This window comes from Schistocerca piceifrons, chromosome 7, assembly GCF_021461385.2.
Source record: "Schistocerca piceifrons isolate TAMUIC-IGC-003096 chromosome 7, iqSchPice1.1, whole genome shotgun sequence".
NCBI classification, from domain to species: Eukaryota; Metazoa; Arthropoda; class Insecta; order Orthoptera; family Acrididae; genus Schistocerca; species Schistocerca piceifrons.
Window position 1 is genome coordinate 258,044,389 of NC_060144.1, and position 144,179 is coordinate 258,188,567.

Sequence of the window (144,179 nt, forward strand, 5' to 3'; positions counted from 1 at the left end):
TGTATCCACCTGACAGTAGCATCCACACACATCGTCGTCACTATGAGTTGGATGTATTCCAGTGTATGTGTTCCGAAACATTTTTACCCTCTATGTCTCCCTCAATTGTCATGTACGTTACTAACGTCTTAGCAGCATGTGCCTTCTTCTCGTTTTTTTTCCATTCCTTTCCTCGCCAGATCAGCAGGGAACTTCCTCATTTCTTACCACATCTCAAACGCTTTGATTCTATTCTTTGACAATTTTAGCACTGTTCGTGCTTGACTTCCCGATCACATTCTCAGAGAAGGCATGTTTTTGACGCAGCAGACTTCTTTTTGAGAGGAATAATCTCTTTATTGTGCTAGTCTGCTTATTATGTGTATTCTCCGTCCACCACACGTTATTTTTCTTCAAACGCAAAGGACTAATTCCACATTGTGTATTAGATGAGCCTTAATTTCGATGTTAAGTTTGATGCTTTCGCATTTCTGTCACCACCCAGCACTTAACCTTTTACTGTAGTTTATCTTCAATCCATTTTATGCCCTCATTTCACTCTTCATACCGTTCAGCATGTCCTGTAATTATTCATCACTATTACAGAAGACCCCTGTGAATTTGAATCCTACTTCTGAATCTATTATTTTTGTCGATTCTTCTTCCATATAAGTGTTGAATAGTAGTGGAGAAAGACTGCATCGCTTCCTTACGTCCTTTTATTCAGAGATCTTCTCTCTTGTTCATCCATTCTCAGTCTTACCTTTAGATTATTGTACTTCTTGTGTGTTACCTGTCTTTCCCTACAAGTTCTCTTGTTCATCCATTCTTAGTCTTACCTTTAGATTATTGTACTTCTTGTGTGTTACCTGTCTTTCCCTACAAGTTATACCTATTATCCTGAGATTTTCAAACAACTTTACTTTGTCAGACACTTTCCTCAGAGGACAAATCCAATGAAAGTATAATGATTCTTCTTAAATTTTTCTTTCATTATGAAGTATTAGTTAGAACTTCTCCCTGTTGCCTTTACGCTTCCTACAGCCAAACTGATAGTCATAATACACTTCTTCTATCTTGTTTTGCAGTCTTCTGGGTGGTATACCTGTCAGCCACTTGGATGTGTTAGACTTAAGTATATCTTTGAATACAGTGTGAGTAGCGGACGCTAATACAATTCGTACCCGCGTGCATTGTGCTATAAGTTCTAAAATCCGTGCCTATTATTTATACCATGACTTTTAGAATGGGAAAGATAAAATATGGTCTCTCGATGCTTATGTAAGATGGTTCTGTAACCGCTTTGCCGTTAATGCGACAATAGGAGATGCAATTATTTAAAGGAATTGTGGATCAAATTAGTTTTATTATTCCTGATAAGGCGAGAGAATCATAGTGTATTTTGCCAGGAATAAACGTGAATAAAATTTCGTTGTGTTTTGCTTACGATTTCCTTTCAATGTTAGTAAGCAAACACAAGTTGCGGGTCGGAAGAATTATTGGAAAGGGTCTAGCAGCCAGAGCCTGCAGCTTTCGATCGTGCCCCGTTTAGGGAAAATTTTATTACATTTCTCAAAATACAATACGTCGATTGTTGTTCATTTGCAAAAAATAGCACCGCACCTTGTACAACGTGCAGTCTTTCTCCCATCCACAATTCTGTGAGATCTGTGCTCATGAATAAACTTAATATTGATGACAAACTTTAAGCGATTTGCAGCTGGAGAGAAGCAAACAGATTTGCCTAGCGTAGCAAATAATACAGAGACTTATAAGTGACTAGCATTACTCCAGTGGAGCAGATTTTAGAGTTAGACGATGTAGACCTCAGCTTGCGTCTGGGGACTCTGGTAAACATTCTCCCTACGTTTGTCTAGCCTCTCAATAGATACCCGTCCGTTGTGGTCGCACCTGCATTACTGCTTTCTGTATTGCTGAGGCACGCAAAACAACGTCCGCACTCCCCCCCCCCCCTCCCGCCCCCACTCACACATACAAGTATTCCACTAAACGCACATATTTTAAGATCTATCCCAGGATCTGTAATTGATTCGCAAAGCTTTATGGTCACTTGACAGAGCTCCGGCTTGCATAATGTGCTCCACCGGTCACTTGTCATGGCTATGGATTGGATATAAGGTTTTTCACTGGTTAGATCACTTACAATATGGCAGATGAGCGCAAATCAAAAATAAAAAGAAAATGTAGTGATCGAAGCGACGAATGATGCGCGGTTGCAGTGAAAAGGGTAGTCTTCTCTCCTTCCCTTCCCCACTCCCGCATTTACAGAAGTATAAAGTAAATTAGGTAGCCAAGGAATTGGTGTCACAACTAGACACCTCTGAATCATAAAAATTTTATGTGTTTGATTTAAACACGCTCTATGTAGTAAATGGACGTAGTTATAAGAAATCAGCTGTTTGGTATGGGGCTATGAAAATATAAACACGAGTGCTGGGATGGCTGAGACGAAGTTTCTCAGAAGAAAAGACCTCACCCCTCCCATCTTGTAGAAACATAGAATGAGTTCCTTAGCTAAGAAACCTACGATCTTTCAAATGTACACGTATTATTTAAAACGTAGCACCTAAATGACCGTTGTAGCTGCAGAAAGGTTGGTGGTGTGTATGGGGCAGTAAAATATAAAGCAGTGCATGGTTTTCCAACACTTAATGATAGGGCTCAGCCCAGTGATGCTAATTAACCCAAAAGAAACGTAAACTGTAACGCAAAATCGAGCAGTACAGAGGGTAGTGTGGAAATTCCTGGCGTTGTCTAATATTGTAGTGAAAGCAGAACGGTATAGTTTAGTATCATTCAATAGGCAGTGAGCTTTGTGGTAATCAACAAACAAACAAATAAAGAAATAAATAAGATGCAATTTGGATGTGATGCTCTGCGGATGTATCAGTCACATTCAAATGAGTCATTTGACTCAGGCGCCAGATACCTTTAACTAGAACTACAACATGGGGCTTCTGAGCAGGCAGGATTTGCCATTCCCCAGGAGAGCAACGTTACGCTGTAAGATAACAAGCAACAACACACGTCTCGAACACAACACATCATACTTTTTTTTTTTGTCATCAGTCTGCTGACTGGTTTGATGCAGCCCGCCACGAATTCCTTTCCTGTGCTAACCTCTTCATCTCAGAGTAGCACTTGCAACCTACGTCCTCAATTATTTGCTTGACGTATTCCAGTCTCTCTCTTCCTCTACAGTTTTTGCCCTCTACAGCTCCCTCTAGTACCAATGAAGTCATTCCTTCATGCCTTAGCAGATGTCCTATCAACCTGTCCCTTCTCCTTATCAGTGTTTTCCACATATTCCTTTCCTCTCCGATTCTGCGTGGAACCTCCTCATTCCTTACCTTATCAGTCCACCTAATTTTCAACATTCGTCTATAGCACCACACCTCAAATGCTTCGATTCTCTTCTGTTACGGTTTTCCCACAGTCCATGTTTCACTACACACATACAATGCTGTACTCCAGACGTACATCCTCAGAAATTTCTTCCTCAAATTAAGGCCGGTATTTGATATTAGTAGACTTCTCTTGGCCAGAAACGTCTTTTTTGCCATAGCGAGTCTGCTTTTGATGTCCTCCTTGCTCCGTCCGTCATTGGTTATTTTACTGCCTAGGTAGCAGAATTCCTTAACTTCATTGACTTCGTGACCATCAATCCTGATGTTAAGTTTCTCGCTGTTCTCATTTCTACTACTTCTCATTACCTTCGTCTTTCTCCGATTTACTCTCAAACCATACTGTGTACTCATTAGACTGTTCATTCCGTCCAGCAGATCATTTAATTCTTCTTCACTTTCACTCAGGATAGCAATGTCATTAGCGAATCGTATCATTGATGTCCTTTCACCTTGTATTTTAATTCCACTCCTGAACCGTTCTTTTATTTCCATCACTGCTTCCTCGATGTACAGATTGAAGAGTAGGGGCGAAAGGCTACAGCCTTGTCTTACACCCTTCTTAATACGAGCACTTCGTTCTTGATCATCCACTCTTATTATTCCCTCTTGGTTGTTGTACATATTGTATATGACCCGTCTCTCCCTATAGCTTACCCCTACTTTTTTCAGAATCTCGAACAGCTTGCACCATTTTATATTGTCGAACGCTTTTTCCAGGTCGACAAATCTTATGAAAGTGTCTTGATTTTTGTTTAGCCTTGCTTCCATTACTAGCCGTAACGTCAGAATTGCCTCTCTCGTCCCTTTACTTTTCATAAAGCCAAACTGATTGTCACCTAGCGCATTCTCAATTTTCTTTTCCATTCTTCTGTATATTATTCTTGTAAGCAGCTTCGATGCATGAGGTGTTAAGCTGATTGTGTGATAATTCTATCACTTGTCAGCTCTTGCCGTCTTCGGAATTGTGTGGATGATGCTTTTCCGAAAGTCAGATGGTATATCGCGAGACTCATATATTCTACACACCAACGTGAATAGTCGTTTTGTTGCCACTTCCCCCAATGATTTTAGGAATTCTGATGGAATGTTAACTATCCCTTCTGCCTTATTTGACCGTAAGTCCTCCAAAGCTCTTTTAAATTCCGATTCTAATACTGGATCCCCTATCTCTTCTAAATTGACTCCTGTTTCTTCTTCTCTCACATCAGACAAATCTTCACCCTCACAGAGGCTTTCAATGTATTCTTTCTACCTATCTGCTCTCTCCTCTGCATTTAACAGTGGAATTCCCGTTGCACTCTTAATGTTACCACCGTTGCTTTTAATGTCATCAAAGGATGTTTTGACTTTCCTGTATGCTGAGTCTGTCCTTCCGACAATAATATCTTTTTCGATGTCTTCACATTTTTCCTGCAGCCATTTCGTCTTAGCTTCCCTGCACTTCCTATTCATTTCATTCCTCAGCGACTTGTATTTCTGTATTCCTGATTTTCCCGGAACGTGTTTGTACTTCCTTCTTTCATCGATCAACTGAAGTATTTCTTCTGTTACCCATGGTTTCTTCGCAGCTACCTTCTTTGTACCTATGTTTTCCTTCCCAACTTCTGTGATGGCCCTTTTTAGAGTCGTCCATTCCTCTTCAACTGTACTGCCTACTGCGCTATTCCTTATTGCTGTATCTACAGCGTTAGAGAACTTCAAACGTATCTCGTCATTCCTTAGTACTTCCGTATCCCACTTCTTTGCGTATTCATTCTTCCTGACTAATGTCTTGAACTTCAGCCTACTCTTCATCACTACTATATTGTGATCTGAGTCTATATCTGCTCCTGGGTACGCCTTACAATCCAGTATCTGATTTCGGAATCTCTGTCTGCCCATGATGTAATCTAATTGAAATCTTCCCGTATCTCCCGGCCTTTTCTAAGTATCCCTACTCCTCTTGTGATTCTTGAACAGGGTATTCGCTATTATTAGCTGAAACTTGTTACACAACTCAATTAGTCTTTCCCCTCTTTCATTCCTTGTCCAAAACCCATATTCTCCTGTAACCTTTTCTTCTACTCCTTCCCCCACAACTGCATTCCAGTCGCCCATGATTATTAGATTTTCGTCCCCCTTTACATACTGCATTACCCTTTCAATATCCTCATACACTTTCTCTATCTGTTCATCTTCAGCTTGCGACGTCGGCATGTATATCTGAACTATCGTTGTCGGTGTTGGTCTGCTGTCGATTCTGATTAGAACAACCCGGTCACTGAACTGTTCACAGTAAGACACCCTCTGCCCTACCTTCCTATTCATAACGAATCCTACACCTGTTATACCATTTTCTGCTGCTGTTGATATTACCCGATACTCATCTGACCAGAAATCCTTGTCTTCCTTTTACTTCACTTCACTGACCCCTACTATATCTAGATTGAGCCTTTGCATTTCCCTTTTCAGATTTTCTAGTTTCCCTAGCACGTTCAAGCTTCTGACATTCCACGCCCCGACTCGTAGAACGTTATCCTTTCGTAGATTATTCAATCTTTTTCTCATGGTAACCTCCCTCTTGGCAGGGACTATTCCGGAATCTTTTGCCAATGGAGAGATCATCATGACACTTCTTCAATTACAGGCCATATGTCCTGTGGATACACGTTACGTGTCTTTAATGCAGTGGTTTCCATTGCCTTCTGCATCCTCATGTCGTTGATCATTGCTGATTCTTCCGCCTTTAGGGGCAGTTTCCCACCCCTAGGACAAGAGAGTGCCCTGAACCTCTATCCGCTCCTGCGCCCTCTTTGACAAGGCCGTTGGCGGAATGAGGCTGACTTCTTATGCCGGAATTCTTCGGCCGCCAATGCTGATTATTTATCAAAATTTAGGCAGTGGCGTGGATCGAACCTGGGGCCAAAAACATTTTGATTATGAATCAAAGACGCTACCCCTAGACCACGGGTATGCACATCATACGTAACGGATTGTATGCAACCACTGAGCGACGCCTTGCAGCTGTTAGAAACGGGACTCATGTTCGGAAGAACGATTATTCAAACCCCTGTTCGGTCATCCACAATTTCTTTTTTCGTGATTTTCCTAACTCGCTTGGGGTGACTGATGTGATTGCTCCTGTAAAAGACCACGGTCGACTTCTTTCCCCTATCCGGTGTTCTGCTCTGTCCCAAATGACCATGTCGTCAATGCGACGTTTACGTGTATTCCTTCGCTGTATGAGTTATTCTATCAGGGACGGTTGAAAAATGTTTAGTACTTCTAAAACCCTGGGAAATTTAAAATTTTGTCAACCGATCTGACTATAAATCCTAAGAGATTTTTGTCTTGCGTAAAATTTTTTGTTCAAAATGGTTCAAATGGCTCTGAGCACTATGGAACTTAACTTTTGAGGTCATCTGTCCCCTAGAACTTAGAACTACTTAAACCTAACTAACCTAAGGACATCACACACATCCATGTCCGAGGCAGGATTCTAACCTGCGACCGTAGCGGTCGCGCGGTTCCAGACTATAGCGCCTAGAACCGCTCAGCCACCCCGGCCGGCTAAAATTTTTGTCTTATGTCAAATCATTAACCTGTTTCAAATTATCTATTGATTCATTTTGTGACCATAATGGCATCGAAACGGAAAACGACAGGGAAAAGACCGGAATACCGAATATAGAGATAAGAGATCGCCGAAAGAAAAACAGCTACAATCGTTCGTAGTGGAAAGGTGTCACCACCAGATGAGATACCTGTAAAACTGTACAGACTAGGTGAAAGAATTTGCTACCCCTCCAGCAGCGTTTTATCGTAGGTCCCTGGAGGAACGAAGGGCGCCTAGCGACTGAAAAGAAGTGCAGGACATTCGCAGTTTCGAGAACTGTCATAGGACACATGAAGAGTATTATAAGCCTACATCATGTACTTCAATCTGTTCTAGAATTATGGAACATAACTTACGCGCATGTATCATGACGGCTTTGGAGAAAGAAAAACCTCTAAAAGAATCAACTCAAAATAGAAAAGATAGTCAGAACATGTATAAATAAAAAACACCAAAAAGACGGAGTTTGGAGAATAGCTTTCAAATGAGACAGTTTATAAAGAAATACAACCACTGACAAGTACAATGAAAAAGAAACGGACCTCTTTGCTTGGACGTTTGAAGAGGACAACAGAAAATAGAATTAGCAAGAGAATAATTGGGAAGTTATGGAACAATAATAGCGGCATTAGATGGATCGCAGAGATCAAGGAGGACATGATGAAATTACAGATTACGGTGGAGGATTTGAAAGGCAAGGCGGACGCGCTCAAGATACTCCAGGACAAACATATGACACCACCAATAAAAATTAACAGACAGTGGGAAGGGTGACTTCGGACGAGGAGATCTGAAAGAATGAAAAAAGTATTCGACTAACAAAAACCGGAAGAATCTAATTCATAATATTGACTAAAGTAATCCAATCTTGGCCTTAAAATTAAAAAAAAAAATTAAACACTGATTCCGCAAACAGCAGAGATGTAGCGAAACTCAGTTCGATCTGTTCACATATATGAAATCCACAGCGCTGAAGATACCGGGACTAGGGTTGCTGCCGTGTTCGTCGACTTGAGTAAGGCATTTGTCATTGTCCCGCACTGACGTTTAGCGAAAAAAAATAAGAGCTTACGATCAGACCAAAGTTACGACTTGCAGATGGAACACAACAGGTCTTTCTTACGGGAACAAAATAGAGGGATGTAAAGGTAATTTCGAGAGTACTCAAAGGAAGTGTCATAGAACATTTACCGTTTACAGTGTAGGTAAATGATTTAGCAGAATGCGCCAGAAACTCTTTAAGGCTGTTCGCAGATGATGAGTTTGTCTATAACAAGGTAGCAACGCCGGAAGACGGTAACGACTTGTAGATGGGTCTACAGAGAATTGATGACTAATGCAGGGACTGGCAGCTGACCCTGAACGTAAACAAATAACACACGGTGCATACATCCACTACTCCAAAACCACACTGTTGATGACAAATTGCTGGGAACAGTATACACAGTAAAATATCTAGGAGTAACTATCCAGAGCGATGTTAAATGGAACAACCAAACAAAAAAGTACTAAAAAAAGCAGATACGAGCCTGAGATTCGTGGAAACAATCTTAAGTGTAATTTATGCATTAACGAAGTGACTTACAAGGCGCCTGTTCGAGCCATTCTGGAATACTGTTTATCAATCTGGGACCCTTTCCAGGTAGCACTGATGGAAGAGGAAGCGAAGATCCAAAGAGTGGCGGCACCTTTCGTCACGTAATGGTTTACTCGTCGCGAGCGTGTTACAGAGACGCTCAACGAACTCCGGTGGCAGACGTTACCAAGAGAGGCGTGGTGCACGACTGAGAGGCTTACTATTGGAATTTGGAGACAGTACTTTCCGGGAAGAGTCGGACAACGTATTGTTTCTTCTCACAGACATCTAGTGAAATGACCACAACGAGAAAAATTTTGAAACTACGGCTACCATACAGGCTTATCGGCAATCATTCTTCCCCCGCTATGTTCGCGAATCTAGCGGGGAAGGGGGGGGACCAGTTAATTGTACCAGAAGTACCCTCCGCCACATACCGCCAAGTGGCTTGCGGAGTATTGATATGGGTATTGAAATTAACGCCACACAAGATCATTTTTGCTATCGAGAGTCGTGGTAATGTTTCCCGTCATTAGGATTGAAGCGCCTAATGAATCTTTTGCTAACTAGCTGAACATAATAACGGTTTCGTTTCGTGAAAATCTCTGGAAATATCGGAGAGACAAAACTTTGTTCCGTACGGCGGCATCTGACGTCTGAAGCAAGAGATTGCGCGGCGGCAGGAAGAGAGTTGTTGGCAGCTGTGATGTAAAACCGGCCGGCGTGGCCCTTAGCACGGCTTGGAACGCGCTATCACCGGCCTTGGAGCCACGTAATTCATTGAGGAGGCTGGTTGGTGACGTAGGAGCATGCGCCGCTGCAACCGGTTCCTCGGGGATTTCCGCTCTCGTCGCTGCCAGGTCACTTGCGGCCGGGGTGAGCTGACAAACAAGTGCGTGCTGACCTTCCTTATTGTTCACACTACACACCGCTGGGTGACAGAGCAAAAACGCGTTGGCGTTACGTTCAGCAGAAGCGGCAGCTGTGATGGCGCAATATTAGCGTTTTTGCAAAATCTGGCACTATGGTTCTGACACCAATATCTGTCAACATACATACATAAACTTTCGGACTGGATATAGCATTTACTGTCAAACTTCATTGTAGATGACCACCAGCTGTTTATTTTTATGCTCAATGCTACCGGTTTCAATCAGTAGACCATTATCAAACCGAAGCAAAGCTGACCGAAACCGGTTGTACTGAGCATAAAAATACAGGGTGGCGCACGAAATGTGTTACCAATTGTACAGCAGTAGAAGCAGAGCTTGGAAAAACAAATGAGTTACGAAATGACGTGTAATTCACGATACTGCCGCTAGGAGACTAGAAAGCAGCAATGGCTGACAATGGAAGACTGACGACACAGCAACGATCGGCAATTGTGTTACTTTTTCATGAAACGAAAAGCCTTGTTGTGACTCAGAGGCGTTTTCGACAACAGTTTAATATACGTTGGGTCCCTTGCAAGAAGACCTTCCACAGGTTGTACGATAAATTTGTACAGGAAGGAACAGTATTGGAAGCGAAGCGACCTCGGCCTATGCCTGTTTGTTCGCCGGAGAATACTGAAGCGGTACGAGTTGCTGTACAGAGAAGTCCCGGGAAATCGTGTAGAAAGGCAGCAGTGCAACTGGGAATATCCAGACTCTCCGTTCAACGCATTCTTAAATGTGACCTCCATATGTACCCATACAAGACGACCTGTGCACAGAAGCTCACTGAGGAACACAAGTAGCAGAGACTACTTGTTTGCTCAGTGGGCGGAGGATAGGGAAGAAACTCTCAACAACGTTTGGTTTTCAGACGAGGCGCATTTTCATTTAGACGGCGTGGTTAACAAACAAAATGTACGCTTTTGGGCCACTGAAAACCCACAAGTGCTGCATGAACGACAACATTATGCTCCGAGGATTACAGCATGGGCAGCAATTTCCAGTCACGGACTTATTGGACCCTTTTTCTTTGAAGAAACTGTGAACAGAGAGAGTTATTTGAGCATGCTTCGCAATAGCTTCATTCCACAGCTTCTTGCTACTGCCTTGCCCTTCAACACGCAGTGGTCCATGCAAGATGGAGCAAGGCCACATACTGCGAACACTGTGTTGGAGCTTTTACACGACCATTTCGACATGTGGATCATTTTACTCAGGTTTCCAGGTCGCTTCAATGACGGACAAAATTGGCCCCCCAATAGTCCAGACCTCAATCCATCTGACTTTTTTCCTTGGGGGTACCTATAGGAAAAAATTTTCCCGAAACGTCCACGTGATTTAATGGAGCTCAGAAGACTTATTCTTTAAGCTTGCAGTGAAATTAGGGAAGATACGTGCCGTAGGATAATCACTAATTTCAGTGTTCGTTTGAAGGAAGTTAGGAAACGAAATGGTGGACACATTGAGCATGTGCTGCGGTAGAACAAATCTGCATGGACGGCTCTTCATTGTAGTATATGTTCCTTTCAGATTCTATTGACAATAAAGTTTATATTCAAAAACAAAATCGTAACATTTCGTGCGCCACCCTGTAAACAGCTGACCGTCATCTACAATGAAGTTTCACAATTATTTGACAGCTGTAAAGCAGCAAATCTAAATAAATAGTATTTAACTCGCAAAAGAAAACACCGACAGCTGCTAACAGTATTCAGTATTTTACTACCACTTTCTATTCCACATGATCACTGTCAGACACAGAAAAATATCATCGTCCTTCTACGCTACAATCATGACGCCGAAAATGACTTTGCTGCCTCAAATTATTAACTACAAAGCCAAATGGGCTTCAAAAAATAGTATTGTCTATAGTAATGTTAGTAATAAGAGGCAAAACGAGTTTTTATAATATAATTAATGATATCCCTCATAGCGTATAGATTTTATGAAGCAGTTATAACAGCAGAGTAACTAACTGAAAATACAATAGTCATTTCCAACATCCAGATTCATTACAGATAGGGATTCTATGGTGGATGTTTTTGTGGCTAAGGATGACAATTTATGGTTCAAACCGGTAGCAAATTACAGTAACTCTTCTTGGCAGCTGTCGGTTAGAGCAGAGGATCAATATCAATACGATGACAGATACCATACCGGGGCAATGTGGTGTGGTACATTCAAGGTCAGGAAGTAACCTGATAGCTGTCACGTTTCAAGATAAATGCTTCCATCCGCCATCCGTACCTCACAGGCAATTGTTTTGCATAACAATGGGGAGAAAATGAAAGTCACACTCCTCCTCCCCTCTTTTAAGGCTAACACGATGACTGAAATGAAGTTGCCCCTCTACCTTTACTCTTTAGTTCAGTTGTGTGAGCATCATTCAAAGTCTGCGAACATTAGCTAAAGTATCATCAGAGAGATCAGGTGCCAATGTGATTTCGTATGCTGAGATCAGCGTATGGAGTTTTTTAAGTAATTACAGAGGTTTTTTGAGTAATCAGTCTCCTGACTGGTTCGATACAGCCTGCCACGACTTACTCTCCTGTGCCAACCTCTTCATCTCAATTATTTGCTGGATGTATTCCAGTCTCTGTCATCCTCTACAGTTTTTACCCTCTATAGCTCCCTCTAGTACCATGGAAATTATTCTGTTATTTCTTAACAGATGTCCTGTCATCCTGTCCCTTCTTATCGGTGTTTTCCACATACTCCTTTCCTCTTCAGTTCTAGCAGAAACTCCTCATTCCTTACCTTATCAGTCCGCCTAATTTTGAGCATTTGTCAGTAGCATCACATTTCAAATGCTTTGATTCTCCTCTGTTCCGGTTTCCCCACAGTCCACGTATCACTATTATACATTTTTGTGACACATACACATTCTCAGAAATTTGTTACTCAACTTAAGACCTATGTTTGATACTATAACCCTGAGTTCGGTGTGGGGCAGCGGTGGGATGAGTAGACTGCTGTAGCCTGTTGTGGGGTTGTGTATCACTGACGGCTACGGTGGGGACGAAGCCTCTCCGTCGTTTCTACGCCCCAGTTCAGTACAATACTACACAATGTTTGATACTAGTAGACACCTCTTGGCCAGGAATTCCGTTCTTGTCAGTGATAGTCTGCTTTTCATGTCTTCCTTGCTCCGGCCGGCATGGTCATTTTGCTGCGTAGGTAATAGAATTCTTTCACTTCATCTACTTCACGACCATTGGTCCTGACGTTAAGTTTCCCGCTGTTCTAAAAAAAATGGCTCTGAGCACTATGGGACTTAACTTCTGAGGTCATCAGTCCCCTATAACTTAGAACTACTTCAACCTAACTGACCTAAGGACATCACACACATCCATGCCCGAGGCAGGATTCGAACCTGCGACCGTAGCGGTCACACGGTTCCAGACTGTAGCGCCTAGAACCGCTCGGCCACTCCGGCCGGCCAGCTGTTCTCATTTTTGCTACTTCTCATTACCTTCGTCTTTCTTCGATTTACTACAATCCATATTCTGTCCTCATAGGAGTGTTCATTCCATTCAGCAGATCCCGTAATTCTTCTTCACTTTCAATGAGGATAGCAGTGCCATCACTGTATCATTGACATCCTTTCACATTGAATTTTAATTCCACTCCTGAAACTTTCATTTACTTCCCTTATTACTTCTTCGATGTATAGATAGAATAGTAGGGGTGACAGACTACATCCATGTCTTACACCCTTGTTATTCCGAGCACTTCGCTTGTGGTCTTCCACTCTTCTTATTTCCTCTTAGTTCTTGCACGTGTTTTATGTTACCCGTCTCTTCCTATAACTTATCCCTATTTTCTTCAGACTTTCGAACATCTTGCACCATTTGACATTGTCGAACGCTTTGTTCAGGTCGACATACACTACGAACGTGTCTTGATTTTTGTTTAGTCATGCTTCCATTATGAATCGCAACGTCAGATTTGCCCCTCTCGTGTCTTTAGCTTTTCCGAAGCAAAACTGATCGTCATCTGACACATCCTCAATTTTATTTTCCATTCCTGTGTATACTATTCTTGTCTGTATCTTGGATTCATGAGCTGTTAAGCTGATTGTGCGATAATTCTCGCACTTTTCAGCTCCTGTAGTTTACGGAATTGTGTGGATATTTTTCCGGAATTCAGATGGTATATCGCCAGGCTCATACATTTTACACACCAACGTGAATAGTCGCCTTGTTGTCACTTCCCCCAATTGTTTTAGAAATTCTGACAGAATGTTATCAATCCCTGCTGCCTTATTTGATCTCAAGTATTCCAAAGCTCTTTTAAATTCTGATTTAATACTGGATCCCCTATCTCTTCTAAATCGACTCCTATTTCTTCTTCTATATATTAAACAAATCTTCCCCCTCATAGAGGCCTTCAGTGTACTCTTTCCATCTATCAATTCTCTCCTCTGCATTAAACAGTGGTATTCCCGTTGTACCTTTAACGTTACAACCATTGCTTTCAGTTTCATCGAAGGTTGTTTTGAGTTTCCCATATGCTGATTCAGTCCATCAGACAATATTTATTTTACGATTACGTCCTAGTTCTCCTTCTCTTACTATTTATTTCATTCCTCGGCGAATTATATAATTGTTCTTCCTCCTTTCACCGATCAACTGAAGTATTTCTTCTGTTACTCGTGGTTACTTCGTAGTTATCTTCGTTTTACCTTTCCAACGCGTGTGACTGCCCTTTTAGAGATGTCAATTTCTCTTCAACTGTACTGTCTATTGAGCTATTTCTTATTGAAGTATCTATACCCTTAGAGAACGTCCATCGTATCTCTTCATTCCTAGTACGTCTGCAACACCCTTCTTCGTGTATTGATTCTTTCTGACTAGTTTTTTGAACTCCAGCCTACTCTTCATCACTAGTACATTGTGATCTTAGTATATTTGCTCCTGGGTAAGCATTACAATCCGGTATGTGATTTCGGAATCTCTGTCTGACCATGATGTTATCTAACTGAAATTTTCCCGGAACTCCCAAACTTTTCCAACACGAACCTTCTCCTCTTGTGATTCTTGAAGAGAGTATTCGCTATTACTAGCTGAAATTTTTTATCCTCCTTCATTACTAATACGAAGCCCATATTTTCCCTTAACCCTTTCTTTCCTCCTTCCCCTACAACCGCATTCCAGTCCCTCATGACTATTAAATTTTCATCTCCCTTTACGTACTGCATTTCCCATTCCGTATCATCATATACTTTATCTCTTCATATTCAGCTTGCGACGTCGGCTTTTATACCTAAAGTATCGTTGTCAGAGTTTGTTCCCTGTCGATTCTGCTGAGAACAACCCTGTCACTTAACTGTTCACAGCAACACACTCACTGCCATACCATGCTACTCATAACGAGTCTCACTGCTGTTATATTGTTCTCCGCTGCTGTTGATATTACCCTGTACTCATATGACGAGATGTCATTGCCTTCTCTCCATTTCACTTCACTGATACCGCAGTATATCTAGACTAAGCCTTAGCATTTCCCTTTTCAGCTTTTCTATCTTCCCTACCACGTTCAAGCTTCTGATCTTCCATGCCCCGAGCCAGTCGCTACGGCCGAGCGTGTGTGATGTCCTTGGGTTAGTTATGTTTAAGTAGTTCTAAGTATAGGGGACTGATGACCTCAGATGTTAAGTCCCATAGTGCTTAGAGCCATTTGAACTATTTTTTATTTTGCTTCCCAAATAGCAAACCTCGTCTACTTCTTTAAGTGTCTCATTTCCTAATCTACACTCCTGGAAATTGAAATAAGAACACCGTGAATTCATTGTCCCAGGAAGGGGAAACTTTATTGACACATTCCTGGGGTCAGATACATCACATGATCACATTGACAGAACCACAGGCACATAGACACAGGCAACAGAGCATGCACAATGTCGGCACTAGTACAGTGTATATCCACCTTTCGCAGCAATGCAGGCTGCTATTCTCCCATGGAGACGATCGTAGAGATGCTGGATGTAGTCCTGTGGAACGGCTTGCCATGCCATTTCCACCTGGCGCCTCAGTTGGACCAGCGTTCGTGCTGGACGTGCAGACCGCGTGAGACGACGCTTCATCCAGTCCCAAACATGCTCAATGGGGGACAGATCCGGAGATCTTGCTGGCCAGGGTAGTTGACTTACACCTTCTAGAGCACGTTGGGTGGCACGGGATACATGCGAACGTGCATTCTCCTGTTGGAACAGCAAGTTCCCTTGCCGGTCTAGGAATGGTAGAACGATGGGTTCGATGACGGTTTGGATGTACCGTGCACTATTCAGTGTCCCCTCGACGATCACCAGTGGTGTACGGCCAGTGTAGGAGATCGCTCCCCACACCATGATGCCGGGTGTTGGCCCTGTGTGCCTCGGTCGTATGCAGTCCTGATTGTGGCGCTCACCTGCACGGCGCCAAACACGCATACGACCATCATTGGCACCAAGGCAGAAGCGACTCTCATCGCTGAAGACGACACGTCTCCATTCGTCCCTCCATTCACGCCTGTCGCGACACCACTGGAGGCGGGCTGCACGATGTTGGGGCGTGAGCGGAAGATGGCCTAACGGTGTGCGGGACCGTAGCCCAGCTTCATGGAGACGGTTGCGAATGGTCCTCGCCGATACCCCAAGAGCAACAGTGTCCCTAATTTGCTGGGAAGTGGCGGTGTGGTCCCCTACGGCACTGCGTAGGATCCTACGGTCTTGGTGTGCATCCGTGCGTCGCTGCGGTCCGGTCCCAGGTCGACGGGCACGTGCACCTTCCGCCGACCACTGGCGACAACATCGATGTATTGTGGAGACCTCACGCCCCACGTGTTGAGCAATTCGGCGGTACGTCCACCCGGCCTCCCGCATGCCCACTATACGCCCTCGCTCAAAGTCCGTCAACTGCACATACGGTTCACGTCCACGCTGTCGCGGCATGCTACCAGTGTTAAAGACTGCGATGGAGCTCCGTATGCCACGGCAAACTGGCTGACACTGACGGCGGCGGTGCACAAATGCTGCGCAGCTAGCGCCATTCGACGGCCAACACCGCGGTTCCTGGTGTGTCCGCTGTGCCGTGCGTGTGATCATTGCTTGTACAGCCCTCTCGCAGTGTCCGGAGCAAGTATGGTGGGTCTGACACGCCGGTGTCAATGTGTTCTTTTTTCCATTTCCAGGAGTGTAATTTCCTCAGCATCACGTAATTAATACGACTACATTCCATTATTCTCGTTTTGCCTTTCTTGATTTTCATCTTACATCCTCCTTTCAAGGCACTGTCAAGTCCGTTCAACTGCTCTTCCAGGTCATTTGCTGTCTCTGACAGAATTACAGTGTCGTCGGCAAACCTCAAAGTTTTTATTTCTTCTCCATGGATTTTAATTCCTACTTCAAATATTTCTTTTGTTTCCTTTACTGCTTGCTCAGTGTACAGATTAAATAACATCGGGGATAGGCTGTAGCCCTACCTCGCTCCCTTCTCAATCACTGCTTCCCATTCATGTTCCTCGACTCCTATCAGTGCCATTTGGTTTCTGTACGGATTGTAAATAGCCTTTCGTTCCCTTTATTTTACCTCTGCAACCTTCATAATTTGAAAGAGACTATTCCACTCAACATTGACAAAAGCTTTCTCTAAGTCTACAAATGTTAGAAACGTAGGTTTGCCTTTCCTTAACCTATCTTCTAAGATAAACCGTAGGGTCAGTCTTTCCTCGGGTGTTCCACCATTTCTACGGAATCTAAACTGACCTTCCCTGACATCAGCTTCTACCAGTCTTCTACATTCGTCTGTAATGAATTCATGGTAGTATTTTGGAGCTTTGACTTATTAAATTGATAGTTCGGTAATATTCACACCTGTCAACATTGCTTTCTTTGGGAGTGGAATTATATTCTTCTTGAACTCTTAAGTATTTAACATGTCTCATTGCTGGCTATCCCAAGGCTATTGGTAATTCTAATGGAATGTTGTCTACTCCTGGGCCCTTTTTTTTTCGACCTAGGTCTTTCAGCGCTCTGTAAAATTCTTCACGCAGTATCATATCTTCCTTCTCATCTTCATCTACGTTCTCTTCCATTTCCATTCTATCGCCCTCAAGTACATCGCCCTTGTATAGGTCCTCTGTATACTCTTTCCACCTTTCTGCTTTCCCTTCTTTGCTTAGGACTGGTTTTTCATCTGATCTCTTTATATTCAAACACGTGGTTCTCTTTTCACCAAAGGTCTCTTTAATTTTCCTGTAGGCAGTATCTGTCTTACCCCTAGTGATATATGCTCCTACATCCTTACATGTGTCCTCTCCCATCCTTGCTAAGCCGTTCGGCACTCCCTATCGATGGCATTATTGAGACGTTTGTATTCCTTTTTGCCTGCTTCACTTACTGCATTTTTATATTTTCTACTTTGATCAGTTGAATTCAATATCTCTTCTGTTACCCAAGGATTTCTATTAGCCCCCATCTTTTTACGTACTTCATCCTCTGCTGCCTTCACTATTTTATCTCTCAAAGCTACCCACTCTTCTCTCACTTTATTTCTTTCCTCTGTTCTTGGCAATCGGTCCGTAATGCTCCCTCTGAAACTGTCTACAACCTCTCGTTCTTTCAATTTATCCAGGTCCAGTCTCCTTAAATTCCTACGTTTTTGCAGTTCCTTCAGTTTTAATCTGCAGTTCATAACCAACAAATTGTGGTCAGAGTCTACATCTGCCCCTGGATATGTCATAGAATTTAAAACCTGGTTCCTAAATCTCTGTCTTACCATTACATAATCTATCTGAAACCTTACAGTGTATCCAGGCCTCTTCCATGTGTACAACCTTATTTCGTGATTCTTAAACCAGGCGTTAGCTAAGATTATGCTATGTGCAAAATTCCACGTGGCGGCTTCCTCTTTCATTCCTTACCCCCAGTCCATTTTCACCTTCTAGTTTTCCTTCTCGTCGTTTCCCTACAATAGAATTCCAGTCCCCCATGACTATTAAGTTTCCGTCTCCCTTAACTATCTGAATAATTTCTTTTATCGCATCATACATTTCTTCAAAATCTTCATCTGCGGAGGTAGTTGGCACATAAACTTGTACTACTGTGGTAAGGGTTGGCTTCGTGTCTATCTTGGCTATAATTATGTGTTCACTACACTGTTAGTAGAAGCTTATCCACGTTCATGTTTTTTTTCCCATTATTAAACCTACTCCTTTATTAACGATATATGATTTTGTATTTATAACCCTGTATTCACCTGACCAGGATTCTTGTTCCTCCTGCCACCGAACTTCACTAATTCCCGCTATACCTAACTCTAACCTATCCATTTTTCTTTCTAAATTTTCTAACCTTCCTGCCCGATTAAGGGACCTGACACTCCACCCTCCGATCCGCAGAACGCCAGCTTTGTTTCTCCTGATAACGACAACTTCCTGGGTAGTCCTCGCCAGGAGATCCGAATGGGGGACTATTTTACCTCTGGAATATTTTATCCAAGAGGACGCCATCATCATTTAACCATACAGTAAAGCTGTATGCCTTCGGGAAAAATTATGGCTGCAGTTTCCCCCTTGCTTTCAGCCGTTCGCAATATCAGCACAGCAAGGCCGTTTTGATTAGTGTTACAAGGCCAGATCAGTCAATCATCCAGACTACCCTGCAACTACTGAAAAGGCTGCTGCCCGTCTTCAGGAACCACACGTTTGTCTGGCCTCTCAACAAAACCCCTTCGTTGTGGTTGCACCTACGGTACGGCCATCTCTATCGCTGAGGGACGCCATCCTCCACACCAATGGCAATGGCAAGCTCCATGGTTCATGGTGTGGGTTGGGGAGGGGGGGGGGGCACTACCAATTTATAATTTATGAAACCAAATTTCGTTGATCAGAAGTTTCATTATATCGATACAGACATTTTCATCTATTGGGTAAAATGCTATAGTCCATATGACATACATTAAGGTGGCACTCTGGCAAATTCGAAGTTGAACTGATCGCAAGTTGTGGAGTTTGTGGGTCTCAGATAAAAATGTACACATATCGTACAGACACAGATCCCACCCAAAGGTGGGCAAAAGATGTGCATCGCATCCCCCTAATGGCTATCCTGATCGATGCTTACAAGGAATGCCTGGTTGATGTGTAGTTAGTGCACCGCCTCAGCCTCCACATACCATACATCAAGTAAGCTTTTGATTGAGAGACCATATGGAATACACTGTACTGAAACTGAAAACCGTTCTGTTGCGCCGTGGTGACAAACAGTTTATTTATGAGGATACGATGGGGGCCTTCCCGTTCTCACATTACCCGCTTCGGAGATTGAGAAAAACACAGTAGATTGTTGTTTATATGGACAGACAGAGAGATGTGGACAGACAGAGGGAGGAAGAGGTGCAAACAGAGAAGGGGGTGGATTGTCATCAGTGTAAGTGTCGAATGCATTTGCAGGTGAAGCCATGGGGAAAAGGCTAGTTGTAAATAAAACAGATTATGTTAACAAAGAAAAAAAGCATTACATAAAGATACTGTTCATAAGCCAGAAACTAGTGTATAACACATATCACTGGTCTAGGTGTGGCGTCTTTGTTTAGTAATCAAAATGTCCTCGGTCTGGGATGCGAAACCCACCACTGCTTGAAGTTTTAATAATAATAATCAGCAGTCAAAGCTGAAGACTTCAGTCATAAAAAATCATTCTCATTCTGCCAACGGCCTTATCGAAGATGACGGGGCAGTTGACAGACATTCAGAGCACTCTTGCCATTGGGGTTGGAAACTGCCCCTAAAACCAGAAGAATCAACAATGATCAATGGCATGAGGATGCAGAAGGCGATGAAAACCACTGCATAAAATACACATGATCTGTATCCACAGGACATGTGGCTTTAAATTGATAGTGTCACGATGATCTCTCCATTGGAAAAAGATTCCGTAATAATTCCACTTTCAGATCTTTGGGAGGGGACTGCAAATGGGGGCGAGGGGGGGAGGGTGGAGGGGTGGCGGTGAGAAAAAGATTCTATAACCAGCAACGGAAGGGTAACGTTCAGAATCGGGGCATGCTTCAAATGGTTCAAATGACTCTGAGCACTATGGGACTTAACATCTGAGTTCATCAGTCCCCTAGACTTAGAACTACTTAAACCTAACTAAATTAAGGACATCACACACATCCATGCCCGAGGCAGGGTTCGAACCTACGACCGTAGTAGCAGCGCGGTTCCCGACTGAAGCGCCTAGAACCGCTCACCCACAGCGGCCGGCAAGCAAAATAACTGATGATGATCGAAGTAGAGAGGATGTAAAATGTAGACTGGCTGTGGCAAGTAAAGCGTTTCTGAAGAAGAGAAATTTTTAACGTCGAGTATAGATTTAAGTGTCAGGAAGACCTTTCTGAAAGTAAATGTACGGAATGTAGCCATATATGGAAGTGAAACGTGGATGATGAATAGTTTAGACAAGAAGAGTGTAGAAGCTTCGGAAATGTGGTGCTGCATAAGATTGCTGAAATTAGATGGGTAGATCACCCAACTGATGAGGAGGTACTGAACAGAGTTGGTGAAATGATGAATTTGTGGCATAACTTGACCAGATGAACGGATCGGTTTGGAGGACACGTTCTGAGGCATCAAGAGATGACCAATTTAGTACTGGAGGGAAGCGTGGAGGGTAAAAATCGTTGAGGGATACCAAGAGATGAACACACTAAGCAGGATGTAGGTTGCAGTAGTTACCCGGAGATGAAGAGGCTTGCACAGGATAGAGTAGCATGGAGAGCTGCATCAAACCAGTCTCTGGACTGAAGATCACAACAACAACAAATTCATAGTGAAATCTGTACACATGGAATTTTGGAAGGTCCAGTATACACATACATAGATAAACTGGTTTCGTGAACTTTACCAAGACCGTAACCACCTCCAGAGTGAGTGATCCTTGACTGGACATTGAGGCCGATTTGAAATTTGGCCTGGCGATATAACCTCTTTGTCCGTAAAGCCCTCCTAGCCGTCTTTACTATGTGTATTTTGCGATAGTTCCTCGAATTCTCCAAGGTTCTGCCATGTACTGAATTTGTCATTAATTTAAATAAATCATTTTCAGAATCACGCGTCACTAGAGCCCTTCTTTCGCTGTTAAAATTTATGATCTCCTTGAACCAGCTTGTCTAACTGAAAGACATAGCACAGGTGGCTCTAATAAGTTTCAACCCCAAACTTTGGTGCTACTGGAGGTTGGGGATAGAATCAGTATACGGAAATAGTCGCTCTAGACATAGTGGCAGTCACTTTAGGTGTCATGCAAACTATTACGATATGCCAGTTATGCCCCTCCAACTTATCCTACATTAGAATTCACAGTCAGATCTTGCAACGTTTCCAGCTTGAAGATTTCTTCATCAGACAACCCTCAAAACCTTCGGATCAGCAGAGACTGTTGCAGGGTGCAACGCTATCAGGCACGACACTACCATTATAATTTCTCAAGCCGAAATCGCAAAAGTGTTCAACGATAAAACGAGCAGCACACCCCTCAGATTGTGTTGTAGCAGTTGATATTTCAAGTTGTGGGCTTTACCGCAGAACTTCCCCGTCAGATGACAGGGGTCTCTGCGTTGAATTTCTATTTTTCGATCCAATAACAGACCGCAAATATAACAATAAACTGATTTCTCGTATAATTTGTCAGTCTCCTGTGATTATGTCGTGGGAATGTTGCCGCGATAAATCTCTGACTAGTCATACGACCATATATGTTCATATGATCATGTTCTTCTGCTTTCCCCGTATGCGATATCAATCTTCAATATGGTGCCACTTGGTTCAAAAATGGCTCTGAGCACTATGGGACTTAACATCTGAGGTCATCAGTCCCCTAGAACTTAGAACTACTTAAATCTAACTAACCTAAGGACATCACACACATCCATGCCACTTGAAACAGTAAACATTTGAGCTATGTTGGTTGCGCAACCACCCACCTCACAAACAGTAACAGTTCGTCCACGTTCACAATTACCAGCGTTAAAATTAAACCATTTGTTTCACAAAATGATAGTTACGCATGACGGGTTCATTCCCTTCCCGTGATCTAGGGGTTTCACGTCTTTGATTAGCAATCCAAAAGTGCTCAGATGAGTATATGGGTAGTATCAGCTGGAGCAGAGCATGGTATAAAGGGAATAGGATTCGTTATGAATAGGTAGATAGATCTGAGAGTAAGTTACTGTGTACGATTCAGCAGTAGGGTTGTTCTCATCAGAATCGACACCAAACCAACGCTGAAAACAGTGTTTAGGAATACATGCCGAAATCGTAAGCAGAGGATGAAGGGATAGAAAAGTGTATTGAACGAGTAATTCAGTGCTAAAGGGAGTTCATCTCCCTTTAGTACTGAATCTAGTATTCATTTAAGTGGCTGACAGAGGGTTCTCGTATTTTATTATGATGATCGTTTCTTCTCCTTATGTAGGTCGGCGTCAACAACATATTTTCGCATTCGGAGGAGGAAGTTGTTGATTGAAATTTCGTGAGAAGATTCCGCGGCAACGAAAAACGCCTTTGTTTTAACGATGTCCACCCCAAATCCTGCATAATTTCAGTGACACTCCCTCCTTCTTTAAACTTTCTCGATTACTCCGTCAGTCCTGTCTGGTAAGGATTTCACACCGCACAGCAGTATTCCAAAACAGGACGGACAAGCGTAGTGTAGGCAGTCTCTTTAGTAGATATGTTACATTTCCTAGAGTCCTGCCAATAAAACGCTCTTTGGTAAGCCTTCCCCCACATTATATTCCATGTGATCCTTCCAATTTAAGTTGTTTGTAACTGTAATTACTATATATTTAGTTGAATATAGGGCCTTTAGATTTGATTTATTGTGTAACCGAAGTTTAACGGATTCCTTTTAGCACTAGTGTAGATGACCTCACATTTCTCGTTATTTAGGATCAATTGTCAATTTTCGCACCATACAGATATCTTCTCTAAACTGTTTCCCAATTTTTTTTATCCTCTAATGACATTACTAGTCGATAAACGACAGCGTCATCTGCAAAAAACCTAAGACGGCTGCTCAAATTGTCTCCTAAATCGTGTATAGAGATGAGGAGAGGCAAAGGGCCTATAACACTACCTTGGGGAACGGCAGAAATCACTTCTGTTTCACTCGATGACTTTCCGTCAATTACTACGAACGGTGACTTCTCTGAGAGGAAATCACGAATCCAGTCACATAACTGAGTCGATATTCCATAATCACTACAAGCCGCTTGTGTGGTACAGTGTCAAAAGCCTTCTGGAAATCTAGAAATACGGAATCAATTTGGAATGCTTTGTCCCAGAACTATATTTTTTAAATCCGTATTGACTGTTAATCAATAGACTGTTCCCTTCGAGGTAATTCATAATATTCGAATGCAATATTGTTCCAAAATACTGCTGCATATCGAGATAATGATATGGACCTGTAATTTAGTAGATTACTCCTACTACCTTTCTTGAATATTGGAGTGACCTGGACAACTTTCCAGTCTTTGGGTACGGATCTTTCGTCGAGCGAACGGTTGTATACGAGTGTTAAGTGTGGAGCTCCGAAAGGAACCTAACTGGTGATTTAAGTTGCTTCACTACTCCGAGTATATCTATTTCTATGTTACTCATGTTTGCAGCTGTTCTAGATTCGTTCGAATTCTGGAATATTTACTTCGTCTTCTTTGGCGAACGCATTTCAGAAGGCTGTGTTCAGTAACTCTGTTTGGGCAGCACTGTCGTCAACAGTATTTCCATTCTTTCGCGTAGAGAAGGCATTGATTGGGTCTTGTCGCTAGCATACTTCACAAACGGCCAGAATCTCTATGGATTTCCTGCCAGTTTTCAAGACAAAGTAGGAACGAGAGAAGAGAAAGACTGAGTTCTACAACAAATATCGTTTAGTAATAACGAATACTATACTCAAGAATCATAAGAGGAGAAGATACGGGAAAATTTCTGTGAGATTACATCATCGTCAGGCAGAGATTCCGAAATCAGATACTAGATTTGAAGTTAACCCGGAAGCAGATAAAACCTCATATCACAATTTAGTAATGATGAAGAATAAGCTAAAGTTTAAAGAGACTAGTCGGAAAGAATTGAAACGTCCCCTTAGAAAAATTTATACAGGACTGTCCTTAAACTGACATATAATATTTTTAGCGCAACGCAATCTGACTTTCAAAAATCCCCACAAAAGAATGGCCCTGACTAACATTAACATATACGTTTCACAAATCACTTACCTCACAAAAATCTTGGTTACTCGAACTACTGCAATACAGCGAGCACCACTACTGCCAGCTAAATAAAAGATTCAAACTACGGAAGGCACTAACTACTGATAGGGATAGTTAGCAAATGAAAGATATTAATAGAGAACAAACAATGTATTTACCTTAATAGTCATAATATATATAGCAGTTCATGACAAATTACAAAACTCCGCCATCTCTCTCCCCACATCCACCACTGCTGTCGGCTCACCTCCAACTGCACAACGCTACGCGCTGTTCACAACCAGCTGCCGCTGCCCAACACTACAATGGCAGACAACAATGCAAACTAGCCACAGACTGCACACAGCACAGCCAGTGATTCTCACACAGAGTGCTACGTGGCGTTACCAATAAGAAAACCTAAACAGCCTACTTACATAGCCCCCATGCTCCCCACAAAAAATTTTACAAATTGTTTTGGGCAGTGGCCAATAATGATTTTAAAAAAATTTTCATAATTACAGTAAGAAAGATATCAAATGCACATACTTATTAATACAATGTTGGTCAAAAGCTAAAATTTTCTCACAGTCCATAAAGACAGTCCTGATCATTCATCACAGTGAAACTGCTGTTTCTTTTCTCAAAGTCTGAGCAGTAAAAGAAAATGCACACGGAAGTAGTGGATTTCCATGCAGTCTTGAAGAAGTAGTGTTGTCCTTCCAACGGAAAGAGAGTGCTGACTCTCGACATGCAGACAGATAATGGGCCACAACAGAGCAAACCCACCACAGAGTCAGTCGAAGTTTTGAAGAATGTTGGTAGGTAAGTCGTCACAGAGCATACCCATTGTAGTCCTGGTAGAGATTACGGTAATGGTGGGCCACCAGAGGTGCAGACCCACTGCAGTCCTTGTAGAAATAATGGTATTGGTGGGCCATCAAAGATGCAGATCCACTGTAGTCCTTGTAGAGACGGCCAGCAGCCATCTGTTGCGACTGTGCAGGTGCACAATCACCATTGAAGAGTTTGCGGATAATATAGCAAGTCCATAACCACCACTTGTGCACTCACAAAGTTTCTGGAATTGTCCTTAGAGCCAGCAATGCTGTTATCCAGTCCCCTGCAGAATTATTAACACACGTGCAAACGCTAACAGTCCCTACTTCTCACATATTGTCCATATACTATAACCAACGGAAACGTGTGCAGTGAAATGTAACTTAATTTGAAGATCTGGTGTCTATACAATTATAAATTTACAACATGAAAATAAAATTACAAAGGTACAAAATATATCATTAAAGAACATAACAATACAGATAACATTTGTAGTACAGGCTTTACAAAAGAATCAAAATAACATATCCGTCAGAGTTACAGGAATTATGACATAAGTAAATATATAAAATAATGAGAATAGTTTTCGAAACATTAATTTCACACATGAACATTGAAATAGAACAGAATTGTAAACAACTTTACAAAGAAAATAACATATTATTAATGCAACTTATATTTGAGGATAACAGTATTCCTCCTCATAGTGAATATAGCTTAGTACTAGAAAAATTCTACAACATAAATCAAATTAGCTAAACACATAAAGACAGGAAAAACACAAATACACAAGAGTACACACACATATAGCGGAATAATACAAAAGGAAAGGACAGGATTTGTTTTAGTGCAGTATTTTGCAAACAAAACTTCCTTTACTTCTTGGAGATCTCCCTTCATTCATCATTATTCCCAAAAAGTCCTATCTATACCTGCTTTCTGTATTCTATTCATATTTCTTTCAATATAATTATTTCTCAGTGTACAATACTCATTTTGGCCCAAATCTTTTTCATATAACTTCGCAACGCATTCTTTACCTCTTCTCCATAGTCAGTTCCTTATATAGTCTACCCCTCTTGAGCTAACTTAAATCTACTGAGCTCAGATGCTAAACTAAGGGACGAGGCAATGCAGAAGCACAAAACAATTAATGCAAACAGCAATGAAGAAAAAATGGAAATTTGCAAAGCCAGCTACAGTAAATCTAAATTACCAAGCAATTCAACATTACAGCTAATATGAGGCAATGCGCAGCAAACAAGAAAAATAAATCTGGCTTAGCAGAGTAACACAAATTGAAATTCAATAGCACTATGCCCAGCAACCAACAACAGAAAATTAAATAACTTTTACCTAAACATGACAAAGCTCAAGCAGAAAAAATAGTACACTAGAAATGGCCATGTCTAATACCTATGTCACATCTTAATACTAGAGTGATGCATCACAATTTATTCTACAAAAGAAATTACCAAGTACTTGAAAAGCAAATTATGAATGCAGTTCCTGTGAAGGTAAATGTCGTTTTGTGCTCCCTCATTTTTTTGAAAAAATTATTATTTACTCGATCTGTAGACAGAAAATATTTATATTAGTACATCTATAAAATTTTATTTTAACCAATGCTGCAGTGCAGCTAGAAACTAGATATCAAATGAAATAAGCAACTATGTACAAAGTAAAGCATAAGAACATCATTCAGTAATCATTAGGCATTTCATAAGTTAGTAGAAAAATCTCTCAACTAGAGAGACAATAGTCATAATCAGGTGTATAGACATAAAATATTTCCCGTCATTTCATTAGGCATTTCAGTAAATCATAAATTAAGAGCTCCACAGTGTAATCATTTGTTATCAAGTTCGACCGTGTCGTTTTTCCGATGCTTTCTACAAAGGAACGTCAATAGCGAGGATAATGGCCTCCCTTTTTTTTCCACCTGTGCCTCTGGAAGGCACATGCTGATGGCTTTTTTTTTTTTTTTAAGGCGACTGTCGCCCAGCTGGGTGCCCACAACGCATTAGGTGCAGGTGGTCACTTAACTTTCTTACCGAAATATTTACGACACCACTTTCCGCTACAGTGACAGTCTCATATAAAAATATTTCACAGGTCAAGAATTTGGGTTACAAATCTGTAGAAACAAAATCCTATAAATATAACAGCGTCCAAAACATTTTCGCAAGCATTGTGATACATTCACGCATATACACACATTTCATAACTCTTAAAGTACGATTCTTGGTTTCCAATAACCTTTTTCACAAACCAGAGTCCCTAACCACTACTCATTATTCCTTACCTTATTCGTCGACACTTCTTCAATATTTCATCATTACAGATATGTAGCATAATCAAATAACTCATATAGCATCAGCTTACTGATCATAAACATACCGCAACAGCATAATACACATCGTCATCATAATAATAACATCATAAAACCTCAGCCAAATCTCAAAATCGTCGTAGCTTTCTGAATATTTTAAACCTACAAAAAATTCTCTGCTCGTTTCAAAAGTGTCATCTACCTCAAAAGTACTTTAAAAATCATGATCCCATACCAAATACATCATTCAAAGCTCTTATAGTATCACAATGGTTCCGAAAAAATATGAATAGTTCACCAAGTACAAACAACATACAATTTTGTAAGTGTGAAGTTATACAACGGTGTAATTATGTAAACATGTCACTGATGTAGTAAAAAGAAATGTTTGCCTCTCTCAGTTAAATGATCAGATAGCTGTGTAATTCTGTGTTAGAGAAATATGGTACCGATGTGTAAAGTTGTATAAGCAAATACCATATTAGCTAGGGCTCCTTGTGCTTGCCAAACACATGGTACACAAAGTAGGCGTGTACCCCCCTGAGGATTAATGTAATTATACCCTCAGGTGTTACAAATTACAGCAACGGAATGAAATGTATCACGGAAAACCTTTGTATCATTGTACTTCAAATATCTTTAAAAAAATAAATGTTTTAAGTACAAAATTAATCACTCAAATACGTGTACTGTAGCGCTAAACTGTGCGTCTTGTTGTAAAATAATCTCTGTGGAAGTGTCGTAGTTATTGTCCTCCGAAAGCTAAGTTCTGCAGAAGTCAATGTACTTACCTCATGATAAACAAAAGTGAAATGCTTTGCGTATAAATATCTTAGTTATTACGCTTATTGCCGTGATGAGGAAAGTACTGTGCTGTAACGTACTGTTGTCCTACAGAAAAGGCTGTCTCCTTGTAGCTATAGTACAAAAGTTATTACTAAAACATGTTTTACTTTCCAGAATAATTCAGAAAAACTGTGAAGATATAAAACAGAAATACCGCAAAAGCAACATCGTAAATTGTCACTCATTAGTAGCGTCGTGATAAAATCGTGTAGCTGTCACATAAACTAACCACTGTGTCATCTGGTATCTCACAGAAAGTACTTTAATTCAGAATGTATTTTCAAGTAAACCAAAATGTTGCATTAAAATCTCATTAGCAATACTGGTAAATGTTCTAAGTATGTGAGCCTTATAGTCGTTACGTAATCGTGAAACTAACAAGCAAGAATGTACAAATACAACACTGTGTCGTCTGTTCACTATAACAATGCATTCGTAATTTCTGTTTAAAAATGTTCCCTAGGTTCTAGACTGGATATTTAACTTCAAACATTGTTGAATGTTAACAGTTTCTTAAGTCTGACAAAGCCTACTAGCAATGTAAAGTAAAAAGTTATATGGCAAAGACAAAGTTAAAAAGCAGATTATCTTTCAATAAACGGTTTTACATGTGAAATGTGGTGTAAACCTTTACTCTTCCTAGTACGCAGAGGTTCAACTTGAACGGAATTATCATGCGGTATACATCGGTAAGGAATACTGGAATTTTTCTCACGGTTAGCGTCTATGTTAGTTTTCTCTGAGCCAGCGGGCGCACGCGGCTGCCTGCGGTGCGAGTCATTGTCTGTTCCTTTGTTGGCGCGCGTCGGTATTGGGATTTGGAGACCTAACTTCTACAAATTCACCTTGCCCAGAGGGCCCAGCCCTGTTTAAATCCCGCCAGTTCTGATGAAATTCAGGTCTGTCGTTATGATTATATCGTCTGTTGTCATGTCGGTAGTTCCTGTAGTTTCTTGTCTGTCGGTCATGTGGTGGAGAATTTCTCCCGGAATCGTAACTCCGCGCTGAACTGTTGCGTCTGAAGTTATTCTGTCTCCCTTGATAATAATTGTTTTTGTTCCCATATTGTCTGTTTCTATGGTAATCTCTGTTATATTCATTACTACGGATATTCGATCTTTCTCTGTAACTGGTATTACTCTGCCAGTGGTTGTCATATGGGTGGTGTCTGTTTTGGTCACGATTTGCGTTGTGAGAATAGCCTTGTCGTCTCCAGTTATTATTTCTTTCATCGTGGAATTGTGACAGATGTGACCTGTAATTGTTGTGCTCCTGTTTCTGTGTTCCCCGATTGTCAGTGTCAATTTCCAGTTCTTTTAACAGTCCCTGAAAAGCCTCAATGTCTTCTGTGCAACGTCCTGCTAAAATATTATGTGGTAAATGTTCAGGTAATTTGATTAAGCAAATGCGAATGAGTTCTGAGGGGCTGTATGGGTTTGACAGGTACTGATTCTTGTGCAACATGTCTTCAAAATATTTCACAAGACTGGAAAATTCTGGTTGTTCGAAATGTTTCATCATTATGATGCTATGTTTTACTCGGTCTTGTGTAGCTTGAGACCAATACGCTGAGAGGAAGGCATGATAAAATTCTCCTTCACTGTGACAATCGTGAATGACCGATGGCATTCTTACAGCTGGTTCATTCTCTAAGTAACCACACATAAATTCTAATCTGTGTTCTAACGACCAGTTGGGAGGAAAACAATGAGAGAATTGATGGAGCCACGCTTGTGGATGAATGTCGTTGCCAGAATTCTTAAATGTTTTGAATTTACGTGTAGTAATGAACAGCTTATAGTCAAAATCATCGTGTCGGTGAGTAGCACATCGGTCATTGTTACGTCGTGTTGGCGGTTCCATTTCTAAATTCGGTGCACCTTGCCAATTTCTTTCATAATTTCCGAAGTGCCCTGAGTTATTATTTTGTGGCTGTTCCGTACTGCTATGTCCCTCTTCCCGTATTGGAGCGCGAGTGGCCTCTGAAATACGTAATTATTGTATTACCTGTGTCAGCTGATCTTGTACTTCCCGGATTTCTCTTTTGTATTGCGTATTAATTTGATTCTGATTTTGTTTGAATTTCTTAATTTGTTCATACTCTTCTGTGTCGGTGATGGCTACAGGTCTTGTGTCATTCAGATCATCATCTACCTTTGCAGATAAGTTAGTGAACTGATCCGAAAGTTCGGCTACTTTCTCCGATAGTGTACTTATTTCATCAATGTGTTTTTCTGAACCAAGTTTCAGAGTGTCCATTTGTGTTGAAATCGAATCTACTGTGTCCTTTAAGTTTTCCTGAGTTTTTGCATGTGGCGTAACCGAATCGGTAGATGCAACTGAGTCAATTTTAGCTTGCAAGGTGTCGTGATTATCATGAACAATAGTTCGCAGTTCTTTTATGGCTGCTTCGTGATTCTGTAATGCATTTTCATGACGTGAAAAAATAGGTTGGAATTGCTCACAAATTTGTGTTTTTACGTCATTACAGACTTTTTGACATTTCGATTCGATTTTATGTAACTCAGTAGTTAAATCATCACGTGTTTGTTCAAGAGTTTGTTCCAAGGAGTCTAACTTTTGAAGCTGTTGCTGTGTTTGTCTCTGATTTTGTTCCATCATGTCTAACTGTTGCTGTGTTTGTCTCTGATTTTGTTCCATTGTGTCTAACTTTTGAAGATTTTGCTCCATTGTATCTAACTTTTGAAGCTTTTGCTGTGTTTGTCTCTGATTTTGTTCCATTGTGTCTAGCTTTTGAAGCTTTTGTCCCATTTGTTGCATTAATTGTAATAACAATGCACTAGTGTCTGAAACATGTTCCTCAGTGCTATTCGGCAATGCATTTGAACCGGCAATATTCGCAGTTTGAAAAGCAGAAAATGTGTCTTGACTTATTTGAGAAAAGGGTGAGGACGCAAAACCTGAATCTACAGTATTTGCAAGATTGTGTCCTGTCATTTCGGATTCCTGAGGCAAGCTGTTGCCGACCGATCGATCGATAATGCTTCCATGTTCACTAATTGTTTCACTGTCTACACCATTGTTTGAAGCACGCTCCATTTCCCTATGTACAATTACCAAATTACTACTTTGAACATTAGTTAATTCATTACTCGGTGGCGCTAAAACACTGCTTTCATCTTCACTGTCATTTCCCAGTTTACTTTGGAGCCTAGTATTAAGTTTTTCACACGCCATTATTGTCACAATATTTCACACGATAACACAGAAAAACACAATTTGAAGAGCAACAATAAGAGAACACATTAACATAGCACTGAAAATAATACACTCCTGGAAATGGAAAAAAGAACACATTGACACCGGTGTGTCAGACCCACCATACTTGCTCCGGACACTGCGAGAGGGCTGTACAAGCAATGATCACACGCACGGCACAGCGGACACACCAGGAACCGCGGTGTTGGCCGTCGAATGGCGCTAGCTGCGCAGCATTTGTGCACCGCCGCCGTCAGTGTCAGCCAGTTTGCCGTGGCATACGGAGCTCCATCGCAGTCTTTAACATTGATAGCATGCCGCGACAGCGTGGACGTGAACCGTATGTGCAGTTGACGGACTTTGAGCGAGGGCGTATAGTGGGCATGTGGGAGGCCGGGTGGACGTACCGCCGAATTGCTCTACACGTGAGGCGTGAGGTCTCCACAGTACATCGATGTTGTCGCCAGTGGTCGGCGGAAGGTGCACGTGCCTGTCGACCTGGGACCGGACCGCAGCGACGCACGGATGCACGCCAAGACCGTAGGATCCTACGCAGTGCCGTAGGGGACCGCACCGCCACTTCCCAGCAAATTAGGGACACTGTTGTTCCTGGGGTATCGGCGAGGACCATTCGCAACCGTCTCCATGAAGCTGGGCTATGGTCCCGCACACCGTTAGGCCGTCTTCCGCTCACGCCCCAACATCGTGCAGCCCGCCTCCAGTGGTGTCGCGACAGGCGTGAATGGAGGGACGAATGGAGACGTGTCGTCTTCAGCGATGAGAGTCGCTTCTGCCTTGGTGCCAATGATGGTCGTATGCGTGTTTGGCGCCGTGCAGGTGAGCGCCACAATCAGGACTGCATACGACCGAGGCACACAGGGCCAACATCCGGCATCATGGTGTGGAGAGCGATCTCCTACACTGGCCGTACACCACTGGTGATCGTCGAGGGGACACTGAATAGTGCACGGTACATCCAAACCGTCATCGAACCCATCGTTCTAGCATTCCTAGACCGGCAAGGGAACTTGCTGTTCCGACAGGACAATGCACGTCCGCATGTATCCCGTGCCACCCAACGTGCTCTAGAAGGTGTAAGTCAACTACCCTGGTCAGCAAGATCTTCGGATCTGTCCCCCATTGAGCATGTTTGGGACTGGATGAAGCGTCGTCTCACGCGGTCTGCACGTCCAGCACGAACGCTGATCCAACTGAGGCGCCAGGTGGAAATGGCATGGCAAGCCGTTCCACAGGACTACATCCAGCATCTCTACGATCGTCTCCATGGGAGAATAGCAGCCTGCATTGCTGCGAAAGGTGGATATACACTGTACTAGTGCCGACATTGTGCATGCTCTGTCGCCTGTGTCTATGTGCCTGTGGTTCTGTCAGTGTGATCATGTGATGTATCTGACCCCAGGAATGTGTCAATAAAGTTTCCCCTTCCTGGGACAATGAATTCACGGTGTTCTTATTTCAATTTCCAGGAGTGTATCTAGTTAATTGCAGCTGCGAAATACTTGGTGCAAATCTACATGCATGCCACAACTGTTTTACTGTACAACAATGAAAGACTGCAACTACAAAGGAGATTCTCTCTACAATTACGCAATAGCAATAAACAATAGCTACACTAATTACACAAACTACAAGAAGAAATCAGAAGATTCCAGTGAGGTATCCTCGGCTAAGGGTCGACATATGAAACGTCCCCTTAGAAAATTATACAGGACTGTGCTTAAACTGATACACAATATTTTTAGCGCAACGCAATCTGACTTTCAAAAATCCCCACAAAATAATGGCCCTGACTAACATTAACCTATACGTTTCAATAATCACTTACCTCACAAAAATCTTGGTTACTCGAACTACTGCAATACAGCGAACACCACTACTGCCATCTAAATAAAAGATTCAAACTACGGAAGGCACTAACTACTGATAGGGATAGTTAGCAAATGAAAGATATTAATAGAGAACAAACAATGTATTTACCTTAATAGTCATAATATACTGTATATAGCAGTTCATGACAAATTACAAAACTCCGCCATCTCTCTCCCCCATCCACCACTGCTGTCGGCTCACCTCCAACTGCGCAACGCTACGCGCTGTTCACATCCAGCTGCCGCTGCCCAACACTACAATGGCAGACAACAATGCAAACTAGCCACAGACTGCACACAGCACAGCCAGTGATTCTCACACAGAGTGCTACGTGGCGTTACCAATAAGAAAACCTAAACAGCCTACTTACAGAATCAAAACGCAACGAAGTGGGATGCGAAAGTACTAAGAAATCAAGAGGCGCCCTGGAATTTCTCTGAGGCTATAGATATTGCGATAGTGGACAGCTTAGTAGGAACTTCAGTTGAAGAGGAATGGACATCTTTAAAAATCGCAGTCACAAAAGAAGTAAGGAAAACAGTAGGTACAAAGAAGGTAACTGAGAGGAAACCGTGGATGACACAAGAAATACTTCAGTAGATCGACGAAAGAAGGAAGTATAAAAATGTTCAGGGAAATCAGGAATACAGAAATAAAAGCCACTTACGAACGAAATAAATAAGATATGCTAGGAGAAGAGATAGATAACATTTCATCGAAATTTCCAGAATCATTGGAGGAAGTAGCAACAAACTGACTATTCACGTTGGTGTGTAGCATGTATGAGACTAGTGACATGCCACCAGCTTTCGGAAAAATATTGTCCACACAGTTCCGAAACTTGCAAGAGCCGACGAGTGCGAGAAATACTGCACAATCAGCTTAACAGTTCATGCATCCAAGTCGGTGACAAGAATAATATACAGAAGAATGGAAAGGAAAACTGAGGGCGTGTTAGGTGACGATCAATTTGGCTTTAGGAAAGTTAGACGCACCAGAGAGGCAGTTCTGACGTTGCGATTGATAATGCAAGCAAGACTGAAGAAAAATCAAGACGCCTTCATAGGACCTGGAAGAAACGTTTGAAATTCTGAGAAAAATCGGGGTCAGCTATAAGGAAAGTTGGATAATATAGAATATGTACAAGAAATAAGAGAGGAAAATAAGAGTGGAAGACCAACAACGAAGTGCTCGGTTTAAAAAGGTGTAAGGTAGAGGTATAGCCTTTTCCCCTACTGTTCAATATACACATCGAATAATCAGTGAGAGAAATAAAAGAAGGTTCAAGAGTGAAATTTAAATTGTGAGGGAGAAGGTAGTTCAACGACAAAAAATCGTTGATAACATTGCTATTCTGAGTAAAAGGGAAGAACAATCACAGGATCTGTTGAATGGAATGAACACTCTTATACGTACAGAATATGGATTGAGAGTAAATCGAGGAAAGACGAAAGTATTGAGATGTAGCATAAATGAGCAAAACGAGAAACTGAACATCAGAATTGGGGATCACGAAGTAGATGAAATTAAGGAATTCTACTACCTAGACAGCACAATAACGCAAGTCGGACAGAATAAGGACATCAAAAGCAGACTAGCACTGGCAAAGAGGACGTTTTTGCCCAAGAGATATGTGATAGTATCAAACATAAGTCTTAGTTTGAGAACAAATTTCTGAGAACGTACATTTGGAGCACAGCATTGTACCTTAGTTAGAAGTGAACTGTGGGAAAATCGGAACACAAGAGAGTCGAACCCTTTCAGACGTGGCGCTACAGAAGAATGTTGAAATTTAGGTGGACTGATAAACTAAGGAATGAGAAGATTCTCTGGAGAATTGTCGAGGAAAGGAATATACGGAAAATACTGACAAGAATAAGGGAGAGGATGAAAGGAACAGGATGAAAGGAACATTACAGAATAGCTTCCATGGTACTAGGAGCTGAATATGGTAAAATCTGTAGAGGAAATTGGAATACATCCAGCAGGTAACTGAGGACGTAGGTTGCAAATGGTACCCTGAGATGAAAATGTTGGCACAGGAGAGGGATTCGTCCCTTTTACGACCCAAGCCAATGGTATCCCTTTTGCGACCCAAGCCAATAGTATTTCAGTTTCGAGAGAAGGTAGTTTTCGTAGAAAGGATCACGCCTACGTCGTCAGCTCGTGTAACGAGTAAAATTTGTTTACTTTGGTATTATTCTCATTAAACAGCTGACAGAAAATTGAGAAACAGAGACAAGCATCTGATTGAACAGTGGCTGCCAGGAAGAGGTGACAGCGAAGCGAATATGGAATTCAGCTTTCGATTAGGCATTTATTAATAAATTTATACACTGAAGAGCCAAAGACACGGGTATACTTGCCTAATATCGTGTAGGGCCCTCGCAATCACGCAGGAATGCCGCAACACGACGTGGTATGGACTCGACTGATGTCTAAATTAGTGCTGGAGGGTAGTGACACAATGAATTCTGCAGGGTTGTCCATAAAACCTTTAGGGTACGAGGGGGTGGAGATCTCTTCTGAACAGCATGTTGCAATGCATCCCAGACATGCTCAATACTGTTCATATTTGGGAAGTTTGGTGACCTGTGGAAATGTTTAAACTCAGAAGAGTGTTCCTGGGGCCACGCTGTAGCAATTCTGAACGTGTGGAGTGTCGCATTGTGTTGCTGGAATTGCCCAAGTCCGTCGAAATGCAAAATGTGCATGAATGGATGCAGGTGATCAGACAGGATGCTGACGTACGTGTCACCTGTCAGTCGTATCTAGACGTATCAGGGGTCCTATATCACTCCAACTGCACACGCCCCACACCATTACAGAGCCTCCAACAGCTTGAACTGTCCTCTGCTGATATGCGGGGTGCATGGATTCATGAGGTTGTCTCCGTACCCGTACACGTCCATCCGTTCGATAGAATTTGAAACGAGACTCGTCCGACTACGCAACATGTTTCCAGTCATCAGAAGCCCAGGCGAGGCATAAAGCTTTGTGTGGTGAGGTCAAGGGTACACGAGTGGACCTTCGGCTCCGGAAGCAGAAATTTGCAGCAGTGTTGCACTTGTCAGTTGGACGAGTCTCTTCAGTCCTCGTTGGTCCCGTTCGTGCAGGATCTTCTTCCGGCTGGAGCGATGTCGGAGATTTGTTGTTTTGCCGGATTCCTGATATTCTCGGTACACTCCTGTAATGGTCGTACGAGAAAATAGCCACTTCATCGCTGCCATTGCAGCAGCAGTAATCGATCTATGAGCTGCATCAGACACTTCTTGTCTTACATAGGCGACGCCGACCGTAGCGCCATATTCTGCCTGTTTATATGGCTCTGGGCACTATGGGACTTAATTTCTGAGGTCATCAGTCCCCTAGAACTTAGAACTACGTAAACCTAACTAACCTAAGGACATCACACACATCCATGCCCGAGGCAGGATTCGAACCTGCGACCGTAACGGTCGCGCGGTTCCGGACTGTAGCGCCTGGAACCGCTCGGCCACGCCTGTTTATATATTTCTGTATTTGAATACACATGCCTATACCAGTGTAATATAACTTTTAGACACAAATGCGATTTAATATAAAAGGACTTTGTATGGTTTAGATCCCTGTCGTTAACTTCTCAGATTTTCACGCCGAATTGGTGACATGAAGTTCTAGTAATGTTGAATCGACTGCCAGGAAGCTCCAGAAACATCAGCTGATGCTTCCTTGGCCAAAAATATGAAAAAGAGAAAAGGACGTCAAATAGGAATGAGTCCCTAGTACCTTTCGAAGTTCCAGGGTCCATCCATCACGAAAAGTGGAGGGCGAAGGCCATTCACTGATTGAAAATGTTGGTATTCCGTGATGAATTTGAATTATCACCTTAAGAAGTTAATGCAGTTTGTGATATTTTCCTAACCAATGTGTATTTCGAAGCGTGGTTCCCTGCCACTTCTACAGCCAGAGTGTCATATACCGATTTCCGTATTCTTATAAATTGCAGGTTGTCGATTGTGGGATCTCTCGTGTTGCTCTACACAAACTGAAAAATCATTTAGGTTAGCTGTCGCCTGAATCTGTCGCCTTTGGATGTTTAGATCTTAATTTGTCTTTTTACTCAAAAATGAAGACAGTCAATGCACTGAATCGTGAGGCGGAACCTTCAGATGAATTTAACCAGGAAGTTGAAAGTATTTGTTTGATCACCTACTTCAGTGTAACATTTTTTTATGTAAAGGAAGATTTTGCATTGGTTTCTTTTCCATTTGTAATGTTCTTCGACCACAGAGTTTCCATTTACACAAAATTAATTTCATTGAGCAAAATCAAACTGGCGCGTAACACATACAAAAAATCAAAGATGAAAAATAAGAACCACCCTACTGTAAACAGTTGTGAATTCTGAAAATAAATCATTATTCCTTAAACTGTGATATCATCTACAAGACGGTCATCTTTTTAAAAATGTTTCACCAGATACGAGCTTCCCTTGTTTCCACCGCTTGATAGAATTGCGTGTGAAGTCCCACAGCAAATCTGCATTTGCCGCCCTCGTTTCTCCTTACTATGCACTGCAATACAGCTATTAGTTGTCACATCAGCCACAAGACGGTTCAACACTAAGGCATCGCAGGTCGTTCCACTAATATGATATTTCTGAATTTCGGTTCTACAAACACTTCCTGCAGTAATAAGTTTTTTTTTTTTTTTCGGATGACACTAATATCGGAATCAACACATCTGAGCACAAGAAACGGCAAATGTTCTTAGAAGTGTTATTCAGTGGTTTGCTGCAAATTGTCTATCAGTTTGAAAAATACACAACGCATTTGTGTTAGTACCATATCAATGATGAGGTAATTATTATTAGTGCGGAAACGTCATAGTTTTTAGGTGTTCACAGTGGTGAGAAATTAACAGGAGAAACACTTTTTGAACTCGTAAAACAGCAGAAATCATCCACGTTTGTACTTCGAATCATTGATACTCCTGGGAAGAGACAACATACTTGGCGAATTTGCATTGAATAATGTCTTATGGAACTATTTCTGGGGTTACTCACCGGTAAGAAAGATAATTTTAATTGCTCAGAAAGTGCTGCTCAGCCACGACCATTCGGCAGACATCTACTAAAGGAGTTCGGCGTTTTGATTACTGCTGCGCGCTATACGAATTACCTTGTGAAGGTTGTTGTAAATAACTCCTTACAGTTCAAAACGAACAATGACGTACAAAATTACAATTTGAATTTTGTTTCTCAGTCATAAAAACTTCTCCTGATGTGGAAAGTCTGTCGCTAATAAGCCTTGCACTAGCTGCAAAGTGATAAGGGTAGTAACCATTGTCATAAAGAATGTTCCACACGGTCGTCTGGCTTATCATGTACTGGAGAGGCAGCTGCCTGGTACTGACACGACGATCGCCTTACACAGTGTTAATCACATTTTTCTCCAAGTCTCGTGTGAACATTTCGGGTACGTCCGTCATAATTTCCTTCTTCCTCTAACGACCCTGTCTTAAACAAACAGCGAAACATTGTTGCAACCATTAAATGCTGTGGTTGTCGGCGGGGATAGGTCTCCTGATACAACCTCGCTGCTCGCCGCCCGTTGCCATTTGCCTTTCCGCTTGTAAACATCATGTCGGCAAGCCCTCGATTCGATACGGAACCACTATGTGCAACGCTGTATCACATCCACTTCAAGATGAGTCAGCAAGAGAAGTGAATCGGACACACTAACAATTACTGTGGCAGGGGAGTGCACAAGGCCATGACGTATGAGGAACATTACCATCCTCTAGGAGAAAACCATACATACTGTAACTGTGGTTGTGTGTTACAGCGCGTATTAGACCGCAGTCTCTGTAACAAACTATGAGTGAATAAATGGTCTCTAGCATAAAAACCAAGCGTTTCCGGACATAAGTTCATTGGACCTTTTCCATATCCTCTCATCGATCAATCCCTAGAGTTTGTACATGGTTGAAAAAGTCGCCATTTATAAACATTTTATTCATTATATTTAACCGTGTCACGTAGCACGTATCAACCAATACAAGCATTTTCACAAAGATCAAAAGTCAAAGGATAAACAGGTTTTTCGAAGAGTAATTGTTTGTATTGAACAATATACTCGACTATTTTCCTGTCATCTTGTACAAGCTGCAGGGATTTCTTTGGAGGTATATTATACTTAACGAAAAAATTATAGTATATATATATATATATATATATATATATATATATGTGTGTGTGTGTGTGTGTTTAGTACACAGGTGCACCTACCGCCCTTAATAAGGAGGTGGGAGTGGGAGGGGCGGGGGTGCCCATGGCACTGCTATTCTCTTGCCCTTGTTGAAGACAATGGACTGTATTGCTAATTATGTGATTACTAATGTAAAGAAAAATATTACAGTTTTTGCGTCAGTCCTCAGATTTTTATAGATCCACTTCATGCTTGGACCATTACACTATCATGAGGTGGAACGCATCAAACGTCGTGGTTGTTCTTGATGGTCGTATCTGCTAACGTCGTACAGAAGCTTGCAAGTTGATCAGAACCTTCTGCCGCATCTTATAAATCGCACTCTTAATGCAAGAGAAACATAAATGACAATATCAGGGTTTCCATAAATCAAGAAAAACGTTTTTGGCAGTAACGAGATATTATTAAGACAAACAAATTTATCAGCCCTAACGACAATAGACGTAACACTATGATCAAATTGTTTCAGTAATTTCTAGTATTAACCACCAAGAACTGCGCTTTCTTTTTTATGTCACTTCTAACGTCTTTACCAAATATATCTCTTGATTGTTTAGAGTTCTGATTGTTTCTAGAAAGAAATGTATCCATACGTCAATTTTGATGTTCCATTTGTGCTTATTAGTAATGTTTTATTCCTAATTAAATCACACATTATGTAGGATCGATTTTGAGTAATAGGGTTTTGGTCACCATTGCTGCAAACAAACATTTACTAAAAAATTTTCGCAAACTAAGATGCATTAGTCAAATGGCAGTGTCATTTAGCGTTATACAAGTTTAACAGTTATGAGATACTAAACTGATGGAATCTTAATAAAAAGTTCAAATATTCAACTAATACAGACGTCGTCATTATAATAAGAATCATAATTCTTTGGAATAACATTTTTATCGAGATGTTGAATATGTTTCTTCTTATTTTAAGACAGAGTAAATTGGTTACAGTAAGCATTAAACAAGCTACTTTCTAATCTACATGCAACGGTATAGATATCGCTTCTGTTCTCATCAGAACTGGTAGCAACAACAATTGATCGTATTGCATTATATGAATTCAGAATGGATGGCGTATTTCTACTTTACTATACTCTTCCTTTCCTTCGTCATCAGATAGATTTCTTTCTTGGGCTTCTTTTCAGATTAACATAAAGTCTATGCTCCGTATCATCCTACAGTATGACAACATCATTATTCTGCATGAAAAGGGAAAAGAAAAGGATGAGTTGTTGTTGTTGTGGTCTTCAGTCCAAAGGCTGGTTTGATGCAGCTCTGGATGCCACTCTATCCTGGGCAAGCGTGATCATCTCCGAGTAACCACTGCAACCTACATCCTTCTGAATGTGCTTAGTGTATTCAGCTCTTGGTCTTCGACAACGATTTTTACCCTCCATTCTTCCCCCGAATACTAAATTGGTGATCCCTTGATACCTCAGAACGTGTCCTATCAATCGATCCCTTCTTCTGGTCAAGTTATGCCACAAATTCATCTTCTCCCCAATTATATTCAGTACCTCATTATTAGTTACGTGATCCACCCATCTAATCTTTAGCATTCTTCAGTATCACCACACTGCAGCAAACCACATTCCAAAAGATTCTATTCTCTTCTTGCCCATACTGCTTATCGTCCCTGTTTCACTTCTTCACTTCCTTATGTGCATACATTCCATACAAATACTTTCAGAGAAGACTTCCTGGCACTTAAATCTATATTCAATGTTAACAAATTTCTCGTCTTCAGAAACGGTTTCCTTGCCATAGGCAGTCTATATTTTATACCCTCTCTACTTCGACCATCATCAATTATTTTGCTGCCTAAATAGCAGACCTCATCTACTACATTAAGTGTCTCATTTCCTAATCTAATTCCTTCAGCAGCCTCTGATTTAATTCTACTACATTCCATTATCCTTGTTTTGCTTTTGTTGATGTTCATCTTATATCCTCTTTTCAAGTCACTGGTCATTCTGTTCAGCTGCTCTTCCAAGTCGTTTGCTGTCTCTGACAGAATTGCAATGTCAATGGCACGCCTCAAAGTTTTTATTTCTTCTCCCTATATTTTAATTCCTACTCCAAATTTTTCTTTTGTTTCCTTTACTGCCGACCGGTGTGGCCGAGCGCTTGTAGTCGCTTCAGTCTGGAACCGCGCGACCGCTACTGTCTCAGGTTCGAATCCTGCCTCGGGCATGGATGTGTGTGATGTCCTTAGGTTAGTTTGGTTTAAGTAGTTCTAAGTTCTAGGGGACTGATGACCTCAGAATGTTAAGTCCCATAGTGCTCAGAGCAATTTGAACCATTTTTTTCCTTTACTGATTGCTCGGTACACAGATTGAATAACATCAGGGATAAGCTACATACCTGTCTCACTCCCTTCCCAACCACTGCCTCTCTTTCGTGCACTTCCACTGTTATAACTGCCGTCTGGTTTCTATACAAATTATAAATAGCCTTTCGCTTTCTGTATTTTACCCCTGCCTCTTCAAAACTTGAGAGTACGCCAGTCAACATTGTCAAACGCATTCTCTAAGTCTACAAATGCTATAAATGGAGGTTCGTCTTTCCTTAGCCTCAGTTGAAAGATAAGTCGTAGGATCAGTACTGCCTCGAGTGTTTCTACATTTCTACGGAACCAAACTGATCCTTCAGAGGTCGGCTTCTACCAATTTTTTCATTCGTCTGTTATTATTTTGCAACCTTGACTTATTAAACTGATAGTTCATTAATTCTCGTACCTGTCAGCACCTGCTTTCTTTGGAATTGGAATTATTACATTCTTGAAAAATGACAGCGCAAAATAGCCTAATCTGCTTCTTGAAGACGCACACAACTGTGAACTTTAGAAAATAGTTCCTCTTTAGTGAAATAACTCAAAATAAAAACGATACATCATCGAAAATAACATAAATCAAGGGTATACTGTTTACTTGGAACAGCTAACAATGGTAAACTAAGAAAGTAACGAACTCTTTATGACAAGAACGCAGAAATGGATCATTCAGTCTATTGATTAATGCTGACGTAACGCAAAACGCCCTGAAATGATTCATCAAAACTGTTATGATCCAGATTATTTAACACTCCTACGCTTACTTTGATTGACTAAAGTTACGCAAACAGAATTATCGCCCTGCTTTTTTGTGCCTTTAGTGTAAAAGTTCGACCCAACTCCAGATAAGTTTTGAACTTCTTAAAACAATCTGTTAACTATGGGATGCACTGCTCAACTGAAAATGCAACGCTTTCGTTGTCAGACGCATGTTTGTATTCCAAACAAAGTGACACAATTTTCGTCACGGCTTGGTTATGAAATTATAGGGACACGCTTTTGGTGACTGGTAAAGAATCATTTCTTCAAATTCGTGGTAGTTACAACTCGAAAATGAAGACTTTTGAGTTGTCAGTTTGATAGCAAGGGTACGATATGTACAAGATACGTGGACAGCATTTGCGCTTTTTCACAACGGAATGCAGGCCGTATCCCGTAAATCCTGCACATACAAGAAACAACGTAACACGCTAGTTACTTTGTATGCAGCTGCACATAACACTCAGAGCTTTCTGTCAAATACAGTTATGTAACCATGCCTTCCGCACGATCAAGATGATGTATTCGTCGAGAAAGAGTAGTAATAAGTAAAATATTGTGACTCACACATAAATTTTAATATTTTTGTACAGGAAAGTAGGACAGTATGATCACGACAACATCGACAGAAGTCGCTTTTAATTGTCCTAAAAAAAAAAAAAAGTTCAAATGGCTCTGAGCACTATGGGACTCAACTTTTAAGGTCATCAGTCCTCTAGAACTTAGAACTGCTTAAACCTAACTAACCTAAGGACAGCACACACATCCATGCCCAAGGCAGGATTCGAACCTGTGACCGTAGCGGTCACGCGGTTCCAGACTGTAGCGCCTAGAACCGCTCGGCCACCCAGGCCGGCTAATTGTCCTCGTTAAGTTTAATGTGTACGGTTGATGGGTAGAAATGTAATGGGGAGTTGCTAATTAGGTGGTTCATCATTAACAGTGGACGTGGCAGCTTTATTAACGCCAATGTTCTCCCCATCCTCCGAGTTGCACCACTAGTTGTCATATGTTGGCACTGGTCTGAAACAGTCTGCTGAGAGGCGTGGCGCTCGGATGTCGGCCAACGGTATTCCCCGCCGAGACCATTAAAATGCGTGCCCATTCGGCCTCGATACCATGACGTCATCCAGGGACTCCTCTCACTGCGCGCCTGCTGCGGCTGTTGCCCTCGTGTCCTCGCTGACGTGTCGTTGCTGTATCATTCAGCACTGTGCTGTCTCATAAGTGATACTCTGAGACTGCTCATCTCATACGTGCCAGGTGTAGCCCGGCTTGCGGAAATTTGATTACTATGTTACCTATTCCCTGCCAACCTGCAAGTGTTCTTCACGAGGTACTCGTAAAGCGGTTTACGGTCACAACACTAAGGCTTGTAAAAATGGTTCAAATGGCTCTGAGCACTATGGGACTTAACATCTGAGGTCATCAGTCCTCTAGAACTTAGAACTACTTAAACCTAACCAACCTAAGGACATCACACACATCGATGCCCGAGGCAGGATTCGAACCTGCGACCGTAGCATTCGCGCGGTACCGGACTGCGCGCCTAGAACCGCTAGACCACCGCGGCCGGCACTAAGGCTTGTACCATAGGTGCATTGCACGTGTACAAAAAGTCATCGCCTTTACTATATGATTTTGCAGCACCTTTGTTGATCAGAAACCGATGCAATGTTCCTTCGTGCATCTACTGCAGCTGTTACGAAATACATGAAATGCATTCGCAGTTACAAATATGGGCAATCATCAACAGCGCAGTGGAACGACAACCATGAGAATTTGCGCCGGATCGATATTCAAGAAAGGCAATAGAAGTAATCCGCTAAACTACAGGGCCATATCATTAACGTCGATATGCGGCAGGATTTTGGAACACATATTGTGTTCGAAGATTATGAATTACCTCGAAGAGGACGGTGTATTGAGAGTCAATGCAGATTTGGAAAACATCTTTCTTGTGAAACACAATTATCCTTTTACTAACACGAAGTGTTAAGTGCTATTGACAAGGGGTTTCATAGTGATTCCGTGTTTCTAGATTTCCAGAACGCTTTTGACACTGTACCTCACAAGCGGCTTGTAATCATATTGCCTGCTTATGGAATATCGCAGGAGTTATGCGACTGGATTCGTGATTACCTGTCAGAGAGGGCACAATTCTTAGTGGTTGACGGAAAGTCATCAAGCAAAACAGAACTGATTTCTTGCGTTCCCCAAGGTAGTGTTACAGGGCCTCTACTGTTATTTGTATAAGCGGTACAACCGATTTAGAAGACAATCTGAGCAGCCGCCTTAGGTTGTTTGCAGACAATGCTGTCATTTATTGTCTAACCAACAAAAGATTAAAAAAATTTCAAAACATTTAGAAAAGACAGCTATAGGTTGCAAAAATTGGCAATTGACTCTAATGAAACATATGAGTGCTAAAGGAATCCGTTAAACTTCAGTTACACGATAAATCAATGAAATCTAAAGGCCGTAAATTCAACTAAATACCTAGGAATTACGATGACAAACAACTTAAATTGGAAAGGACACATAGAAAATGTTGTGGTGTGGGGTGGACATCATCAAAACAAAGGCGTTTTTCGTTGCAGTGGGATATTATCACGGAATTTCAATCCCCATCCTTCTCCCTCGATAGTGAAAATACTTTCTTGACGCCGACATACATGGATACTTTACAATCACACTTAAGTGCTTGGCAGAGGGTTCATAGAACCACTTTCACAATAATTCTCTATTATTCCACTCTCGAACAGCACGCGCAAAAGGCGAACATTTATATACTCCCGTGCGAGCTCTGATTTCCCTTGTTTTATTATGATGATAGTTTCTCCGTATGTACGTTGGCCTTCCCCTCCCTGGCCATCCCCTGGGAGGAGGGTCAAGCTCACCGGCTTGGGTTGAAACCTTTCCCTCGGTACCTGGTTTGTACCAGGACGGATGGCGGTAGTTTTGTCACGACGAAGCCTTTGTTTTTCGTGCAGACGATTGAAGATAAGCATGGCGAAGTTGAATCGATGAGTAAAATGCGGTCCGGTGCTTTTCTCATCAAGACATCTTCTGCTGCCCAATCTGACGCCTTGCGCGATCGTGACCGCCTCGGTGACGTCCCAGTCTCTGTCACGCCCCACCAATCTTTGAACAGGGCATTATTTTCCACCGAGATCTTCTTCTGCAAACTGACTAGGAGCTCCGTGCTAACCTCGAGCGCCGAGGGGTTCATTTTATGCGCCGTGTGCAGCGAGGCCCTCCAAACAATCGCATCACTACGGTCGCCTTTATCCTGGCCTTCGAGGGAGATGTCCTCCCAGAGAAGGTCAAGGTAATGGTGTATCAGTGTGACGTAAAACCTTATATTCCTTATATGTTTTAAATGCTTAAGGTTTGGACACATGTCTTCCCACTACACCACTGATCCCCTCTGTGGAGACTGTGGGCGGCCCCTCCTTGAGGGGAGTGCCTGTGATCCCCCGCCAATGTGTGTAAATTGTAATGGATAACATTCTCCACGCTTGCCTACATGCCCGGTGTTTGTGAAAGAAAGTTGGATTCAAGAGTACAAAACCTTAGATCGGCTCACCTACACTGAGGCTCATCAAAAATATGACTGGCTTCATCCCGTGACTGTGACCTCTACTTTTGCTTCAATTACGTCCATTCCCCCTCCTACCCCCTCCTCTTCCCAACCCCACCCGATTCGCGCCATGCTTCAGCCTCCTCATCCGCCTCCTCCCCCTTCTTCCACTCCCCCTCCCCCTCAGTACCCATACCCACCCCTTTGGGTGCTGCTCCCCCTTCCCCACTGGAGAAGTGCTCCCCTCCTTCGGCGGCCGCTGGTACTGGAGCTCCCTCCCGGGACTCCTCTTCCCGGCACCCACCTGAAAGGCGATCTACTGTTCCACATTGGTAGCATGATCCTCGGCCGGTGGGCGCCAAGATTTCCCGGTGTAATTCTGTGCCTGCCCTCGCTGAAGTCTGCTCTTCTCTTCCTTCCCAAGAGAAGAAGCAGAAACGCAAGAACAAGGGCAAGGCCCCTCTGGTACCCCCTGAGGTGCTACGGTAGAAATATCACACGGAACAATGTTGGGGTAAGTTCTTTGAAAAGTTGTCGTACTGTAGTTACTAGCTTTAGTAAAATTTACTTACTAGCAAACTGTAGATAGAAGCCGTAGGAATGTATGCTATCTGCATAAATATCGTCTATTCAAGCTTTGTCGTCAAGTGCCTTCTAATCAGCTGAATACAGTAACTATCAGAACATCTGCATATACAGTTGCAGACTGGGAGTTGCGAGAACATTACTGTGAGAAACACGGCGTGCTTCGCGCCAAGTGGATGGTGTGCTGGCGGTTCGATAGAGAAACATCAAGAAGGCAATAAACCAAGACATTCGAACGTTCCATCAGACGAAGCCAAGACATCGGGACTAGAAATTAAAAACCGAGACAATCCCGAGTAATGCTTGGCAGCCCTACCTCTAAACGAACCAAAGCTACAGAATATTTACATATGTAAAATATTTTACACTAGTTTGCATTGCAGAGCTGAGACATGTATCAGTGAGCTGAAGCATTCTATGTTGTACATATACAAGGTGTCTAAAAGATCTAGTTTTATAGTAAATTTGGAAAAAATAGGATGTATTTATTTGTTTATATACCACACATGAAGCTATTGGTTGATTATGCTGGTAGCTTTAGATGTACGCCGGCCGTGGTGGCCGAGCGGTTCTAGGCGCTACAGTCTGGAAACGCGCGACCGCTACGGTCGCAGGTTACAATCCTGCCTAGGGCTTGGATGTGTGTGATGTCCTTAGGTTAGTTAGGTTTAAGTAGTTGTAAGTTCTAGGGAACTGATGACCTCAGAAGTTAAGTCCCATAGTGCTCAGAGCCATTTGATTTTTTTAGATGTACTACACCATCTGCAACTTGTCATCTGCAAACATCAAAACCTTTCTCAGGAAAAAAAAATCGCAAACCAAGCAAGAGTTGTGTGACATAACAAAAGCTTGAGAGAGGACAAATTACACTCTCACCTATTTTTCGTATATGGAGTATTATCAAAGATTTTATTACAACCTGTTGCACCTTGAGCGAGACTCTAGGAAGTTAACGGCCTGAGTAGACGATGATAGAGCCTAGTAGGGCGCTAAAAGCATGAGGTATTTTTATAGTTCTTAGCTCATAGAAACGTCATGTTGAGAGTTGTAATTAATTGGCAGCAAATCCATCCCTCTGTAAATCTTGCCGGGGCTGGGGGCGACAGACTGAAGGGATGCGTCTACACAGTGGAGATGTAAACTGGGTATTGTGTACAGAGTCATGCGTAATAGAATTCAAACGTTTTTGTGTCTGCCGATACTGCTAATAGGCCTGTGACCCACTTCCATTTGCCACCTCGGTTATGTAAGAAACTCTGGCGTCTGAGAAACGTTTAGAGATAGAATCTTTCTTATACCTCATAGCAAGGGCCAACAAGCTCCAAGGCAAAGGCGATTTAGATAACAATCTTTAAGATTGCATCTGTTTGTTTGTTGCCAAGGGAAGCGATGCGACTTAGGAGAAAAACATCTTCCCCCTCCCTGAAAACTTAAAGAAAGCAAGTAATTGGCGGTTTCTTCTTTTTCCAGAGACGCAGGTTTCTGAACTCTTGCCATGGTTTGACAGGAGTTTGTGATGTCGTGTGGGAGAAGAGATTCAGCACCTCTAGAGCACTATGATTGACTCAAGATGGCGAGAAGGCGGTGTCGTTCGTGCACTTTGTGGGAAAACGGATTTTTTTTCTGAATTTGTGCGAGGCTCTCGGGTGGGGACTTTGATCTGGTAACACCGACTTCTGGTCGATGCTCTGGCATGTGTGGTTGGTGCTTGGGACCTGTCCTGATACTGACTTTATTTGCGAGCAGTTTCGACTGGGGAGCCTGTGGTGAAGTTCGTACTGTACCGACTGTGTGACTTGAAACGTCTCAGGGCACACTTATTCGTGTTTGGTTTACCAGTTCTGACGTTCGGTGTCCCTGTGCGCTCTGTCATATAAGTGAGTCAAATTCGTCCTTGGTATGACCAGTGAACGGGTGCGTCACACTCTGAAATCTACTGTGATTTCAGGGCTCTGGTAGAGAGTAAATTGCGATCCGTCTGCCTGATCGCTACACCGTGAGATTTTTGCATTTCTTTCGTGGCCGCAATCGATTCACAGGTGCCGCCTCACGTCTTGCCTCCGCCACTTTCTCTCAGCTGCACTTATATTGAGAAACTTTAGTAGATTATCAAAGTCTGCTCAGCGTCAGATCGGTTCAGATTGCGTTATCCACATTTTTGGGGCCAGAATACGTGCCTCACATCTGCCACCCAGGATCATTGTTCACTGTGGTTTAAAACCAATTGTTAGGTGTTCACAGTATACAATGAAAACTTGTTTAGCATAATTTTTCTTTGTTTTAAGAAAATAAATGTTGTTAGTAAACTAAATTTTGCATATATTCTCAATCATTTTTATATAGTCCAAACAGTGTTACCTTTCAAGCTGGTAGGCGCGTTTCTAGATCTGGAAGATGGCGTCTATTCAAATTTCGCGCCAGTCGCAGGCTCTAGTAACGTCTCTACAAGGTAGCACATTAGGTTTGCTTTAAATGGACGCCATAATATTCATAAGCTTTAGTTAACTTTGGACGTAGTGAGATGATGTCAGTCAAGGACGCCTTTAAGGCGACAAAGACGCGATTATCAGCCCCTTACTATGTTTGAACAAGGTCGTGTTATAGGGCTACGAGAAGTTGGGCATTCTTTTTGCGATATTGCAGAAAGTCTTTGCAGGAATGTAGCCACCGTACATCACTGCAGGCAACGATGGTCACGAAAATGTATGGTCCCAAGAAGACCGGGCTCCCCTTCCAAGTAAAAATATTCTGGCTACCCCCAGACCCATAATGAAAGTATGTCAGCCATTTCAAAGGCGACGTATTTAATTTTCTTTCTATTGATACCATACTGTTCGAGAAATCAAGTTCAATGTGAAAAGAGGTCGCAGTGCTCTGCAGGCAGAGATATAATTATATTCTTTGACGCTGTAGAGGTGTGGAGGTGAGAAGGGGTTAGCGGGGTCATAGTCGCGCGTTTTCGGGCACTAGAGTCAGTTATCCGAGTACGCTAGCAAGTACGGACGATTATTGTCTTCGCTCTGAGCGAGCGTAAAATTGACAAGTTTCTTCTACTTTCCCCTGCGACTGCTGCCCCCCGAGCAAGACGTAGCAACTCCCAGGGAGTCTCGACCCACAGGTTGAAAAACACTGCGGTAGAGCATCGCATTGCATCTGCTGCAGCAATCTGAGCAGTACTTGGCTTCGAAGTGACACAACAAACTGTTGCAAATCGATTACTTCAAGAACAAGTCAGAGCCGGGCGCACTGTAGCGTGTATTCACTGTCCGAAAAACACTATCATTTGCGACTTCAGTGGTGTGAAGCGAGAGCTCATTGGAGGGCAGGGTGGAGGTCAGTTGTCTTTCTTCATGAAAGATGGCTGTGCTTCGGTGCTCGTGAAGACAGTGCGTTGGTTAGGAGGACAGTTGAGGGCCTACAACCGACAAACTTGTGTGCGTGCTGGACGTTCTGGACCTACACCTGCAGTTATTAGTGTGGAGTGCGATTTCTTATGACAGCGGGAGCACTCTCCAAGTTATCCCACGCAAACTGACTGCAGATTCGTACTTCAATCTGGAGATTCGACCGGTTGTGATACCATTCGTGAAGTTACTTGGTGACCAAAACAGAAAATTTGACACTTTAGACAAAAGATTTGACGCTTTAGACGAGAAAAATGACACTTTAAAACGTGACATTGGGAAATTTGACACTAAATTCGATGAACTGACACGGGACATAAAACAAAATTTTGAAAAACAATCGAGACAAATTGCCGACTTGACAGAAACCACCAGTAGCCTTGGAAGGAAATTTACTGACTTATCAGACAAGGTTACGAGACAAGAAAAGGTGTTTGTGGAATTCAGTGACGAGGCAAAAACTGACTTACGACGATGTAATGAGAAATTGTTAAGAGTAGTTTTTGAACAACAGAAAACCAGTACCCAAGTTGACGAATTACGACAGTCACACAATTCCGTAAAAACCAACCAAGAACACTTAGATCTGACGATTACAGACCTTTCAGACAGATTAAATGATGTAACATTCGAGCAGAAATCCTTACAGGAAAAGTTAGAAAAACTTGAAGACAGAGAAGATGTAGCATCTTTAAAGAATGACATAACTCTAGCAGAGAAACTTGTACATGAATGCAAATTATGTGATGATTATTTAGATGAGAAGTTTGAGACAATCACACAGATCATTTTAGATAAGACAAAGGAACAAGTAAAGGGAGAAACAGATAATATTCAGAAAGAGGTACGTAAACTTAAAGAAAATGTAATACCAAGTTTGCCAGTGATACCAAAACCCATAACAGGCAACCAAAACACAAATGAGAATCCGAATTATGCTAGACCCAGCACACAGCCGAAAATAGGATTACCAATGAGTGATACAAATCCCAGTGAACCATTTTCAATGCTACCACAAGATCAAAATTACTATCAGACATCACCACATACTATGCACAGTTTGACACAAAATGCAGGACCCATAATACCATCTGGAGTAGCTGATGAAACATTAGTACGACATGGATAATTTCAGACATTTTCATGTGATGAGAAAGGCAAAGTGCATCCGATTGTTTTCATCCGCTCTTTTGACGGTATTTTCCCGATACATTGGTTAGAAGCTGATAAAATTCGATATGTTACAAATTTGTTACGTGGAAGAGCAGCTAAGTGGGGAGCAGCAATGAAAAGACGATGTTTAACATTTGAACAAGCATTTTTTGAGGAATTCTGGTCGATCACAAAACAGCAAAGTTTAAAACGAGAAGTATACAATCCAGAAATTTACAACCCGAAGAAAGAGACTTTACGTCAATACTTTGAACGTTACCTAGACAAAACATTATATTGGACAAAACCAGCAGATTTACCAGACGTAATTAGAACACTTAAAAGCCACTTACCATTTCCTTGCCGTGATAAATTAATAGAAGTGTCCGAGGACAATATAAAGAATTTTTTCAGTTATGTTGATGAGATAGATGTTGTTTACAGAGATGAGATCAGGAATTTCAATCAATTGTATCCGATCCATCCAAGCAATTCGCGTACGCACAACAACAGGAATGACAGAGGCTATTGGAATCCGCCTCTGATACCACAACAAAACACTCAAAGAAACAATTCGCACTACACTGGGACAAATCCATTCAATATTAGGAGAAACAACTCGCAGCATTGGCAAGGAAACGGTAATTATTACTATAATGGTTATCCTAACAATAATTACAATCAGAATAATAACAGTTACATTCAAAATAACAACAGAAGAAGGAACTGAAATCATAGAGATCAAAGAAGAGAGGATAACAGGTACCATCCAGGATATTTTCAGAGAAACAACATACAACAACATCTAAACATGTATTGCAGGATAACAGTAATGACAATACCAGTTACAGTCATGGGCGAAATAATGTATGGGGAAATCACAATGGACCACCGCCACGACACATGCAATACAGCAACCCTCAATTCCTACCTAACGGAACTCCCAATGCGACGCGAGGTAATGTCAACAACCAAACAGCTGATACTTGGGTGACGCCCGACAGAAATGTAAATATTATTGAGTTTGGCAATGTACCCAACCCGCAGCAACAGCCGAATTTGCCGGAAAACGAACGACGACCGAGCTAAGCGCTCGAGTTACGGTCGATAGGGAGCAGAGCGCAACAGAACCGACGATTTGTTTTCTCCGATATGATGACAGTAAGAAAATAGAAAAAGAATTATATCAGGATGTAGATTTTAATAGTACCAGTAAAACAAAGAAGATTATTCAGGCTATAACACGAGTTATGTTTGGTAGTTATGAAGTGGAAGTAATGTTAGATACAGGAGCAGCAGCAAGTGTCATTTCAATGTCTTTATATAATGAACTCAAACAAATAATGAACATACAAACATTGCCAGTACAGAATTGTCACATTATAAGTGCCACCGGTAACAAATCAAAGAACGTGAAATTTCAAGCTCTCATTAACTTCACATTTTCAAAGATATCACTCAATTACAGTTTTCTGGTAGTAGATAAATTAGTTATGCATTGCATATTAGGAATTGACTTTTTGAATGAATATCAAGCAATCATAGATTTAGGACAAGGGAAATGTCATTTAACCGTAAACCATCAACAACTGACAATAGAGTTAATACAGGGTAAAAACTTAAACAGTAAACATGGTAAGTTTGAACAGTTACATTTTGTGTATCCACCAGCAACAAACATATGTGATTTAACTTTTAATGAAGCTGTATCTCAGGGAATTAAACCTAATGATTTATATGAGAAATGCCCAGAATCTGAATATCTGACGAAGGAACAACAACTTGAATTACTTGAAGTTTTGCAGCAATTTGCTGAGGTATTTGTGGAGAAACCTGGAATTATTAGAGGCTATACTTATGAGATGGATGTTAAACCACACAAAATATACTGTAAAACATATTATAATATTCCTTAGTCAAAGAAGCCCGCAGTTTTGAAAGAGATTGAAAGAATGCAAGCTTGGGGTATCATTGAAAGGTCACATTCACCATATTGCAGTCCGATCCTAGCAGTTAATAAAGAGGATGGTAGTGTAAGGTTAGTGCTGGACGCACGAGAAATTAACGAAGTCATAATCCCAATCAACACACGACCTATAAATTTGGAAGAACAACTTTTAAAATTTCATAATGTACAGTATTTAACCAATATCGACCCCCACTCATCGTTTTGGCAGGTGAACCTCCATAAAAACAACAGTAAATACACTGCATTTCTATGTGAGGGACGTAGTTATCAATTTTGTGTTCTACCCTTTGGTCTACGAGTGAGTGCTGGAATATTTATTGAAGCCTTAGATGCTGTTCTTGGACCACAATTGTTATCGCAAATCACAGTTTATGTTGATGACATTGTCATTGCCACCACTACTTTGGAAGAACATATTAAACTTTTGAAGCGACTTCTGACTAAATTTTCTGATGCACGTGTCACTATCAATTTATCAAAAACGAAATTAGGGAGGAGAGAAATCAAATTCCTTGGTCACATCATATCAACTCAAGGCATTTATCCAGACTCAAGAAAAATTGATGCAATTAAGAATTTTCCATCCCCGCAGAATCATAAACAACTCAAAGCCTTGCTTGGTCTATCTTCATTCTTCAGGAAATTTGTACCCTACCACCTTCTGAACAGTCCACATCTTCTATCGTTACTCAAAAGAAATAATATTTGGAAATTGACAGAGTTCTGTCAGACAGATTTTGATGCGATTAAGAATGCTTTAGTAAATGCACCGTTGTTATGTCATCCTGACATGACGTCAGACTTTTGCCTAGTAACAGATGCTAGTTCCTATGGGCTCGGAGCATTTTTATTCCAAATTTATGTAGAAAAAGAGCAGACAGTCATCAAACCTATCAGTTTTGCTAGCCGCACGCTCACTGAATGCGAAAAGTCATATTCAGTGACCGAGCCCGAAAACACTTGCCATAGTATGGGCATTTCGCAAGTTTCGCTACTTTCTAAGGGGAAAACGTACTAAGCTTTACACTGATGATCAAGCTCTTTCTTTCATGCAAGTTATTACATTCACGTCTTGCACGCTGGTGTGCATCACTACAAGAATATGATTTTGATATTATATACATAAAAGGAGAATCCAACGTTATAGCCGATGCTCTATCTCGTTTGCCACAAGGCCTACAAGAATTTTCAGATATGACAGAACAAACATCAGATTTTAAAATTTTACTCATGTATGATAGTACATTTGCACCTTACTACAAAAACATGTGCAGGAAGTTACCCATATTGCAGGACAATGATCCCAGGTGGATCTAGATAAAGAATAAATTACGTGCAGGAACAGACCCACAGCTTGAAAAATATTATACATTACACAAAGAAGTACTACTTCACCGACGAAACCCTGAATCACATCAATGGTGTGTTTGCTTACCTGAAGCTCATGTTGATGATTTTATTTTATTTACACACAGAACTTGGGGACACTATGGTGTAACCAAATGTACAGATAAGATTATACAATATTGCTATTTTCCAAATTTAAGGCGAAGAGTATTGAGGAATATTGGGAAATGCATCATACGTCAGAAAGCCAAATATTCTAATCGCACAAGCATGAATGAATCGCATTGAATCATACCTAAGAGGCCATGACAGCTAATTTCTTTAGATATTGCAGGACCCTATCCACAAGCACGTGGAGGAATGAAATACATCCTTGCTGTGTTGGATGTTTTCACAAAGTATTTAAAATTATATGCTTTATGTTCAGTTTCTACCACTGCTATTACCAGACGTCTATTAACAGATTATTTTGTAAGAATAGGAAAACCTGAAGTTATGATCACGGATAATGCAGCGTATTTTACCAGTTTAAAATGGAAGACTTTTATTGAAGAACAGAATGTTAAACATATTTTAATTTCAAGATTTCACGTGGCAGGAAACCCAGTAGAAAGAACATTTCGAGAATTTGGACAGTTTATGAGAGCACACACACCAGAGAAGCACACAAAATGGGTAGAATACCTTGCACCATTTGAACAAATAGTGAACAATTTAACTCACATTTCTACTGGATACACACCAACTGAATTAGTTATGGATGAAACAGAAAGAAATGAATGGACAGACCCTCTACCTAAATTTACACCAACAACAAATCCTCTTAGTTTAGAAGAAAAGGTAAGACAAGCGTACACAACATTATGTGACAAAGCTAAGGAAAGAAAGCAGAAATATGAAAGAGGTGTCAGGAAAGCACAAACATTTCAAGTTGATGAGTTTGTTTTACTAAGAACACATCCTAAACCCACAAAAATGAAACATTTAAACAGGAAATGGCAGGTCTTATACTCTGGACCATACCGAATTGCAAATATTCCACATCCTGGCTGTTATTCATTAGAATACCCATTAACACATAAACCCAGCGGTCTACATCCACACAGACATTTGAAAAAATACATACAGTAAAATGTTAGCTCATGAGAAGAAGATAATTAATATGATATAACGCTATGATGAGCCTACATTGAAGTTATACAGATACTTACAATCTAATGAAGGCAGGTAATTCTAGAAAGCAATGTGAACCATCCAATAGCTAATTAAATATTTGGCTATAAGAGGAGTTGCTATTGGGGCATAAACACATTAGAGGAGGCAGAGAACTGAACAGAATTATTTTCTTTAGGAGGCATGTGATAATAGTAATGTTGATGTGAGTGATGTGAGTGACTGAATGAGATGAATGAATGTAATTTTAGTTTAATAAGAGGATAAATAGTAATATGGAGAGAGTTAAATGGAATATAAGATGAGAAAAGGGTATTATTATTATTGTTGGAGTAAAAAAGTAAATGATGATGAATAAGAGGAATATATATATATATATATATATATATATATATATATATATATATATATATATATATAATACTGAGGAATAAGTATGTTATTTCGTGAAGAATGAATAATGGATAGGTGAGAATGTTATGAGTAATTGAGAATATGTTGAGAGGAGAGAAACTAGATTTGAACGCTATATCACATGTACTCATGGAATACAGAATGAAAGTAGTGGAAGCAGTATTATTTATTGAAAGATTGGTATGGCTGAGATAATAACTTATGAGATGTCTTATATATTCTTAAAACTAAAGGTGAAAGTATAGATTTATGTGGAAAGAATTATTTACAGCAACCACTGTTGAAAATATACCAGAAGATTTAAATCTATAACACTTTAACACTAATCTAATGGGAACTTGTAATGAAATTTCAGGAGTTATGTAGGCTTGACACTTCACATTGGAAGAATTATTTCAGAGAACATATTTAGCAGTCATCTAATGGCATAATTAAAGCTCATCTACTGTACTGAACTAATGCACCATTAAATAGAAAGGATAATAAGGAGAAAACAAAACATCAGTCCTCTGTTGTGGCTCACACTCTCATCCCTCCCTTAAAAAGAAATTATACATGTTGATGAAATATTTGACATTATATAATTTGTGATTATCTGACAGTATGGAGAGACATACACACATATTTATTTATGAATAGAATTTTATAGGTACCACAATGTAAATACAGAATGGATATACAGCATGGAATGCAGCAGCAATTATCTGACAAGAACTAAGAAGATTTGTTTATTTATTAAGCAAAACATTTATTTATATTGCTTGATACTCATGAAAGGAAGGAGATGAACTACAAACTTTATAGGAACATGATTGACTTGAACTATATATATATATACACTCCTGGAAATGGAAAAAAGAACACATTGACACCGGTGTGTCAGACCCACCAAACTTGCTCCGGACACTGCGAGAGGGCTTTACAAGCAATGATCACACGCACGGCACAGCGGACACACCAGGAACTGCGGTGTTGGTCGTCGAATGGCGCTAGCTGCGCAGCATTTGTGCACCACCGCCGTCAGTGTCAGCCAGTTTGCCGTGGCATACGGAGCTCCATCGCAGTCTTTAACACTGGTAGCATGCCGCGACAGCATGGACGTGAACCGTATGTGCAGTTGACGGACTTTGAGCGAGGGCGTATAGTGGGCATGCGGGAGGCCGGGTGGACTTACCGCCGAATTGCTCAACACGTGCGGCGTGAGGTCTCCACAGTACATCGATGTTGTCGCCAGTGGTCGGCGGAAGGTGCACGTGCCCGTCGACCTGGGACCGGACCACAGCGACGCACGGATGCACGCCAAGACCGTAGGATCCTACGCAGTGCCGTAGGGGACCGCACCGCCACTTCCCAGCAAATTAGGGACACTGTTGCTCCTGGGGTATCGGCGAGGACCATTCGCAACCGTCTCCATGAAGCTGGGCTACGGTCCCGCACACCGTTAGGCCGTCTTCCGCTCACGCCCCAACATCGTGCAGCCCGCCTCCAGTGGTGTCGCGACAGGTGTGAATGGAGGGACGAATGGAGACGTGTCGTCTTCAGCGATGAGAGTCGCTTCTGCCTTGGTGCCGATGATGGTCGTATGCGTGTTTGGCGCCGTGCAGGTGAGCGCCACAATCAGGACTGCATACGACCGAGGCACACAGGGCCAACACCCGGCATCATGGTGTGGGGAGCGATCTCCTACACTGGCCGTACACCACTGGTGATCGTCGAGGGGACACTGAATAGTGCACGGTACATCCAAACCGTCATCGAACCCATCGTTCTACCATTCCTAGACCGGCAAGGGAACTTGCTGTTCCAACAGGACAATGCACGTCCGCATGTATCCCGTGCCACCCAACGTGCTCTAGAAGGTGTAAGTCAACTACCGTGGCCAGCAAGATCTCCGGATCTGTCCCCCATTGAGCATGTTTGGGACTGGATGAAGCGTCGTCTCACGCGGTCTGCACGTCCAGCACGAACGCTGGTCCAACTGAGGCGCCAGGTGGAAATGGCATGGCAAGCCGTTCCACAGGACTACATCCAGCATCTCTACGATCGTCTCCATGGGAGAATAGCAGCCTGCATTGCTGCGAAAGGTGGATATACACTGTACTAGTGCCGACATTGTGCATGCTCTGTTGCCTGTGTCTATGTGCCTGTGGTTCTGTCAGTGTGATCATGTGATGTATCTGACCCCAGGAATGTGTCAATAAAGTTTCCCCTTCCTGGGACAATGAATTCACGGTGTTCTTATTTCAATTTCCAGGAGTGTATATATAGATATATATATATATATATATATATATATATATATATATATATATATATATATATATACACTTACCACACTGATGTACATATTTGTAGGATCCTAAGATATATAGAGGGGCACCACTCTTAGAAACGGTAGTAGAGAGGTACCACTCTTAGAAACAGCAATAGTGGGGACACCACTCTCAGAAACGGTATTAGGTATAGGAAATTTTACATTATATTAAGTAAACATGTATTTTGTCTATCATATTTTATTGTGTGTAGTCCACTGTAGGAGATGACTTTACTAGTATTCATGAATTAGTTAGCAACAATCCCATGAACTTATTCTCCTACAGAGGGCTGTCTTGAAGCTTGAAACATGTGTTAAATTTTATTCCAGGACGCAAGATGGATTTTGAGTTGAATATTCTAGCGAGTTGCCACAATTAAAATGTTGCAAATGTAACAAAAGAAAAAAAAGGAAAGAAAGGAAAAAGAATGAGCTAACAAATAAAATAAATAAAATGTATATTTCAATCTGTATGTAATGTAATTCACATGTCGACACAATGATATTGAATGTAACGTAAAAATTTACTATATTTTTCATTTAATTCTGTGTATGTACTGTATGACAACAATGTAAATATATCATGTAATGATTAATTGTAAATATTTGTATATTCATGTACTTATTATTTCAAGAAATGAATTTTAAGGAGATGTTAATGAACTGCAAAGGACTTGTGCATGTAGCACATGATTCATATAAATGGAACTGAAAATGCAAAGAAGAAACCAACGTGATGGAACACTGCTCAAGAAATGTTTACATAGTGTCAATATGCCTTGAAGTGTATGGTGTAGTGGAAGCCGGCATGTCTTCAAGTTGGTGTAAAGGACAAGCTCATCACCTGTCGTAGGCAGTGAGGTGTTTCCTGTGCCCTCACTGACCATTTATACCCCGGTGGACGCCACCAAAATTCTACTGCTGGAGATCACAATTTCGTGTTGACACAATGAACAAACTTTGGATTCACGCAAGAGATCCAGGCAGTACACACACACTCAGAAGTCGATACTACGTTTAAAGACATTGGAGCAATATAATAGAAACATTTATTGTTCGAATTAATTCCATTGTAAACACGAATCATGTGAATTGAATTCAAACGCTGTGCTAAGCAACGATAATACGCCGCAGTTCAAAGACATTAATGTTACGACTCCTAAAGAAGATACACACCAAAAAGACTGTATACAAAACTGATATGCAATGAGCACTGTGCTCAGAAATATTTTTTGTAAGTAAATTTCTTATTTTCTCATATATATATATATAAATTTTCTATACTGCCACGCTCGCTTGCGGAGCGTGTCAGTAGAGGAGGCATTGTAATGGTACTTTGACTACCGCGCCTCCGCCAATAAAAAGTTATGATTTACGATCGCGCATGCGGAAGAGCGCTGCGCCAGCGACCGATTTTTATAAATAATTTTGATCTTTTTTTTTTTACTTTTGCGTAGGTGTTTGTTTTTAACAACTAATTGATTACTCTCTCTCTCTCTCTCTCTCTCTTGTCTTCATATTTTTCGGCGCTGTGTTAAGTATTCTTTTGGGTGGAAATTAAAATTATATTACGAAACGAAGTTGTCTCAATAGTGATTCGAAATGGTTATCGCCGAATTTGTAAATTGATCCTGACAGTGTCAACTTGAAGAAGTTTTCAACAGACGGAGAAAAGTGAAAGACGGGTCGTCCTACAAGAGAATTAGGAGGACAGCCATGAAGACTATATTATAATTAGTACTGTGTTTCTAACATGATTATAAGGTAAATTTCAACTAGTTTCTGATGCTATTTCCGTACAGTCGCTTTTTGTAGTGTTACCGACCTGGTCTGCCATGCACGGTCAAATTACAGCTCTATCTCAATCAATAATACGAAGTCCGCCTTATCCGTAACTTATTCCATCAAAATTCAAAACCCAATCAGATTTTCTATTTTGTATTTTCACGGAAGAAACCCGAGGAAAGGAGACACTACGGTGAGAAGCATTCCAGGAGATGTTTTCGAACAGGATAACGCTCGCCCACATGCCGCTGTTGTGACCCAACATGCTCTACAGAGTGTCGACTTGTTGCCTTGGCCTACGCGATCACCAGGGCTGTTTCCAGTCGAGCACATACAGGACATCATCGGACGGCAACTCCTACGCCATCCCCAATCACTATTGACCGTGCCTGTAGTGACCGATCAGGTGCAGCAGATAGGGAACTCCATCCCACAAAGTAACATCCGGTACCTGTACAACACAATGCATGCACGTTTGCATGCTTGCATTCAACATTCTGGCAGTTACACCAGCGTTTCAAATTTCCAATACCTTACCTCTCTCTTACATTGACCTGTGAACGTGTAGTGTTAATGACTGAAATATATTACCTAGACAAATGTATTCTGGAAATGTCGTTACTCTATTTTTTCGTGTTGCGGTTTTTTCCGTCAGTGTAGCATTCATTTCCTTATTAGACATCTATATCTCTGGTTATTGTAGTGTTATGGTTTTTGATATTGTGGTATTTTTTTCCTTTGTTGTGTCGATGCATCAAGCTTATTTCTCTCTCTGTGTTTGTTACGCATGCATTTACGAGGATCAGAGTTTACACCGAGATTGCGTGTTTTTCTTAGCAAGCATGAAAGTAAGAACTGCAACGTTCAGAAGATGATCATTGTTAACCCTCTGAATATCAGGTGTTTCTATCTGAAACCATCATTTTATTCATCTAATTTTGAAGTAGCAGAGCCTTTACCATAACACCATCAACGCTGTTGCAAGGCTGAGACATCTAGTGGTACAACTAGGTACTTCTACGAATGTAGTGTATTGTTAAGTCACTTAAGTGTTCAAAGCAACAAGCGGTGTGGAATTTGGAATTTGTGCTACGTGATTGTATGAGATCGGGACATGTGTTTTTGTTTTTTTTTTTTGTTTTTTTGTGGCTATACTGAGGCGATGACTGACACTGAAAGTAGGTATACGTTATTGTGAAGTAAATTTCAGGTAGTACTATCGTTTTTAGGAGTGGTTTCGAAATGAAAGGACTGGGGCGATATTTATTAAATTTTAGGCCCAATTTTCACTTGTTATTTTAGGCGTTATGAGTTAGTGGAAGCTTCGATATGTTGAATATTTCCTAGGAAAAATGCGAATTTTCTTTCAAATATACCACAACAAATTATGAGTGGTGAAAACTGCATGTTACAGTGATACCAAATTGAAACTACCTCCTTGCAATAACTGATTGATTACTTTTTGCGAATTTCTTCTGATATTCGCTGCTTACTACGATAACAAAGATTAATTTTGTGAAAAATTGCAAAATTATATTTCAAAGTGAAGCCACCGCCTTAAAATAAAAGATCGTTTACTTTTTCCAGTTTCTTCTTGTATTCGTTGCTTACTATAATAATAAACACAAATTTTGTGAAAAATTTTAAAATTCTCTTTCTCAAAATGCTGGAACGTATTTATTTTGCTGCTATGTCGGTCTGCTTCTCACAGCGATTGCCCAGAGAACTATTCTGGTTGGACTGATATGGAGTCTACAGTCAAATGACAGAAGTAAAACCACTACAGAAAAAATAAAAGAGCGCAGCCCAAACTCATGTTTATAAAAGCAATTATCACTCAAACGATTCATTTGAGAATGTAATACGATTCCCTTATACTTTAGACTGTAATCAGAATGATTTGAAATGACGAAAGCTGGAATTTTTTATCAAAACACTTTCATGTTTGGGGCAACTAATATCGCGGACGTCGGCTTCAAGTTTGCGACGTCATGACAACTCCTCTTATTATATAGGGTGGAGAAAATGAGTGACCCGGATGAGTACGTACGATTGGACGTGAATGTATGCATATAACCACACGCCATGACGCCCATACCACTTGTATGCCCGCCACGTGTTCCACACCTGTTCAGATCGTAGTGCGGCCTGTCAGTGTGAACGGAGCAGTGCAAAAGGAACGATGGTACTCGCCGTGGAGCAGCAGGTGTTCATTGTGGAAAGTTACATGACAACAAATTCGTGGAAACTGTGTGGAGAGCTGTTTGCTGAGAAGTTTAATGGTGTCAAAGTGTCATGAAATACTTACTCCGAAAATGGCGTCAGAAAGGATCTGTTTTGAACAAAACAAAAAAAATCCGAAACGTGCCAGCACAGCAGAAAACGTGGCTGCAGTTCACCAGAAAATGCTTCAGAGTCCTACCAACTCTCCCCGACGCCTGTCTCAAGAGACCGGCCCGTTGGACCCTGGAACTCTGTTCTCCAGGCCACTTTTATTTGCTCCACCCTGTACGTCCATCACTTCACGCACAAAGAAGACAGGTAAAACAGAAGACTGGATGTGGGGATATGCTACAGAGATTTATAAAAACACAAACACTTGAATATTTTGTCTTACTTACAATGACGTGAAGAATACTTGGACAAACACTGCATAACATTTGTGACATGCAAACATTAAATTTCGTTCGATTTTACACACTGATTAACCAAAATGTGTAGACAGGTAGAATAGTATTTATACACAGGGTAAGCCATGGAAGACGTAACACCCCTTTTATTTCGTGAACAGTGACACGTATCGAAACACGTTTTTCGGCGAATGTTAGAGCTTCGAGGTGCAGATATGTTTTTATTTGGTCAATGTCTTTAACGCTGATATCAACTGAGATGCCAACGGCCTTGCCACTGTGGTAACACCGGTTCCCGTCAGATCACCGAAGTTAAGCGCTGTCGGGCTGGGCTAGAACTTGGACGGGTGACCATCCGGTATGCCGAGTGGTGTTGGCAAGCGGAGTGCACTCAGCGCTTGTGAGGCAAACTGAGCGGCTAGTTGATTGAGAAATAGCGGCTCCGGTCTCGGAAACTTACGTACGAGCAGGAGAGCGGTGTGCTGACCACAGCCCCTCCATATCCGCATCCAGTGACGTCTGTCGGCTGACGACGACACGGCGGCCGGTCGTTACCGTTGAGCCTTCATGGCCTGTTTGGGAGGAGTTTAATTATAGTTTAGTTTGTATTAACTGAGATACTAAAGTACTTTTTTATGGAAACGTGTACTTTTTACAACTGTATTCGATAGATGTTGAAAACAATTACAGCAATATAGAGTTTGTTAATGTTAACGGCGAAACCTGTCGTAAAAAAATTCGAGAAATGTTGTAGAATGTGAGAGCATGGTGGTCGAAACCGGCAATTGCTGGGCACACAATACCAAGCAGGCATCTCGGATCATGCTTTTTAGTTACATACATAAGGCAGGCCTGTGCTACGATAATAAAGCTTTATTTCCCCTTGAACCAACTAAGGCCAGTACTACACTATCAAATTTCTTTGTCAAAGATTTGATAGAAGATGTGATCAAATATTCCGTCAAATATATTTGACAAAGATCTTTGACGTAGCGCTAGAAGGGGTATTACACTGTCATCAAATTTCTCGTCAAAGTTGAAGATGGCTGACAACAACTTGTTATTAACCGCAGCAGTTGCACGTACCGCATTTGCATTGGGTGCACATGCGGAAAAGAAGTGGGGGAAAAAAAGGAATCATACATACGAGATTGACAGTTTTAAATTCCCGTGATTACAACTTGATAATAAATTCAGTTGGGAGAAGCACACCACAGAACTGCAGAAAGGCCTTAACAAATCTGTATTTTCAATTCAAGTGTTAGCAGACATAGGCAACATAAAAATGAAAAATCTTGCACACTTTGCCTACTTTCATTCCATAATGTCATATGGTATAATATTTTGGGGTAAATCTTCAAGTCAAACAAAAGTTTTCAGAGTCCAAAAGCATGTAATACGTATTATTTGTGGAGTGAATTCACGGACGTCCTGCAGAAACCTCTTCAAAGAACTGGGTATACTAAGTACTGCCTCTTGGTATATTAACTCCTTAATGAAATTTGTCCTAAACAATATATCTTTTTTTCCAACAAACAAGTCAGTTCATACATACAATACCAGGAACAAATATGATCTGCACAAGGACTTAAAAGCACTTCCTTTAGTTCAAAAATGGGACCCATGCTGTCTGACAACTGCCTCTACTTGCACTGCTCTAAATTATATCACATGGCATATAGTCGTTGAACTAAACATTTTATTAAAAATACTTTGGTAGCCACCTGTAGACAGCAAAATCAATATTCTTCTAACTAAACTTCATTTCATGCCGAGCAAAAGCGCGTAAGATAGTGTTACCATCTACGTGCAGTATACGCGGTCGACTTATTTGACATTGCTGTGTGATTTCTTACACACATAAACGAAACAATTTCCTGACAATGAGCCGGTAACCATCCAAATCACATGATATAAATTTTGTCTTTCAAAAAATATCTTTATCCTTTATTCAAGCACGTGTTCAAGCTGTTGACCACGGACTGAAAGGCACCGTTAAAATCGCCGTTCAGAAGAAATGTGAGCAGATGCAAGGACAGTGCATGATATTGTAGAGCTTGCACTGGCGATTTGACGAATCATGTCGTCTTGCGTAATTTGGCCTTCGTCATAGACTGCATCTTTGTGTGCTCCCCCAAAGAAAGAAATCAAGAGGCGTCAAACAGTAGGTCCTCGCAGGGCATTTGACAACAGGGTTTCATCCAATCCAACCTCCAGGGAAGTTATCATTCAGTATTCGCGTTGCAACACGGAACGAGTGAGCTGAACAACCGTCGTATCGCAACCATATACGCGTACACTGTCGAATATCCATGTCCTCTTCTAAAAAAACTGGCAAAATGTTCATCAGAAAGTTTGCGAACGAATGTCCATTTAGGACGCCTGAGATAAAGTAAGGTGCTACAGTGTAATTTCCTATGATGCCCACCATACGTTTACGCTCCACGGCCTTCTGATGTTGCACCTGACGAATCCGGTGTGGATTTCCAACAGCCCAGTAGTGCATGTTACGCAAATTTAGATTTTTCTTCATCGGTAAAGAGCACACATTGGATAAATGTAAGATCGTCTCTCTGTTGCTGAAGGGCAAACAGACAAAATTCTGTACGACGCTCTAAAACACGGGCGTCGAATGCCTGATGTAGTGACAGATGATGGGGATGGAAATTCTGTCGATGCAGGTTGCAAATGACATTCGTCTGGCTGATTCCACGTAGCTGGGCAATATGTCTCGTACCATCGTGCGGATTCATTAGCGTCGTAGCCAGAACAGCTCATTCGTGTTCTGTCAGTTTCAGTCTTCTTCCATGTCCTCTTTTTGACGATCAAGCAGCCTGTCCGCACTAGCGTATTAATAATTCATAAATTACTTGGCGCGTCAGACATTGGCGGTTCGGATAGATAGCCCTATACCGCTGTACCTTTCTCATTCACCATATAAAAGTAGTGTATCCAACTCCTCCTTATTGGTGTACATGTCTGCACGCAACGAATGTTGAAACAGAAATGAGCGGCCAGCAGTGCAGCCAAGTAAACTGGCAAATGTATTGACATTCTGACTCATCGTAGCACAAGACTGCGCTTGGCGATGTTGCACCGCGAATGCCGGTTCCGGCCACTGCGCTCACATTCCAAGACATTTCTCGAATTTTTTACTACAGGTTTCAACGTCAACATTAACAAAAGCTATATCACTGTACTTGTATTCTTAAGAGCTATCGAATGCAGTTATAAAAAGAATATGATTCCTTTTTAAAAAAACGCCCTTACTTCAATACCTTAGTTAATACCAGAGCAAAAAAAAAACGTTAAACAAACAAAAAATACGTGCCCCTCGACACTCTAACATTTGCCGAAACCTGCGTTTCGATATGTGTAACCGTTCACGAAATAAAAGGGGTTTTACGTCTTGCGTGACTAACCCTGTATATGAAAACTCTCGTGTCTCTTCATCAGAAATGAACTGTACCGTAAATAATGTATAAACAACATGTAACACGTCAGCCTCAGTTGCAAATAGAAACCAAACTTTACCCAGGTTTCAGCCAAAATAATTTGGCCTTCTTCAGAAGCGAGTGACACTAAACTACTGCATGCAAAAGTTTGGCCATGTCAAGTACAAAACTGTAGAACCGTAGTAACTAGTCATAATCTACATTACTTGGGCTGAAGGAAACAGCAGGCCCCACTGCGCGGACGGGGTCGGTAGGCCGCGAGAGCTGCCGTGATACATCTTCAGTTATTACAGTTCCTGACAGGGCTGCACAGTGTTAAAAATTCTTAATGTATAAACACATTAGATCATTATTCTAAGTGCAGATATTCATTAAATCAGCATTACTTCGTTCCACTACTACTTTCAAAGCTACTCTGATTGTGATATATGCTTGCAGTTTCTCTATTTTTATTTAGAGTGTACATTTTTTCCTGCCACATATTAGCAATTCAAGGGTGCTGGAAACCGGAAGTAACTGTGGAGCTTGACGTCTACACAGTGACGAATTCGTAAGAGCTACAGTACGAATTACAACTGGTAAGGGATGGAGAAGCCATTCGGTCGTGCTCTTACGCAGAGAACGATATTTTCCTTAAGTCCTTAAAGAGCTAAACGCACACCGGACGGCGGTCTTAGTCACAAATGATTATACTCCTCCAGCGAAATGCCATTGGCCTAATTTTATTCCTACAGGAACGCGGGTGGGTGAAAGGTTTACTCTTAGTCTCCATTCTGAAATCCAAGTCTTAAAAGTTCCCGCATGATATATGCAGTCTTTTTCAAGTGTCTCCTGTGTAGGATATTTCAGCATTTCATTAGTATTTTCACTAGGCCAGTAATCCTCTGATCACCTGTAACTTTCTTCTTTTCCGCAATACGCTGCGACTCACCCTTTTGGAATACACCATTAGCTCATCCTAATTTTACCTACGTTCATTTATTAATAATCTTAATAATCTTTGAATACCAACTGAATAACAAGTATAAATATCTACATGAAAAATTTATCCGTGAAAATTTTCATAAAATACCAAACCATGTAAAATTACACTTGTAAATAAATAATGTGGAATTCAACTGTAAAGCTTTTTTTTAAAAAAAGGATAATTTAAGCTGCAACTTTTACAATACAAATGGTAATTTCGTATCTACTGTAGACACTAGCCTAGACAGACGTCTTTCCATGAAAAAATATTGGGAGATACGATCTTATGATTAAAAATTATAAAGATACTTCTTATTGATAAAATATATTGTTCTTGAGGTATTCAGTCCAAAAACTAGTTTTCTAGAGTCCACGTGCCAAATTCTAGGTTACTCCGTGCGAGCCTCTCCATCTCTGCATAGCTACTGCAAACGACACTGAAGTGCCAAAGAAACTGGTATTGAAATACAAATATAACGCCTATATAATACAAGAAGTGTCTGGCGCAGTTGTAAGATCGGTTACTGTTGTTACAAGGACAGGTTAACAAGATTTAAATGAGTTTAAACGTCATGTTATAGTCGGAGCACGAGCGATGGGACACGGCATCTCCGACACAGCGATGAAGTGGGGATTTTCCCGTACGATAATTTCACGTGAATATCAGGAATCCGGTAAAACATCAAATGTCCGACATCGCTGCGGCCGAAAAAGATCTTGCAAGAACGGGACCAACAAAGATTGAAGAGAACTGTTCAACGTGGCAGAAGTGCAACCCTTGCGCAAATTGCTGCAGATTTCAATGCTGGACCATCAACAAGTGCCAGCGGGCGAGCCATTCAACGAAACATCATCGATATGGGCTTTCGGAGCCGAAGGCTCACTCGTGTACCATTGATGACTGCACGACACGAAGCTTTCCGCCTCACCTGGTCCCGTCGACACCGGTATTGGACTGTTGACGACTGGAAACATGTTGCTGGTCGGACGAGTCTCGTCCCAAATTGTATCGAGCGGATGCACGTGTAGGGATATGGAGACAACCTCCTGGATCCATGGACTCTGCATGTCAGCAGGGACTGTTCAAGCTGGTGGAGTCTCTGTGATGGTGTGGGGCGTGTGGAGTTGCACTGATATGGGACGCCTGATAGGTCTAGATACGACTGTGACAGGTGAAACGTACGTAAGCATCCTGTCTGATCACCAGCATCCATTCATGTCCATTGTGCATTCCGACAAACTTGGGCAATTCCAGCAGGACAATGCGACACTCCATACATCCAGAATTGCTACAGAGATGATCCAGGAACACTTTTCTTAGTTTAAGCACTTCCGCTGGCCACCAGACTTCTCAGATATGGACGTTATTGAACGTATCTGTGATGCCCTGCAACTTCCTGTTCAGAAGAGGTCTCCACCCAGGCGTCCTCTTTCGGATTTATGGACAGCCCTGCAGGATTCATGGTGTCAGTTCCCTTCACCACTACTTCAGACATTAGTCGAGTCCAGGATTCGAACCTGCGACCGTAGCAGTCGCACGGTTCCAGACTGTAGCGCCTAGAATCGCTCGGCCACTCCGGCCGGCGATGTGAATTTGCTAGGTGAACTGATATGGGAATGAGCTGTAGAAACGAGGCACTACTCTTGCTCAGTCGTGTACGATAAATTTATGGAACCGATATACGAAGAACACTGTTAAGCAATATTCTACTGCGTCCATTGCATGTCTCGCTTAGATATTATGTAAATAAGATGGATTAGGGCGCTTAAAGAATCATACATGTAGCATATGTACGAAGCACCCTCCAAAACACTGTTCGGTGACATGTCGAGTGTACATGTACTGTGAACGGGATACTCGTAATCCGTGATGAGAACGAAGTGCAGAGTCTGTATGTTAATCTAAAATCGCCTCAAAATAACGTTCTTACAATAAAAGCGCTAAATCGTGAACGACAAGTTAGTTTTGAAAAGAACGGAAGTTGCAGTTTCATCTCATCACCACAGTTGCAAAATTATTACGTCCAACGAGTAACGAAGGAAGTGAAGTAACATTCTGAGAACAAACATAACATCTGCTGGATACTAGAGAACATTCTTAAGACTCACAAATACCGACGCCCACAAACGATGAGTGATTGTGAAATGGAATGGATAGCCTCTTGGAACAGACTTGGGTTTTGAAATAAACGAAATAAATATGAATAATGATAGGAACAAAACAGCCTCTTGTTAAGCATTGATGACGATGTGGATATACGAGGCGACTTAAAAAACCAAGTTACACTGTATTGTGGCAGTCCAAGTAACTGCTGTTGAAGGCTACACTGCACTTGAAAAGCAACACAGATACACGTCAGCGTTTTTCAACATACACTAATATTGGGGTTGCGCATAAGTTCATAGCACTCTTTCATACATTTAATAAATACAACACAACACATACACATAACAGAGATTTTACTGATCAGTAACACACTGACGGAAAAAGAAGCCCAACACAAAAAATAATTAATGTAGAGCAATGAAATTTGGTAACACATTGGTGTAGGTAACATATTTAAGTGATTAACATTTCAGGATAACAACTTAACGTAAGCACGAGATAATCCATTGCAAATATGAAATAGTGGTATGTTAACAACCGGTGTAATCGCCAGAAAGTTAAATGCAAGGATGGAAACGTGTATGCATTGTCTTGCACAGGTGCCGTACGTCAGTTTGTGAGATCGAGTTGAATGACTGCTTCGGGTCGGTCAATTCAGGGACTATTAAAGGCCGGCCGGTGTAGCCGAGCGGTTCTAGGCGCTCAGTCCGGAACCGCGCTGCTGCCACGGTCGCAGGTTCGAATCCTGCCTCAGGCATGGATGTGTGTGATGTCCTTAGGTTAGTAAGGTTTAAGTAGTTCTAAGTCTAGGGGACTGATGACGTCAGAAGTTAAGTCCCATAGTGCTCAGAGCCATTTGAACCATTTGAAGACTATTAAAGCAGTCCGGAGCCGATCTTCTTGCGACCGTACATTCTCGTGACCACCGCTGCCAGCAGTCATGTACAGTGGCTACATTCCTGCCAAATGTTTCTGCGGTATCACAGAAGGAACTTCCAGCTTCTCGTAGCGCTATTACACGATCTCGTTCAAACTCAGTGATTTGTTGACAATGGCGCCCTTGTCGCCTTAAACGCATTCTTGGTTAATATCAATTCATCAAGTCAAATCTCAATGGTAACTAAAGCACGCGATCGATACAGCGTGTATTTAAGGCAAACCTGATTTGCATCCTCATAGTGGTGCTACTAGTGTCACTCATATGCAATTGGCGCGAAATTTGACTATACTTCATGTTTCATGCGTAGAAACCCGTCTACCAACTTCGGTTTATGTCTCACAACTTCTTCTTCGAGTTGTGACTTTTTTTCGTAAGTGTACGTTCTCCTTCACTATATAAAAGTCTGCCAACGTTGGAGTAATTTTTCGGTTACGCAACTGTAAAAGGCACGTGGTTCAGAGGTGAAGATCTCGTTCGAGCCGTTCTCACCCGGGAAAGGAAGTTCGTTGAAGGTTATTCGATAGAGAGCGGGAAATGTGAAAATCTGAGGGCGCACGATCAGGTGTATAGGGTGAGAGTAGAATGACTTCCAATCCCCCAATACCTGTGTAGTGTTTTTTGTCAGTGTAGCAGAATGTGGACAGGCTTTATCGTGGAGTAGCACCATTTCACGCAGTCTTTCTGGCAAGACGTCTCAGGTGTTGACGGTAAATGTCAGCAATGATGGTTACACCTCTGGGAAGCAATTCATACTAACCACACAGACGCTGTTCCACCAGATGCATAACATTATCTTTTGCGGATGTGCGCTGTTTTGTTTAGCAAGTTGCTGCTTTGTTTGGGCTCAACCATTCCTTTATTTTCCTTATGTTAGCATAAAGACGCAATTTCTCGTCACCAGCGACCATACAGGATAGGAATGCTCAGTGATGACCACGAGCCAATTGATGACGAGCAAACGGAGATGCACATACTGCCGTGCACTGACTATTTGAGATTTTGGCTTAGAGAATACAGTACCCACACACACGATTTTTGAACCTACCTCATTGCGCGTAAATGTCGCACGATGATGGAATCATCTCATTTCATCACATTTACCAGCTCTCGAATACATTGACGTGGATCATTGCGAATTAATGTGTTTAAACGATCTTCATCAACCTTCGAAAGTCTTCCTGAACGTGCGAAGTTACTAATCTCAAAACAATCCTTCTTAAGATAAGAATTGCATTTTATTGCTGTGCTCTGCCCAGTGGCATTAACCCGATACACGGCGCAAATGTTTTCGGTTGCCTCAGCTGCTATCATTCCTCTCCTGAACTCAAGCAGGAGAATATGTCGAAAATATTCCGATTCCTCGTGCAATATATTTTCTAGCGTCGACAGCTCCACGCACTGTCTCCAAATGATAGAATGATATTATGTAAGCTAGAATAGCAACAGTGAACAACAAACAAAAAATGACAATCGATAAAGAAACCCACTGCAACCAGAATACTAACATTCAAAACAAAAACGACACCAACTTATGCACAAGTTTCATACCAAGTCTCTGTAAACGTAAATCGGTACGTTCCACCAGCTGTTGTTCCTTGGTCACGGAGCCATTTGAAAACAGCTATGTGAATGTCCTCATTGTTGAAATATCTGCAATTGCTGCGAATCAGTTCCTCGGTTGCCTATAACCCACTTCCGGTATTGGTAAAATTGTTGGCATCATTTCACTACGGCTGGAGGCGACATTGCGTTAGGTCCATATACAGCCAGGATTTCACGGTGAATCTGTGAAAAATGTAGACGTTTTGCCAATCGTATCGTCCCGCCTGCTTCAGTTTTGGAGTACTTTTCTATTTGCTGTCGTTTTTCACTCTCGTATATTGATGCACCATACGTATCTGCAGGAAAGCCAGAACATGTACTCTCTTCGACAATGCGCTATTCTTGTTACGCCATGGTCTTAGCCTGGGGTGACATGTATAACTTACTTGAGGTCCCATAGAAGACTTCGACACTATGTAATCAAATATATCCGGACAACTGGCTGAAAATGACTTAACAAGTTCGTGTCGCCCTCCATCGCCAATGCTGGAATTCAATATGGTTTGGCCCACCCTTAGCCTTGATGACAGCTTCCACTCTCGCAGGCATACATTTAACCAGGTGCTGGAAGGTTCTTGGGGAATGGCAGCTCATTGGTTCAATTGCTCTGTCCACTATGGGACTTAACATCTGTGGTCATCAGTCCCCTAGAACTTAGGACTACTTAAACCTAACTAACCTAAGGACATCACACACATCCTTGCCTGAGGCAGGATTCGAACCTGCGACCGTAGCAGTCACGCGGTTCCAGACTGAAGCGCATAGAACCGCACGGCCACACTGGCCGGCAATGGCAGCTCATTCTTCACGGAGTGCTGCACTGAAGAAAGGTATCGATGTCGGTCGGTGACGCCTGGCACGAAGTCGGCATTCCAAAACATCCCAAAGGTGTTTTGTAGGATTCAGGTCAGGACTCTGTACAGGCCAGTCCATTACAGGGATATGCATTACGAACAGGTGCTTGATCGTGCTGAAAGATGTAATCGCCATCCCCAAATTGCTCTTCAACAGTGGGAAACAAGAAGGTGCTTAAAACATCAATGTAGGCCTGTGCTGTGATAGTGCCACGCAAAACAACAAGGAGTGCATGCAAGCCCCCTCCATGAAAAATACGACCACACCATAACACCACGGCCTCCTAATTTTATTGTTGTCACTACACACGCTGCCAGATGACGTTCACCAGGTGTTCGTCACACCCACACCCTGCCATCGAATCGCCACATTGCATACCGTGATTCGTCACCTACACAATCTTTTTCCACTCTTCAGTCTTCCAATGTTTACGCTCCTTACACAAAGCGAGGCTTTTTTTGGCATTTACCAGCGTGACGTGTGGCTTATGAGAAGCAGCTCGACCATGAAATCCAAGTTTTCTCACCTTCCGCCTAACGGTCATAGTACTTGTAGTGGATCCTGATGCATTGTAGAATTCCTGTGAGATGGCATGGATAGATCTCTGCTCGTTACACATTATGATCCTCTTCAAATTCAGCGGTCTCTGTCGGTCAACAGACGAGGTCGGCCTGTGTGCTTTTGTGCTGTACGTGTCCCTTCACGTTTCCACTTCATTAGCACATCGAAAACAGTGGGCCTAGGGATGTTTAGGAGTGTGGAAATCTCGCTTACAGACGTATGACACAAGTGACACCTACTCACCTGATCACTTTCTAAGTCCGTGAGTTCCGCGGAGTGTCTCATTCTGCTCTCTCACGATATCTAATGACTACTGAGGTCACTGATGTGGAGTACCTGGCAGCAGGTGGCAGCACAGTGCACCTAATATGAAAAACGTTTGTTTTTGGGGTTGTCCGGATACATTATGTATATCATGTAAAGACTACAGTCGTAGCTAAGGAGACTTGAGTATATTTCACAGAAACTGAAAGACTCTCTATTGAGCAATTGCTGTTTAGTACATTTTGATCTCATTAAACCAGCTGTGCAGACAACTGACACGTCGTGTTATGGGATTGGTACTATTTCCCCCTCCTGGATGATGAACTTCGCCATGACATATACCCTTCCTTCCAACTATAACCTGGCCTTACCCCCTCCCCAGGGTCCCCCTTTTTCCTCACCCCTCCTTGTCCCAGAGCGGATTTTCCTCCTTCCCTGCAGGCCCTCCTCGGCTATTTTCCTCTCCCGTCCCTTCCGTCCCCACCCCTCCTTCGGCGCGCCCCCCACCTCATCCCCTTTTCTCTCCCCACCTCCTCGCCTCCTTCTTCTTCTCATTTCTATTGTTCCCCCCTCCCATGCAGATCCTCCCAGGTTTTTATTCGGTGTCGTTGTGCTATGTTAGAGTTGTGTTTCGGTACCGTTCTAGAGTGTCATCTAGTGATGTGGGTTTTAATTGTGTGCTCGACCTGTTTATTGTCCATGACAATTCCTTGCTACGTCGCCCGTCATGTGGCTGTTTTACTCGTTCTATGGACTTTTATGCTCCGGCCGTACTTTGTCTGTCGCCTTTTAATGTAGTGGTTTTTTTTGTAACATACGTTTTTTAGATTTTTATCTCCGATTTACAGTCACCGCTTTGTATGTCTTATTTGATTCTGTTCCGCCCTTTTTGTTTCTATATTCTGCCGTGTTATCTCCTTTATACTGTTTTTAAATGTCTTCCTGTCTATTTATGTCTCTTGGCTGAAGAGCAGCGCTTATGCTGCTGCCAGCCCGCCCCTGATGGGGAATGGAAATGACAATAAAGGGGAAAAAATTGGTACTATTCCCTCACATAGAGTTGGATCGTTATGCACGCTAACCACCTTCAGATCCAAATTCCTCAACAAAGCACAGTGCAACTATTCACAGACTAAGATGAAAGCTCTTGAATCTTTTATGATGTGATCAAATTCTACAATACTTGTATAACAGAAAGTTCTATTTTGCGACGTATCACGAGCCTCCCACGTCGTTATTCAGCCCTTCAAAGCTGGTCCCACCACACGTGGCGAAAAAGCTGCAGCGTTGATCTCTGCTCCTCTCTGATTATCAACACAAAATTGTGTACATGACAACGGCTAAGCCTTTGATATCGGATGCTCTGACCTACCAGTCAGCACTGATTTGGCGTTCGACACTTTAGAAGAGACTTGCTTTCACACTGATGTCTTAGACAATGAGACACTTGTTGAATTTCCCATTAACCATCAATGGATTGCTCAGGCAACAACTGCGGACCCCAGTCTCAAGATTCTCTTACTGTACTTCCACACAACTTGGTCACATTCATTCAAGCAGGTTAGCGATTTGGTCGTTCGCCATTACTTTGGAATTTGGCACAGCTTTTCAGTCCAGCAGGGTGTCATCACATGCATACAGACAATGATAGATTCCAAACGTTTGCTTCAGAAAGAAATTCTTCATCTTCTACACCATGACCATTGGGGCATTGTGCACACTAAACTGTTCACCCGACGCAATTGCCGATGAGCCAGTACGGATATCCAGATAACAACTGACTTTACAATGTCGGGTATGAGTGGGTCCTGACGCTACTCCACCACAGAGATTTTGTAGTAGTCCTAAGCCCAGAGCCCCAAGGCAAAGTCTGCATATTGACTAGTCGGATCCATGTTCGAATTCCCATTGGCTTATTGTGGTAGATGGCTTTAGCAAGTTTTTCGTTCATGGTTCCCATGCACTTCACCACAACAGCTATCACTATCAATACAGTGACTTCGACTTTTCACATCAAAGGTTTATTCATAGTTTTGGTTTCAGATAATGGATCCCCAATTCACATCAGCAGAATTTCAATGGTTTTGTGTCACCAATGGCATCAAGCATGTGACAACAGAACAAAATTCAGACTCAAGCCAATGTTGAAGCAGAATGCTTTGTCACCACGTTAAAGCAACAGATGAACAAGTTATATGCTTCTCATACACAGGACTAAGCATTAGTGCACTTTCTACAGCTCCCTCTAGTACCGCCGAAGTTATTCCCTGATCTCTTAACGTATGTTCTACCGTCCAGTCCCTTCTCCTTGTCAATGTATTCCATGTACTACGTTCCTCTCCGTCTCTGCGCTAAGCCTCCCCATTCCTTACCTTATCAGTCACTTAATTTTGACCGTTCTACTGTAGCTCCTAAAATGCTTCGATTCTCTTATTTTCTGGTTTTCCCACAGTCCGTGTTTCACTATCACACAGTTCTGTGCTCCAAAGGAACATTATCAGAAACATGTTCCTCAAATTAAGACGTATGTTTGATACTACCAGACTTGGCTAGGAGTGCTCTTTTTGCCTGTGTTAATCTGCTTTTTATGTGCTTATTGGTCCTTCGATCGTGGGTTATTTTGCTGACTAGGTTACATAATTCCAAAATTACATGTACATCGTGATCACCAGTCCTGATGTTAAGTTTCCCGCTGATCTCATTCCTGCTACTTCTCGTTACTACCGTCTTCCTTAGATTTATTCTCAGTCCGTGGTTTGTACTCTGTAGACTTCATTTCATTCAGCAGATCCTGTAATTCTTCTTCATTTTCTATGAGATAGCAAGGTCACAACGAATCTTATGGTTGATTCCCTTTCACCATGAATTTTAATTCCACTCTTGAACCTCTAATTTACTTCCGTCATTGCTTTTTGGTGTATAGATTGAACAGTAGTGGCGGAAGACTATATCCCTGTCTTACACCATTTCTAATATGAGCATTTAATACTTGGTTTTCCACTCCTTCTTGTCTCTTGCACATTTTATATATATTATCTGCCTTTTCCTATTGTTTACCCATACCTCTCTCGAGATTTCGAACATCTGGTGGTTTTACCTTTTTCTGAAGCCAAATTGATCGTCTTTTAACAACTCCTCAGTTTTCTTTTCCATTCTTCTGTATATTATTCTTGTCAGCAACTTGAATGCAAGAGCTGTTAAACGAATAGTGCGATATTTCTCGCACTTACCACTCTTGCAGTCTTCTGAATTGTGTGGATGATATTTTTAGAAAAGTCAGGTGGTCTATCGCTAGACACATACTTTCTACACACCGACGTGAATAGTCATTTTATGGTCAAATCTCCGTGTTATGTTAGAAATTCTGATGGAATGTTGTCTATCTCTTCTGCCTTATTCGATCTTACGTCTTCCAAAGCTCTTTTAATTCTGCTAATAATACTTGATCTCCAATCTTTTCTATATCCACTCCTGTTTCTCTTTTTATCACATCTTCGAACAAGTTTTCCCTCTCACAGAGGTCTTCAGTGTACTCTTTCCGCCTATCCATTTTCTCCTCTGCGTTTGGCAGTGGAATTCCCACTGCACTCTTAATGTTACCACCCTTGCTTATAATATCATGGCAGGTTGTTTAGATTTTCTTATACGCAGAGTCAATCTTCCCGACAGTCATTTTTTTTCAATTTCTTCACATTTTTCATGCAGTTATTTAGCCCCAGCTTCCCTGCTCTTTCTTATGTTTCTGTATTCTTTAACTTTCCTGACCATTTTTGTATTTCCTTCTTTCACCGATCATCTGAAGTATTTCTTCTGTTATCCATGATTTCTTCGAAGTTACCTTTTTTGTACCTAAGTTTCTCTTTCCAACTTATGTGATTGCCCTTTTTAGAGATTTCCATTTCTCTTCAACTGAAGTGCCTACTGAGTTATTCCTTATCACAGTGTGTACAGCCTCAAAGAATTTCAAGCAGACCTCTTCATTCCATAGTAAATCCATATCCCACTTCTTTGTGCATTGATTCTTTGTGACTAGCCTTCGATATAGGATTTTGGACTCTCTGTCTGACCATGAAGTAATTAAGTGAAATCTTCTCATATCTCCTTTTTTTCGAGTATACCTCCTCGTCTTGAGATTCTTAAACAGAGTATTCGCTATTACCAGCTGAAATGTACGCAGAAATCAATTAATCTTTCTCCTGTCTTATTCCTAGTTAAAGCCATATACTCCAAAATCCTTTCTTCTGCAGCTTCCACTACAACTGCATTCCAATTCCGTATGACTATTAGATTTTCTTCTCCCTTTATGTACTAAACTATCCATTCAAAATCCTCATATACTTCCTCTGTCTTTTCATCTTCCGCCTGCTAAGTTGGCATATGTATCTGAACTATATTATCGGTCTTGGTGCGTCTGGTAGCTTAGTGGTCAGCGCGACGGAATGCCGTTCCTCACGGCTCGGGTTCGATTCGCGGCTGGGTCGGAGATTTTCTACGCTCAGGGACTGGGTGTTGTGTTGTCTTTATCATCATCATTTCATCCCTATCGACACTCAAGTCGCTGAAGTGGCGTCAACTCGAAAGACTTGCACCAGGGGAACGGTCTACCCGACGGGAGGCCAGGGCCACACGGCATTTCCATTTCTATCGGTCTTGGTTTGCTGTCGATTCTGATGTGGACAAACATATCACTGCATTCTTCACAGTACCTCATTCTCTGCTCTACCCTCCTATTAATAACGAATCCAACTCCCATTATACTATTTTCTGCTGCTGTTGATATTATCTTGTACTCATCTGACCAAAAATCGCTGTCCACTTTCCACTTCACTTCACTGAACCCCACTACAGCTAGACTGTGCTTCTGCACTTCCCTTTTCTGTTTTTCTAGCTTCCATACCACGATTAGACTTCTTACATTCCACACCCCATCTCGTAGAATGTTACCCTTTCGTTGGTTATTCGATTTTTTCCTTATGGCCACCTCACCCCCAGCAGTCTCCTCCCACATATCCGAATGGGGGCTAGTCCGGAATCTTTTGAAAATGGAGAGATCTGCGTTACACTTTTTCAATGAGGGCACAAGTGCTGTGGATACACATTATGTACCTTTAATTCAGCGGTTTCCATTGCCTTCTGCATCCTGATACCTTTGATCCTTGCTGATTCTTCTGCTTTAGGGGTGTTTCCCAGCCCAAGGCCAAGAGAGCGCTCTGAACCCTGAACCTCTGTCCACTCCTCCTTCCTCTCTGATGAGGCTGTTGGCTGAATGAGTGCGACTTCTCATGCCGTAAGTCATCATCTCCCGTTGCTGATAATTTTTATTCAAAATTCAGGTGGCGGTGGGCTTCGACCCAGGATTCAGGACATTTGAATTACCAATTAAAGACGCTATCCCTAGACCAAAGGAGCAGGGCGACACTGACAAACAGCAGCTGAAGTTGTGTCCTCTGATACTGACATAGAACGCTGCTGCAGCTGCAGCACCCTCCACAGCGGTTGGCCCATCCTCCACAGTGCTCTACGTTGATTGTGAATTATTTGCTCTTTTTCCGAGTTTTGGTAGACAGATGAGAAGGAGGAGGAGGAGGAGGAAGAGATAAATGTTTAACGTCCCATCGACCAGGAGGTCATTAGATATGGAACACAACCTCGGATTAGTGAAGGACGGAGAAGGAAAGCGGCTGTTCACTTTAAAAGGAACCATACCTTCATTTACCTTAAGCGATTTAGAAAATCATGGGAAAGCTAACTGAGAATGGCTGGACGCGGGTTTGAAACGTCATCCTCTCGAATGCAAGTCCACGGTGCTAACCAATGTGCTATCCTGCTCGGTTGACAGACATAGGTTCTGGAAGCGATGCTTCATCACAAAAGTCTTTGACCTCAATTTCTATGTTTAACAGGGTCTCACCAGGCTGCAGATGTGCCATTAAAATCATCTTCGCTTGTGTGGGCTGTGTGATCTGTTGCACGTTTTCCATCTGCAGATTTGGTGCCCAGGAGGGCCCTGCATCCTCAGCCACCTTTGCCTCCTTCAATTTCCACACCGATGGCACAGGATGAGGTGTCAGTTGATGTCGACACAGTGCCTTTGCTGTCACAAAAGTGCCAGCAACCCAGCCATGAGAGATGGGACTGCCTTGTAGTGTGCCTCCAAGGACCCTCCAGACTCCATTTCATCTCCGCCAATAGGATAAGATGCTCTGTTCCTGTGTGTGTGTGGTGTGGGTGGTCAACCTACCGATGGTTTTTTGGACTATGTTTCCAGCAACTCACCCCCTGCTAACTTTCTTTCAGCATCAGTACATGATCACAGTGGGTAGTTTTCTTGGGAGGCGGGGGGGGGGGGGGGGGGGGAGGGGGGGGAGGAATCTAGTATAGTGCACTATCCACACAACACCATGTAGTCCACGTCTAGATGTTGGCCGTAACCGTTGTGACAGCATTGACAATCTATGGCTGACTCCGCAACACACACTCTTCTAAAGGATGATGCACCACTCTAGGTGAGTCTGTCTGTATGTTAGTTAGTTTTTCCTGTATACCAGAAGTGTTGACAGTTAACATTTGCTGTTATTATTTACTACAAAGTGACCTATCTCAAGGACATATAATGGACTGTATTCTGGACTTGCTGCTACACAAGTTAAGGAAAAGCAGTTATTTAACACTGTGCGTGCAGCTCGTCATTTTTGCTCCCTGTCTTAGAACCCACCAACTCTTTGGCATCCGTCACCGGCACAACTGAACACAGGGGATCGTTCTTTAAAAGCTAAAGTTTATGACATCACATCTAAACCTCAAGTCGCACGATAACGTCAGTGGTGGTTGTTTTTGCGTGGTTGTCCAGACGAACTTGAAGTATAAATGCGGACCCAGATATTTCTGATAGTATCGAAAATTGTAGAAAACACAATTGTTGGTGAAGTAACTGTGCAATTTTTCTGGTGAGCGTAAGTCTCCGAAAGAATCAAAGTAGTATACATTCTTCTCACTTTCTTACTCATGCAACCTAGTGAGTTCCAGGTCCACCTACAACATCCAAATGTTCAATCCTGTATTCTTGAGATTTCCATATTCCACACAAATACTCCATGAAGTCAAGGAATGCGGAATTTTTTGACGAATTTAAACAAATCTGTATTTGTAAGTGTTGGATAGTAAGCTAGGCTCTTTTTTTATGAGCGGTCCACACCCGTTCCTGTGTTGTTTTAAATAGGGTCCTTCCCTGACAGTGACAGATTCCATCATCCGTTTGTACCTTTTCACTTTCTTATGCTATTCTTGGGTACTTTGTGCTGTTTTCAACATTCAAGAGATGGCTGATGCTTTCCCGGTTAATGATTCAATAGTTAACAATCTCACCAGCGTAGGAATTAGAAATGGGATAATACTCAATGTCTTATGTGATGATAGAACCCAAGGAGCTTTAACCAGCTGCTTCCTGTTCCTGTCTACTTTGAAATACTTTTAGCTGCAGAAACCAATGATTGAATTAAATTATTTATATATCTTTGGATTATCTTCTTCTTCTTGAGTGGACGATGACAGACTCTCAAAACTTGTCAGAAACTTACCTCAGGACTCAATTTAAGTGTGACGTGCAATTCTTTACCAGTTGCAAGTGCTACAACATGTTGGTCTATAATGGCGTCCATTGTCATATGTATTTACTTGGGTTTATCATCAAACATTCGCTCTCCCAAACATTTATCTGCAATTTATGTGGTATAGTGCTCTTTGAAAGCCTTTTCCAATAGATTAATTCCCCTACTGCCTCCTGCTATCAACATTTATAGGTTTGTTACTGGTCTGCAATAGTTATATTAGGGAATGTGTAAATCTACAGGTGACTTGTTAAGAATACCACCACCACATGTGTGATGTGCACCCTACCAGATATGTACGCCACTGAGTTGTTGGAGGGTTTATGCAACTTATTATTTAGCATCTATTTAACATCCATTTGGCTGCTGTGTACTGAAGGGAAACTAAGGCAATCAACTAACGCCTTAATACCCTATTATCTCATGATACCCTATTAGAAACATGCCTAGTTCACTGCTTCTCTGTAAGTCTTCTGTGTAAAAACTACCAGCTATTTCATTACCACAATCATTCTTTAAGATGTAATATATAAGTACTTGTACTTTGGAAACAGAATATCTTTATTGATCAGCTCAGTAGGTATGATTTCTTGAATGTAGTCTTCTAATTCGGTATACATACTTGTACTAAATCACTTAACAGTAAATGTCTGCTTCTGTGGATCTATCATTTGAATATGATTGTATACTGTGTTTAGAAGCTCATTATCAGGAACATCAACTGGTCTCATTTTCATTGTTTGGTGTATGGTTTGGTTGCACTGGTCAGTTACTTTTTGGAAGAATATTCATCCATCTGTATGAATCTTGAAGATTAAAACGCATTCACATACAGGGGGTAGGCAAAATAAAGTGAACAATGATAGTAATGGGATAGTTGTGTTTGACAGTCGACAACACAGTGTTCCAAAGAGTGCAGTTTGTGGGGGCCCGGTTAGCTGAAGCATCAGTAACCAAGACAGCCAACTTATTGAATGTTTCGAGAGCGTTTCAACAGTCATGACAGCCTATACAAAACATGGAAAAGACATCATCGTGTAAACGTAATAGTGGGCGCAAATCAAAACTAAATGACAGAGGTCATCGTACGCTAACACGAATTGTGTCAAAACAGCACAAAACTATGGATGCTAAAGTGACTGCAGAGCTCAACAGCCATCTTCGAGAACCCGTGTCTATCGACACTGTCCGCCGAGAACTCCATAAAGTGAATATTCATGGACGAGCTGCTATACCAAAACCATTAGTGACGACAATCGACGCAAAGAAGCGTAAAGCGTGATGTTAAGGAGCATAAATCCTGGACGGCTGATCAGTGGAAACACGTCCTATGGTATGACGAGTCAACGTCTTCGTTATTTCAAATATCAGGCCGGGCTTACGTCTGGAGAAAGCCACAAGAAGTCTACAATCCTCATTGCTTGATTCCAACGGTTAAGCGTGGAGGTGGAAGTGTGATGGTGTGGGCAGGCATATCATGGTATTCTGCTGGTCCCATCATTACCCTCAAAGGCCGTTTTGCAACCGATTATGTGAACATTTTAGGTGATCAGGTACACCACATGATTCAAATCCTGTTCCCCAACAACGATGTCGTATTTCAGGACGATAATGCACCCATTCACACAGTCATGACAGTTCAGTCGTGGTATGACGAGCATGCAGCTGAACTGCAGCGTCTTCCCTGGCCTGTACAGTCCCGGACATGAACGTTGTCGAACCCTGGTGGACGGTAGTGGAGCGCCGGTTGCGGAACAGATTTCTGCCTCCCTCGTCCCCACAGGAGTTAGAAGAGGTTCTGATCGATGAGTGGCGTAACATTCCACTGGAGACTATACAAATATTATTTGCCAGTATTCCAAGAAGGATCGCAGCTGTATTACGGGCAAAAGGGGGTCCAACCCCTGATTAATAAACTATTCCCAAGTAAGTACAGGTGTTCACATTATTTTTCCTGTCCCCTGTACAGAATTTTATCATTCTATTCAAAGATTCCACAATACATCCTGTGAAATTTTTTAAAGTGCTTTATCTGAAAACTACCTTGAGCAGTTAAACAGAGAACCGACTCGTGGGGATAACATATTAGACCTTCTGGTGACAAACAGACCCGAACTATTTGAAAAAGTTAACGCAGAACAGGGAATCAGCGATCATAAAGCGGTTACGGCATCGATGATTTCAGCCGTAAATAGGAATATTAAAAAGGGTAGGAAGATTTTTCTGTTTAGAAAAAGTGACAAAAAGCAGATTTCAGAGTACCTGTTGGCTCAACACAAAAGTTTTGTCTCAAGTACAGATAGTGTTGAGGATCAGTGGACGAAGTTCAAAACCGTCGTACATTATGCGTTAGATGAGTATGTGCCAAGCAAGATCGTAAGAGATGGGAAAGAGCCACCGTGGTACAACAACCGAGTTAGAAAACTGCTGCGGAAGCAAAGGGAACTTCACAGCCAACATAAACATAGCCAAAGCCTTGCAGACAAGCAAAAATTACGCGAAGCGAAATGTAGTGTGAGGAGGGCTATGCGAGAGGCGTTCAATGAATTCGAAAGTAAAGTTCTATGTACTGACTTGGCAGAAAATCCTAAGAAATTTTGGTCTTATGTCAAAGCGGTAGGTGGATCAAAACAAAATGTCCAGACACTCTGTGACCAAAATGGTACTGAAACAGAGGATGACAGACTAAAGGCCGAAATACTAAATGTCTTTTTCCAAAGTTGTTTCACAGAGGAAGATTGCACTGTAGTTCCTTCTCTAGATTGTTGCACAGATGACAAAATGGTAGATATCGAAATAGACGACAGAGGGATAGAGAAACAATTAAAATCGCTCAAAAGAGGAAAGGCCTCTGGACCTGATGGGATACCAGTTCAGTTTTACACAGAGTACGCGAAGGAACTTGCCCCCCTTCTTGCAGCGGTGTACCGTAGGTCTCTAGAAGAGCGTAGCGTTCCAAAGGATTGGAAAAGGGCACAGGTCATCCCCGTTTTCAAGAAGGGACGTCGAACAGATGTGCAGAACTATAGACCTATATCTCTAACGTCGATCAGTTGCAGAATTTTGGAACACGTATTGTGTTCGAGTATAATGACTTTTCTGGAGACTAGAAATCTACTCTGTAGGAATCAGCATGGGTTTCGAAAAAGACGGTCATGTGAAACCCAGCTCGCGCTATTCGTCCACGAGACTCAGAGGGCCATAGACACGGGTTCACAGGTAGATGCCGTGTTTCTTGACTTCCGCAAGGCGTTCGATACAGTTCCCCACAGTCGTTTAATGAACAAAGTAAGAGCATATGGACTATCAGACCAATTGTGTGATTGGATTGAGGAGTTCCTAGATAACAGGACGCAGCATGTTATTCTCAATGGAGAGAAGTCTTCCGAAGTAAGAGTGATTTCAGGTGTGCCGCAGGGGAGTGTCATAGGACCGTTGCTATTCACAATATACATAAATGACCTGGTGGATGACATCGGAAGTTCACTGAGGCTTTTTGCAGATGATGCTGTGGTGTACCGAGAGGTTGTAACAATGGAAAATTGTATTGAAATGCAGGAGGATCTGCAGCGAATTGACGCATGGTGCAGGGAATGGCAATTGAATCTCAATGTAGACAAGTGTAATGTGCTGCGAATATACAGAAAGATAGATCCTTTATCATTTAGCTACAAAATAGCAGGTCAGCAACTGGAAGCAGTTAATACCATAAATTACCTGGGAGTACGCATTAGGAGTGATTTAAAATGGAATGATCATATAATGTTGATCGTCGGTAAAGCAGATGCCAGACTGAGATTCATTGGAAGAATCCTAAGGAAATGCAATCCGAAAACAAAGGAAGTAGGTTACAGTACGCTTGTTCGCCCACTGCTTGAATACTGCTCAGCAGTGTGGGATCCGTACCAGATAGGGTTGATAGAAGAGATAGAGAAGATCCAACGGGAGCAGCGCGCTTCGTTACAGGATCATTTAGTAATCGCGAAAGCGTTACGGAGATGATAGATAAACTCCAGTGGAAGACTCTGCAGGAGAGACGCTCAGTAGCTCGGTACGGGCTTTTATTGAAGTTTCGAGAACATACCTTCACCGAAGAGTCAAGCAGTATATTGCTCCCTCCTACGTATATCTCGCGAAGAGACCATGAGGATAAAACCAGAGAGATTAGAGCCCACACAGAGGCATACCGACAGTCCTTCTTTCCACGAACAATACGAGACTGGAATAGAAGGGAGAACCGATAGAGGTACTGAAGGTACCCTCCGCCACACACCGTCAGGTGGCTTGCGGAGTATGGACGTAGATGTAGATGTATGTGGTTGAATTTTCGGTTCGGCGGCAGCTCTACATGGAGGCACCAGCAGCCCAGCCAGGCCGCCGCCGGCACCGGTGCGCCACGGCGCAAGGAGTCGGCGGCCGCCCTGCAACGCCCCCTGTCGTTGCATATTCCACCCGCCTTATATCCTCTCCATGTCTGACTCACTACCCTGTTTTATTGCATACCACTTTATTACCATCTTGAAATACGTATCGCAAACTTATCGCCATGATTAGTTTAAATGTTTACTCTGATTCTTCCTTACTAGCAGCAGTTGCTGCTTCCCTCCCCATCTTTTTTTCTGTGGGCAAGGCCCAGGCAGTTTTGAGTAGGGAAGAGTGTTGTAGCTTGGAACATTTTTTAGCCAGATCTTTAACAGCAGTTAAGTGTATAGTCGTATGACTAAAATAGCATTCACTTCTTCTGTGCTGTAGTGTTTTTCTGAAATTACGAAAATTACACCAGAATGTTAAAGTGTTGCCAATGTGAAAACATGTTCCATGGTAAAATGTGGTCATGCACCTGGGAACAAATATTTGGCTAAAATGTAAAAGATTTGCAGTTGAGGAAATCTTGTCAGTACTGAATTTAATAGCATGTCTGTTGCATTACTACTTCTCTACATACCAATAACTAGCAAGTGAAATCATGTTAAGTGGAAGTATTATCAAAAACTACTTAAAAGTTAAATACGTTTTGAAACAGAAACACAGTTTGTTTACAAGTATCACACGCTCCACTGTAAAAGATTTTCTTCTGTTTCAGGGTACAAGACTATGTATGACTGACAAAGTGTGGCTTAACTGTCCAAATTTTGTGTAAACAGAGCTGAAAATATACAGCATTTTACTCTCCATAAAATTCTGTATCTCAAAAATTAACAGTATGTTCCAAATAGCTTTTATACAGCACTTAAATGTGTAGAAGGTGAAATATTTACCAATTCTACACAAAGACAGCTTCATATTTAACAAAAATAAATAAATAAATAAATATGGCGGAACTGCTTATGGCAGTGTCCGGTGTACATTCCTTCATGTGATTCTGAAATCAATTATTAAGCTGAAGTGTTGGCCAAGAAGCATCATATGTTCTAATACATGCTATCTTATAGGAATAAATATCTCCTATGGTAGTTCAATGTCCATTGAAATAAATTTGAAACGTGTATTTGCTTGTGAATATTGTTTCACATCTACAAGATTCGCTTGTCATAAATCATCCAAATCTAGTATTGTATTGTATGAACACAGGAATATTTTGTGTGCAGTTTTGTAGGTGTCTTGAGCTACTATCTCAATAATTATAATTATTCAGTAATGTGTCTTTCTGGAAGCTCTGAAAAGACTGATACGATATTATTCATGTGAGCGGTATTCCTGGTGGACCCTGATGTTATGGCCAGTGTTAAATCGGTAATTCACTTTTTATGCCGAATGTCAATACCTGTGCCGGTCTTATGCCTATCAGCTAATGCAGGTTTAATAATATTTGTTTATTCCCTACTGTTCAGGCTTTTTATTCACTCACTTGGTGTGTTGTGTTTTCTCTGTATGTTAGTCATACGTAGTATTTCAGCAAACATTTATATCTCTTCCAGAAAATACTTGTAAAGGTTTGAAGTGTGTAAGAATATTAGATCCATAAAAGCTGACGTTCTTTCATAATCTCTCTTCCCAACTTGCACTGTGTGATGGTTAAACTTGTACGTTCTGTGTCCAACATCCGCGATTGCTTCCTGCTTATTCTACACGTTCCGTCTGTTTCAGTATCTCCACGATGGTTAGTTAAGTCAGGAATCGCATATCCTTTTTCTTTTGCTTCTGCACCTCTTCTGCCTCCATACAGCTCGTCAGTTGTATACGGGAGCTGTGTAAGACTTTCAGTTACAGGATCAAACGGAGAGAGAATATTTTCATTCCAGTGGTCCTAATTTTAGCAATCACAGTTAGCTCCAAATAGGCATCTGGGTCTCAATAACTTGCGTTTTGTCACCATCCTCTCCATACTAATCAGTCTTTGAGATACCATAAAACTTATATACTCTCAAAGTACTGCTGGTGCTGGGTTGTTCTATTTTTAACTGTTCTACCTCAGCTCCATGTTGATTGATTATTTTTTTCAGATGGGTTTTTACAGCTCACCTTTCATGTCTATTTTCTTGAAAACCCGATCCAATTCTGTTAATTATGTTCTGAGACTTACAATGATTGCGTCCATTTTCTCCACTTTTTCATATAGGTCATGTCGATAGATTCTTTCATTTTAAAAAATAATGTTGAGAAAATAAAGACTGAGCCCAGTATTAGATTTCACACGAAACGGAAAATCACATTAAATGTATCAAAAACGCATCCACAAAAATATAGAAACAAAAAAATCGACAGCACAAATGGTCAAAAGTGAGATCAAAATACATAAAGAGAAGAACCTTTCGAAAGCAGGTACCAACTTCAAGAACATTCTCACATAACCCAGCTTTACACACTAATACTTAGCTGAACATTACAACTAGAGAAGAACAGAAATATATAAAACTCTTTACCATAATCCAACAAGTAGACGATGTACACATCCCACCAAAAGGAAAACCATTTTCCTTTGATGTCCAAAGCACATACATTTAAATGCCACTCAGTGACACAATGAACGTAATAAAGAAAAAGCAGCTGGCAGGATACCCAGAAATCCCACGTGCCGCTACAGAAGAGCTGATATTTCAAAGAAATTATACAAGGTGGTCCAATGATCATGACCAGGCCAAATATCTCACGAAATAAGCGTCAAACGAAAAAACTACAAAGAACGGAACTTGTCTAGCTTGAAGGGGCAAATCAGATGGCGCTATGGTTGGCCCGCTACATGGCGCTACCATAGGTCAAACGAATATGAACTGAGTTTTTTTTAAAATAGGAACCCCCATTTTCTATTACATATTCGTGTAGCACGTAAAGAAATATGAATGTTTTAGTTGGACCACTTTTTTCGCTTTGTGATAGATGGCGCTGTAATAGTCACAAACATATGGCTCACAATTTTTAGACGTACACCTCGTAACAGGTAGGATTTTTAAATTAAAATACACAACGTAGGTACGTTTGAACATTTTATTTCGGTTGTTCCAATGTGATACATGTACATTTGTGAATTTATCATTTCTGAGAAAGCAAGCTGTTACAACGTCATTACCTGTAAATACCACATTAATGCAATAAATGCTCAAAATGATGTCCGTCAACCTCAATGCATTTGACAATATGCGTAACGACATTCCTCTAAACAGCGAGTAGTTCGCCTTCCGTAATGTTCGCACATGCATTGACAATGCGCTGACGCATGTCGCCAAGCGTTGTCAGTGGATCACGATAGTAAATATCCTTCAACTTTCCCCGCAGAAAGAAATCCGGGGACATCAGATCGGGTGAACGTGCCGGCCATGCTTCGACGACCAATCCACCTGCCATGAAATTTGCTATTCAATACCGCTTCAACTGCACGCGAGCTATGTGCCGGACATCCATCATATCGAAAGTACATCGCCATTCTGTCATGCAGTGAAACACCTTGTAGTAACATCGGTAGAACATTATGTAGGAAATCAGTATACATTGCACCATTTAGATTGCCATCGATAAAATGGGGGCCAATTATCCTTCCTCCCATAATGCCGCACCATACATTAACCCGCCAAGGTCGCTGATGCTCCACTTGTCGCCGCCATCGTGGAATTTCCGTTGCCCAATAGTGCATATTATGCCGGTTTACGTTACCGCTGTTGCTGAATGACGCTTCGTAGCTAAATAGAACGCGTGCAAAAAATCTGTCATCGTCCCGTAATTTCTCTTGTGCCCAGTGGCAGAACTGTACACAACGTTCAAAGTCGTCCCTACGCAATTCCTGGTGCCTAGAAATATGGTACGGGTGCAATCGATGTTGATGTAGCGTTCTCAATACCGACGTTTTTGAGATTTTCGATTCTCGCGCACTTTGTCTGCTACGGATGTGCGGATTAGCCGCGACAGCAGCTAAAACACCTACTTGGGCATCATCATTCGTTGCAGGTTGTGGTTGACGTTTCACATGTAGCTGAACACTTAATGTTTCCTTAAATAACGTAACTATCCGGCGAACGGTCCGGACACTTGGATGATGTCGTCCAGGATATCGAGCAGCATACATAGCACACGCCCGTGGGGCATTTTTATCACAATAGCTATACATCAACACGATATAGACCTATCCCGCAATTGGTAAACGGTCCATTTTAACACTGGTGATGTACCACGAAGCAAATACCGTCCGTACTAGCGGAATGTTATGTGATACCACGTGCTTATACGTTTGTGACTGTTACAGCGCCATCTATCTCAAAGCGAAAAAGGTGGTTCAACTAAAACATTCATATTTCTTTACGTACTACACGAATATGTAATAAAATCTGGGTTCCAATTTTTTTAAAAAAAACGTTGTTGATATCCGTTTGACCTATGGCAACGCTATCTAGCGGGCCAACCATAGTGCCATCTGGTTTGCCCCTTCAAGCTAGACAAGTTTCGTTCTTTCTAGTTTTTTCGTTTGACGCTTATTTCGTGAGATATTTGGCCCGGTCACGATCAATGGACCACCCTGTGTAAGAAGGAGGGGAGGAGGAAGACAGGAAAGGTGGAGTGTGGCTTAGGATGGGGGTGTGGCTTAGGAGGGACATCACTTCATATTTTTGCCTCTTTATTTATGTTCTCCAACAGTCAGAGATGAAATTTGGTACAAAGAGTACATTGCGCTTCTCCCATGGTCCATAGAGTACATTAACATTACTCTCCTGCTCACGCCATTCTATAATTTCAGTAGAATCCCTTGTTTTTGAAAGTGCTCTTTAAACACGTCTTGGTGATTGCACCAGTTCCAAACTAGAAAACTCCGTCGGACATAGAATTATTCAGCAACCACATCGGAGGGACAGGAAGAACAAAAAAAAAAAAACGAGAAATTATTGATTCTTTTCTATATGATAAGCGTTTCAGATATTACCTTCCACCATAACCACAATTACTTTGAAGCAGTGGATGGAGAGGTCTAATATAATGGAGAGCTCTGATTTGCAAACAACTGGCACATGCTAACACTACCCCACTACAAGAATTCTTCAGAATCTCTGGTAAAATGTTGTTGACACTTCCACAACCAAAGCTCCAATGTCTCAGCTGTCACAGAATATACCATATCTACAGTCGCTGATTTGGATTAGAAATCGTTTTCTCACTACCTATATTTTAAAGAAGAGCTGGGTAGCTGGTCGAAAGACTTCTGCAGCCTCTCTGACAGGTTTTCAGATCAGTGACTGGAAATGATCCTCAGTTAGTTGTAGATTTCTGCCTCGTTTTGAAAGCCCACATGTGAAAATTGCAGCCCCGGAAAGGAAATATGTGACTGCAATGAAATTTATTGTATAGATTAGGAAGATGACAATAAACAAATATTAGGTTTATAACAAAAATAATTAGTCCAGGTCGCAGCAGATATTGTCTTCGATTTATTCATACATTCCTGCGTATCCATGAGCACTAGAGTGTTAGTTTTGTCCGCGTTTGTATCCCTTTACTTCATTGTTAGCATTTCTTTGTTATCTTGTTGTTCGTCTCTAACTGTTTTATTGTGTTTTATGAAGCCATTTGTTTTCCTATCAGTTCCCTGATGAGTGCTGTATTGATGTAATTGTTCTGGTGTTTTCCTTCTTGTACCAGAATATAATCTACTTCTATTTTAATATACCTAACATATTCATTTATTAATTTGTTCTTATCACCGTTGTACTTAAGCCCTTTCTTAACAGTTATATTTCAGGTTCACTCAGCTGCATGTCAGTGAATTCATTATTCTTCGGTAAAATTTGTGTTGAAAGCCTTGAAGCCTGGAGAAAGAGAGAAAGAGAGTGGGTGAGCGAGTGAGTGTGTGTGAGTGTGAGTGTGTGTGTGTGTGTGTGTGTGTGTGTGTGTGTGTATGTCAAGAGGAAAGAGAGGGTTGATCTTTCATGAGCACATTTAATTTCTTTTTTGTGTTTTCTGGTGTTACACTGATATTTTCTTAGCCATCTGTTTTGCTTTGTTTATCATGTGCTATAGGACTGTATGATGTAAATTGTATAGTCTTCTGTTTAGCTCAAGCTTTTTTTTTGCCTACTCTGGCCTATTTTCATTAATTAATCGAGATCTCTGGCATCCTAACTTAGCGTCTTGTGCTGCTTCAGAAACGCGGAATTTGATGTAGTGCATTATTCCTAAAAAATTACTGAAAACTCCAGGCAATTAAACTTCATTTTCTGTCCCACCGTTCTTGGACATTACTTGCTATAACGGATTCTGCTACACATGCAGGCAATACAGTCCTCAAAATTCAGTGTCATTCACTTGGAACATATGCAGAAACACTGTTATTGGCCTTTTTCCAAGAAAGTGGAGTAGTTTAGTGTGGAGAAACGTGGTTGGATGAGCAAATATGGCACTAAAATACTGAGCTATGACTTGGAGTGATGAATATTTGTAACACAATTACCTTTGACGCTCTCCAAGTGGTTGTGTCTTTTTTTCCGCAATATTTTGAAGAAACTAAATAGAAAAGGAGGGTAAGTGGTAGGGAGGGAAAGGGGGAGACTGTGTCCTTACAAAGGGGACATAGCTTAGGTGAAGGGCTGAGATATGACGATGTCGTGCATTTACCCCTGTATGTAGGAGTCTGATGGTCAAATGTCAAATCTGATCCATAAAGTAAGTTCTTTCCTCCCACGGACCTCCCACAGTACTCTTCTACTGGCATGAAGCAGTAATTAAGGCATTGCATTTGCATTTGGGAGATTTATGTTCCTCCTGCTTTGCCTAAATTATTCAAGACTAATTCCTTTGAGAAGACACGATAGATTTTGACTTCACTTCCTTTGTTTGTTGTGTAAGAGCTAATTACACTGATGTTTGTGCACCATTAAACAACATTTACCTTCTTCGTTTCTTGTTTCTTTCCATCAGAAACGGTTGGAGAAAATCATGCCTGAAGAACGAAAGAATGTTAATTAAATGAAATTCCTAGATGACAGACTTCGTCAGTGTGCAGCCATTGTATCATGTTTTTATTATTATTTTTATTATTTAATTTATGACCATCATTAGAACACTCCAATCAAATAAATAGAAGTTTAATCAGCCAACTGTTGTTATCCAATAATATAGCACAATAATACAACACAATTCTCTTCAATAAGCTAGTTGAACAATGCAGCGATAATACAGAAATTAGTATTATTTACTGTTATAAAGAGTCTTTTGCACTTCTGTCTGCCAAATATTTCTCCATTTTTTGATATGTTTTCTCTCCTTCTTCGTCTGTGATCGCTCTTCTTGTAGCCCTATTATTGATGCTTGTTTGTAGTCTAGTTTATGTGACTCGCCGTATCTTCGTTTCTTCTGTTTTGATTTTTAGGTCATCTATTGGAGTTCTGTTATATCTTCCTTGATTGTAGAGATAGATTTAACGTTGTTCTTATTATTCCATAATTTTTCCATTATAATCTTAATAATTCCGTTTTCTTGTGTTCACATCAGATGTCCATAGAATGAGATACATTTCTTCCTGATCGTCCTCATTAATCGTTCTGTTTTTTTTGTATACTGCTTCATTTGAAGCTACTCTCCAATACCCATTTGCTTCATATTGTTTATTTATTTACATATGTCCTAATTCTTCTTCTTTGTATCTTGATTTTTTGTCGATTTCTGCTATATTAGCTGTTTCGACGATGGTTCCATCTGCATATGTTACTTCTGATTGTGTAAACGTTTTATAACATTTTAATTTTGCAGCTGTCAACAAGTTTTGTGTTGTTGTTATACAGTATGTGTTTCTGGTGATGTAATTTGCTTTGTTCAGTTTTTTGTTCTGTTCTGCCATGTTGGTTTCTCACTTAGATTGTATATTATCATTTCACCTAAATGTTTAAATTCAACTATTTCGATTTACTGTTCTTCTTTTGTAATTTTGGCTACAAGTGGAGGTTTCATTGGCATGATCTCTATTTTTCAGATGACCAGTTTTCTGTAGTATTTCTTGTAGTGATATAACTTGTTGTCTGATTCTTGAACATTGTAGGACATGAAGCAATATTATTAGCAAATCCCAAGCAGTTTAAACTTATATCGTTTCTCACATTTCCAGCTCTCAGGTGCTTTTGGTTATCCTTGGACCATTCACTCATTACTTATTCCTGTGCACATTTGAACCAAATGGTGATACGCAGTCACCTTGTCTTAAGCCTATTTTTATAAGGAATCAAACTAAAAATTTCTTCTCTAAACTTAACTTTTGATTTAGTGTTCAGTGGAGTAAGTTCTATTCGTTTAATTAGTTTTGGATGAATTTCTCGATTTCGTAGAATTTTTAATGCTGAAGGTCTATGGAGACACTCATATGCCTCCTTAAATTCTACAAAAGTTACTACCAGATGTTTTTTCTGCTTCCTGTAGTATACCATAATTAACTTTAAACTAATTGTCTGCTCTGCATACATTTTCCATGGTCATAAACCGGTCTGGTATTTCCATAACTCCTGTTCTAGTCATTTCTTGATTCTTCTGTACAGGATCTTGGATTAAATATTGCACATGCAGTCTAGGAGAGAGATACCTCTGTAGTTGTTCAGATTGCTCTTAACGCCCCCTCTTGTGTAGTGGGTGGATGACAGCTTTGGTCCAAAGTTTGGCCAATTATTACATTATCCAAATGTTAGTAAGAGCCATATGTACGGAGGTCTTGACTGTATCACGCGAATATTTACACATTTCAACAAAATCTGACCTTCACCCCATGCGATATATTTTTTTTTTCTTTCGAGAGCTTTTTCTATTTCTTGGAAATTCGTAAAGTCTAGTTTGTTAGGCTTTACTTGCATTGAAGTATTTAGGTTTATTTGTAGGAGTTTTATGGGTTCTCCACAGCTCTAAGGTTTGTTTAATGCTTTTCCCATGATTTCAGCATTTTGTTTGTTACAATGTACCATTCTTCCACCTGCATCTTTCAGTATTAATGCAGGATGTCACACTGTTGTGATTTTGTCCCCAAAGGTCTTGCAGTAGTTGCTGGAACTAGTTCTGTGGTACTTATCTTCTCTAGAGTTTATTATGTCTTTGTGGAATCCTCTCTTGATTCATCTAATCTTTTGTGTGACTTTTTTTCATTTTTGAATTTGATGGCATTTGCTTCTGTTTTGTGTTTTTTAAACTAACCATGCTTGGAGTCTTTCTTCATGGAATTTGTCACATTCTTGTGTTCACCAAGCGTGTTTTCTTCGTGGGTTCAAGGAAGCTGGATTCTTCGTTTGTATTTTGAGACTTGGTACCAATTCTTTTACACGATCCATTAATTTAATCATTTGTTTATTAGCCATTTTTAATCGGCAGATATGGGTAGTACCTCCTTTTTGTTTATTTAGTTTTCGCATTATTTTTCGTTAAAGGCACGATTTTGACGTTTAATTTTAACTATGTAGTGGTCTCTGCCTGTGGCTACACCTCTCAGTAATTTAATGAATGAGTGACGAACATATATTTCTATGATCTAGTTGCTGTTCCCACTTCCTCCAGTCTGGATGTTACCATGGCTTAAGTTCATTTGGCTTTCGCTTCAATTGAGTTGACTTAGGTGTAAGATTATGTTGTCTGCAAAGTTAAACTACTCTTTAACTATTTGTGTTTGTAAAGTTGTGTGGACTCCATTTTGCAATTATGTTTCTATATTTCTTTTCTCAGCTGGACATTGAAGTGTGCCGATAAGATTTTTACGTTCCTTCTATTTATTCTGTTTACAGTTTCTCCCTTTGTTGTTGTTAGAATTTTTTTATTTGTAGGAGCATGAGCATTTATTTTTGCGTAAGATGTATTCATCGTTAGAGTTGCTTGAAGGACAATTATTGAATCTATTATTGTATATTCACTATAAATCCTGTTCCAAACTGGAGACATTTCTTCATAACCCCCTGTCCTTGTTTCCTATTATAGATTCTGTGGCCCTGTGATTAGAACGGGTCCTCTATCGTGTTTCTCATTTATTGGAGCCGTGCTGTTAAATATTTTGCTTATTTAATCCTTCTTTGAAATTCTTGGGTTTTCCGGCCTTAATTAGTTAGTTTATGTTGTTTGTTGCTACATAACTTATTTGGTTATCAGAATCTTCTTTTTGTGTGTTAATTTGCATTTAGGTGACTGTAAAGGCTCCGATTCATTGCTACCTTCCAGCTGACTAACCGCTGTATCCGATGAAGCCTTTGCCTATATTTTAAGGCAGGACAATGTTATTTTTTTCCTAAAAGGCCTTTCCACACTAGACTTCCAAAGGTAATTAAACTTACATGTAGCAAACTTCGGTTTACAACTATTTGTTAACCGATATTGGGTCCTCGACAGCTGTTTTATTTTGTTGAAGTCCACTGGTAATCTGGTGAGATAAGGCACTAAAAATATGAAATACTGGTACGTTAATAACTGGCGTAACCGACAGAATGTAGAATACAAGCGTGCAAACGTGGATGCATTGTGTTTTACAGGTGCCGGTTGTCAGTTTGTGGGATGGAGTCCCATGCAGGTTGCACTTGATCGGTCAATAGAGGGACGGTTGATGGTGTTTATGGATGACGCTGGAGTTGTCGTTCGATCATATCCGGCGCCCCGTATGTCCACAATTGGAGAGAGATCTGGTGATGAGCAGGGAAAAGTAACATATCGACACTCTGTAGATCATGTTGGATAACAACAGCCGTATGTGGGCGAGCATTATCCTGTTGGAAAACACACCCTGGGATGCTTTCATGAACGGCAGCACAGCAGTTTGAATCACCAAACTGACGTGCAATTTTAAAGCTAGATTCCTCCTGATTTGACAAGAAATCGCACCTCAGATGATAGCTCCATGCCAAAGAGATAAAACACTGTAATATTTCGTAGTTTGTGTTAATAAATGTCTTTCATAAAATAGGTCTATTCCAAGCCAAAGTTCTCTGCGATTTCAGCGTGATAGATGTAAATAATGTCACTGAAATATCTGACTGTGCCACCTACCAGGAAAATCATCAAAATTTTTTTAACCAAATACCGAAAACTGCAGATTGCTTTTTCAGATATACAGTATGGTTACATTTCGGTGAAACTGACTCAAAACTCTCACACAAAAACTTCTCTTCGACACATACCGGTATCGCTCACCTCACAATATTTTTGAAATTAAGTTGTGACTGGAGTCGCATAAATAATACACAAGACTTTAAACAACACTTTGCTTTCAGATTGTATTTTCAACATACATTTACATTAATGCAACAATGAACAGCATTCGGAATCAAATTAGCAAAGGAATGCGATGCAAATGCGAATGAGAATGCGAATACTAACGCACGAGGCGACATTGTTTCGTCACTTATATATCAATTATGGAAAAATATTCTCGTCACTTTATGACGTAGTTTGTATTATATCCCAACGATTTAGTTTCTCCTTGCTCCTACAAAATCTTAGTGACCATCCTCGAACATTAACTATTATTGCTTATAGGTGCCTAAGAAACCATAAAAACTACGCAAAAGTTCATAAACTAAAGAAAAGAGGTGCCACACCCACAAGGTGGGGTTGCAAAATATCTCTGCTTCTTATGTGAATGAGATAGTAGCACAAGGAATTATTTGTCTTTGAAGCCTGGGGAGAACATCATCTTGTGCAAGACCACTGCAGGTCCAGAAATGTGCTGTTACAACCCCTACACATCAAATTAGGTCTAATGGAACTGTTTGGGAAAGTCTTACACACAGATTCAGAATGATTCATGTAACTGTGAGAAGATTCCTCATCTACCACCAGACGTGAAAATGAAAGAAATCGTGTTTTGTTGGATGTGATATTCGAAAAGTGATGTTCAATTCGAACATTTAATAAAAAAAAAATAAAACACTGTGGGTTAGAGCAGCTTCGGTGTCATTGAAGGTACTGCTTACTAAATTCTTATACAACACAAATGTCCGACGTTGTGTTTCTGTTTGTAATCAAACTGTTGGAAAAATTCAAGATGTTAGGCAATTTGATGAACGTGAAGATTCGTTTTTTGAAAAGTTATCTTTATTGCTCCCTGAAAATCTAGGTGAGTACTTCGAAGCATATATTAAAGTGATAGGAAGACGGTATCAGTAGCACCTGACTACCTGTATGATGTGAAACTACTGTTGCGGTGTCACTTCGCAGAGACAAATAATTAATCGGAGAAAAAGCCATATTAATCGTTTCAAAGGGAAGAGATAATGAAAGTATAAACCAATAAACACACAAGTTGTGTTTGATAAGGAGATGTTTTCACGTTATTACCGCAATAAACCTGTGTTTATACTGCAAAATTAAATTATTTTTCATTCCCATTACAAGAATTTTACTAATTTTATAGTACGCTAGCAATTCCGGCAACCGTTCGCAGTGGCTAAATATTTATGGCAACTGGATATATGTCCTAATATGGGATCTCTCTGCGAATTGTCAGGATGCGAATTACTGTTCCTCGTTGCGACTTCACCCACTTTGAAGATATGGAACTCAAATTGAAATAAATCATATAAAATATGAATGAAAATGTCTCTTTGTTTTCATTTTTTGTTTTTATTGTTTTCAAGATTTTAGTTTTTTTTCCGCAGTGTAATTACAACACTATTGGGTTTCTTTGGCACTGTGGTGTAAGATAAAAGATTTAATCGTGCATCGATTCCAACATCTTTGAGTGTCAGACCTTGAGCATTATTGTTATTGCAAACGAAACCTTCTTTGGGAACTGATGTATCTTACCGAGAATGGGTAATTTGGTTTACTGCCGGCGAACGGGTAGCATTATAAAATTTCGGACGGTTCAGGTTGCATAGTACTATGCTTATTGCAATGGAAACCCGGCAAGTCATAAGAACATTTCCAAAATATACGTTGAAACAATATATGTTCTACTATCGTACTTAAAACGACTGCGAGTAAGGAAACGAACCCACACATTTTAATAGCACAGCATGGCGTTTACTCTCGCAGTCGGTTTCAAATGTAGTTTGTTTTTGTTTTTTAAGGTCTACTAAGATGTAGTTAAATTTGAAATTATTCTGTTAGGATTTTTTCGAGGTTTTGGCTAATAGCGTTTTCACGTTGTGTATTAGTATAAGTGACGGAACCACATAGTGGCAAAACTACACGTCTTTGAAAATGTTCTGAGATCAGAGGTGAAAATTTGGGATTAAGTTGTTATCTAATGAAAAGTAATGAAAAATTACTTAATTCGTCTGTGTTATTTATTAGCAAAATTTTACAGTTTTCACAATACTAGCTGTTCGTCCTGTATCATATCGGAATAATAGCGCAAGTAATGCTGATACCGTCTTTAGCAGCTACGATACTCTCTGGCCGACGTATCTGCGCACGGTCGGGTTCAGTATCTTTTGTGGTGCACCTTTCGCGTTTCGTCTCTCCCTCCCCGATAAGGGTATGAAGGAACGTTCACGATAAGGTCACGCCATTTTTAAAGCGGATAGATTGCCGCTACAGGAAAAGATTACGCCGACCAATAGAATCGCGAAGAAACACTCTCTCGAGGAAGGAATGATTATGTTCTGCCTTCAACCTTCTTGGAATTCTCAAGGTAGCATTATCAAGTCACATAAATGCACTTGTTTACTTACTTGTACCATCAACGCTGATCCTACGTCAAAAATTATCTCCCCTTCTGAAGTACGTGATAGCTGGTGGTATTCAGTACGCTCCTGCACACGGAAAAATTTCGTCAGACATGGAAGTGACGTCGGAAGTGCGTCATGAAAAAGAGGTGTGAACACTACTATACCTAGTATTTTACGCCATAAGAAGAGCAAACAACCATAAGACCGCTGTTTACATCATACACAAACAGAAGATTATGGTAAAAATAACTGTGCGGAAACACATTCTGGTTTCGTAAAAGATAAATCACATCGTACTCAAATAGAAGAAAAGATTATAACTGTGCGGAAATGGATTCTAATTTCATAAGAACTAAGTCCTCGTAAAATGTAAACAAATATCTAGTGCCGAGTTTTTAGATTTTCCTGCACTTAAAACTTGCTGGATAACTGAAATCACATTTGCGAAGCCATAAACCGGCGTAACATTAACCCCACATTTGCATAATGTCGAGGTAATAAAGCTATATTACAAAATATTTAAGTGTAAGTAAGGAATACAGCAACCAACATTTCACAGAATATTTATTTTTATTATTGCCCGGTTCCATTTTGCTTTATTCTGACGATCGATTTCGAGTAGCAGCTATGCGTCATGAGTATAAAAAACCGTCCCCCACTTGGAAACTTATTAACATTCACAAATGTAGAGAAAGGTTAATTTAGAAGTACATTCACCTGTAGAGGTCTCATAAATTTTCTATATCAACATTGCTGACAAACCGGTTGGATGTTGCTTTTAGCCATAGAGAGCGTTATAACCGGTAGCTGCGCGCGCATCGTAAGGTAAAACTACTTTAACTACATATTATAATAAAGAAAGTTAAAACTATTAAATAGGCTCTGCACGATCAGAATCTCTTTCAAATAGTTCCTTTCAGATTTATTGCGAAGTATTGGCCGTAAGATAATAAGGTGAGGTAAAAAATCAACCCGTCCATATTTTTATTCGATGCTTGTACTACTGCTTTCTTTTTTCCCAAAATATGTGTTACGTTTCTTTATAGACATAGAATGTGTCTTCTAACAAACCATTAAGAACCACAGAGGAAACAATGAGTCAGTTTGAGCGTCACAAGGCAAAAAAAAATCATAGCGACACAGAAAAAGGTGTGAGTGAATCTGACGATGTTCAAACTACAAACGACAAAGAGGATGCCGAATTTGAGATTGTTGAGATTGATTCATTAGATGGTGATCAGCGGGTAAGGAACATTTTGTACGTCAAAAATGGGTACTGATAATACACTCTCTACAGAAGAAAGGTCCAAGAGTGCCGGCAAAGAATACAGTGGCACGAATAAACCGTGCGCTAGGCGAAGCAAGAAACAAAAATCTCCCCAGAAATTATTTTAATTTTTGTTTACAAATGATATGGTTTCACTAATGGTTATGTGCACAAACCAAAAAATTGCTGATCCAAGGGCAAAATTTAATCGTCCCAATGATACACTGGAGGTAACAACCGTAAAGAAATAAAAGCGTTGTTTGATATATTTGTGGTGCGTGGGACACTAAAAATAGCCATTTTAACTGTGGTGATAAGTGGCCAGAGGTATATGGGTCCCCATTTTTCCGAGGTTTTGTGACGAAAAACTGTTTCGAATTATTGATCAGTAATCTACGATTTGATGACAAAAATACTCGGCTGCAAAAAAGAACAACAGATAAGTTCACTGCTTCATTTCGTTATTTATGGCGTATGTTTGTCAAGCTTACTCAAGAACCCCTCAGTTCTCCTAACCGTACACGAGACACTCCATTGCTTCCGAGGCAGATGCCTTTTAAAATATACTTTCCAAGCAAACCGGAGTGATAATGGCTGAAGATACTTTCTACATTTGACGCGGGGCATCTCGTATTTGGTAAAAAAAACTAGGGTAAAGATGTTCTGATTCCGATGTTTTATGTGATGGAATTATGCGAATCTATTTACGGAACTAACCGGAACATCGCGATGAACAGTTGGTCTGCTGCTTGTGAAGTAGATGACAAACTGGCCAACAAAATTTGACAATGGTTAGTACCTCACGCAAAAACAATCCAGATATCCCAGAATCCCTACGTCAATCCAAACATAGGCCAGTTCCTTCGCCTGCATTTATTTACAGGAAATAAAAAATGTTAGTCATACGTTAATAGGTGACGTGGATGAGGAGGCAAAGAAAACGATCATAGTTCTTTTCTGCAATGATAATAAAGGAGGAGTCGAGTGTTTGATTTAATATGCCACAATAAGCAATGGCACGAAAAACCAGGCGCTGGCCTATGTGGTATAGTTATGGACTTTAGATGTCTCAGAGATAACCGCTTATGTCTTGTGTTAGGGGATTGGCTGCACAAACAGTCGAAGCAATTTTCACAAGTCAGTGGCGTTTGGGCTGGTCGAAGGAGAAATGGAAGATAGACTCACTAAAAAAATCCAAACGAGGTTCACATACCGATGGGACAAATTTTGAGTCTGTTCCAAACTGGGGTGCAAAGACCATTGGAAAAATATTTGTCAAATTTGTGATGACAGTTTGGTCTGAAAATGTTTTATATACTCAAAATTTCGTCAAATTTCGAGATTAATTTATATAATTTTTATTTCCTTTTATATGGTGAACTATTTTTATTCGTAGCTGTTACGTAAGTTTATTACCAATGTACATATTATTTATCATATTGTGGTAAATAATACTTGTCTGTTTCAATGATTTTTCTTATATTTCATTATATGTTCTAGTGTGTTTTGTCATGTTATTATAAAAAGGTTAATTGAGTACAAAAGGTAAGTACTAGCTCATATTTCGATAGGTAACAACAGTGATATAATCAAATACGTTGATGTTATAATTATTATTGGCTTTGTCATATTGTAAAAATTAACACTACTTTGTAATAAGTACTGCATGTCCATCACTCTGTATTACTCCAGAACTTTTATTTTAACAGAAATAGTTCAGAAAAATGTGGGGTAAATTTTTACCCCACCTTGTTATTTACACCTCGGAATTTGCACCTTGTTATTTTCGGATTAACCGCGTCAGCGTGATCTTTGTCTTTTGAGGACATTTTCTGTATATAAAAAGCCAGGATGAAAGGGAAGTTACGGAGGAATAACACCACATTAAATAGGGCTTTGCTCCAACAGGCATAGGTGATAGTACTTGCTCAGGATGTCTTACCAAAAGTGTGCTAAAAACTGCAACGAACGATGTGGTGAATATGAGGCGGAAATCACCAGAGTGTGTTGCTTTACAGACAATTCTCATTGTGGAAGAAGGTAGCAGTTCTTCCAGTGGCCACGGCCGGCGGAAATAAAGGATAGTGATGTAGTAATTGCGAGACTCAATGCAGGAGTAACAACAACGACTTTAATGACTACAGTATTTGCAGTGTACAAGGCAACAGAAAATCAACATATGTGAATTGGAAAGCGAAAAGGGACCCCTTTTCAGAGAACATTGGTTCATGTCTAAAATATGTATATTGTATTAATATGCTTCATTCTGTAAAAGCTCATATTGATTTGAAATTTGTTCGAATCCAACAGGAGTCAATAATATCTGAAAATGGATGTCCTGTCGTTATGGGGAAATAACACTGGAGTGGTAAGAGGTTGCTTTTTCAGATCTCTCGGCTGCGTACATAAAGCTTCACAAAATCTGATATTCTAAATTTTAAAAGCATTGTAAGGAGCTAAGGATAGTTTTCTGTAAAAGAAGAACTTTTTGAACACAATCATGTGAAACAAGATAGGTGATCGCTTTTTACATGAGAATTATAAACGCCCACAGTTGTTACCAATCTGCCATAGGCAGTCCTAAATCGGCAGTTGGCGTTACAGTAGCAACAAAAACCTACACGTACAACACAAGTTAACTTAGCTGTTGCTGCCAGAAGGGAGAAGTTGCTATGAGTACATATGACTGATTAAATATCTTGAACAGTAATGCCAACGAAATATCTCACGTAACTAAATATCTCCACTTTGAATTCACCATTGGCTACTAAGCAGTGTGCATTGCAAAGTGGACATTGGTGGAAATGACTTTGTTCAATGCATCTTTTCCAAGAAAAATGAACCCATTAGGTTTCTTGGTGCAGTAATTGCAGCAGGGATTACAAGTCAGCAAAAGATAATCTTCTTACAAACATCGGGATCTATTGAAAAGAGGAATAAAAAGACATTCTATTTTGTGGAACAGAACAAGAACCTGAATCAGAACTTCAAGTCAGTGTCAATGAGGATCTGACCGCCAAATACTCCAGAACCATAGAAGAGGCGAAAACGCCGCTTGTGATTGATTTGAACCCCTTCAGACACAAGTATTTGAGAAGTAGAAAATCAAATCCTTGACTGCTATCGAATATAGGGTCTCAGTAATCTGTTTTTTGGGGTTCTGTGAATTCAAAATTTCACGTGGCTTTGGACCCATTAATGGCTTCAAAATCAAAATTAAATTGTTCAGAAATTAAAGCTGGAAGCAAAAACTACAACAGCTCAGAATCCAAAATTTTCGACAAGAGGTCTCTTTCCGAGTTCCAATGTACATATTAACTTAACCTACTGTTGTTACTTCTCTACTAGAAATATCATGATGCCTTCTTTTTGATTGAATGATCCGAGATATGCGGGAGGAGCTGTGAGGCAAAAAAGAGGGTGCTTATCATAATTCACATGTAAAATGTTAGAACGGCATAGCTATGTGTGAAACCAAGAAACTCATATCTGGAAACGAAAAACATGCAAATACATATCTAAGGAATAGTGATACGCGATTGTGAGAAGAAGCCGTTTTCTTGAAAGAGGATCCCAGAAATATTCACACTCGAGTGTATAACGGTAGAGTAGGACTATGAAAAATGAGTAAGTAACAAATTCGGTAAAGGAGCACCTGTAGCAAACACAAAGAACATTGAAGGTGAAACGTATTTGGTTAATTAATTACACATTCCACAGATCAGTTGAACGATTTATTTATCGAAATGATGAGGAACGAATCAGTTTGCATTATGTTTATAAATGATTAGTTTATGTGGACAGCTATATGCTGACCAATTACAAGCTCTTAAATGACACACTGTCCTAAATTTAATATTAATGAACATACCACGTTTCAGTCCTACTCATGCAACTACACTTAAAACTAGGTTTGTTTATAGCTACCAGTTTTCATATAAAAATTCGTCTTTAGAAAGAAGGAGTTGCTCAAAAGAAATAATCTAAGTTGGAGTTAAAATCTGCGTCATTACCGCTCAGACATTTTATGTTATTTGACAAGTGATCAAAGTTGATGCATTCTGAATTCCTTTCTGAACCACTGACAGCTTTAACAATGAGTAACAAAGGTCACTTTTTCTTGTACATTGTAGGTATGCAGATCGGTATTCTTCTCAAGTTGTGATAGATCATTTACGTTGGATTTCACCAGCAATTGTATATATGAATCACTAAGCTAAAAAAAGGGGTCATGTCCCAGAAAGTAAACTTTTCAGAAGACACAAAAACTGTTTTACTACGGAATGGTTTTAAGGGTGGTATCGTAGCGCCGCCATGAAGCAGTTGGCCCTGGGGTAAAAAGATATCTACCATTATAACACACTTTAGACATCGACTGTGGTTAGTAATCGAATATGAATGTACTGGAGATGACCACTTTTCCAAGCTGATGATGTTGATGAGGCAACTAGCGACCTGTTTGTAGTGGAAGGATTGTGCTACGCTGGTTTATATTATTCATATTCATTATGACAATAAAAGAGTGTGCTATGAGCACACCAGTTTATTCATGATATACCCAAAATACAAACACAAGCAAAATATTGCAAAACAGACAACAGTGGGTATGCTTCTCTTTATCTTTTCCATCCTTCGATGGACGCTGGCAGATAATATTGTAAAATGGTTTCTCCTAGTCAGGTATGTATTGTATATTTTTCTTTAAATCGTCTGGTTTTTTCTATTTTGTTGGGACAGGTCCCCAATAGGCTTGTTTATATGAACATCGCCCCTTTTCTAACTCAATACCCTTCTTACGAGCACTTCTCTTTGTGGGATATGATACCCTGTTATACCAAACGATGCATACATTATAGAGGTTGGTTATCTCCAGTAAACGTAACCGGAAAAAAACGAGGACCTGACCCCTTTTCCAGCCCATCGATTCATACTACGAAGAAGCAATTAAAATGTCTGACTTCGTGAAGTTAGACGACTATAGGTGAACACCACATATTATAACTACTGATCGCTTTTTTGGAATCAGTGCTTTATTTCTAAGTTATAAGGGGCTCTAAAAATATTCTATAAGACATTATTCAATAAGAATGTGCAAAATCCGTTTGTACACAAGATTAACAATTATACGCACGGCAAAAGTATCTAAACGTAATTGTTTGAGCAGCTCAGTAGTTTTTCTTCGAGTTCCAGTTTTCATCAACACGAACACCTAAAAATGTTTAACATTCTATACTGTTCAGTGAACCTGTTCATGTGCTATATCAGTTGTTGATATGATTCTATTTACTATAAGGAACTGAATATAGAGTGTTTTCAGTCCATTTTCAGAGAACCATTTAATAATTATTTGAAAAATGTCATTAACATTTTGTTTTCTTACTTTCTCTCTAGTTGGATTAAATATAACAATAGTATCGTCTGCAAAATGTACAAATGCTGTTTGATGATCCTTAAGTGGGGACAGGAGTGGCCGTTCAATGGATATCCGAAAGATATTGTAATCAAACAAATTTACATGTCAGCCAAAGATGCGGTTGACAGGGAAAACATCGATGTAGATTAAAAGTTAGACTGGTGTGCAGCCGTCGGTGAGGACCGGGACCAGACAATAACGGGAGGATTCGACCTTTATGGTTGAACTCAGAGGACTATATACTGCGCATGAGTCAGTCACTGCAAACACATGTTTCCAAAATCTCTTGAGCACGGAATACAGATGGAAGACGATGAAAATATTTCAAAGTAGGTGAGTATATTTTGGTAATACAAGGGACAGTAATAAAATTAATATCTTTTGAAGCTAATCCAGGAGCAGACGCTAACAGTGAAAATAACATAGGGTACTACTATTCAAATGCCATTTGAAATTAAAAAATTTAAAGGTCAACCATGTTACACGTTGGACCCTACAGAAGCTGAAGTATTCAAAAATTGAGGCTGAACTGGAATAACACGCGACAAAAAAACTGTAACGCTTCAAATAGTTACTGATGTGAAAAACCGGTTGAATGCTCTCAATGAAGGTGTAGTAAATGCGGCAGAAAAGATACTACGATTGAAAAAGCAGAGAAGAAACAGCTATGGGTAACAGATACGATACTGGGATTAACAAAACAACAAATAAAATATAAGAGTACTGAATGGGAACAGCAACTGTATGGGTCACACAGAAATGAAAATAGCTGAACACGTGGAGAAGTTAGAGAAGAATAGATGTATATATGTATCATGAAGTGATTACAAAACTGAAACAGGGCGATTTCTGTGCAACGGATAAAGAAACAAGAACTTTAAGTAGCACAGAACAACGTGCATAATGATTGGAAATGAAAGAGGTTTATGGGGTTACAGAAGCAGAAAATAGGGCAAGACGATGAAAACAACACCTGGAGAAACTTCATAACGGCCAAATGAAATGAAGCCAATAGAAAACGTGGATAAAGAGAAAGAATATGATAGAAGAGATTCAGCCCTTATCTCTGGATAACTCGAACTCGGAAGGAACAGATGACCCAGCATTCATTAAATACCAGCGTACAACTCACGGGAAAACGGTCAAAATGCGCAAGAGGAATAATACATGATCGTGTAAGAAATTTATAAGACTGGAGAACTTCGATAGTATTTTGAAAATAATGTAATCCTCATGATAGTGGTGAAAGCAAGAATGGGTAGATGTGAAAATTATCGTAAAAGCAGTGCGTCAAAGCTGGTCCGAAGTTCAATTTATCGAAGAGTAGAAGACAAAACAGAAAGAAATTAAGAGAAAACCAGTTTGGTTTTAGAAGACGTATGGCCACTCGAGAAGCAATTTGAATCCTACAACTAATAACTAAGGTCACAGTCAGGAAAAGTGCAATCGTAAGATTGTGGCATAATTTTGATCATGTATGGAATAAAATATTTTCCACTCGTCACCAATGTGGTATGAATTACAGAAGTACGAAACAAATTAAAGCAGTCAACAATGAAGGAATAGTACAAGAGAGACAAAGAGAAAAAGTAGGCTTGTTCATTGTCAACAAAGACTAATTTGTCTATTGCAGAGGCAAAAGTCTATATCTCAATGCAGAAATTGGTTGTCACAGCCAGAAAATCATTGCAAAACGATCCACTGATACAGTAACCAATAGTGAAAAGTGATTTAGATAGGTTTTTAATGAAATGGGACGTATGCAAGTTTGTGTCTGCAGTATACACTTAAATAAAGACAAAACTAAGGTGATAATGCGAGAGGCAAGTAGACATGCTGAACGTCTAAATGCTGTGCAAGGACAAGTAAAGTGGAAAACAGAGACGAAGAAGAATTGTGCATCATCGGAATCAAATAGGAAAGGAAGAAAATGTAAGAAAGCTATAGTAGCAAAGATTGGGCAGAACAAAACGGCGTTCTATAAAAAAGACCAGCCGGTTGCGAAACGTGGTTAGTGGGGAAGATAGAAATGAAACTGTTAGAAGCCTTTCAAATCTATTGTTGTATTAGACGCTTGAAGATCAGGTATGCTGATCGAGTAAGGCCTGAATTCCTCTTGCAACGAGCCAAGTAGAAGAAAATGCATAGCAAAGAACGTATTACGAAATGAGTAAAGTGTTGATGGAAGGAAAGATTAATTACAGTATTTGCAGGCCTGCAGTATCTGATCAAAAGTATTCAGAAAACCCTATGTAATGCGGAATTGACCACCAGATGTCACGAGAAGCGAATCCATCAGTGTAAAAGTAGGTAGGAAGTATTGCGTTGTCAGTAAAGTAGTAGCAGCAACAGTATAGGTCGGCTAGACATCAGTTACTTCAAACATGAAATTGCCATTGGGCCTCAACTGAATAACAGATCCTACGGCGACATTTGGACCCTTCTAAAGCTGCACAAGTCGACTGTTGGTGATTTGACTGTGATGGGGATGTCAAGTAGTTACTCGTAAGCCACACATTTCTGTTGTCAGTGGTAAGCGATGTTTGAGGTGTCATGAAGAGCGACACCACTGGACATTAGCTGACAAAAAACAAGTGGTTTGGAAACACGAACCGCGCTATACCTGTGGCAATACGACGGCAGGGTTTGGATTTGGCGAATGCCTGGAGAACGTTACCAGCCATCATGCTTAGCGACAACAGTGAACTACAGAGGAGGTGGTGACTCGGTAAGAGGGTGTTTTTCGTTGTTGGGGTGTAGTCCCCTTAGGAAAGGCTAGATACAGGAGTGTCTGAACCCATTTAACAGCACTGTGCACTGCTTAGAGTACAGGGACAGTTCGGAGCATGTATCAGCATGACAAGGCACTCTGTCACTAAGCAGCATCTGAGAGACAGTGTTTTGTGGACAACAACATTCCTGAATAGATTGGGCTGTCAAGAGTCCCAGTCTGAACACAATGTGGCACCTGTGGAATGTGTTAGCGCGTCTATTTCCCGCCAGACTCTAGAGTCCAAGAACAGTACCTTCTCTATTTCGGTGCTTGAGGAGTAATAGACTGCCCTTCCTCCACAGACGTTCAGACACCTCATTCGAAGTGTCCCCGGCAGAATTCAAGCCATCATACAGACGAAGAACGGACACACCCCACATTAATGTCTATTAATAGATAGATGTCTAGATATTTTTGATCAAGTAGTGTGCATGTAAGTAAATCAGGCAAATCTTTGATGATGATGAATGATTGAAACAACAGCTTTATGTATTAAAGGTAATATCTATTTCTGTACTACAATTTTTAGTTGAAATCATTCTTCCTTCATGACACGTGACCCTGCAACCAGAGCCGATAAATGCTTCTGTAGTATAATACTATCAACTCTTCTCGAACTGTGTAAAAGCAGACGTTACTTGTACCATGAACAATTTGATTTGTTCACAATACAACGGAATTTTTTGGCAACAGCGCAGATACAGAGAAGATATACTATTTTATGCTCCTAAAACTCATTTATTTAAAGTTGCTGTTAACTGTGCATGTAAGTTGTTACTGCCCCTTTCCCAACTGAGCTACAACTCTACACCTCGTGATGATGTCTACACGTCGAGGGAAACCGGTGAGAGCAACGAAGCTAACTGCTACTGGAGCTGCTTTCTGGTTACAATACACTTTTATAGTTAAGGAACGCATTGACTCCGATAGAAACTACTGCTAAGATTTATATTTTCCTTTACCAGTTTCGAGTGGAAACGCTAACCATCAAATGGAACGTAAACTTCTCTGTGCACTAACGGTGTGTTATTTAAAGTGTGAATTTGTTATATTTACTCATTTACAGCATTTATGAAGAATAAATTTAAAATGGCTTAGTCTTCTTTCTATTTAATTCAGAATAAGAGCGAATTTGAAGTTATTAGCTGATCTAATAATGTTTCCCTTCCTAGCCTCTCGAAATAACTTAGCGTCTTCAATGTTCTGTTCTTTTTTTTGCCAATTTCGTAATTCATTAGACGTTTTCTTATTCATTTTCTCCGCGAATATATACTGCTCCAAATTATTATGGTATTTTCTGTGATAGTTTTCTATTTATGGATGGTCTACAGGCTACCTCACTGTATAAATATCCCCTCTGAGCTGACGTAACAGGGAAATTGTTAACAGAAAAACAACCAGAGCATTTGCTTTCTTCATGTTTCAGCTAGTATTCGAATAATTACGGTGACGGAACATTTTCCTCACACCATTAGAGAAACTTGTAGAAATCACTCAACATGCTCGAGTCTAAGCCCTACCTTTGACTTCTCAGAACATTATCACTGTCAAAGAGTGAATAAAGAGTGAAAGAGACTCACGGTTGTCGTTAAACAAACCACTCTCAGAGCTGCGCAGTTTCTTAACAGCCAAAGAACTCAAACAACGTTAGTAAAATCAAAGAACCACACATGTATAAAGGTCCAAAGAAGACGTTCCCGGTTACATTTTCGCTCTACAGCCTCTACACACTAATGAAACTCAAGGCGAAGGAGATGATCAGCTGCATGTGGCAAGATACACGGATATCCTCCGAGGTGTGCAGATGTGCACTATGTTTTGTCTCATTTTGATGTCCTCAGCTCATGGTGTAGTGGCTAGCGTTGCTGCCTCTGGATCACGGGGTCCCGGGTTCGATTCCCGGCCGGGTCGGGGATTGTCTACGCCCGGGGAGTGGGTGTTTGTGTCGCCCTCATCGTCATTTCGGGACGTAGAGAGCTTGGAAATGGAAATACTGGCGAAGTCGCACGTGTGGTGATGACCACGATGTTCACCGTCGAACAAACCAACATCATCATATCATTTTGACGTTTCCATAATATGTCGACCCGGGCACGATTCCATTATTTGTGAAACAGTGTAACGCAATTAGTTTTGGTATAGTGGCACCCTACCTCCGACTTGTACAGGATCAGACCACTATTTCAGGCTCGAGAGAGGCCACGACTTCGAAATCTGCGCGTTAGTGTGACTGAACTCAGAAGTCTGGAGGAGTGGAACTATTGAAGTTAACGCAGTGTTGGACGTAAATACGAGTAAACCACAATTCGCCCATCAAGATGTCGTTCGTATCTCGCCTCAAGCATGATGTAAAACCTCCTCAATTAAAATGAGCACGATTTGATCCAACTGAAAAACTGAGTTTGGTGCTAGATAGCGTTGTTACCGTCGATAGCTGGTTTCACGTACTTTATTGTATATCTTTAATTTCCTACTGCCGCAACGAATAAATAATCACAATGCAAGTGTTACATTTCAACAAGACAGCGATCAGCTAGACGATGCACAGAGTTAGCATGTTATTATCTGCCGTGCAGCGGGGAACGTGCCTTCCAGTACCTACAAATTCGCCATGCATGTATTGCTTAAATCACGGAACAGAGGTAGCCAGGTAACACGTCAGCTAACCCCTTATTGATTCTCTGCATTTGCACACATTTATTCACTGCTGCTTTTGATCGTTCTATAAGCCACGACATTAGTCTAAACATACAGTCTAAGAGAAACAAAAACAAAAAAAGACGCACACACAAAGGATTTCTCCGAATGGAACGGAAATCGGTAGATGTGATGTATATGCATAAACAAACAAATGATTACGGTTTCAGAAAAACTGGATGATCTGTTGAAGAGAAAGAGCTTCACAAACTGACAAAGTCAATAACTCGTTGGTCCACCCGTGGACCTTATGCAAGTAGTTATCCGGTTTGTCGTTGATTAATGGAGTTGTTGGATGTCCTCCTGAGCATATCGGTCGAATTATGTCTAAGTGGCATGTTATATAACCAAAATCCGCAGCTGATTGGAGTGCCCTGTCCCTAATGCTCCAAACATTCTCGGTTGGGAAGAGATCCGGAGATCTTGGAGGACAAGGTAAGGTTTGGCGTGCACGAAGGCAGGCAGTAGAAACTCGCCGAGTGCGAGTGGGCGTTATCTTTCTGAAATCTAAACCCAGGACGACTTGTCACGAAGGCCAACAAAACGGGGCGTAGATTGTCGCTGACGCACCACTGTGCGGTTGCCACGAATTACAGCCAAAGTGGTCCTGCTGTGAATGAAATGGCACTCCTGTATGTCGAGCCGTACAATGGGTGACAGTCGTGTTGGTTTCCCAGCGCGGTCCGAGACGTCTCCCAGGCACGTCTTCGATCGTCAGCGGGGCTCAGCTCGAAGCGAGACTCTTCAGTGGAGACGATTCTATTCCAGTCGAATGTGCCCGACACCACTGCAAAGGGCTTGATGGTGTACAGGTCTCAATGACAGTCGGCGCAAGATGCGCCGTGAACTCAGCCCCCTTCCTGTGAGGCGACTGTTTATGATCCTTGTGGTCACTGAAGCCCCAATTGTACGTTGGATCGATGATATTGATGAATCTGGGTCTCTGAGTGCCTCGTTGACGACTGTTCAATTCTCACTTCCTGTAGTCTCTAGGTCGACCGCTTCATTCTTGACGCTGTGTTCGGGCATCGTTCACCCATTCCTGCCAACATCGTCGAACTGCGGCATCGCTTCTGTTCAAATGCGAGCTATTCGCCGATTACTACAACTACACGCCCTCTTCCAAATGCTGACATCTGCGTATATTGTTCACGCGCTTGTCTGCGAGGCATAGTTACTGTCCACGGAATGAAATACGCTAAGAATTTATGCCTTGGTATCGACACACCTCTGTTTACTATCCCTGCCAGCTGCGCCGTGAGTAAGGCTGCTGCGTCACACATTCATCCATCGGCCGCCAAAGCTTACAATTTTCCATTTTTAATTAATACCTGTATGAATATCAATTTGTGACCAATTTTCATAGCTCTTTCATGTTGCATCTTTTTTTCCGAAGACTTTTGATGCGGCTCTCCAGAATAGTGTATCTTGTGCAAGTTTCTCAGTCTCTGTAAAGTTACCGCAATTTGCACCCGTTTGTTCCTGCTTACTGAATTCATTCCTTGGTCTCCACTACAGTTTTTACCCCACACACTTTTTTCAGTTACTAACATACGGTTCCTATGTTGCTCATGATATGCCCTACAAACTAAACTCTCCGTTTAGCAATTGTGCCACACATTTCTTTTTCCACAGTTCGACTCAGAACGTCCTCATCAGTTATTCGATCAACTCATCTAATTTTCAACAGTTTTCTGTAGCAGCGCGTTTCTTCGTGTATAAACCGTTTATCCGTCCACACTTCCGTACAAGTCTACCCTCAGAAATGACTTCCAGCCCTTGAAATTTATATTTCGTGTTAACAAATTTCTATTTTCAGAAACGTCTTTCTTGCCGCTGTTAGTATTCTTCGACCATCATCAAGTAGCGAAACAAATTACGAATTTATTGTCTCATTTCCCAATTTAATTCTCTCAACATCGCCTGATTTTATTCGCTAGTGCACCAGAAATCTAACAGTGCGCCATAGTACACAGTACCGACCGCCTGCTTAGCCGTGTGGTAACGTGTTTGCTCTTTTAAGAAACGAATCATAAACGTGACGTTTTCGATGAATTATGATTGATGAGCAAAGTATTCGAAAAATAACAAAAGATTTTGTGGTAACCTTGTATAATGTGTACTTATTTGTTGTCTGTATCTCGAAGTATATAAATGTGACGAACTACATAAATAAACTTTACCGACCTAAGAATTCGTTTTGTATAAGCAGCACACCCGACTGTAACAGGAAAAAGAAGGAGACCAGCGGAAAAATACGCTGTCGAATCACAAAAAGGGTGATGCGTTTCTTTTTAAAAACCCCTGACAGAAATGTGGTATGCCAGCTTCCTCAGTCATTCCGCCTTCCTCGCCTGACATTTTGGCTTGCGAATATATTTGCACTTTTTTTCTGCTGAAAGAGTAGCAGAGAGAGAATGATGGTGGAACAGAGACGTGACATTCTCAGTGGGAGAGAAAGAGAGAGAGAGAGGAGATAGTGCTGGTGGGAGAAACAATATGACAGTGAAAGACAGATGGATGAAGGCAATACCAGTGGGAGCCAAAGAGGGAGGAGAGGTTGATGATGGGTGAGAGGCCGGGGCAGTATAGCTACGACAGTCTTACAGGATGGAATTTATTTGAAAATTTGTTTAGCATGGATAAATGATTGAAGATCTGTTGGGAATACGAGCTGTTGCCGAACCAAGAGCCCAAAAAAATGGATCGAATATCGCGATGAAGGCTGAGTGAATCTATAGACGAAAATTGCCAGTGCACAGTTCCCTTTTGAGTTGTTTCATACCAAATGCAAATATAAAGAAAGAGCACTTGGGTTGATAGCTGCGCCTTGGGCGTTGACCAGAGCATCCTGCTGGATAAAAGATTATACACTACAAGCGTCAGCCTCGGAAACTCAGGTCTCAGTCAAGACATAGTATCATTATTATGGCTTTTGTCGGGGAGTATGTTACATAAAAGTGGCTAACTAAAGTGTTCCCATCGGAGTTGAGAAAAACGAAGTGAAATACATTGAGGTTTCGGAGGAATTAGAAAAGAATCAGAAAGTGTTTTATTCTTCGGGGGCACTCTAGGAACAAAATAACTTCGGTGACTCTAATAACGCACTTGGTGCCCGGTAAGACAAAGATCGGAACTGACGGGTGGAAATCCTAACAAAGTTTGAAACAAGAATGCATTCACCCTGCGTTCGTAAACCACTAGGTAGAATTTGTATCTTCTGAAGTTACATCGGTGCATACTGAAAACACAAAGCGGTTGTGAAAATCAGTAAAATCATCTATTGAAAGAGAGGGTTGACCTGGTGACGGACGAACTGTACATTTTCAATTCCTCTATTTCCATAATTTGTGGCTGACAAGAGCATCTCTTCCGTGAGATACCCTGCCCGTATTTCTTAGAGATATTTCGAGAGTATATCCCGGACCACGGAAAAAGAGCGTGCTGCCTATACGACACGAGGCGTTGATCACGATGTCGCTGACGAGTAAAGAGCACTTAGTACTCGTATTACATTAATGCTAGTGACACGGATAGTATTAAAATTTTATGTTTTTATCGCAGTATGTTTACAAATAGTATTTTGATTATATGTTTCATCACTGTATGTTTTCATTAGTTCGTCTTTCACATCTCTTTTGTCAAGTTGCGCGTTCGATATATATCATTCGCAGTGAGGCCCTGACATCGATTCACAACGGTTCTTCCAAATTATCCAACTCTCAAATTTTTGCTCTAGTTATAAAACTTATTGCAAATTTATAAAAAAGGGAACTGCAAAAGGCTTCCGGCGTGAAAACCTGTTGCCGTAGTTCGTCGAGGTATTCTGAAAGTTGTTGATAAGATTTCTTCCTAGTCCATTCATGTTGGAAGCGCGGGAAGAATGACTGATAGAATGCCTCTGTGCATATAGTAATTATCCTAATCTTATCCTCACGATTCCTATGCGATACGTAGGGAATTTTAGTATAATCCTAGAGTAATCATTTAAAGCCGGTTCTTGAAACTTTGTCAATAGATTTTCTCGCGATAGTTTAGGTCTGTCTTCAAGAGTATTCCAATTCAATTCCTTCAGTACCTCTGAGACTCTCCCACGTATTCTACATCTACGTCTACGTGATTACTCTGCTATTCACAATAAAGTTCCTGGCAGAGGGTTCAATCAACCACCTTCAAGGTGTCTCTACCGTCCCACTCTCGAACGGCACGCGGGAAAAACGAGCACTTAAATTTTCTGTGCAAGCCCTGATTTCTCTTATTTTCTCGTGATCATCATTTCTCCGTATGTAGGTGGGTGGCAACAGAATGTTTTCGCAATCGGAGGAGAAAACTGGTGATTGAAATTCCGTGAGAAAATTCCGTCGCAACGAAAAACGCCTTTGTTTTAATGATTGCCACTCCAATTCACATATAATGTCTGTGACACTATCTCCCCTATTTCGCGATAATACAAAACGAGCTGCCCTTCTTTGTACTTTTTCGATGTCATCCGTCAGTCCCACCTGATGCGGATCCCACACCGCACAGAAATATTCCAGAATAGGGCGGACAAGCGTGGTGTAAGCAGTCTCTTTGGTAGACCTGTTGCACCTTCTAAGTGTTCTGCCAGTGAATCACACTCTTTCGTTTGCTCTACCCACAATATTATCTATGTGATCGTTCCAATTTAGGTTATTTGTAATTGTAATCCCTAACTATTTAGCTGAATTTACAGCCTCCAGATTTGTGTGACTTATCACGTAACCGAAATTTAGTGGATTTTTTTTAGTACTCATGTGGATAACTTCACACTTTTCTTTATTCAAGGTCAATTGCCACTTTTCACACCATACAGACATCTTATCTAAATCATTTTGCAAGTCGTTTTGAATACCTGATGACTTAACAATACGGTAAATGACAGCATCATCTAAGACGACTACCCAGATTGTCTTCTATTTCGTTAACATAGATCAGGAACAATAGAGGGCCTGCAACACTTCCTTGGGGAACGCCAGATATTACTTCTGTTTTACTCGACGACCTTCCGTCTGTTACTACGAAATGTGACCTTTCTGACATGAAGTCACGAATCCAGTCGCACAATTAAGGCGATACTTCGTAGACACGCAGTTTGGTTAGAAGACGCTTGTGAGGAACGGTGTCAAAAGCCTTCTGGAAATCTAAAAATATGGAATCAATTTGACATCCCCTGTCGATAGCACTTATTAATTCATGAGTATAAAGAGCTAGTTGTGTTTCACAAGGACGATATTTTCTGAATCCGTGCTGACTGTGTGTCAATAAATCGTTTTCTTCGAGGTACTTCATAATGTTCGAATACAGTACTCGTTTCAAACCCCTACTGCAAATCGACGTTAGTGATATAGGCCTGTAATTCAGGGGATTAGTTCTACTTTCCTTTTTGGGTATTGGTGTGACTTGAGCAATTTTTCAGTCTTTAGGTACGGATGTTTCTGTGAGCGAGTGGTTGTATATAATTGTTAAATATATAAACAAAGCTGTCACCATTCGTCCTGCCCTTCTGTGTCTTCGTCTATATCCCCTGTTAGTCCTATCTGGTACAGGTCCCAAACACTTTAGCAACATTCTAGAACCGGTCTCACGAGTCATTTGTAAGCAATCTCCTTTGTAGACTGATTGCACTTCCCCAGTATTCTACCAATAAACCGAAGACTACTACCTGCTTTATCCACGATTGAACCTATATGATCATTCTATTTCATATCCCTACAAAGTGTTACACCCAGGTATTTGTATGAATTGGCCTATCCCAGCAGTGACTCATTTATATTATAGTCATAGGATACTACGATTTTTTCGTTTTGTGAACTGCCAAATTTTACATTACTGATCAATTAGAGCTAGTTGCCAATCTATGCACCACTTTGAAATTTTATCAGCATCTAACTGAATATTTATGCAGCTTCTTTCAGATAATACTTCATTATTGATAATTGTATCATCTGCAAGTAGCCTGATTTTGATATTAATATTGTCTGTGCGAGGTCATTAATATACAACATGAAGGGCAAGAGTCCCAACACACTTCTCTGGGGCACATCCGAAGCTATATCCGCCGATGACTCCCCACCAAAGATAGCATGCTGTTATTGCGACAACTAAAGTTTATAGTGTAACACTTGTTTTGGGATTCTCGTGTCCAACAGAAAATGTTCCACTAATTTCTCTGTGGTTTGTACAGCTTTCGCCGCTATAGATCTGACCCTACAGCCCGTACCGTGAAAGAAGAGGTCTCATAGACGAAGAGGGCTAGCCGCGATTGCTTCTCGCATCTGCCACAACCAGTCACATAACGCAGTTCTATCCCAACGCTTCACTGTTGCCGTAGCTCTGTATACGATTAATTTTCAGTCACGTAGCTTAGGGTCTGCAAGCAGTCTTTTGCGCTTCATAGTCGAACGTAGGCATCAGCATTACCTGGTGTTAATTCTCTTTCTTCGCCATTTGAAAATTCTGTGCATGTATTTTTTATTTTATTACTTTTATTATTTACAGTGTAAGAGAAGGGCCAAGCGGATTTAGCCGAGCGGTCTAAGGCGCTGCAGTCATGGCCTGTGCGGCTCATCCCGGCGGAGGTTCGAATCCTACCTCGGGCATCGGTGTGTGTGTGTGTGTGTGTGTGTGTGTGTGTGTGTGTGTGTGTTTGTGCTTAGGATAGTTTAGGTTAAGTAATGTGTAAGCTTAGGGACTGATGACCTTAGCAGTTAAGTCCCATAAGATTTAACACACATTTGAACATTTTTGTAAGAGAAGGAAATGACATTTTTTACCTCATGTTTGCTTTCATTAGTGGGAAACTACACATGTCGGTACACAATAAAACGGATACGTTCCTCTTTAAAAGTCTCTGACAGAAAAGTGAGGAGCCGGCTACCTCAGACCTCTTATTCGGCCTTCCTCACAAAAATTTTTGGCATGGGTCGGATTCACGTTCTTTTAACACACAACACACTAAATATTTTTACCCAGTCTTTCTTTGTAGTTAAGGCTTCATACTTACCTCCTCCCTCTCACTGCCTCTGTCTACATAAATACGTTTCTCTCTCAATGTCTCATTTTTCTCCCACTGGTTTACAGCATACACATCCCACTGCCACCGTCTCCTCTCTCACTTACACTGTCTCCTTTTATTTTCTTCTGCCACTCCAACGTTTTTCACCATACTCCGGCACCAAAATAATTCTAGGGAGTCCAATTTACCTTTCCCTTTTCCAGTTCAAAATATTCCCTCCCCTATAGCTACGTGCTAAAGTTAGCCGGTCTCAAAGAGTGAAGAGCCCTCAAGCCTGCCTGTGGTATCCGCTCAGCTGTGTTATTCATTTACACAGTCACCTCTCTTTTTAATCCCACTGTTTATATCTCCCTCTATCTTTCTCTTTTACTGCTCACTGATCGTCGGTATCTCCTCTCTCTTTGTCTCCCATTCTACTGTCTTAATCCATCTCTCCTCCTCTTTCCAACCATAATTGTCTCCTCTCTCTCTCTCCTACTCGCAATGACTCTTTTCTCATCCACTGTCACTGTCTCTCTGCTACTCTCTTTCGGCACAAAGGAGCGCGAATACGTTCGTATGTCAAAATTTTTGGTGAAGAAGGCAGATTGGGGACTGGTTCCCACATTTCTGTCAGAGTATTTTGAACGGAAACATAACCACCTATTTTGTGCTGCAACGGGAGCATTTTCCCGCTAATTGCCTCTTCCCCTGCAACAGTAGGATGTGCCGCTTATATACAACAAAATCTATAGATTAGTAACATTCTTGCAGTTTATCTATATACCTCGACACTTTTACGTACTTTCACGTGTAAACAACAAATAAGTGCTCATAGTATAAAGTTAACACAAAATCGTTTGTTTTACATTTCTTCTGTATACTTAGCCCTCCGATCGCATTTCATCGAAAAAGACCAGCTTATGCTTTCTATCTCAAAAGGTTGAAAATGTTATTAGAAATATTTTGCTAAATTTGCAATCGTTCCAGTTTTACATAATTTTTGCCTTCATTTTAAGTCCTTTTCAGGAAAATTGCGACGCTTTTTAATCCATGTTTCGTCCCTGCGTTATCACTTTGGGCATTTTTGTGAAAGCGTGATAAAGTTTGATTGGTGAAAAATATGCTAACTAAAAACATAGTTTGGTGACTTCAGAACCATTACGATGATCCTAGGCGCCTCGTGATGTGATCACTACGTCAGTTGAAATTACATTTGCAGGGTAGAATATGCATATTTTACGTGCATCAGTGCGGTATCTTTGAACTCTTGGATCTCGATAGCGAATAATGTAATCGAAAATAGTTTCATTTTACCCCGAGACCATTATTTTAAGAATATGTGGTAAAAATTTCGACGATCTGCCATGAACATAAATTATAGAAATGGCCATCACCATACTTGGTATTTTTAGTATCTAAAAATCATTGTTTTTTCAGGTATATATTGATAACGGATACAGTTTTACGAAAACGGAAGACTGGAATTTCTAGATGAATACCTGCAGAATGTACAGTTAAAATTTGAGGCCGTTGCTATGGTTAATTATTTAGATGATTTCGGCCCACGGTGCAAAAACGGCTAAAAGCCGGTTTTTGCTGTTTTCTGTGCAAATACGGCAACTCAATCTCTGTAATCAATAATGATATCGAAAAAAGTTTCTATGGTCCACGAGAATACTGTCTTAAGAACATACGGAAAAATTTCGACCATTTGCCATGAATAGAAAGAAGGGGCCATCTCCACCGAAAAAATCGCCGTTTTTCACATTTTTCTGAGGAATCATGCATGAACAAACAGTGGTTTTATATGCCCCTAAGGTCTACCCTAGACCATACCTATTGCGAAAGGATCAACCGATTTGCTTAATTTGTGGAGACTGGAGGAAGTGCGTAATGTTTAAATTTTGGTCCTGTACTGAAGGATAGTTGAAGTATCCCGTTATTCCGATAGGTGTACAAACGGTCGGTAGGCTAGGGGTTATGCAAAATACTTGACCACTTATCTCTGTGATCAATAGAATTCGAGATATGATCACCTGAAAAATCGTGTTTTCTTCCGCGGCTATTTGTAACATACTGGAACATACTGGAACATGTATAGAGTTGATTATCAAAAATTGGAGGGATTACTTTCACGTATAAAGATTTGAACAAATCACTCATATCATTAGCATAAATACTGTTTGTTTATTTACTTGGACATGTAACGAGTCAGTACATAGTTTTAGTGCTGATTAGAAAATTTATAAAGCAAGAATTAAGGATTTAACAGTGTACCGGTACAAAAAAATGCTGAGAGATTATACGAATAAATCACACATTCCAGAGTAAACTCCTCATTTATTTCGGGGAACTCCTGTGCGGAATGGAGGGAAAGTGCTACAAGGAAACCTCTCAGCTTGAAACTGATAACTTGGGGTTTATCACTAGTTTTTTCCAGTTCTGCAGGAAACCTATTGAAAATGAAGCCCTCTGAAGAGAGCACATCATTCTCTGTAATGCTTAAGGAAATGTTGTCCAAGTACGTCACTCTTTTCCTTTACTGTTCAGTGAATGAATGTTGAAGTTCCATTTGAGTGTGTCAATATGATCAACACGATGGGTTCGATTCCCGGCTGGGTCAGAGACTTTCTCCGCGCAGGGACTGGGTCTTGTGTTGTCTCAATCATCATCATTTCACCCACATCGACGCGCAAGTCGCTGAAGTGGCGTCAGATCGGAATACTTGCACCAGGCGAACGGTCAGCCAGGCGGGAAGCCCTAGTCGCATGACATTTACATTTATCGACACGATAGAATACATGTACAGGGACGGCAGAGCTATAGTACGGAGACACTTGAATATCGGCCTACGCGAAGTTCGCGAACAGTCACCACGGACCACTCTGACCTTTTTGTGGGTTACGATTGGTGATTGCAAGAAGCTGCCCAGAAATATAACATAGGCAAGTTAAACACCTTCATGCATCAGCAGCAATGGAGACTACTCTTTCTGCATAAGATTTTGAACATGATGCTTCCATGAAGGAATTTCTTCTACCCTAATAATTTAAAATGATCGACTTCATTGATTTTTCGACCACCCTGGGACAGTAAATTTTCGCTTTTTTTTTTTTTTAAGAGTTCCATGTCAGAAACTTCATACATTGCGCTCTGTTGCACTTCTACATCTACATCTGTAATCCGCAATCCACCTGACGGTAGGTGGCGGTGGGTACTTCTGGGTGCGACTGACTGGTCGCCTCCTACCTGTTCCTTTCGCGAATGACGCGAGGCAAGAACGATTGTCGGTAAGCCTCTGTTTTAGGCCAAATTTCTTGAATTTTTTTCGATGTAGTCATTTTGTGAGAACGTACCTTGGTGGAAGTAATTATCATGTTGTCCGACTCTTCTCGGAAAGTACTCCTCGAGGTTTCAACAGTAAACCTCTCCATGATGTATAATACCTCTCTTGTAGCGTCTGCCACCGGAGTTTCTTGAGCATCCCTGTGACGCTCTCGCGCCCTCCAAACGATCCCATGACGAAATGCGCCGCTCTTCGTTGGATCTTCTCTCTCTCTCTCTCTCTCTCTCTCTCTCTCTCTCTCTCTCTTTCTCTTCTAACAGCCCACACTGGTAACAGTCCCAATTAGAACAACAATGCTCAAGAAACGGCCGAACTATTGCACTGTAAACCACTTCTTTGGTGAATGAATTATATTTCTTTAAGATTCTTCCTGCAAATCTCAGTCTGGCTTCTGCTCCTCCTGCAGTTTTTATTAATGTTCACTCAAGATAGCTCCGATAACTACTCTTAGTTTTTACGGTGGTTACTGTTTCTGGCAAGTTATCGTCACTATCATAGTTGTATAGTAATGGATTTCTTTTCGTATGTATGCACAATATTTCTATTTACGTTCAAGATCAACAGCCAGTCCCTACACCATTAATCAGTCCTTTGTGCGTCCTTCTGCAAATTGTTACTGTCTTCTAGCACTGATACCTTGTTATAGACAACCACGCCACCTCCTATATTTCATACTCCCTGTCCCGACCCCTCCAACGTTGCATTTTTATTTTTTATCTTTTTTTTCATATTTTGTCATGGGTAGCTCTGAGGGATGAAGTAGTGAAGGCAGCAGAGGATCAAGTAAGTAAAAAGACGAGGGCTAGTAGAAATCCTTGGGTAACAGAAGAAATATTGAATTTAACTGATGAAAGGAGAAAATATAAAAATGCAGTAAATGAAGCAGGCAAAAAGGAATACAAACGTCTCAAAAAGGAGATCGACAGGAAGTGCAAAATGGCTAAGCAGGGATGGCTCGGGGACAAATGTAAGGATTTAGAGATCTCACTAGGGGTAAGATAGATACTGCCTACAGTAAAATTAAAGAAACCTTTGAAGAAAAGAGAGCCACCTGTATGAATATCAAGAGCTCAGATGGAAACCCAGTTCTAAGCAAAGAAGGGAAAGCAGAAAGGTGGAAGGAGTATATAGAGGGTCTATACAAGGGCGATGTACTTGAGGACAATATTATGGAAATGGAAGAGGATGTAGATGAAGCTGAAATGGGAGATACGATACTGCGTGAAGAGTTTGACAGAGCACTGAAAGACCTGAGTCGAAACAAGGCCCCGGGAGTAGACAACATTCTATTAGAACTACGAACGGCCTTGGGAGAGCCAGTCCTGACAAAACGCTACCATCTGCTGAGCAAGATGTATGAGACAGGCGAAATACCCTCAGACTTCAAGAATAATATAACAAGTCCAGTCCCAAAGAAAGCAGGTGTTGACAGACGTGAAAATTACCGAACAATCAGTTTAAAAGTCAAATCTGCAAAATACTATGCGAATTTTTTACAGACGAATGGAGAAACTAGTAGAAGCCGACCTCGGTGAAGATTAGTTTGGATTCCGTAGAAATATCGGAACACGTGAGGCAATACTGACCGTACGACTTATAAAATAGATTAAGGAAAGGCAAACCTACGTTTCTAGCATTTGTAGACTTAGAGAAAGCTTTTGACAATGTTGACTGGAATACTCTCTCAAATTCCGAAGATGGCAGGAGTAAAATACAGGGAGCAAAAGGCTATTTACAATTTGTACAGAAACCACATGGCAGTTATAAGAGTCGAGGGGCATGAAAGGGAAGCAGTGGTTGGGAAGGGAGTGAGACAGGGTTGTAGCCTCTCCCCGATGTTATTCAAGCTGTATATTGAGCAAGCAGTAAAGTAAAAAAAAGAAAAATTCAGAGTAGGTATTAAAATCCATGGAGAAGAAATAAAAACTTTGAGGTTCGCCAACGACATCGTAATTCTGTCAGAGACAGCAAAGGACTTGGAAGAGCAGTTGAACGGAAAGGACAGTGTCTTGGAAGGAGGTTATAAGATGAACATCAACAAAAGCAAAACGAGGATAATGGAATGTGGTCGAATTAAGTCGGGTGATGCTCAGGGAGTTAGATTAGGAAATGAGACACTTAAAGTAGTAAAGGAGTTTTGCTACATGGGGAGCAAAATAACCGATCGTGGTCGAAGTAGAGAGGGTATAAAATGTATACTGGCAATGACAAGGAAAGAGTTTCTGAAGAAGAGAAATTTGTTAACATCGAGTATAGATTTAAGTGTCAGCAAGACGTTTCTGAAAGTATTTGTATGGAGTGTAGGCATGTATGGAAGTGAAACATGGACGATAAATAGTTTAGACAAGAATAGATTTCGAAATGTGGTGCTACAGAAGAATGCTGAAGATTAGATGGGTAGATCACATAACTAATGAGGAGGTACTGAATAGAATTGGGGAGGAGTTTGTGGCACAACTTGACAAGAAGAAGGGACCGGTTGGTAGGACATCTTCTGAGGCATCAAGGGATCACAAATTTAGCACTGGAGGGCAGTGTGGAGGGTAAAAATCGTAGAGGGAGACCAAGAGATGAATACACTAAGCAAATTCAGAAGGATGTAGGTTGCAGTAAGTACTGGGAGATGAAGAAGCTTGCACAGGATAGAGTAGCATGGAGAGCTGTATCTAGCCAGTCTCAGGGCTAAAGACCACAACAACAACAACCTTTTCATTATTCTGAATCTGATAGGACGATTAGTTTGGCTGAAACCTGTGCTAATTACAAACTAATAGTAATTTGAAATCCTGTTCTCATTGTTCTTATGTAAACATGTACAGTATTACCGACTTCTTGATGAAATAGACGAAGAAACTGTAGAAATGAACGAAGTATCCTGACAATTAGCGACGAAAGTATGTTAGCACCATATACATCCATTTACTTTCGAATTAAGTCCTTTAGTTAAAACATTGTTACTGAATTAGCAGACTTACAAAGATTTTACTGTATATGAAAGTTCAAACGAATCATCGTTCAGTGTTCGGTTGCTCAGAAATGTAAATCATTAATTGAAATTTATGAAAAGTAGATAAGCAACAATAGACAACTTCAGTTTTAATTATTCTGAAGCCATGGAAGCCATGTCATTTCAGCTTAAGTTCAGACTACGGCGAGTTTGAAAGAAGTAACATCTATGTACTATGAACAAATTGTGTCGCAGTAGGTTCGGAGGATACGATAAACCAAAAAAGTGTACCGCGTTCGCGAAGTGTTTCATGTACTGTCGCTAGTTGTGTAATAATTCAGTGACCAATTTCACAATGAATCCGACCCTGAACTCAATTGTTTTCATTAACCGTGTCCTAGCTTGAATAGTGATTATCCTTGACTGTGACAACAGATTTAGGTCATGAACAGAGTTGTGTAATGTGCACTTCTGAGTCCATTAATACGTAATACTATTCGAGCTGAAACCAGTGTTTTCTTATATAGACTGTGTTGATTGCCAATTTGCCACACTAAGACACTTGTGACTGATTACATCAGGGCCAGGTTACTGCCCTCGGACAGCAACTATACAACTGTTACACGAATACAGAACGTGGGTATCTGCTTGTCTGGCCATAAACAGCACCCAAATGCAATTAAAGTGTCTGAAGTCCAAATTTTTGGTGTGGCCAACATTATTGGCAGCAGATTATTCCTCCCACCAGCTTTCAACCAGAGGCGCTGCTACCAAGGATACTTTCGGAAGTAAAAACGGGTAGGCTACAAGACTTAAGAAGCCTCTGATGCTCCTCTGGATCATTTATACACACTGTAAACGGTATATCTGTTGTTAGACTTCCTTGAAATATCCCCAGAATTACCTTTGTATCTATCAACTTCGTTCCGTTAAGAGTGATGTGTTGAGTTCTATCAGCAAAAAAGTTTTGAATCCAGCCACTAATCTGGTCCGATATTCGTAAGCTAGTAATTTTCCACTAAACGACAGTGGACACTGTCAAATGCCTTCAGGAATTCGAGGAACACAGCAGCAACCTGGGCACCGATGTCTACATTCCTGTGGATCTAGTGGAGGAATTGAGCGATCTGAGTTTCACCCGATATCGTTTTGGGGAATCCAAGTTGATATTTATAGACGAGATTTTCGTTTTCCAAAAACATCATAATGCATAAGCATAACATATATTCCTTAACTGTATAAGAGACTGATTTCAGTTATATAATCCTATAATAATATTGATCTTTGCTATAACCGTTCCTCAAAAAGGGAATGTCCTGCAGTTTTTTCCAGACAGAGGTATTCTTCATTGTCCCAGCGACCTGCGATGAAACTGATGATAGAAGTGGAGTAATCTCCATGGAATCTTCCAGGTAAAATCTGTTCCTGATGCATTTCCATTAGAAAGCGGATGTAGTTGTTTATTTGCCATTTCGAAGTTCCTATGAACATGGAAAGAAAGGACTGTAGTACGATCTTCCGCGGTTTCAGATTCTAACCTCTTCTCTGAAAGACACATGCTGATGTTACTGACTACCCTGTTAGCTACATAATTTATATAACGTAATCTTTCGCAGTGAAACTTATGTCATCTGCAAAGACAAAAGGTTTACCTTTGTCTGCCCTATTTAGTGGCAGATCATTAGTACATACACAGAAAGGCAATGTATGCAAAAAATATCGTGTGGGGTCGTCACTTTATATGGCCCCAGTCTAATTCAAACCTTTCCATATTTGTTTACATTGGAAGGCAATTTTTTTGGTTTCTACTTGAAATGAACTATTATCGAGCTTTTAATTAATCTCATAACGTTCCGACTTATGCAAGGAAGATACTTACTCTCCTATTGTTTCGTCCTGCTAGTGCCTCACACTCAAAAGAATAAATTTTGTATTTGCAGATGCCTAAAATAATGGGTTTATGAGAAGACATTCATGTTACATAGGAGCCTTATCAGTGCGTTGTCGTAGCCTATGAACAAATAGATTATCGTAGGTTCTGTTTACAAATTTCGTAAGGTAACTGTCAAAAAATTTCCTAAGAAGGTAAAATGATGAAAGTTGACACAGCTTCCGTGCAAGGAAATGGGCGTTATCGTTTAACGTCTAGACAATTAAATTTGCAGGATCAAAACGCTAGAATGTGTACATATTTGCACTAACTATATTAAAAAATGCATTGTGCTGCAACTAAAGATGAGAATTAAAACATTATGTTGGAAGCGGCACCTTCTGCGTTCTGGTCGGTGATATCCATCAAAGCTCATTCTGTGAAGTTTGCATTAGCCTGTAGTTACAGAAGAGGATTGCTCATTAGCTGCCTCACTTTGTCAACACTTTCACTCTACGTTCTGTAGCATTAGCTGGGACGATCTTTATCAATAGTATACAGTTCATATGGCTGAGGACAGGTTTCTGCCCACTCCATACAACTAAGCCAGTTCCATCTGTTTAAAATTCTCGATTTTGTCTTGGGTAAGTCTGCTCAATCGTGCCAACGAATACTCCCGTACTTCGTATATAGCTGTAATCTTACCGAAAGAACAAACAATAATTTCAGAGCGCGATCCTCGTCTTCAGACTTCGACGGTCGAGAACGCTGACTGAAATGTGTATTACGACTAATACGGCTAGCAAACTACTACATTCACAACTCGCAGTCCACGGCCTATGGGTTCTACTGTCGTAGAAGATACTGTGCGGTATACGTGGTTGCATTAATTTTACGTCTAGCTATGTCGTAAATACAGGATTCTTATAAGCTGCGGAATAGGGAAGTGAATTCGCACGCGAGAGACACAGTCTGGGCATGTGAGTGGCGACGCTGATAATTATACAAAGAAACAATGTTGATTGTTCACAGTGTGTTCCTTCTGTTGAAAGACATTTACTGCGATGCGGAGAATCATAGACCATCAGTAACAATTACAACCGGCGGATGATAAGCATGAGACCTAGATTCGACACCTTGAAACCCAATAAGAGCAGGGTCGACAGCAGTCGGCGCACCAACGGAAGAAAAAAACGGAACTAGCACATTATTCCTATTATTGTAGCGTAAGGACAGGAGTAGCTTATGTTGCTACTATCATCGCTTCGATAACCTACGTCAATATAAATGACACTTAGCAGGACGGACATAGACATGTAACAAAATTTAATGCACACACAGCAAGGGAATGATGACTGACAGTTCGTGTCAATAAAGAAACTCTTTCGTACCATAATTGATAACCAAAACCAGTAAATAAGGAAACGCAGCACGTTGCTGCGAAATATTTCACGTGATTTTCCTTATATAGATTCCTCCGAATAGCTCTGCTGAACGTACTTTAAGTTCTTCGTTGTCTCGGTATATAAACGATTATGAAATTAAAGTCTTGTACGTTAATGTGTTATCTTCGGGAAAAAACAAGTACTTTCCGTAACAGCTTATCATGATAACTAAGATATTTTATGTTTTCTTTTCATATTAGATGCATGTTAGAATTTTATCAAAGTGCTCCCTTCACACGGATCCCTTATTAAGTTACAGATAATAATTTCTGACCAATGGGCTTTCTCCTTGCCTGACAAGGCTTAAAATTATCCTTTCCTTCAATACGGATGTTAATGCCGTGGAATTAAAGTTGGTTTTGTCATGAATAACATCAGCACAAATACTCGGGGAACAGTGGCGTCTCAATCCAATATAACTGATGTTCTTGTAAGTCTATAGGATCTGAATACTGTAGCAACTACTTTTTTTGTACAAAGCACTAATTTTGTCAAGAAATTTTTACCCATTCTTAAGTGTGCAAAATGGTTACTTTGCTAGGTAGAGAATACATAAGAAATGCAACTTCGGAATACGGTTTCACATGTAGCGACCCACATGATTCTATTTCAACATAAAAGAATTATGCTGTAATGTTTAAGATTTTTTAATTGCAAGGCCAGTGTAAAACACGACTGAAAAGGAATATAGAATAGTAGACATCAAATTATCAAATACAAAAGTTGATAAAGGAGATGAAGTCCTAAAAGGTATCGTGCTGTGCATAAGGGTACTTAACTTTCTTCTTACAAATCTGACCATTTAGTTTTTAGATACCTACAAGGTTTACTGGCAGGACTGACTACACTGAAATACAATTATTAATCGACGAGAAGGCACACTAAACAACATGTGCGGCACACACATTTCATATTCTGGAGCAGAAAGAAGTTTCGGAAATAATGTAACTTAAATACATAATTCGAGTAACATTTTATGTAGGATACCCCCTAAAATACTAGTGTTAATTTTCAGGCCGTTGTAAAACACTATGACGACGGAGATATTACAATTTATTTTTAAAGGACATGTGCAGAACCAGCTCTAACAAAGAACTACTCAAGTAACTTCGCTACAAATTTCGCACACAGTTGCCAGATCTGTCCATTGAAGGTAGTTTAATGGACTCTGGTAATAGGTGACCCTAAAATATTTTAACTGCCTAATAGTATATTGCAAGTCTTTTATCTTTTTAAAACTAGGGTTATTGTAGGTGCTGAACAAAAATTTTAGACCCGAAGTAATAGAGTAACAAATAAATGCTACATGTTCAAAGTATAGCCCTTAGACTGTAATAACTCTGTGTGTATATCATTTTTCTGTGGCTTTTTCGTCAAAACATTTCGTTTTGAGAGAAATTTAGCGGCACTGACTTGAGAAACACATTTACATGTTATTATAATTTGATTCTGATACGTTAGTTAGCGTAAAGTGTTACGCTAAGTAACTAAATTTTACATAGTATGTTTATTCTATTTAAATTTTCAAAAAAGGGCTCCATGGGCCTTTGGTGGTATCGTCCACACTTAAATCCCCCATTAACGTATAGCAGATGTCTCTTGAATCTTCTTCCTTTACACCTGTAACAGAGTCTAGATTTATCATCTTTTCTGTTAAGAAAGGGACAGAGAAGTTGGCAAAATATGTTACATTTATTTCATAGAAAATTGTTTCAAGGAACAACAAATCTAAACAGAATTCTTCTCAGTGGAATAAACACAACAAATACAGCTTTCAGTACCAAAATCAACTATTCTGATTATGCGTCATATTCCTCTGACACAAACAGCCCTTCAACCTCTGCTATGACAATTTTTTCTGTGGGATAGAGATGATTTGTTCCAAATTACTGAGCTATCCGTCAATTTTTTCCTTGCTTGACGAGACCTAAAATTTCCTCTCTTTTCATACAATGGCTAATGCTATGCAGTTACAGTTGTTTTTGTCGTGAATAATATAAGCTCAAATGCTAGGGGAGCACTGGGGACACCGCGGTCGAAAATAATAGTGCTACCAAAGATATTATTTTCTGCAGCCATCATCTTTTCGCACAAAAAATTCCGATTTTTCGTCCTTTATCCAAGGATTACACTGTAGTTGTTTCTCTGTGTTCTAGCTCAAAGTCAGGTCTTGAACAGTAAAAGTTTTGAGTTACTGCGAATCTGCTGTATTGGAAGCATAAATGTTGTTAGAGGAAAACGTCCACGCTCATAGATTTCTTTTGGTAAACTTAATGTTTTTGATGTGGTCAGATCCGAAGGAACTTTAGGGCCGTACGTATGTATCTTTTTTTGCTGCGCCTATAGATTGTTGTTCTAGAATTTTACTGTATGAGCCCTATTTCTAGCCTTTATCATAAGAAAATGATTCTAATATTACTTTCTTAGCAGAACTATTAACATTTTTATTTAATAGCGCAAGATTTCTCTGCGATTTCTATGCAATAAGTATCCATATATTAAACAGGAATGGAATTATTTTAGGGATATTATGCGCCAGTCTACAAACTTCTTTGGATCTTTTTGAAAGGACGTCCTTCGTCACGCAGAAGAAAACACGAAGACGAGCACTCGAAACATTACGCATGTCGTGGGCTGGTGTAGAGTACACAGGTCAGATCACATTGTCTCCATTGTATGCGTAACATGAAGTGGAAGATTTGAAAGTCATCTGACCTACAAGTATATTTCTGATCCGAACAGTATATTTCCGGACATGGGTTTCCTGTCAAAACTTCATATAGTAAGTTTCCTCCTCGTACCGTAGAAGGCTGTGATAGCAGTTGTGAATCACCCTGTACACTCTTTATCTACGCCAGAGTCATAATCTTTTCAAATTTCCTATGCGAGATTCCACTATATACTGCGACAAACTAATACATCCATTTGCTCAGTAAATTCCATAGATTCCGTCACGAATGAGAACCTTCAGGGATTTTCGAACGGCTGGCAGTATATGTTAACTACAATCAAGTAGCTTATCGAAACTCAGACCGCACAATAAACTGTTATTATACCACTTAATGTTATCTGTGCAAACGTCAGTAAAGTAACCTAATAAAGTAGAAGGAAACATGGTACTCTGAAAAACAAGCTACTGCTCCTGAGTTATATGAAATAGCTGTTTTCTACATGCATATTTACAATTTCATCTACATGACTACTCTTAAATCCACACTTATGTGCCTGGCAGAGGGTTCTTCGAACCACCTTCAGACTTTTCCTCCGCCGTTTCATTCTCTAACAGCGCATGCGAACAACGATCATTTACCGCAGACCTTTCCATGCGGCCTCTGATTTCTCTTATGTTATTACAATGATAATTTCTTCGTATGTAGATGGGCATAAACAACATATGTTCGAATTTGAAAGGGAAAGTTGGTGACTGAAATTTCGTGAAAAGATCTCGCCGCAACGGGAAACGCCTTCATGTTAATGATTGCCACTTCAACTCGCGTATTATATCAGTGACAGCCTCTCCCCTATTCTGCGATAGTACAAATCGAGCTACCGTCTCTGAACTTTTTCGATGGCCTCCGTCAAGCCATCCTGGTAAGGATTCCATACAGCACAGCAACACTCGAGAAGAGGTCGGACAATCGTAGTGTAGGGGGTCTGCTTAGTATATGTTGCACCGTCTGTGATATGTCTATCATACGCAGTCTTCGGTTAGCCGTCCCCACAACATTCTTTGTGTGATGGTTCCAGTTAAATTTGTTTGTAACTGTAATCCCTAAGTATGTAGTTGAATTAACAATCTTTAAATTTGTGGGATTCATCGTGTAACCGAAATTTAACGGATTTTTTTCGCACCATACAAGCATCTTGTCTAAATCATTTCGCAATTGGTTTTGATGACTTTAGACAGTAAAATATACCAGCATCTATAATCAAACTAAGAGGGTTTCTCACTTTGTTTCTTAAATCGTTTATATAGATTAGGAACAACAAAGTGACTATGACGCTTCCTTGGGAAACAGTCGATATCACTTCTGTTTTGCTCTATGACATTCCAATGAAAACGAAGAATTGTGACCTTTCTGACAGGAAAGTCGCAAAACTGAGAAAATATTCAATACGCAAGCAATCTGGTTAGAAGTCGCTTATGAAGAACTGTATTGAATCCTTCCGGAAATCTATAAATTTGGAATTAATTTAAGATCCCCTGTTAATAGCATTACGTCATGAGAGTAAGGAAATAGTTCTTCTGCACAATAACGATATTTTCTGAACCCGTGCCGACTGTCAATACATTGTTTTGTTCGAGGTAGTTCATAATGTTCGAACACAGAACGTGCTCGAAAATCCTACTGTAAATCGACGTCAGTGATACGGATCTGTAATTCAACAGATTATTCTTATTTCCTTGCTTGAGTGTTGGAGTGACCTGTGCAGCTTTTCAGTCCTTAGGTAGAATCTTTCATCGAGCGAGTGATTGTACGGGGCTATTACGTCAGCATGCTTTGAAAGGGGCGTGGTATATAGTCTGGACCGGAAGACATGTCTTTATTACGTGATTTAAGGTGCATTGCTGCACAGGGTATATCTACGTCTAAGTCGTTTCTGTAGGCGCCTGTTCTTCATTCGAATTCTCGATCGTCTACTTATCTTTTGAAGGAGAAGTTTCGGAAAACCGTGATATCTTCTACTGGTAGCTTAATATCGGTTGATTTATCGATTATATTACGACCCTGCACGGATATTTAGGCTATGCTTCCCAAAAACATTCCAAAGTGACCTAAATCTGCAGCTAAAAATACTTAATTCAGAAATGAACTATGTACACTGAATATCGCATATCACCATTTTATGAGAAAATGTAATTTTTTTTTTCTAAATAAAAACTGCCTTTTCTTGCTGCAAGAAAAGGCGGGTTTTATTTACAAAACAAATATTTCTGTGCTTGCTGCGGAGGATGGCCACGCAAACAAACTAGTTTTAATTTTGTATCAAAGCCTCTGTCAAACCAGTTTTTACATCATGGATATAAGTATTTCATGTTTAGAAGAATACAAATGCCACATGAAACAAAATTTAAATATAACTTGCTCCCTTTAACTCTGTAGAAGGGACTCCCATAGCCAAACTAAAACTGTCCTTACAGAAATGTGCTTGAGAATATCGACTTCGTAATTGGTGTAATACATGCCGCAGAATGCTGTAAGGTGTTGCCAAATTTGACGATGCGTCGGAGTATCTTACATTCTGTAATGATCATCGAACAATTTTCGACTCTATACACGTAAATAATATGACAGATAGGGTGCGCAGTACTCTGTGACTGCTGTGGTGTTTCCTGACGACCTCATATTCTATATATACATAAAAAATCTGATGGTTAAGATGAGCAGCAGTCTTAGGCTGTTTACTGACGATGCTGTGGTGCACAGAAAGGTGTTCCCGTTGAGTGACTGTAGGAAGATAAAAGATGATTTAGGCAAAATTTATAGGTTATGTAATGAATGGCAGCCTGCTCTAAAAGTAAGCTAATGCAGACGAGTAGGGGGAAAAAAAACAGTGTTAATAACGATGCTGAAATGGAACAAGCCCAAGGATGGCAGTAAGGAATGCAAATGGTTGAGTTCGGTTTGTTGGGAGAATTGTAGGACACTGTAGCACATCTACATATATACATGGATACTCTGCAAATCACGTTTAAGTGCCTGGCAGGTTGTTCAGCGAACCACCTTCACAACAATTTTTTGTTATTCCAATCTAGAACAGCGCGCTTTAAAAACGAACACCTATATCTTTCGGTGCAAGTTCTGATTTTCCTTCTTTTATTATAGTAATCGTTCCTCCCTATGTAGGTCGGCATCAAAAATATATTTTCACATTCGGAGCAGAAAGTTGATGATTGAAATTTCGTGAGAAGATTCCGCCTTAACGAAAAACGCCTTTGTTTTAATTGTGTCCATCCCAAATCCCGTACAATTTCAGTGACACTCTCTTCCTTATTTCGCGATAATACATAATGTGCTGCCCTTTTTTGAACTTTCTCGATGTACTCCGTCAATCCTGCCTGATAAGGAGACCGCGTTTAGGACACTAGGAGCAACCCATTCTTGAGTGTTGCTCGTGTGTTTGGAATCGCCACTAGCTCGGACTAAAGGAAGACATCGAAGCAATTCACAGGAGGGCTGCTGGATTGGTTGCCGGTTGGTTCCATCGACACGGAAGAATTACGGAGATGCTTCTTGAGCTCAGAATGGTTCCCTGGAGAAAACGACGTCCTTTTAAGAAACAATATTGAGAAAACTTAGAGAAGCGGCATTTGAAGCTGACTGCGGTACGATTCTACCTCCGTCAACGTACATTTTGCCTGAGGATCAGGAAGATAAAAGTGGAGAAATTAGGACTCATACAGAGGTATATACAGTATTGGAAATCAGTATAACGGCACGGATATTTGTAGGGAAACTAACGTTGTCGGCTGGAGTAGTTGTGCATAGTGTACATACAGTAGTATGAGATCCAGTTTGCTGACAAAGACAAATGATATCGCATTTGGTGTTAGCAGTACAGTATATGAGGGTTATTCGGAAAGTAAGGAACGATCGGTGGAGAAATGGAAACCACAGTGAAAATCCGATGAAGTTTTGCACAGGTATGCTGGGCAGTGTCTCTAGTATGCCCGTCGATCGCGTCACGTCGTTCTTTTTAGTTCTGAGTACACACTGAGCACATAAAGATATCTAGAACAATAGTGTCTGCCGCCAAGTACGAGGGCCAGGTGAGAAATTTCGCCTGAAGCTGTGCAGCCAACATTACATAACTGTCGTGCGCTTTCTTCTTCAAGAAAATTCTCAGCCGCTTTCTGCAGGGGCATGAAGATGCTCCTGCATCTTCAATTGAAAATGTTTGATTACCCACAATACAGCCCGTAGTTGTCTCCCTCTGGGTTTCATCCCTGCTCACATGAACCACTGGCTATGAAGACAACATTTTGGCACAAAGAGCTGTAGACCAGCGTAGAGAATTGGCGGAAAGCAGTGGCGACCGCCTTCTATAACGAGGGTATTGGAAAATTGGTACAACGCTACGACAAACGTCTAAGTAGGATCTGCGACTATGGAGATAAGTAGCTGGAAGTTGTAGCTAACTGTAGCAAATAAAACAGTTAATTTTCTCTGTGGTTTCCATTTCGTGACTATCGTTCCTAACTTCCCAAATAGCCCTCGTATAACAAGACATCGATTCAGGTGGTAGAGGGCGGAACACAATGAAAAGGCAGTTAGTTCGGTGTGGTTTTGGTGTGTGAATATGTGCCTTTACTACAGACAGGAAGCAGACACCATTAGTGACGGTGCGTGTTGCGTACATAAACCACTATTGTTAAAATGCCACGTGGTAAACTGTAGTGAGATGAAAAACCAAAAATTGGGGTATATAAGGACATAGAACTCTAATCGACAAATCGTCAAGAAGTTGAACGTTTCCAGTACCGTGCCTGATCATTTCGTTAGACTGGGCGCACGATATGGACAGAACGGAAAATATGGGCTAAGCAGAAAATTATTTAAGGCATCGAAACAGTTACTTTTGCGCAGAACAAGGCCCCTAACCGTCATTCTTATCAACTTGCTGCTAATTTACAGATGTCAGTAACTGCCAGAGGTTGCAAGCCGTCGTTTGCTTTAATCCTAAATATATGTCCGAGTGATACATTTACAAAAAAACGTGTCTTCTCAATATGCCTTTAAGTCATGAGCTACACCCTTATTTTTAAATATGAAATTAGTGAATTTACTCATGGCACTTTTGTTGCCTATGTCTGCAGTCGCTTTCAGATCTCAAATTAATAATCAGTTTAACTAAATTAATAACACTGAATCATGAATTGCTGGTGTACCCTTATACCACCACAATAAATAAAAACAATGAATGGTTGAGGGAATGTGAATGAGAACAGTGGCGTATTTAACTTTACAAAAGTAATGACAAGTATTTATTAATACTTTTGTAAATACAGCGAGATGATAAATCTTATAAAAAAACCACAGACACAATTCAGAAAAAGGATGGCGCTTGATTGGCAAAGCATTCATTGGGGTGGACCGTATACAAATTCTCCCCTGAATTAATTTCTTTTACAACGCAATCTGGCTGTTTACGCGAATCCATTTGTGGCCAAATTCTATTCAAATGGAGTCAAACTACGACCAATACACCACAAACTATGGTACACCGGAGAACAGGCAGCTGTGAATATCATTTAACAACCACAAGACAGTACAGCAATACTTTGGCCTTTCACCTTGATTCGGGCGGCAGCAGAAAACGGCATGCTGTGAGCGACGAACGGCGCACTGCGGCAACTGTAACGTTCTGAAGCGTCCAAGAAAATTTGTGAACTACAAGGATTGGCGGTCTGATTATTAGAACTCGGGAAACTTCCCTATAAGACCCCTGAAATCCCGGCAGGTTTCAGTGTGAGGTGCACTCGTTCGCTGGTTAGTGTGATACGGAGCAGAAGAAATTATGACACTCTAACCGAGTCACTGAGAATGACATGCCGGACTATGACAGCTTTGCTAACATGCCTGCAAAATTTTGGGATTTACTGGTTGTCAAAATTGTTCCTGTGGATCCTCAGGTCTTTGACATACACCTCTGACCATAAATACAATGACTGAACGGTTATAAGGTCATTCAGACATTTAATTATCCCTTTCACACCGAAGCTGAGGTCAGAGATGATTAGTTTTCCTAATCACAATGTAATATCGTTGAGTATTGACCATTCTCTGCCTCAGATTTTGTTGCCTATGCCAAAGCATTCACAGTGATGCAGCCTTCCAGAGAGACTTCTATCCAAGCATTTAGAAAATCTATTTCTTTTAGTACCACAGAGTAAATGGTGTTAACAAAAAATCAAATTTAAATGACATGTGTAACTCTGAGACTTTACGCAAATGACGAAGACAAAATAAATACATGAGTCGCCGGCCGATGTGGTCGAGCGGTTCTAGGCGCTTCAGTCTGGAAATGCGTGACCGCTACGGTTTTAGAGGAGAGTGACCTTCTACTCCAGTACACTTCTAAAAATTGTGTTGTCCCTTAAAGCATTACCTTTATCCTAATAAAATTAATACAACAAGGCACACAAAAATAAGGATAAAAAAACACAAACGTATTTTAAGTCTTCTACTGCTTCCTTCTCAAGGGTCTTTAGGGAGTCCAAAAATTAACTTTAGATTAGTCATATGACTTAATACAGCACTACACTCATGAAATGTTTGACACGTTGGATGTGGCAGGTGTAGTGGGTGAGTTGGTGCCAAGAGAAGGGTTATCCCTTTTCTTAACATCATCAATGGCGGCAATGGTGTCCAGTCTATGGCAGCAACAGGTAAGCATCTGGACAATTGACCGACCAGAGTTGGTCCTCCATCGGCAGTTGCCAGTGCTGTGACAAACGTCTGGAGACGTCAGTCACTTGTTCTGGTGTTCTCCAGTCCCTCCTTTCTGGTCGGTAGCGGCGTTACGTTCAGGTCGGGTTCGTCGAGGCTCCTGTGTCACACAGTGGTTGACCCAGGCGCATGACGTTAGGGACAAACCTCCTTTACCTGCTAGCTGCAGGTGAGGCACCGCTGCAGATGCTTCCACTCTCCATTGGCGTGAGTGAAAGGGACAAGCAGGACTGCATCTGCAACCCCGTCGCCCTTGAGTTGTCCCAGCGTCATCACGCCTACTGGCTGCCTGCCCTGTCACCTGAGGGTGGGAGGACGTATCACCTGTGGCTGACAGCTGTCGATGTGGCCAGCCGGTGACATCAGTTGGTCTCTCGCCCGGGGACTCACCCCTGCTGTGACGTCACGCCGGCAGCCATGCCCAAAGCCGCGCTACATCACCAGGCAGCCCCGCCAGCCGTGCTGTGATTTCGGCGCCTTCCTTGCACCGAGCCACGTCCAGCCAGGATCTACAACTTGCTCGCCGTTCGGAACACCACAGTCCTCTGTACAATCCTTAGAGCATGTTTTAGTGCCGTATTTTTACAATAAATGTTTACAAAAAGAAATACACAGAAAATCATAACAAAAATATGAACTGATGATCATTAAACTTTACAATATTATTAACGAAAAAAGTGGCTTATTGCTTTCTTTCATTTAAATAATATGCTAATCGTCGATAATTAATGGCTAATCTAAAAGACAAACTAATTATTTTCTAGTTGTGAAGCGTTGTTGCTGTTGTGTATGCCAGTGTTATTTTAGTTTCCCAAAACCGCTCATGTACTCCAATGGGCTAAGCCGGCACAGCCTGCACATTCATACTTCAAGCACTCTTCCACTACGCAGCACTTTCTTCTAATTATTCCACCCATTATCAAGTTTAGCTACCTCTAACGCTTTCTAGTTTACGCTAATATGGACTTTGATACTTTTTCTGATGCCAACTTATTGGATGGCGACGCTGAAGTGGATATCTGGCGCAGAGTCAGAGTCGAATATTGCTCATCGCCATCTGTACGCTTCTCTGTGTGCTGTCAAAGTAGATCAGACATCGCACGAATTCACCTTTCTCTCTGAAACTGACCAATACTTCTCAAAAATCGACGTACAGGTATCATCAACTAACAGCTGCTGCATTGACATAAAAGACCACTTCCTTTTAATAATTTTTAGTGCACAAGGATTTGTATCCTCCTTTTTCATATGATTCCATTCGCCATTTCCTTCCTATCCATCTTAAAACGTACTACTGTGACACGCTCTCACGCCACGTAATAAAAAACTTTGCCGATGACACACCTCTGGCTCTGGCGATCCAGGATAGAAATACCACAAGACAAACATTATCGCACTACTGTGATAATCCATAAGCGATAACCACAGATGAAACAGTACCACCAGCGAAAAATACGCACCATGGGCGATTATCCATAAGTGTAGCCACACTCGAAAACCACCAACGAGGACACATCGCTCCACTGGCGATAACCCTAATCGAACCATAGCGAGAGGAATAACCATACCCGAATCCCAACACGCCTCTGTCGTGGACAACCCATGTCCAACTTGTAGGAAACCCCCATCGGTATCGACAGCATGATCCAAATCACGCCAAGATCCACTATAGGATTACAAATCAACTTCTGTGGCACGACTATCGCCTCATCATTCCGAATGGTGGAATAGACTGTGAATAGACCCCAACAAAATGCACACAATATCGACAGAAGACACCAAATAATTCATTCGAAGATGAATTCTGAGAAGAATTGCATCGCCAAGACTTATGCAATTATTTCTGAACCAAAAATGCAATTTTCACGTTGTTCTGGCACATAACTTTGCTGTGGCCTGAAAAGCTAAGAATGGAGAAATGTCCAAGTGTTGATCCAATCAGTTTTCTCATAAACCCGAGATGTTTCCGCTGATAAATCGGCACATTCGTATCCACGAAATAAATTTCGATCTGTGAAACGTGGGAGGATACCAGTAGGTCACAAATTTGCGGTAAATTACCAAATTGAAAATGCTGGACAGAAAACTACGAACGCCAAACTCCCTGATCAAATGTCACAGGAGACGATCTTATCCGCAAATTATAATAATAAATCACCCAAGAAGTGTAAGTGCAAACAAGTAAAGAACAATACACTAAAAGACTACATAAATGAATCGGTAACAAATGCTTCTTAACACCAACGTAATGCTATAACGAGGCCGCAGCGGCTGACTATCAATTCCTACGCTGACTTTTGTTGCGGTTTCTATTTAAGGGGTTAGATGGTCTGATTTCCAATGTCATGTTGCGGACTTCGCCTACCAATCCCTCCACTATTCCTTGTTTGCCCTGAGTTGCAGACCGGCTGCACGAAGTGGTTAGAATTTTGCATTTCCCTCTTGTTGCTATTTCCGTTTTCGTGAAAGTTACCGCCATATGTCTCCCGTTTGTTCCTATCATCCCACTGAGGCTCATTGTTAAATCTTCGGCCTTGCTACTGGTTTCTCGTTGCCCAGCTTGTATTTGTATTTTTCCCGTCATTGTTTCATCCAGATGTACCCTGCGAATTTTGTTCATTATGTCTCATTCGGTCCCTTCCGTTTTGTGTTTCCATTACGAAGTCTAAATCCCGTAGATGCTTTTGAATGACACTGTGTCATTACATTTGCCAATGAGCAGTTCCTGGAACCTCAATTTCAGTTTCATGTAGGAGTGTCGCATTATCTCCTTTTTACTGTACAGTTGGTCCAGATAACGGTTCTTGTTGACAAGTCTCTCGAAAATCTTTACCCGACTGCGGCACCCCGATGCTTCGTAATCCTTCCCCAACATAATCATGTGTTTAATCCTTTCTTGGGTGTCCCGTAACCAATAGGTATTTTAGGAAAGCCTCTCTGAATTCGCCGTAGCTGGGCCAGTTTGCTTCAACGCTACGCGTGTGCTCTGCTATTGAACCTTCCCGGTATCCGTAGACAAATTCCAATTTGCATATTTTATGGCCATGACTGGTAGTAACCTATCATACTAAGCAATCCATGACTTAGGGAGTAATGAATTGTGGTTCTGTTTGTAAACCTGAAAATTATGAACTGAGAGAAAATGTTTCAAGTCGAAATATTCATAATTTTGGGCCCCTGGACTTTCTCGGAATTTTAGCGCGCTTGGGCCCAAGATTTCATGATCGACCGATCCCTGAATGCTGTTACATCCTCGTCTCGTGTAATCTGGGTTATTTAGTAATGTTTCCGTACGACCGAGTCGCGCGCAATTGGTCCGGCTCGGTACTTTGTGTATTTCTCGCCACTAACTGTGCGCGCTCGGCCGAGCTTCGTACACCGTTAAGCGGGCGCTCCTGCCGTATATCGGCCTGTGCCATGGATGTGACTCCTGGCTGGGTTGCAAAATTTTGTCTTTGACGTTCCTGGTGGCCAACGAACTCGCGGCGACGTGCTGTTGCTTCTGGATGAATTTCTACACGAGTGACCCATTCGCACATTTGTATTCTCATCCGCCTGCTCATTCTGTCGGGTAGTGAGACGTGTTTGGCTGTCTTTGGCCGGCCAAAGTGGCCGTGCGGTTAAAGGCGCTACAGTCTAGAACCGCAAGACCGCTACGGTCGCAGGTTCGAATCCTGCCTCTGGCGTGGATGTTTGTGATGTCCTTAGGTTAGTTAGGGGACTAATGACCTCAGCAGTTGAGTCCCATAGTGCTCAGAGCCATTTTGAACCATTTTGTCCGTCTTTGATTTCTAACATTTCTTCCTGTAACTTTTGAGCTACGCTCTGTCCATGTTTTCGAGAGCAGAAATAGCGGTCTTGGTTGCGCTCACTTCGACCTTCACCAGCACTGTCTCATCCCACGCAATTTGGGCATTTTTCCGTGAATCTCGTGCTACTAATCTGGCTGTGCTGGCCTCACGTCTGGATTCTACCTCTACTCCTCGCGTTCCATCTGACGTTTTTCTAATGTCTTCCATCTCTGCCTTTACACCCTTAACTTTATTCTTGACCTGATATACGTTTCCGACAAACTCATCAGCCCTCCTTTGAATTTCCTTAATTTCTTTCATGACTTCGCCCTGTCTCTTTTCCTCCTAGTCTAGTCGCTTCTCCATAATTTCATTAATGAGGATCTCCTGTCTTCGGCCCTCTTCTTGTCGTCTCTTTTCTTCCCATTCCTTCCTCTGTTTTTTCTCCTCCTGTAGTCCCTCCTCTTCCCTTTCTCGGCGTATCTTCTCTGCCTCTTGCATAAACCGAATGATCGATTCCTATTGCGCGCTTTCAGTAACTTACCCAGGACTAGGCGCACGTGATTCAGCTGCTTTATGATGACTTAACAGCGAAATATGACTATTACTTTCCCTTTCTGTAACTCTTTCCATATTTACAGAACCTACATGACCTACCATCTCGTCTTCGTTGTCACTTACATTTCCTGAGTGAAATGAACCCTTATCATCGTAATATTCTGCATCTGAAATTTGTGCCGTGTTTGCAGAGTGATTTAAATGAACTTCTTCCGCCGTTCTATATTGTTCAGCATCAGTGGCTGTCTCGTGTTCCATTTTGGACGATAGCAGTACGCAGCCTTCCTCACTACACACACTAACTGCGCTTCTGGAAAGCATCCGGATCAATTGCTACTTGCGCATGCTTCCCACTCAACTGCATCACGCGCCACAACTCTATTCTGACATTCTTCAAATAATGCACACATTTATGCCTAAGCGTATGAAGCAAAACCTACTGTAAAATGTCGCACGCAGCCCCATAAACCAATCTGCTCCACAAAAGCTTGCCCAACGCTGCTAGCAACGACGCAACATCAGACAAAGAGTGACGCAGAAGTCACTGACAAGACAAAATGAAAAAAAAGAATGGATGACACAGACAATACATACACTAAAATAAAATAACGAAAACATATTACAGATTACTGAAATAAAACGCACAGTGCCAAATACGAGTCTAAATGTCCTTATTGCACCATAATCTCACTTTGAAAAAAAAATAGAAAAGAAAAACACACACTAGTTCCGCAAGATAACGCACTAACTACCTCATGATGCGAGATTCTGGCAGGCTCGCCAATTGCAAGACTTCGCTTGCTTTAATCGTAAATATATGTGCGAGTGATGCTATGTGTTATCTTTACACGAAGAAAAGCATTATCTTATCAATAACCTTAAAACCATGAGCTACACCCATAATTTTTATATATGAAATTAATGAATTTACTCATGGCACTTTTGTTGCATACGTCTGCAGTCACTCTCGGAGATCAAATTAATGATCAAATTCACTAATTTAATAAGATTGACCCTTGAATTGTTGGTGTATACATGCATGACCACAATAAATAAAACCAATGAATAGTTGAAGGAGTATGAATGAGAACAGCGGCTTACGTATGTTTACAAAAATAATGACAAGCTTTTATTAATCCTTTTATAGCTACAAGGAGCTGATCAATCTCACAAAACAAAATGACAAACACAAATGAGAAAAGGGCTGGTGCCTGATTGGCAAAGCATTAATTGGGGTGGAACATGAATAAATTCTCCCCTGAATTTAATCCTTTTACAACACAATCTGACTTTGTTTACATGAATCCATTGCAAGGCCATATTCTGTTCAAATGGAATCAACTACGACCAAATACACCGAAAATTATGGTTCATCGGAGAACAGGGTGCTGTGAATATCATTTAACAACGCTACGCTGGTGCAGCAATACTTTACTCCTTCACCTTGATTCAGGCGGCAGCAGAAAACGGCACGCTGTGGTAGAGGAACGGGGCACTGCGGCAGCTGTAATGTCCTCACGCCTGCGCGAAAATTTGTGAACTACACGGATTGGCGTTCTTATTATTAGAACACGGGAAAAGTCCGTATCAGAGCCCTGAAATACCGGCAGCTTTCAGTGTGAGGTGCACCTGTTCG

At 40.9% G+C, this 144,179-nt stretch overlaps 1 pseudogene; it reads left to right on the top strand.

The window, feature by feature from the left end:
- Positions 1–63,832: 63,832 nt before the first annotated feature.
- LOC124709212 lies at positions 63,833–63,950 on the top strand (annotated as a pseudogene).
- The last annotated feature ends 80,229 nt before the right edge of the window (positions 63,951–144,179 follow it).